At 40.6% G+C, this 144,179-nt stretch overlaps 2 protein-coding genes across 3 annotated transcripts; both read right to left on the reverse strand.

The window, feature by feature from the left end:
• Window positions 1-22,057: 22,057 nt before the first annotated feature.
• PRRX1 (paired related homeobox 1) lies at window positions 22,058-93,228 on the reverse strand. Its single transcript, XM_063300175.1, has 4 exons — window positions 92,551-93,228; window positions 36,683-36,858; window positions 31,519-31,700; window positions 22,058-23,240 (listed from the first exon to the last, which is right to left on the reverse strand). Exons 1-4 carry the CDS (start codon window positions 92,792-92,794, stop codon window positions 23,099-23,101), a joined length of 744 nt encoding a protein of 247 aa, XP_063156245.1. The 5' UTR covers window positions 92,795-93,228; the 3' UTR covers window positions 22,058-23,098.
• A 24,222-nt stretch (window positions 93,229-117,450) lies between these two features.
• Window positions 117,451-124,387, reverse strand: GORAB (golgin, RAB6 interacting). Of its 2 annotated transcripts, XM_063298554.1 has the most exons (5): window positions 124,298-124,387; window positions 122,087-122,393; window positions 120,822-120,923; window positions 119,683-119,823; window positions 117,451-118,864 (listed from the first exon to the last, which is right to left on the reverse strand). In XM_063298554.1, the coding sequence occupies exons 1-5, from the start codon at window positions 124,359-124,361 to the stop codon at window positions 118,507-118,509; spliced, it is 972 nt and encodes a 323-aa protein (XP_063154624.1). In that variant the 5' UTR covers window positions 124,362-124,387; the 3' UTR covers window positions 117,451-118,506. The 2 variants fall into 2 exon arrangements, with proteins under 2 accessions (XP_063154624.1, XP_063154623.1); XM_063298553.1 differs by lacking the exon at window positions 124,298-124,387 and having other exon boundaries at window positions 122,087-122,683.
• Window positions 124,388-144,179: the final 19,792 nt, after the last annotated feature.

Raw genomic sequence — 144,179 nt, forward strand, 5'->3', positions numbered from 1 at the left:
CATTCAGTTCTTATAGATCCCCTTGCATCCTATTAGTCCATTAAACTGACAGCTTGCAATTTTGTAAATTGGTGATAGGCTACACTGATGGTATTGATGAGAGGAGTTTCATCTCTTGGTCCAAGGTCTGAATAATCTAGATGTAGTGAATAAAGAGGATGGCTTTGAAGGACAGAGGGAAGATCCTCTACCAAGGCAATAATCAGATAAATGAAACTTGAGGCCAGGCCAAGAAAGTACTTTGTGAAAATGCCTCAGACACCCACCCATGCACCCCAATTCTCTTGAAGATGAAAGAGGGAAGAAAGGAGGTATATTCAGACTTGCAAGATTATATTTCTATAGCTGTTCTAATAAAAGTAGCTTTAGGTATGCATGGTGTCTGTTTTTAAGTCTGGTCTACATTATAGGGATGACACTAGATGTTGGACTGCTGGCATAAGATGGGTTGCATCTCACAAGGAATAATAAAATATGTTTGGCCAAAACATAATGAGCTTGATTTGGAGAGTTCTAAATTGAATTCTTGGGTGGCAGAAATGAAAACCCTGTTATAAGAACCTCAGATAAAAATGCGTGTACTTGAAGTAAAGGTCTCAGATAAAGAGTGTAGAAAGGGGAGCTGCTGAAACAGGGACTCTTAAGCCACTCTTTGAAAAATAGAAAGAATATTGGCTCATTTCATGGTCTTCATTGTCTATACACTAATGGTCAGGGTATGCAAAATAAACAAGATGAGCTCTTAGTACATACAGTACAGTAAAGGTAAATGTGATTGAAAGGTATAATGGAGATCTAGAGCATAGAGAGGCCTCTACTCTGCTGTATTTTTGTTAATGACTTAAATGAACATGTGGAACAAATGCAGATCAACTTAGCAGACAATAGAAAATACATTGGGGAAAATTAGATTTTTTTCCTCTGTGTCTAACAACCTGGAACCCCTCTTTCCATTTCTCTACATCTCTTCAATTTGACCAAAGTGAACAACAGATTGACTCATATCTTGATACCATGTGGGTGGGGTCCAGGCTGATGGCTGTGGTATTGTCTTTCTTAGTTCCCTGGGTTTCCTTTTGGCCTGTGACCTCCAATGAACTGGATAAGGTACTCTCTAGGATGTCCTCTGCCCTCCTGGTGGGGGGAGTAGTTTCCTGGATCAGTTCATTAATACTTGAAAAGGGAAAGCTACTAGAGGCTACTAGTGGCCTTGAAGGTAAGTTAGGTGATATCAGTGAAGTTTTGTCCTGGTGCCTGGAGTCTGTGAGGGTCTGGGTGAGAAAAAAAAAGGCTTAAATTGAACCCTAGCAGGACAGAGTTACTGTTTGTCCATTGGGTTTCCCCATTTGCTCCAGTGGTACCTCAATTTGACTCAAGGTTCCTGCTAGAGCAACAGGTAGAAGCTGTGGCCAGGAAGACTTTGCCCAGTTTCAACTAGTGTGGCAGTTGTGGCCCTACCTGGGTGGGAGGGCTTGCTACAGTGATTCATGCCCTCGTCACCACTTGCTTAGACTACTGCAGTGCACTCTACATGGGCTGTCTTTAATGTTCATTTGGCTGACTTAGTTGATTCAGATTGCAGCAGCCTATGTACTGACTGGTGTTCACTTAGAGAAGCACATTCCACAGTGCTTCAGGCCATATACTGTTTACCAATAGGCTACCATCTGCAATTTGAAGTGCTGATGTTAACCTATCAAGCCCTATATGCCTTGGTACCTAGTTTGATCTACTCAGACAAAACTGCTAGCAGTGCTCCACTTTAGGGAGGGGATGGGGACTGGCCTTCTAGTGGACATCCAGTTGACTTCACCCTGATGCCTTCTAGAACCTGCAAAACATAACTGTTCTGGAGGACATTTGGGCCTTGATTCAAAAATCAAGGCTAGTGGTCACCAACCACTAGTTGATGGGCTTTGCTCCTGTTCATGCCTCTTAAGAGAATCAGCATAGCAACATGGCTGCATTACACTCAGTGAGGAAAACTAGCCCAGCAATTCTTCTCCTGATTTGATTTTAATTGTCTAGTTCATGGGTAAACTGATTATATCATTTGAAATACTGTGAAGTTCCCTTGAATCAGGTCTAAATGTGTCCCAGAACTTCTTTTCAGAAGCTAGGATGGAAGAACTTTGCTTGTAAACATTAGGCACTGTGATGATGATGCAAGCGGATAGGAACCTCTGCTTTGTCAAGGCACCTTTGCACTAGAAACAGCTCCATTCTTCTTGCTGCCCAATATTTTCTAGAGAACGTCTGAAGAAATCTTGCCCTCCTTCCTACAGAGAACAAGTAGTCTATCTCCATCTACCATGTGCCATTACCTGGTTGGTGTGAGGCTGCTTTGGCAGGTTGCAAACCAGCCAGTATAGAGAGCTAAAACTAGCTTGTACAATGAGCCAATAAAGGAACACAGGCTCACAGGTACCCATTCACTCTGTTTATTTGTGAAGTCCTCAGCAGACAACAAAAATGTAAAGTTCACTAAGATCCTGGTGGACTGCTGCACATGACTGGAATGCAGATACAACAAAGTCCACATAGCTGAGCATATCTGCCCATGCAGTGAAGAGGAAGTAGAAACCATTTTACATGTACTGCTACACTGTAAATTTTATAGGGATATCAGGTCAATTTACATTTTGCCCCCAGTAGAAAGACTCCCTGGGTATCCAGATAATTTTTACGTGAACTATCTACTTCAGGATTTAAAACCTTACATTACATGTACAGTTGCCAAATTCTGTGTTGCTGCAATGAAAATAAGACAAATTCAGACAAAGAAATAACTCGCTATTCTAAAACGTACTCTTAAATTTTGTCAGGGGAGATATATATTTACTTTTATTTTATAATTTCTTACCATATAATTTCTAATGTTTTAGGCTCACCCCATAAGGTAACAAATGCATTAATACAGTAATGGCAGAGTGAATGCTGTATTATTATGTGATATATTTTGTTAGTTTGTAGTTTATTATTGTTTTTCTTGATTGTACTTTGTTTTTTTCTTAAATTTTGCTGGTCATTGACTGCAACTAATAAATACGTAATGACTGGAATGCTTGATTCAGTAGTCTTGGTTTGGTCTCCTCACTTCCTCCCCTCACTTCACTCTTTTATAGAGCCAGTTTGGTCTAGTGGTTAAGGCACCGGGCTAGAAACCAGGAGACTGGGAGTTCTAGTCCCACCTCAGGCATGAAAGCCGGCTGGGTGACCTTGGGCCAGTCACTCTCTCTCAGCCCAACTCACCTCACAGGGTTGTTGTTGTGTGGAAAATAGAAGGAGGAAAGAGTGTCAGGTACGTTCCCCTCCATGAGTTATTTATAAAATTAATAAAGGTGGGATTTTAAAAATCTAAAAAAAATTATGCTCCTTTGCAGCTCAGTGAAACTCCTATAGGATTTTGCTGTAAGTATGCAATAAGGCACTATAGTTTCTGTAGCAGATGAGGCAAGTGGATGATAAAGAAGGGGCAGTGCAGCCCATCTGCTAAGCCTTTGAAAGAGCATTTTGCTCAGCTAAATTAAGAGTGGATGTGAGAGCCAAGAGTTGAAAATGAAGAATCCACGATGGACAGTGAACCAGTTCTGCTATTCTTTTTCTACAATTTGTTTAATATTCATTATTATCCATCCATGGCACAGTTGGGTCCATTTTTAATGTAATGCTTACATTAACACTGGAGTTGTTTCCTGGGGTCTCTAATTTAGATCCTCCATGCCCCCTAAGTACATAAATACTCAATTTTGAGAGAATCTCAAAAACATCCTTAGATTTGCAGAATGAGGTTCTGGGGGTGGGGGGGGGACTAGAGATCTGGAATAAATATAAGCTAGGAAGCAGCAGGAATCAGAATAGACATGGCAGAAATGAGATAGAAAAAGAAATGTCCAACACTGGGCTTCTCAAAAGACAACTGCTTCTTTGCTTTTTTGTGCCAAACTAATGCTACTTATGTCTCAAGACGGATCCTAAATGTAAAAAAGGATACATTTGTAAAGCCAGTTTGCTCCAGCAATATCACAGAAGGGAAAATGTTTTCTTTCTTTGATTCCAATCTACTTAAGGACAAATCTGCTTTTCATAAGATCAGTAACTGCAAGCAGAAAGGGCTTTTCCATTTGGAAGTAGACAGTGTGGGACCGTATATTTACAGTTAGTTGTGAGAATACACACACACATGCACATACACTCACACACAAATTAAAAAGGTATGTGGTGGCTTCATCAAATGCTGTTTTCAATTAGTGCCCCTAACATATCATTAAGGATAAATATTTTAAACAAGACCACTGCAAAAATAGATTTTGTTTGGAATTAGGTCTGAAATGAGCTTTGAGCAAAAGGACTGCAATTTCCATAAGCTGAGTTTGGTTTGATTGGCTGGGGAAAGAATGTGATTTGCCCTGGTACTGTAGTTCTCAGCAAATCTTTCTATATAAGGATTCTTTTTTGAGACTTCACTTTCCCAGTCTTTCTGTTCAGTGGAAATTAAATTAAGGACCTCTGATATCAACCCTGACTAATCCATTTGGTTTACCCTTAATCTAATAAAACTAGATGGCTGGGACACCCTTCCTCCTATCTTAAAGCAAGGGGAAATGGCTCCTCGGGCAGTAAATTTTGGTTGCCATTGGAGGGTGATAAAATGGGACATAGGAGATCTAATTTATAAAGTTTGTTTCTGTATCCCTACAATGGTCTCCAGAGTGATCTTCTTTCAAATGAAAGGCATACGATAGACCCTTTGCACAACTTCCTATTCAGTCCAGTGAGGCTTGGGTTACAGAGCAGATATGGAGGAAATAAAGTTGTCACTGCTGAGACAAAAGATCCTATTGGAGGGAATCTAATCTTTTTGATGGAGGAAAAAGAAGGAAAGTGGCGGTGGCCCAACGGTGCTGTTGTTTCTCTTCTTCTCTGGAGGCAGGTCAAGGGAGTGCAACAGATTTACCACTACCCTATCTTACCCCACAAATCCTTGGAAGCCTCAACAGTTGCCCAAGTGTGTAGATACTTGGGTCCAGGTTTGGATTAACTGCTTCTTCCTTTTTCAGGGATTTCTTTCAGATACTGGTTTCCAGGAGTTTCCTTATGTCCTGACTGTGGGCTTTGTGTGAGTAGAACATCAGAATATAGGTGAAATGTTACCTTTCCTTTTGCTGATGGGTTGGCTTCAGGGGTTCCAGAATTCTGATGTAATAACCACTACTTTCAAGTAGTCATTGCAGCACTGCTTTGTTGTAGCTCCAACAGTGCAGCTCACTGGCCCCTTGGTCCTCCTTACCTCTTTGGCAGATTAATGGTTTTATGTTCCACAGCTGAGTGGGATCAGCCATTTTCTTTGTATCTCAATGCTAGGAATAACCTGACACTGAGTACGGCATTCCATTTTCCATCTCTGTCTTGAGCCTGACTTTAAAATGCATAGACTTCAACTCCCAGAATTCCCTAAGTCCACACACCTTAAAGTTGCCAAGTTTGAAAACCACTGACCTAGACTGATATTTTTTATTATCTTCCTTCTTCATCATGCATTTTGTGTGTGAAATTTTGCATGATGAAGAGAGCTTGGAAGCTTGCAACTCCTCTTTAATCACTGTGATTTTAGTTCAGGTATTATCCACTATTTTTTCTTTTGTGAATCAATATGGTTATTTTCTATGCGAAGTTCCAAATTTTGGTTGCTGTTTTTTCTTTCTCATTCTTTCTCCACATAGTGGTGCTGCAGTCTTTAATTACAGTCCTACAGAAAGTGGAAGATGGAAGACCATCTTTAGTGAGCTGATGCTCTCCAGATTTTACAAATCTACAAAAATTGCTGGTCTGTTTGATCAATGTTCATGGTGACTGGGAATTCTAGGAACCATAGCATCAGATCTGGAGGATACTAGGTTGGGGAGGGATGAACTGAGAGCTTTTTCTGAAACTCTGTGAAAACTATAGAATTAGACCCCACTCTGCAATTTTATCTTTTTCAGAACAATCATATAAAAAGACTTCTGCTGGATTGTGCCCCAAATTTTCCTTTTCTTTTAAATTTGTGAACCTTGGATTAGCATTTGGACTGCTGCTTCTCATCAACATTTGATGAGGAGAGGTGAGAAAACTACTCATGCTACAGGGAGGATAGCCATGTTCTACTTTTGGACAGCAAAGGAAACAGGAGCATAAATGAGATTTGCTTGAATTAATAAAGCACCATTGTTAGAGAAAGGGGTAGCCTTGCTGTGGGTGCTGTCAGCTAGCTGTGTCTGAACGGCCACCACTGCTTTTCTACATAAAAAAGGCAATCATCTCACATAGTTTGTTGTTTTTGGAATGGCTTGGATGAGGATGGGAGGAGCGATGCTTATCGCAGGCATTAAAAAGGTGCTGATGGCACTTCTAGAACCAATTTCTACAAGGTTATCATGTGACATCATTTGTCGAATGGGAAGAGACATTTTTCTAACAATAACAATTAATTCCTGCTTGAGGACTGTAGAATTTGTACACAGAAATCATCTAGATTGTCATTCCAAAATCTGTAAGTTTAATTCAGGGGAAAAAAATGATTAACCAGATGTGGCCTAATTCTTTCTGAAAGGGCACTGCTTTGCTGGAGATAAAACAACAAAGATTTTGTCCTTAATATTCAGATAGGGCTGTTTGAGTCAAGTCATAGATATGCTGGTAGAAGAGAATCAGGGCTGCCCCTATTGGAAGGTATGACTGTGTTTTTATTGGCATGTCATAGGAGAGATGCTGGTTTGAGTTTTATTTTGTTGACCTGGATAATAACTACACATCTTGACTTGTGCCAAAGTAAAAGTGGGGGAGGCTCTGTTAATTGCTCCATCTCAGGCAACAAAACACTTTGGGCCTTCCCTGGAAACAAGGATCACAGATCCTAAAGGTTGGTATATACCTGGCAGACAAGACCATGTCCCTGTGGACATGGACAACCTTGATATGTATCTTGTGGCTCTGGATTGGTGCTTGATGGACAAAATGAGCAGAACCCAAAAGTCAAAGGTTTCGACTTTGAGTGCCTAAAGGTAGAAAAACTGGCTATAAGCCAAAATACTAAATACATAGTATGTGAATCAGATAGAAATAGCTTCAACAAGAGAACTATTATTCTATCATCTGTTAGGAGCCAAACTGGTCCAAGCATGGTCCTTCTAGGAAATTCTTGACTTTTCTTGATGACATCTGTCTTCCTTAGAGAATAGAGGAAGATCAGCTCTCCTTGACTTGGTACTAACAAACAGAGAAGACAAAGATAGGAGATAAAGTGGAAGTTGTGGGAACACTCGGAGAAGTGACTGTGTAATAATGGAATTTTTGATTTTAAGGGAAAGCAAAACTGCAAACAATTCCCACAAGGAAAAAAAATGGAGAACAGGGGAAGAAGCCAATGCAGCTTCACAAAAAGAAAATAAGGACAACTAAACAAGAGATGGAAAGAGGGCCAGGTCATCAAGGAGGAGTCCCAGAGATGGCCCAGAGAGATAGAAAAGTTAAAGCTCAAAAAATCTGAGGTTAGTGAAGGGTGCTAAGAACATCAGAAACAGATTGTTTACATAAGGCATACAGGAAGTGTGCCTTCTCTGTTGATGTTCTGTTACTGCTCCCAGCTTTTGGAACACCATCCCTCGCCCCTGATATTTGATTAGCCCCAACCCTGCCTGTCTTTCAGAACGAATTAAAGACCTGTTTGTTTGTTTGTTTTTCTCTTGGCATCGGGTTTGGGAGTGGTATGATCTCTGAATGAAGTATTTTACCTGCCACTTCTATGTTTATACTGTACATTGTTTTTTGGATTGTGTTTTTATATTTTGTTTTATCGTGCTTCTTAAAATTATTAGAGTTTTTGATGAGATATATTGGTCTGAGTTGTGTACTGAGTAGGGTAGCTATATAAATTGAGGATAGGATAGGATAGGATAGGATAGGATAGGATAGGATAGGATAGGATAGGATAGGATAGAATCCAAATAAATGGAAATGCGAAGAATCAGTATACCAAGTACTCAACAAAGACAGGAAAATGCTAGTAAGGAAGAGACTGAGAAAAACATGGCCAGCGAATGCCTTGTTACTTTGAATGAATTTAAATCTCTAGGATCACATGAATTGCATCATAGAGTACTGAAGGAACTTGCTGATGATCTGGATGAACTTTTATGTATTATCTTTTAGAAACCATGGAAAACTGGAAAAATGTCAGAGGACTTGAGGAGAGGCAGTGAGGAGGATCAGCCTAAGATCAAAGCCCAGGAAAATCCTAGAACAGATCTCAAATAGATTAATCTGTGAGCATGTTGCAAACAATTTTACCAATCAACTGTTGCAGTGTCTCTAAAGCCTTCAAGTCAAGGCTGAGAATATGTGGATCACATGTAGACCACCCAACCTTTTCTGTTGGCCCCTGGAGACCATCCAGCTTACGCCATCAAACTTGAGCAGCACTTTTTTTTTTCTTTTTAAATCCAAAGTAAGAAGTAAAATACCATATATACTCACGGATAAACTGAGAATTTTAGATGCCAAATACATGCCAGTATAAACTTTATTGTTTGCACTCTTATTTCCCACTGGATCAAACTTCCTGAGTTTTGTAATGCCCTGTCCCTCTTCCCAGCTTTAACTCCTCCCTTCTAACTATACCCAGGCAACGCTAAGATTTATAGCATTTAAAAAAGTATATCTTAAAAAGAAAGTAAAGTGCTCTCAAATTAGAAATTCTAGTTCAACTGGAAACTAAACTAAAAAAAGATCTTATTTTACCTTATTGGGCTCCCCATAGGAACGTCTCTCCATCTTCTATGAGCTGAATTGGGCTTACCCTCAGTTAAAGCTCTTATTGATAGCTTAGCTTTTGCAAATGTATCAAGCTTTTTCTCTAAAAGAGTCCATATTCCTGGTGAAGCAACATTTCCAACTAAGTGACTGGAAAAATCTGCCTTACATGAATTGTTGGAGATGTATTTACTCCCAATGCTAACCATTCCTTTGGAATCTAAGGAGCAGTGAGTTATCTTTTGGACACTGGGAGGGATAAGAACTTTATGGCAAGAACTAGGTTCTCACTTTGGTATAGCAGACTGAAACTGGATCATAAAAGGGCAAAGTATGTAGTCAGTGTAACAAGCATTTACAGCTTAAAGATTGCAAACTATGCCTTCAGAAATAATTGAGGGCCAATATCAGCAAAACAATGGTGTTTCTCAAGGGAGGATTTACTATATTATTGTTTTTAATGCCAATCATATTCATCAGTCTGGGAGAAGCATATCTCCCAGCTCTGTTCAAATAAAGAAAAAAAATGTTTTATCTGAATTTAATGAAGGTGTGTCATAGAGTATAGCCTTATTTGCATTAGCAACACTAAAGATTTATTATCTGGGCTAGTGTTGATGGAAGGTCTCCCATTTTGTCTTTGACTATTCTGTAATGCTAATGGATGTAAGGGTTTATAACTCCATATGTATAATACATTTTTGCATGCATATATTTGACATCAGTGGCTGGACTTCTGTCCACTGAAGCCACTACCAGTTCCTTAAGGAGTACAGGATGACAAATTGAACCACATGGACCAGTAGAAAGGGTCCTCTCAGCTCTTGCTAAGGTGTACAATGCCCTTAAACAGTTATGCCAACATCAATCTCTCTTCAGGACCAGTTCTTTATGTCTCCAGAAAGGTATGAGAATAACCAAGAGACCAGAAGACATTGGTAAAGACAAGGATATCGAGCGCTACCACACCTGGGCTCCAAAATTGTAGCAAAGGCATCCAGAAAACCGTCTTGAAGCAGTGATCAATATTTTGGTCAGCCCCATTTTGATAACCCTAACATCCACTCAATAAAATAATTGTGTTCTAGATCCATGTTTTAGATTCATATGACCTGCAAGGTCTTTTTTATGGCTCTTACAACACCTTCTGACCATGATTGCTGAAAATAACAGTTCAATTTCCCCTAATTCTGGGATAGGAAACTGATGAAAAATGCAATGCAAACCGTAAAGAACACAGTTAAAAAGTTAACTTCAAACTGTCAGCCTCATGAACGTGTGATATAGCCCTACTTACTTTGTGGCCCTGAGTAGTGACCTACAGTCCATCCACCCTGCTCTAAGTGAGAGGGAAGGGAATGTTGAGTGCAGCTCAGACACTGGATACAAGCTCCTTGGCCTGCTTCTTAGAATCCACCTGGAAGCTATTAGCATCTTCAAGAAATCCAAAACCTGGTGCAGGAGGAGACCTTTTGCCTTTTGTGTGTGAGCACAAGCTTTTTATGCTTTTTAATTCTATCAGTGCTTCAAGTTGCTTTCAGCAAACAATAGGTACCAGCATGCAGGAAAATAATCTTCCATAAATATCCTTAAACATGTTTTATACTGTTCCCTTTTTTTTCTACATTTAGCCTGCATTTTGTCATATAGTATTGTCATTCCCTAAGTGGGCCCTATGTATAAACAGCGCTTGCTAAATGGACTTTATTTTAGGCTACAATACTATGCACACGTATCTGGGATTCATTTCATATCAAAGGTAGTAAATATACATATGACTGTATTTATAATAATCCAGCAACCCAACAGTGTAATGCGTGAAACACCTCTGCTGCCAATCCCTTCTCCCAAGCATCCCTTAATCTTATTATTGTATTTCAAATTGAGAAAGGGAAGAGGAAGAAAAATAGTACCTCACCTAAGACCATCTTGTAACGATTTTCACAGACATGGCTATATTTATTTCTTCCCCCCCAACACCAAAAACAACAACAACCATAGAGTCTTGTGGTACTTTGAAAACTAACAAACATATTATGGTATAAATGTTTGTGGCAGAGGCAAGTTTCGAACTTGACCACTATACTCTAAAAACTATGAGTGACTGAAATTCATCAAAAAAGCCAGAAGTAGGGAAAACCTTGAAAAAGTCGGCTACAGCATGCACCCAGACAGTGCCCCTGGAGGCTATATGTTCTACAACCAGATGCAGTTCTCACAGTGTTTCTCCCAGACAGCCCTTTCTGGTAACCCTATCTCCGATGGGCCATAGAAACTTTTCTCAGATTGCTAAGGGACATAAATCTTTCGCAGGAATCACCCCTGACACTTTATGAACATGATTGTATTATTAAGGCATCAATCCCATGTCGTTGCAGGAAGAAGTCTGTGGTGCTATAGTTAAATGAATCAAGATGGACCCTTAACTACTACCAAACATAACTGGAGTCAAGTTGAATGATAAGCCAAGAGAGGGAGGTTCTAAACAGCCATTCGTTCTGTTTCCTCACATCATAAACTGATGTGCTGGGCAGTAAATCAGAGTTTTGGCAGTGGCTGCAAGCTTCATTGAGTCCAACTGTATGTGACATGATTCCTTAGATCAAAGATTTAAAGTTGTGGTCTATGGACATGGGTGGGGACGAGGCATTGATAATTTTCCTGAAATGCAGCTTTTTACCCTTCCCCTGACACATATAGCTGCAGTTCAGTGGTGCACACTTCATTCCCATGATAAGATGGATGGATGGATGGATTCCAGAGGACTTTTTTTTTTCCTCCTCTGTCAGAAGCACCTACCAAGGCGCTTCTGTATTGAAAGGATTTGCCAGTGATGTTACCATTGCCCGGGGGACGCCTGAGGGGGCTCCTTTCATGTCCCTGTTATTTTTCCACTGAAGTGGTACCTATTTATCTACTTGCATTTGCATGCTTTTGAACTGCTAGGTTAGCAGGAGCTGGGACAAGCTGACAGGAGCTCACCCCGTCAGGCGGCTCACACTCTCGGGTTTCGAACTGCTGAGCTGCCGACCTTAATAGTCCTCTGACCCAGCGCTTTAACCAATTTTTATAAACAAATTTCCCCCCAACTTTTCAAAATATTGTAATATTTTTACAATCTAGCAAAGCAAGCTATACTCTACAGAGGAAAACTTGGGAAATGGACAGCATGAGAAACAAAAAAATATCATCATTTACACATGAACTAGGTGTCTATTAAAAACCATTGCATGCATTACATAATAAACCAACTTTGTACATATCAGTCCTGGATGAATATCCTCGATATAGGTGGTTTCAAACATCTGTTTCTCAAACTGTATTACACATCTAAACAGACATTTTTTTAAAAAAAAATCTTACAATTAAAAGTAAACTCTCCTCTCCCCCATCTGTATCTGAAGAGGACTTTAAGAGTATTTCTGGGGAAAGCTGATTTGTTGTTAACATCAGTTCAATTCTGGTCTATGTTCTAACCTTGAATTCAGCATATTTAAATTATGATGGGAAACATTTTAGTTGCCCTATTGAGCCAACATAAACACAGATATTGTAGTTTATATGCAAATTCATATTTAAATGACTTTTTCACATTCTTAGGGACAGAACATCTCAGCTGAAGCAGAGTTGGAAAATCATGTTTCTCACCTTTGACTTGTAGGATAATAAGTGGAACAGTATAGAATATTAGCAAGCAGAGTGACAGCTCAGTCTGCTTTCAGTCTGTGTTTATTTAACTTAAATCCTCTTTCTTTCTCTTTCTACAGTAAGTGCATTTTTTAAAAAATCCCTTTGAAAAATTGCATTTAAACTAAGTGTATTCATTCTCATAATTTTTATAAACAAATTTCCCCCCAACTTTTAAAATGGACTTTGTTACAGTTTTTGGACGGAGGGCGGAATTTTATTTATTTATTTAGCCAAGGAATAATTAAATTTTGATCTGCACATTATCAGATTAGAGAAATTCACTAAAATAAATTTTGCTTGCACTCCTAAATAACTGCACTCAGATCTTTTATTTTCTTTTTCCTCTCCTTTCCTTTTTAAATCTTAGCAGGAATACTTGATAAAATTTCTACTGATTAACTAAAATACATTACAGTTCAGAACAGGTTTTCTGCTGATTGCTTTTACTGTACTGAAACTTATTTATTTATTTATTTATCAAATTTGTCACCGCCCATCTCCTCTGAGCGGAGGAACTCTGGGCAGTTTACAATATAAAACAAGAAATATATAATAAAATTTCAATATAAAACACATTATAAAACTTCTAGAAGAACCAAGAATTAGAACATATACAGGCAGCCCAGGGTAATCAGGTAACAATACAAAATCACAGTCATGCTTAACCACTGTATTGGGTGATACAGTAACCCAAAATATTGCAATATTAATGCTTCTAATTTCTAGGTTTCCAGCATTTAAGACTGTACAAAAACAAAACAAAACAAAACAAAAAACCCTGAGTGGTATTCAACTTAGTGGAACTTCTGGATAGGTGTACATATATGATTACTCTCTGATGGTGTGATGCTATATATTTAATGATCAGTAAGTGCCATTGAGTTGAGTGTGACTTTATTCCCATGTAAGTGTCTTTTGAATTGTAATTTGTTAACAGTTTATATTCTTAAATTCTAGAAAATGATATTATATTGCAAACTTTTTAGTTGGCTGGAACATTCAGAAAATAATTGCCATGATTCTCAGATTGTTAGTGGGCACCCATTTTAATACACATAACCTTTGGTTCTGGTTATATTTTGTTTTTCTATTCCATATTTATATGAAAGCTTGAATTCCAAATTTAAGTTTAGCTGTTTAAATGTGAGGGCTCTTTTTCGGATACTGCTTTTCTCTTTCAGAAGCTTTAGGACAGCCTTCTCTAACTTATTGCTGCCTCTGATGTTTTGGACTGCAGCTCTCATCACTCCCAACCAGCATTCACACCAGGAGGGGAAAGATTGTGTTAGGCATTCACAATAACTCAGTAGACCTCAAAGATTCCCCTCAATCCAGTGAAGCAAACAGGGCCCTTATTTTGATTATATTATATCATAGGGACTTCCTAAGCCATAAAGTCGACATTTATATCAACCTGTAGCCTTTTCACCTAAGAGTGATGCTCTGTGATCTGTTAAAGTTCACAAAGATCAGGCTATCCATGCCTCAGCCCTAAGCACAAGGGGCCAAACTGTATATAGTATTATCTACAGCCCGTGTGTGTCAAAGTCTCAGGGGAACAGCATTCTGGAGAGGCTGCATTTGCCCCAGCAACATGGAGGGGGCTGTTGAAGGTGCTGGGCTTCCTATCCTCTTCTTCCCAGCCCAGCTGCCTTTCACTTCCCAAGAATGTTTTGGTTCCTTGTGTTCTCCCTCTGCCAATCAGCTCCTGCCAATCGCTCCTTCCTGTGGGCTGAACCCTCCACATTCCAGGGGAGGGGCGTAATAAGGATCAAATGGACAACCTTCTTGTCTTGTGGAATGTTCTCCCCTGGTATTCCAAACAAAGCAGTGCTCCAGTTTATGCCAGCAATAGATTTGATGAAGGATGTAGAGGCTGCACCTCACCTATCCCCTCTTCCTTGTCAAACAATTGCCTTTCACACTCAGACTTTTCTCTTGGCAAAAAATAATCAAGCCTGTTGCAAATTCCTGTAGGAGAGTGTGAGCTGAAAACTTCTGCACTCACAGAAATATCTCACCCTTTGATGTATGTATCTGAAATGTCTGATGACAGAACAGATGAACAAAAACCATTTCTTCCAACAATAAACTCAAAAAACCTAGCCTAGAGATATAGCACATTCTTTAGACCCTGTTACAGACTTTGCCCATGTAATTTTAAATGTGGCAGCAGCACTTAGCCAACCTTGGAAGATCTCAGAATGCCAAACTGGGTCAGGCCTGGTTAATACATGGATGAAAGACTACCAGGAAATCTTCCAGTTTAACACAAGTCTGGAAAGTAAAACAACAACAACAACAACAACAGAAGTAGGCAATAGACATGGACATATAGTTATCAAGAGAATCATTATCTTTTTAACTTTAAAGATTAACAGCTAGGCATGCAACAAATATTCATTCTTTTCAGTTTGTTGTTGTTGTTAGTTGCCGTTGAGTCGTTTACAACTCATGGCAACCCTATGTATAACAGAACGAAATGCTGTTCGGTCTTGCGCCATGTGCCTGACTGTTCCAATGTCTGCATCCATTGTTGCTGTGATTGTATCAATCCATCGTATTGAAGATCTTCCGCTTTTCCGCTGTCCCTCGACTTTACCAAACATGATGTCCTTTTCACGCGATTGGTCTTTCCTGACAATGTGCTATCTGTAAATTAATTTTACAAATAAATACCCTAAACAAATTTGTAGATCATTTTTACAGATTTACATCATGGGGGAACTACTCAGTAAACAATGTAGGAGGAGAACCGTGATGGTCTATAGTGGCAAAAAAACCAGGAATCTGGTAGCACTTTTTCCGACTAACAAATTTTATTAAAAGCATAAACTTTCATGGCTGTAGCTCACTTCATCAGATGTATAGAGTGATGAACAAGACAGATTTGTGCTTGAGAACTGAGACTTAAGCCATGTATGTCTCCCATGTTTAAGAACTAGATCAGACATGAAATTGTTGCTTTTGGGAAACTAGACAGTCATATCCATTATTTATTATTATATATTAAAAACCAATATTTACTCTTTTATTTTTAAAAACAGACAGCAAGCCACTGCTTTCCAAGAGATTACTATCTAAACTCAAAAGTGGGGAGAATAACAAAGCAAATGAAATGAAATTACATTTGAAGATTTAAGGAGTTTAAACAATAATCTCAGATAAGTTTGAGAAGAGATTTGAGGAAAGAGAGGTAGCATCCTATAGTTGTGAATGAAAGGAGGTGTGAGAATTGAAGCCATTAGTGGCCTGCTAGAACCACCTAACTGAGCAGAGCTTAACACAGCTGAGAAGCTGCACACAGAAAAGGAATATTATCTAAAATAGCTTCAATGAACATGTCAGAGAAACACAGGTTATTGATCTTACACACTTAGCCCTCCCAAGCATAAAGAATCACAGGCTTAGGCACAATAGGTTTAAAGATAAGTAAAAAGAGTCTTACTGACTTCGTTGTTACATCCATCTTCGGTGGAAAATGAAGTTCCTTGTATCTTCTGTTCTTTCTAAACTGAATTCACTATAAACTCTTAGCCCTATAGCTGCCAAGAGCTGTGTGGAAGAAAAGGGCTAGGCACATGGCTTTAGGCCCAACGTGGAGACAGAGGAGAGCAGCATGCTTGCTGCCTCCTCAGTAGGTGGAAGGAGGAGGAAGAGAGAGAGAGGAAGTGGGAGTGGCGACAAACAGCTTCCTCAATAGCACAGAGAGTTTGCATCTAGAGCAACCATCCACATGCTGGATTTGCCAGGACTTCCAACAAGAATAAGGGGCAGGGAAGAAGACTTACAAGACAGGAGGAAACTTCCAGCTCAGGAGATCAGCATTGGAGAAAGCAAAGTCATGGATAGAGCTAGAACACAGGCAGAGAAATGTGATGGAATAATCCATTAAAATAGATGGGAAAGAGCAATCCATCCGTATTGGAAACACTTCCCCCAAAGAAGCCAAACGTATTTGCCTAGTAGTTCAACATGAGATACTACGAAGTGCAGGGTTCACATTAGCATCCTTGAAAATGATCTTTTTCAAACTTATTCTGATTCAAGTAAAGGCTCATAAACTTCTTCTGTGCATGACCAGTAGATGTTCCTTTGATACTGTGGCATAGAACTCTTTGCTCTGTTCCAGGAGCAAAGCCAATTCGCAGGGAATGGGAAAACTGTAGCCGAAGATGGCATCAGCATCTCCAGAACATGGGAAGACCACTTGTGCCACATGGCATTGCTTAATCTCCAGTGTTGTGTAAGCATGCTATCCTATTCCATTGCTCCCAAGTCAGCTCTAAGGTGGGGATAGATATATTGGCCAGAGGCTTGGACTTGATAAAAGTACATTCTCCCTGGAGCATCAGGTTGCTGCCAAATTTTGGCATCTGGAACAGTTTTAAGCCTTGTCTTTGTCCCCCACTCCCCGGCCAAATCTTTGTTCCCTGGATCCAGAGACCACAGAAGCCACTGATCAAATTCTCTCCTGCTCCTATTGCATGTCATGTTGACTCTGAATATCATAACTACCTCCCTATCCCAGCAACTCACCCATGAGAAAAAGGTTTCCCTGACAGATTTTTAAGCAATCTTGTCCCTCATCAGATTATCTAGAGTTACAGAGCCATATTTTTAGCAGCAATTAATGTAATTTCCATTAATTTTACATTGTTCTAAACTGGAATGATTATAAAAAGGTTTCTCAGATTACTTTCCTATGCCTCATATTATAGGTAAAGTCCATATTCAAGCAAGAGTTTTGGGCCGGGGGTGGGGGGGAGATGGGGACTAGTAAAAAAAACCTGTCCTTTTTTATACAAATGGCATGTAAAAAAGGGCCACAACTTCAATTACAGTCACAGCCATCATCTTGTCTTTTTGGACATCCCCTCTCAAGGACATGCCTCAGTACTGAAACCAGTTAATATAGATGTGAACTTTTTTTTAGTTCAAAATAAACAGGTTCTAGAAAGATAGAACACACTCTAAGGCACATTGATAATGATTTTGCTGGCAGTGTAGCCTCCTGCCACCATATCTGGCTTGAAGGAATGATGGAACAGCAGGAGTCAGCATGGATGGTGGGTGGATTTGGAGAAAGTTAGGAGAATGAGTTCATAAAATGAGGGACAGGAATAGTTTGGAAAGAGAGAATCCATTGAATTAAAAGGAGGGAGGGCTGAGAATTGCAAAAGGTGCAGGGACAGCTTGAAGCAAATGTTGAATATTTTACTCTCATTTAATTTCTTTTCTTTGGTCAGACAATTATTATCAGGAAATACATTTTCTTGTCAAGGTTTGCTGTTAGTCATCCATATATTAAATATTTGGGGATTATAACCTGAAAGAGTTTAATTGTACCTAAAAACTACGTTCCAATTATAAAATTGATAAAACTGAAATAGAAAGTGTAGAACATCTTATAATCTTTCTTACCAGGAAGATCAGCTTCAGTAGAGATGGCACTGACCAGGCTTTTATTCCTGTCTCAGAAAAATGATCCAGAATCTCTGTTGCCTTCTAGCATGTATTCCAAAGTGGCAGTAGATGGTTGACGTTTGATGTGATTGTAGAGAAAAAAATATAGATCTTCTAAGACAGTTAGGGACCAATCTGTATTTAATGCTGAATAGACTCTCCTAATTAGCAATACAAATACAATTAAAGTCCTGTGTTTTTTGTGGAGCTAGAAAACTTCTTAATTTTGTGGAGATATATTTGTTTAGATCTTCATTAAAAAAAGGTAACATCAGTTGCTAACTTATTTTATAAAGCCACCTTCCCTGAATGGAGGATGTGGAACAACTTTCTCACCCCTACACCTTTGCTTTATGTGCCATATTTTGCTACAGTCCTTATTTTTGAACAAGAGCAAATAACTGAAATTGAAGGGATGGAATAAAAAAAAAAGATTTAAATAGAGATTTATTCCATATTGATAATTTTTTTGGAATGGACCCTTTGATCACCATGCAGTATTTGATTGTATTATCTTGGTTCCAAGTGAAATAAGTTTAAATGTTGGTCTACTCTAGATATTTATCCAAGCAAAGGGAAATGAAAAATTACCTAATTCAAAGAAAATGAAAATTTTGTATAGCTTCAAGTCTAGTCTATAATGAAGTCTGTATAATCTGTAAGTCTAGTCTACATTCAAGTCTATAATCAAATCTATTATCCTTAGATCTCCAAAAAGGTAGCAGTAGCAGGTATATGTAATATATTTATACTGGTGGCTTGAAACTTCTGGGAAACAGATCTGGGAATGTTTATTGATAATGCTTACTAATGCACAATGGACTGCTATACGGTGTGGTTCCCTGATCAAATTGCTACAAACCTAGGTTAAGGAAAAGGTTTTGAAATTAGTAGCTCAATGTCAGTCCTCTCCCCTTAAACACAATAAAATAAATTCTAATCTTTCCAGTAAATGTTTAAGGGATTGTGGGAAAATAACAAGTTTTTTTAAGGATAAAGAATGTTCAATATTCTTACTGGCAGCAGCATGGATGGAGATGATGAACAATTGGAAATCAGCCAAGTACTCCAGTGTGCAGCTGTTGTGTGTTAATAAATAATTTGCTGAATAGGTTGTCCATGGAAGAAATCAATGGAAGCCTGTTTGTAGACATTTGATTTCTTTTTATTACATTTGAATATAAACAAAGTTCTTTGTACTGAACTCCTTCCCAACTTACAGTGTGGAAGGATAGATTCTGAAGATCATTATTGTTTGGAATGGATATACATGCTTGCAGACTGTAAATACTGAGAACTATTTAATTACATATTTTTTCTTTTCCCATGATGTTTTTATTCAAATGTAATATAAATAAAAATGGTAACTGACCATGTTAGTTAAAAAAGAGGGTAATGAATTGATAATATGTAAGGTTAGGTTACTCTTTTATTGTTGTCAAATAATTAGCATTCTGGATATTATGTTCTAGAAAATAAACAGATACTTAATTTTTTAATTATGAGCATCTAAGGGAAAGCATATACTTTTTGAATTATATGATCAAATATCTAAAAAGTAGGACCCAGGGATTTCCAAGGGAAGAGTTTTGTATGGGACCATTAATTCTGTCAGTACTCTTTTCCCCATTCTAAATTTAGATTAGCCTATTAATACCAAAAAGATGCCTCACCCCTCATTTTATTCTGAGAATTTTTCCATTGTATATTAAAAAATTAAAGATACAAATTTGTGACTGTTCGTATTTTTCTTGTTTTAATGTACAATATTTGAGTGTCTATTGGGGAGAGGTCAGCCTTTCAGTAGCAGGACAATTCTGTTCTCAGCCAGTTTCCATGTAGCTGGGCCTACACAGAGGGGTTCCAAGTTGGCCCTACAATCATCAGCCTGTATTATCTTAGCACCGCTCCAAATGAAAACAAGCCCACTTCTTATTTGGAACAAGTATTCCCTGATTAAGTAGAGTATGGTCCAAGAATGCTTCTGTGTCACAAAACTTTTGGTTATTCTTGATCCAAAGAATCAAGAATTGTGGTGTGCTCACTCAGCATTTTCCTCTATTTCCCAAGTTTCATGTTGCGATGCTAGGCCTGGATTTTTAGAACACTTCATGGGAGACTGATCTATAATGGCAACAGGAAAGCAAAAAGATTTTTCCTTTTCACTTATTTTGGAGATTGGCTGTACTCACACAGTGCAGCTGATCCTCACATTTCATCCAACAAGAAATACAGATCAGACAAAAATGACACATCTGCAAAGTTGTTGCCTCATCACTTGCCAACTACTGAGCAGTATTGGGCAAGATTGTGTTTGATACTTGGAGGGTGGAAGTGGAACCTGGCCAGTCAAGAGAAGAGCCTGCTAGGGGCTTGCTTTAGCTTTGTCTTTCCAAGCCTTCTGGCCAACTTGATGGGCCTCCAGAAACCTCATACATCTGAGTCCAGCTCAGTAAAATTTTGTCATGTCTGGATCCTTGTAAAGTTAAGGGCATGGTCAATAGTAATCTGGGCTGGGCCAGCTCTCAAGTTTGGTGCCTTCTAATCATGACCTCAAAACTATAAGCATTTGAGCTGATGCCAGTAACACAGGGCAGGAAATGTAGAGGACAAAGAACCATTAGACAGAGCAGCCAGTGGATAGTGGTACTAGTAATGACAGTGGTAACACCTTCCTTCGTTCAGTATCTTGTGCCTCTGCCCCTGCCAATGTCAGGTTGAAATAACATGGTATGTCCATTACATCATGCAACACTGTTTCTTTGTGTTAATCAAATGTAAACATGGGGTGCGTGATCCAGCTAGAGAGCTTTGTGGGTATAAAAAGGTAACCCTTTCCGCATCATTTTTGATCCCTTCCCAACAATCCACAACAGTAACATTCCACTGGCACCAGTAGAAATTTAATTATAGTTGTTACTATTTCAATTTGTTTGTGTCTCTCTGTGTGAGTTTTTAGTTGAGGAGGATTAAATTCCCCCTTCCACATACGGTACAGTATGCTGGGAATTCAAATCTACGTTACCTCCACACTTATTTTTGAATAAAAGAAGGAAATTTAGACTTTCATTCCATCTATTTTATGTAGCATGTTAAATTATTGGGCAGTGAGTACCTGACTCTGGTTTAGACTGAGCACAAGTGGCACCAGCAGAACAAGGATGCAGATCTGGACAGGGAAAAAAAAAAGATTGGTTGGGACTTACTGTCTTTCTCTCTCCAGTTCAGAGTGGTCAGAACATGTCTCTGCTGCTCACTCTATAAAAATTGAACTGTTCTTGTACTGGACAACTAAAACAGAGATTTGTGAAACTTCACAAATCCAAGTCATAGAATGGTAGGCTTATCCTTTGCATCTAAAACCTCTACTAGGATGGGTGACCAAATGACCCAAGAAGCATAGAACCTTTCTTGGGGTGCAAGGGGTAAAGGTCCCATTCAGACACTCCACCAGACTTTCCTCAGGGTTCAGACCCAGCTGGGAAAAGGCCTCCCTTCCCACCGATGCTGATTCACATTCTTCATTACTAATATGCAAGTGGGAAATGAATCTGTTCAAGGAGGATTCATTCGGGTTTCCCATTCGGGCATTAAGAGTATTTCATCTGCTGCTGCAGGAAAGGGACTCCCTACATATTGCCATGCAGTAAAATGTAATGATCAAAATATTCCAGATTCTTCTTTTCTGAACTCTTTCACCGTTCTGGAGCTTCTTACAGTAAGTACTCCAAGAGGCATCTAGATCAGCCAGCTCATGGAAAGGGAGAAAGTTGGAATTGCTAGAAAACTTGATCTGAATGCTTATTCTGTTTCTTTTTTTAACTAGGCAGAAAGGATATTGCAGACCAGTGCATTGTTTATAGCTCTGCTGGGTTGTCGTATTCCGTGATGCATCTGGGCAGATGTGCATAAACAGTGCCCTTTTGAGAAGCCATCTCTGCTTTCTGCCTGAGGGAATCATACTTTACTCCTGAGAGCTGTCTTTCACAGCACAACACAGCAGAAATTGATTATTTTAGAAATTCTACAGGACCCACTTGTAACCAGAATGCTTTCAGTTCATTTTATTTGTTTAATAAAAAAAAAAAAAAGAAAACTCACAAAGCTTGCATGTATATCTTCTATATATAAATATATACAGTATATATAAATCAAATGATTCAGGACAATACTGTTGAATGTGGCATGAAACAAAACAAGTAGCTAAGAAAGTATGTGGAGCTTAGTCCAATACAATAGGCTTAAACATGCCTATCTCTGTATTGGATTAAGGCTCTAATTTTTGCATTGAAAACTAACTTCCATTTATAGTACCTGCACATCTGGATTCTGCTCCTTGGATTTTTCTGAGATTTGTAAGTTTGTACAAGCTTTTCAATTTCACAGAGTAATATTTCAATCACATTCCTATACATTCTCACCAGGATGAAGTTCTATGTGACTTGAAAACTTGTACATTCCTACATTGGCAGAAATTGGTTCAAAATAACATATTCTCATATTCAGAGATTCTTTGGAAACCAGCATAACAATATCAAAGAGGTTGTGGCAGAATAAACAGTGAGACACACTTATCTATAATCAAAATTGGCTTCAAACAGCTAACAGAAGGAGAGCTTCTAGCCAATAGACACTAAAGTTTGGATGCTAAGGCATCAGGCATATGCTGGTGTTTGCAACATCAGGTGGGATCCCTTGTGCTTTGAATGGATCAGAGCATCAGTGACCATGAGGATCTTTGGCATAAGATTTCAGAGTATTTTAGAAGGCTTCAAATAAAAAAGATGAGTGGCAAACACAGAAGCAGAAAGTCCAAAGGGGGGAAAATAAGAGTTCAAGTGCAGGATCAATGAACTTTGGATTTGCAGTCATTCCTAGGATGAATTCAAGCCTTGTGTCCTTCACCGAAGAAGCTCCTGCTATGATGAGCTAAAAGAGATTTCTTGGCACTTTGGCAATATTTTGTGGGGGAATAGCAGAGTCACATTGGAAGCTGTTTCCCATTTATTTGGATCCTGCTTTTATTCCCAATGCAAAACTTTAGCTTGGGTTGGTGGGCTTTCTAGGTCTGTACAAATGGCAAAGCAGGACAGTTGCCCCAGGCAGGGGCTGCTCTTTCTAGATTTGAGCTGTTCTTGCAGGTTGTTGCCCTCTAATTCACGGTTGGCACCTGGTTCCTCTGTAAACTATATTCCTTTGCCTTCAGTCTCAGATTTGCAATGCTGTTAGCCATATTCATGCCCTGAGCTGGGCTGGCATTGGTACAGGTAGCAGAATAAGAAGCCATGGCAGTGCTGGGAGGCAGAGAAAGAAGAGGGGAGGGAGGAAAAAAAACAACACCAGGTCATCTTTTGATTCTACAATTCACATACATGCGGGTGACCTGCATGAGATACATCAAGTATCCAGAAAAACAACTGGATAGCCTGCTCAAATCTTTCACTGCAGTTTGATTTTCAGCAGCTGAACTTTTTCACGGCATCTGCAGATCAAGCTGCTAATAAAAGAAGAAGGACAGAAGCTTGGAGACAAACATTTACAGCCATATTATGCAATTATAATCTGCCAATCTTTATTTCCAAGGAGTGCTTCTGATCTTGGAGTGATGTGCCAGGGGCCACAGCATAAAAAGTGAGTGGGGCAAGAAGAAAACCAAACTAATTTAAATTGAATGTAATTTTTAAAAAAATAAGTTATCATTCCCTATGTACATAATAATTGTCTCCTGATACATTAAAATAATTACAGTTTAGCAACAACATTTGTAATGGAGCAAAATATCTTCTCATACATCAGACTTTCAAATTATTTTTACTATTTTGGTTTAGGAACAACTGGAACAGGAGCCATCCCAGATCCAAATCTAAATTGTGGAAGTGACTGATAATCTGGCTCAGCTATCCCCAATCTGGTGCCCTGTAGATAAACTGGGACTGTGCAGCCATGCCAGCTGGGAATTCTGGGAGTTATAATTCCAAGCTGTCTGTAGAGCACCAGGTTGGGGAGATTGTACTGAATCAGGAGATAGCGCTGTTACACTTAGGAAGAGCCTTTGTCCACATTGCACCCATACCCATACCCAACACCCAAGGATATTCATGACCATATAATCCTAAAACAAGTGAATTCAGCTGATCAAGGTTCTCTTGCCTAGCACGCAAACACAGATTTGGTCTGGAAGAACTGCTTCCACATCACAGAGCAGAGGATCATAGGACCTGCCATTCTTATTATCACAATGCATGTTCCAGTGTGGAATGAGGGGAACTATATGAAACTATATTTTGATTTACAGGGAATTAGTTTCTATAGGCATACTTCCTAAGGATCTCAGTGTTTACAAACCCACTAAAATGGGTTTATTTGTACTTCAGTGCATATACCAGAATTTTTCATAAAAAATGTTAAAAAGGAACATAAATGGATTAAGCAAAGAACAGACAAAATTGCACATGTTGAACCAGGGCACCAAATAAATGGCACTGCCAACTGATGGCACTGGGATTTTTCTAGTCACCTGAACATGGGTCTCTTTCATACCTGTAGCTTTCATGGTTTCATTCAGGCTTCAAAGTCTTATATACTTTTTTTGTCCACAGATTAAATTTATCACTGGAGGAAGAATCTGGGAATAAATTCTACAAAGCACAAATCCAAACTATTATAGGGCCCCTAGTCCTGTTACAATCAGCAATGCAGAACTCCTTCGGAACCCACCGTGTCAGAGGCCGAAGCCACACCCAGGCAAAAGTACTTGAAGAAGAGACTTGAGTAGAACTCATAGGGCCTTCTGATTCACAAAGGTCTCACTGACATGAGCAAAAGCAGCAGCCTTTGTTCAATGTTTTAAAAACCTCCAGAGCTAAATTAGAAGTAGTCAAAAGAATATTCAGGTTCTTTTTTTTTCTGGGACACCTCCACCAGTTTGATGCAAAGAACAAAGATGCTTCTGAGGTCTGCAGCTGAGGCCACTCATCACAATATGTAGGAAAATAATAGCCTCATCCTGCACCTGGATGTTTATGGCACTTTCTCTGCCCTCTATGAACTTGCAAAATGCAAAGAAGTCTCAAGTCTGAGAGTCCAAAGACTGTCCATCCTACATGGTCTTGCTTTAAAAAAAAAGACATTTGGAATGCAAAGTTCCTTTTGTATATCAGCAGAAGTAGAACCACCACTCTGTTCTGGTGCTTTTATTAATTGTTCTGTATGCAGTGGCCACATGCAGAGTCTGCATGCAAGCTGAAGGTGTTCAATGACTCTGCTAAACATGTACCTGCAGAGACCTGAAGATATTTGAAACTTTCATCTCTGACTGTTCCTTCTCATGGGCAAGACCCTTTAGTTCAATAGTTCTAACTACAGGATTCTGGGAAGGAATCAAGCAACATTTGGTAAGGCTGGATTCAGGCAATGTTTGTGAAAAGGCAGTTTGGATTTGGGTGGCAGAGTGGAAGTGAAAATGTTGCAATTCTTGGCAATGCTTCCACTGTCCTGTCACTTTTCATAGAGGAAAGAGATCATCCAAGAAGAAAACATCTATATCAGCTGGGTAAAAAAGAGGTTCTCCAGATAATGAGCAGAGCCCTCTGAGCTATAATACAGTTCTGCAGTTCACTTATCAAATTAAGCCATGGTGTGGGTTGGTTTGTTTTTTTAAACCTGTTTTTCAGCATGATGTATAAAGCCAGGCATCTGGCCTATGGCTTAACACTATGTGTGAACCAGGCACTAATAGCTGTGTTGAGACTTATCTTCATGTTTTCAGTGCAAGGACTGATGAACAGCCCTCTGCTCTCCTATTTGTGCTAGTGACTAAGGGCTGATTTTCATACTATCAGGTTGCTCCAATATGAATACAGACCACCAACCATTCATTCCTCAAGGTCAGATATGCACATTATCCTCTACCTGCTCCCCATAAGGAAGGCAACTGTCCATCAGAAAGGCAATTGTCACCTGTCATTTCCTGCTGCATATCAAAAGCAGTTTTCTGACTTGCAATGGCTCATAGCAAGTATTCACTATGCTATTCAGTTTAACATCATCTAGGGTGTCTGTACTGAGGGTGGTGGTAAAAAAAAGACAAGATGGTGCATGCAACTGTGTGAACAAAACTCTGTTCCTTTTAAAATGTGTGTGATTGCCCTGATTGATAAGCATTCCTTCCATTTCTTCATCCATGTCACTAATAACAATTTTGAAGAGTACAGGACCCAAGGATTGAACCTTGAGGCACTTGTTTGATGCCTTCCTCCTGTTTGATGCAAAACCACTGATGAGTTCTGTTTTCAGGCCAGTTGCATATCCATTTAATTACAGGATCATGCTACCCAGACCACACTTAAGGAGCTTACTAATCAAAACAGCATGGAGTACCTTGCTAAAATCAAGATATAATACATCTACAGCATTTTCTCAACCTATTAGCTTGTCAATTGAAAAATGATAGACTGTGCAGGGGCATAAGTACAACACCTCTTGTGTCTTGAAAAAGGATGTCTTTGTCAAGGCTCTCACAGCTGCTTCAAATGTGACAGCAGCTGCCTGATTCTTGCAAAGGATTAATTATCCAAAGATAGGTGCTTCATTTGCATTCCTTTGTCTTACAAAGTGTCTCTTTCAACTGCTTTGACAGCTGTATTACAGATCAGTTTCTTTGTGATCTATTCTAGAATCTTCCTAGTCTGTTGTTCCCTGGATTCTGCTTTCCCCTGTTTTTGAAGATAGGGACATCTGCTCCCTTCCAGTCATTTGGAACTTGACACACTATCTAGGATTTCTCAAAGAAATCCTGGCCCAAATCTTGGCAATGCTGAAATGCCATTCAAAATTGTCCTAGGGAAGAGTGCAACATGGATCACCTTAACATCCTTCCAGTTTTCTCGATTTAGTCATTCAATCATGTTCCCTTTCCCAAAAGAAACCATCCCAGAAAGTTACCTTTATAGTGTCTTCTGTTAATATCCATTACCCCCTCATGTAAACAACATTTTAGGAGGGATGAGGAGCTATTTTGCAAAGGGTGAGAGGAGGGAGAAATAAACAGCCAAATGAGTTCATTATGTTCCTTGTATTGCAAGGACCATTGACCACAACATTGGAGTGGTGGTGGCAAATCAAATGGCATTCATGAGTTAGGATCTCAACTACCACTTCTCAGTTAAGCTTCAGAGTGTGAAGACATCCTGAGACTGCAGTTCTGGAGCAGGGTACACTACTGAGATTCCGGCTTCTGGATTGCTCTTAGGAAACAGATTCTGTTCTTTTCTTGGCTTGTTTTAGAGACAAAATATTTTCATACCAACTATTCACCAGCAATTCCTTTAAAGTTATTTTATTTATTTATTTATTTATTTATTTTATAAATTTATTCACCACCCATCTCTCCCCTATGGGGGGACTCTGGGCAGCTTACAATAAAACAGGATTAAAATTCAAAACCATTACAATACAAAACACAGTAAAAATACAAATATAATAAAATCTACATGGCGAAAAGATCTTAATCAGTCCTTGAGTGTAATAGGCCCCTCAGAATCACTTTATGGCGCTAGCCATCCCCAGGTGTAATTATTCCCCCTCCCATTCCAAGCCTGCAGACAAAACCAGGACTTTAATCTTTTGCGAAAGTCCAGGAGTGAGGGGGCTTGTCTCACCTCTGGGGGAAGGATGTTCCAAAGGGTGGGAGCTACAGCAGAGAAGGCACGCTTCCGAGACCCTGCTAGATGGAATTCTTTTATAGATGGGATCCATAACATCCCGTCCCTGCATGACCGGATGGGGTGGGTCGATGTAATAGGGATGAGACAATCCCTCAGATATCCTGGTCCCATGCCATGTGGGGCTTTAAAAGTGATGACCAACACCTTGAATTGGACCCAGAAACAAACTGGGACCCAGCGCAGCTCATGCAACAAAGGTGTTATGTGCGCCCTTCTAGGGTGGCCAAAAATAGCCCGTGTGGCCGCATTCTGGACCGGCTGAAGCTTCTGGATATTCTTCAAGAGTAGCCCCATGTAGAGCGCATTACAGTAGTCTATATGGGAGATGATCAGGGCATGAGTGACCATTCGGAGGGCCTCTTGGTCCAGGAAATCGAGTTATCAAGGAAGGACTTCAGAACAAACAAACAAACAAAAAAGAGGGGGGAGTCAATGCATACATAGGCCAGGAACCTGTGATGGTAGCTCTATCAACATGACATTAACAACAATCTAAATGGAAAGGGACTAAATAGGTATTCAGTAGCTCTCTGATAAATATGTGAGTTATTCTTCTTTCTGTTAAGGATGTCCCTAAATATTGTTTGTTAGGAACAAAGAAAGCAATATCAACACATCAAAAACTGGTAGTTGGAGCCATAGTTTAGCAATCCATGTCAACTCTTGGTCACAAACCTCTCCTTTTATTACCCATCTCAGCCATTTTCTTCTCAAAAAGCAGACACAGGCAAAGGGTGTTTGGGCCCCCTCTTCACCCTGTAGTTAAGCTGCACCAGCTTCTCAAATGCACATCTGCTGCTCCCCTTCTAAGTGAAGTTACAGGCACTGAGTCAGAGAAGCAGAGGCATCAAGGCAGAGCTCTGCCAGACTTTGTGGCTTTTACACTTGGGAAAACATGTAGAAAAACACTTTTTTACACTTGGGAAAGCAGCTTTTTCTGCAGGTCAACTCACAGAGAAGTTAATGGGTGGCAGAGTCAAGCCAACACTGATATCTGTTCAGTCATTGTTCAGTTCTAAATATGACTCCCTTCATAAATCTTAATGGCTCACCAAAATGAGAGGGGCTTCCTAAGCAGTCCACTGTTGGAGATAGAATTTTGGCTTGCACGTGCTACAGACTGGCTCATTAGGACTTTTTTCGTGTCTTAAGCCAGAAGTGGAAGACTTTCCTATCCTTTTTGATTTTGGTCTCCCAAATTATAGAAGCTAAGCTCTTTGCCTTCATCAAGATTTGCTACAGAAATGGAAAGAAATAATTGTGCATCACAAGGATGGCCATGATTGCTTTAGATAGAAGGCTTCAGAGTCATGGTGCACAAAACAGATGCTTTGCTTTGTGCACCATGACTCTGAAGCATGAGCCAGTTTTGGTTGTTTGGAAATTGTTTCCAGCAGTCTTCAGCAGGCTACATCTTGCTTTCTGTACCCACTCTGTGTGTGTGATGCTGGTGTGTTGCAGGCTTGTCTATTTGTGAGCTCCCTGGAAATCTGTTTTGAGGGAGAGAGCTTAACTTTAATCAGGCATTGACCAGTGGTATCTGTGATGAACTGGTGCACCAAATTTGTTCCAGTGGTTCAATGCCCACTTCTTTGAAGAGAAGTGAACTAATCTCCCTTAGGTTTACCAAGTTCCTCAAATAAACCCATTCATTTCCAAGAGTCTGGTGCTGGAAATGTTCCCAGTGGTTTAAACCCCATTACTGTTTATTTGCCAGATCAATCAGTCTTCGGGTTCTGCCTTGCCTTTCTCAGGCTTACTGGCAATAAAAAAAAGATGACATACCAAGCAAAAATATGGTCCACATTTATTTTGTTTGTTTTATTCTGTTATACACAGTTTTGCCAAAAGCATTTCCCATGAGTTTTATACAACACTGCTTGCTTTTGTTTTTTCTTCTTTTTTTCAAGAAAAAAAAAAGACTTTCAAAGGATGATCCTTGAGGGTGGCAGGCAAAAGAGCTGCCAATGGTATAAGAGAAGAAAACAACAGTGATTAGGCCTGGGAACAGTTCTTCCTCTGGGCACAGGAGCCAATTATTGTGGAAACATGACCTTTTCTCATAATTTGTCAGTAATTAAAAGGGCAGCCTGCCAGGTATAAAAGAGCAGAGATGTGATGAATCAGTGTTGAGCCAAAATGGCAAAGATGCACCAAACCATTTTTCAGAGATTAATGAAAAAGTGAAGATTAAGTGTCTGTGGCTTTGAACAGACTCAGTTGGCTAGGATTGGGCAACGGTCAGCACAGAAAGCATTGCTGTAATGGGCCTGAGCAGTGCCAGCACAGCTCAGCCATGTTGGCTACATAGCTCTGTGGTATTGTTATGTCCAAGGTTTGATCCTTAATTGCCTGGAATGAATTGGGAAGAAACTGCACAGATGGAAAAAGGATGACACAGCAGCCTATTCAATAGAAATTCTGGAGAAATGGCCACTCTGAGCAGTTACCACAGAAAGGAAAGTCAAGCTGCACCCCCTACATCTGAGGCTGAGAGCAACATTTGGCTCAGGGTGTTTTTTACCTGACAGCCTTCTCCTCCCATCCCCAGGATGTAAATCAGGCAGGCCTTACAGGTAGAGAAAGTGAACGAAGCAACAAGGGTAAGCTTGTGTGTGTGAAGGGTTGAACTGCTTTTCAGTCCTTGCCACTCAGCACTTTACAGACTGACCAGCCAACCAACTTCCAAAAGAGAGGATATTTATGGAAGTTTCAGGAAGAATCAGTAAAATGTGAAAGCCCTGGTGTGGGATGGAAGCAGGCAGATTGGAGCAGGGCCACACATGGCTTCAAGAGTGTCCCTGTGTGTGGCTTTACTTTCTCTGAAGAGGTTGAAGAGGAATCAAAGGAAATGCATTTAGTTAATTTTAAATAGATCACATTTAATTGACGTCCTGGCCCTGCCTACTCCTTAGAGTGTAGCCCTGGCACCACCACTTGGCATCTAAGTAGGATGCTCAGCTCAAAAAATTCATTGCAGATTTCAGCTGCTGACTCTTTATTTTGCCCGAAATGGGTGTCTCTTTCTGTATTCACTTAATATGCTAAGCCAAGCCATACTGTACAGTGTGATGTGTGAACTCAGCCCCTCTGTATTCTAAATTATATTTTATGACTTTGAGGGTAGACTAGTCTTCTATGGTTTATAATTCTGTGCTTCATAATCAAACTATGATTAAAACAAACCAAGGACTGGCATGATACATGAAATCAGGCACTGAAACCAATTCAAGTACCATTTGGGGGGGAGGGGTCTTGCTAGAATGTTTTGCTTTATAAAGGGACCCCCCATTTTTCATGAATATATATTCCATTAGCTATTTAAACCAAGTAAACAAGAGTCACAGTGGAATGCAAGTGAGTCCAGTGTGCATCCCATTACTCAATCACTTTCCTTTACCTTCCTCCTTCTTTTTCCAGAAAAGGCTGCCAAACTCCATAGAATTTCTTTATCCTTTCTCAGCACTACCCCCTTTCTATTTTTCTACAGCTCCTCCCACGTATGCTTGGTGTCTTGGCTAGAAAGAATGTGTGTTCTCAAAGAAGCCTGTTCAGAGACTATCATCTACAAGTGTGTGCTGTTTGCTTTTAAGCTAGCTTGCCGGTCACAGCTTCTCCCAAAGACTCTTGGGAACGTTAGTTTGCTGAGGGTATTGAGAATTGCCTTCATTTAGCTCATAACTGAGACAGGCTTCTGTAGTCCTTAGCTAGGTTTCCCCTCATCTGGACACCATCTAGGACATGGTATGTATAATCTATTAAGCTTGTCACCCATTACCTGGAAGGCAAGACAGGTAGCTGCAGAGGACCAGAGGCAACAGAACGGCGGTACAAGTTATATAGTCACCTGTAAGGAGAGGCAGTTCCCCAGGAGAGATAGTCAGTGGCTCTTGGTGCTGGGCGAGGTACAATTGGTTGCTCCACTGCAGTCACATCACCTGAGTAGGACTTAAGGAGGGATGCATTTTTGTTGGCCAGCATTGCTCGCTCATTCCTGCGAAATTTTGCCCGCCTGTTCTGAAACCACACCTAGGAAGAAAAGCATACCAGAGCCAGGTGTCAGATACTGTGGTGTGAAAATCCTTGCTGCTACAGGTTGCCTTTGTTTATTTCAGACTTTAGTACCAACAAGGTGATGAGAAACTAAGTCAAAAACTAAGGCCCAAAATTAAATAACAGAAATTAAACAGAGCTAAATATGTAGAGCAGAAACTCTGCCTACAGTCAGATATTGTGCATCCATCACTCGGCTGAACTGCAGGTAATAGCTATTGCAATCTTCTACATCAAAATCAAAACAGATCTCTTATTGCTAAAGTCAGCAAAGCAAAGGTAGCTTCAGTCCACATAATGACTGTGTTGTTATTGGCCAGAAGGACATGTTTTGGTTCAGTGGGGATGTTAAAGTAGGATCTAGGGAACATAAGTTCAATACTCCACTCACAAAAAGCAGCAGGGCTGGCTAACCACATTTTCATGTAAGGGAATGAATACAGTCTACCACCAAAAAAAAAGAGAGAGCCCCGCTAAGACATCGGGTCAAGAGGGTAAGATGAAACAACCATACCACCATTTCAGTTTATCTAACCAGAGTTTATGATCTTTCAGAAACAAGTAAGTTATTATTCCACACACCCATAGGGCTAAATTTAATGGTTACATTTTTAATAAATATGCACTCAGTGGCCTGTTTATTTATAAAGCAGAGATGGGGAGAATACTTTCACTATCAAACTGAGTAAGTGCAGAAGGAAAGTGCCATTCAGGCAAATTTTCAGTGACTTTCTCCCACTTAGAAAAAGGTAAAGATGGTCTCAAATTGATCTAGTGAGCTTTTTGGGCTGCAAATGGAAATGTTTGTTATTCCCTTCTTCCAGAACTACTGCTACTACTACTGCTTATTATTATTATTATTATTATTATTATTATTATTATTATTATTATTTTCCCAGTCTAGAATGCAGTCCTGAGATTCCTGGGTTGTCTCCAGTCCAAGTATTAAATTCCCCCTTTGCTTTTAGGATCAGTTGAGGTGAGCGAGATGCTGCCTTCTGCTGTAGAGTGTTCACTTCTTGCATGGGAGACAACTGGATTCTGCCTGGAATTCCTTTTTTCAAAGAAACCTTTTGTGTTTATTAGGGAAGATAACTCCCAGTAACGTTTGGAAATTCTTCCACTCATTCAAGCAAGGAGCCAGACCCCCATCTTTGACCAGATGCTATTGGAAAGGGAGAGGGAAAGGGAGAGGGCTGACAGTGAACTACTGCTTCACATCCCTCTTGGCTTCCCTGTTTCCTTGTAAGAGGAGAACCCTTTGGATAAATAATCAAACCTAATGGAACGAGATTATTCACATTCATATTGGCTCCCTCGGTTTTGGAAATGTTTTCATACTTAGTTTTGCAGTGAATTGCTTTTGTACTCCCCTTCCTGCTGCATTTAAGAAGCAATTGTTTCTCCTGCTGAACTTAAAAAGTGAAATCTACTTGATAAAATGCAAGGAGGGAGCTGGTTTAGTCCATGCCAGCATTTCATGGCTGGCACTGTACTTGGCAAGCAGTTGTAACTGTAATGAGGAGAAAAACCTTGCCCTGCTTAGGAGATGCTTCCTAACTGCCTCATCTGTTGCACTGATACAGTGATCAACAAGCTGCTAGACTTGGATCAGGATAAACCCCATATCTGCAATTGTTCATATTCCATGTCCCTGCTCTTCAAAATAATGTTGACAGTTTTCAGAGGCTTCTAGCTATCACCTTAGTGAATGCAACAAGCTTATGTCTCTAAACTTAAAAATAGATTGGGCACACCTCTGAAAACCTCAGTAAAGTCCACTGCTTTGAAAGATTTTTTTTGGCAGCCCTACTTGGCTTAGAACATGCCTCTGCTATAAATTCAGTTGGAAACACAGGCATAAATTTTTGACACATTTCTCATTCTCACTAAATTTCTCCAGATTGTTAAAGCAGAGAAAGTTTTTGTGACTCCTTCTAGAATCTAATAGTTTCTCCCTATTGTGGTATTTTATAGCTTAAAGTCCACTGCAGAAAGATATTCTACAAAAATATGGGTACTGCTAGTTCCTTGGGACAAACACTCTGAGCACAATCCAGCCCAAACAAAACACATTTCAGCTCTTTAGGTTTAACAGGAATTATTTACACATGGCTTGTTGAAATTACAGGAAACCTACAATGACTATGTCCAGAACATTTATACATGGAATCCCACACTGAAATGTTTTAATTGATTCTGTTGAGCCAATATATATAAAATACTATTTTTTAAAAAAATCCGTTCCATCGTGTCTGATTCTCTGAGACTGCTTGGACAAGTCCCTGAAGTTTCCTCGGCAAGGTTTTTCAGAAGTGGTTTGCCATTGCCTCCTTCCTAGGGCTGAGAGGAAGTGACTGGCTCAAGGTCACCCAGCTGGCTTTGTGCCTAAGGCAGGACTAGCACAGTCTCTTGGGTCTAGCCTGATGCCTTGACCACTACACCAAACTGGTTCTCTAAAATACTATAGAATTCATCTATTTAATATCATAATAGGAAGCATCTGCCATGTATATGCTGGATTAGATTCACTGTTATCTGAAATTCAACCCACTACCTACTACTGTATTTCACTACTCAGACTGGAGAAATTACAAAGCATAACTTTCTGATATGGCAATGAAAAAGTTTGTCACCTATTTCCCTGTGCTAATTTTTCATCTGATTTAGCTTCAAAGCCACTGGTTAGATCTGATGTCTAATTTAATAACTAAAAGTATACGTATTGCAATTTTGTTTGATCAATTGTGTGCCTCTAATGGAACATGTTATGTTGAAGGAGCAAATAAAGTCTTGTTCAGCCACCAGTCTCATTCTTGGTTAACCCTGCCAAACCAAAATTTCCCGTTTCTTTCATGCACATGAATGAGATTAAAGAGACACTGGAGAAAATGCTGGCCATTATATTTGCTAACTAGAAATGAGAAGCTTCTTTTTAACTTCTGTAATTCATGATTTATTTAATTAATTGATTAATTTTTATCCACCTTTATTATTTTTATAAATAACTCAAGGTGGCGAACATACCTAATACTCCTTCCTCCTCCTCCTATTTCCCCCACAACAATTCCAGAATAGAGGTTACAATTATCTGTAACTTTCAGATTATTTTCTTTTCTAAAGTGCCTGTTTTATTTATATTTGTATGTATTTGTTATCTTTATTAATGTTGTCTAAACCAGTGTACGCTTGAGACTCACATAAGCTTTGGGGAAGTTGGAAAGGCTCCATCTCATGAACATCAGTATTACATTAAACCCGTGTTCCTCAACCTTGGCAACTTTAAGATGTGTGGGCTTCAACTCCCAGAATTCCCCAAACTAAACATCTTAAAATTGCCAAGGTTGAGAAACACTGCATTGTGCTGTACTGTCACACCATCTCCATAAGAGGTCTTCCTACTGTGGAAAAGAAAGGGTATACAGCAGTAGCTGCTGAATTCTGCAGAAAGGCAGAACACCTTTAGAATCACAACCTGAATGATTTTGTAGTAAAGGAGCATATTTGAACCTCTTCAGAGGAACAGGTCATGATATTCTCTCCCATAACCATTTCTAGTTTATGAAGAAAATGTTAGGACAATGCTTTTCAGTTACTTTGCTCATCTTCTATAATTTTATTTATTTATTTAATTAATTAAATTTATGTCACCGCCCATCTCCCCCAATGGAGGACTCTGGGCGGTTTACAATAAAATGGCACTAAAAACATATCCACCTAATTTACCATTAAAATATAAATAGAAAATGAATATAAAATCCAAGTGGAGATGGAACACAATCACTAAGGGGTGCTATGGCGCCAGCCCTCCCCAGGTGGAGCTGTCGCTCTCCCCCTCCCAAGCAAGGTGGCAGAACCAGGCCTGATAGACTTCTTACGTGAAACAAAAAAAACGATCTTATGATTTATCGTTTTGATGATTAGACTGAATAGATTACCGAAAGAAGAGACTTATGTTGTAACCACAGAGTAAGAGGTAAACTTATAATTGTACTTATAACTGCTGTAAAGAACATCAGAAGCTACTTTGTATCTTTTTTCTTTCTTTTCTATTTTTCTTTTACTTTTTCCCCCTTTCTTGCACTTTTAGCTTTTTCTTTGATTTCTTTCTCTTTCTTTTCTCTTTCTTACTTTGAGTTTGTATTAGTTTTTATTTTCTTTTTAAAATATTTAATAAAATTATATAAAAATTGAAATAAAATACAGGGGATGGGGAAATCAAAATACATTTTAAAGCAGCAGAAATAGAAAGATGACACTTTTTGAAACAAAACCTTTTTATAGGCGCTGGAAGAAAACAGAATCTGCAGACCCTTCACATCCTGGACATAAACTGTTTCAACTTCTACCATCAGGACGGCGCTACAGAGTATGTCAAGACATCTAGACATCGAAACAGTTTTTTCCCTCGTGCCATTGCTCTGTTGAACTCCTAATTAATGTAGCCTGATATAATGATTGATAGTGTATGGTAAGACATGGCTGCTAAGATCTGACCGGTAATGCTCTGTTAAATGTGAACGTATGTTAGACAACAGATGCAGTATTTTGTCCCTTAATTCTCCCTTTAAATATGAGTGTGTGTTAGTTAATAGCCGTAGTATTATTTCCTTCCATTTTTTTTTCTTTCTTGATTGTATGGTTTTAGTAAATAACACTATTACTTTACTATTGTTTATTTTTGATGTTATGTAAATATATTGAGAGCTCTTCCACTGAAGTCAAATTCCTTGTATGTCTAATCATACTTGGCCAATAAAACTATGCTATTCTATGCTATGCTATGCTATGCTATGCTATGCTATGCTATGCTATGCTATGCTATGCTATGCTATGCTATGCTATGCTATGCTATGCTATTCTACCTCTTTGTTTCTTCTTTTGAAAAAATAAGATAGAATGAAGGAAAGGGAATCGTAAGCCATCTGCTCTGTTCTTTGGGGTACTGGATTCATTACCTGGACCCTGGCCTCAGTGAGGTTGACCCTGCGCGCAAGGTCTTCCCGTACAAAAGCATCTGGGTAATGTGTCCGCTCAAAGACTCTCTCCAGGGCCTGAAGCTGGCTGCTGTTGAAGGTGGTCCTGTTTCGCCTCTGCTTTCGTTTCTTCTTCTCTTCAGAATTCAGCTGGTCACCTGGCAAAGGAGAGAGCAGAGAAATTGAAGTGGGGAGGTGATTCAGTAGTGGGGAGGTGATTCAGTAGATCGAAGAATCTCTGTTCATCAGATAAATGGCTTTTAGAGATTAAGACTTTTAAAAAAAAACTGCCTGGCAATTAACAGGTGAGGTCAAATATAATCCACAACAGCAGTTAAACAGAATAAGATGCAACTTTGCATGAATGTTCTATGGCTCTTCAAATGTGGGATAGTCTTTAACCATGATGACCTATGAATGGCCATATAGTGTTTCAAATTAACCCCTTTTATTGATTGAGTGAAAAAGCAACATTTTTCTTCTTCGTGAGTTTAGGGCTCAATCTGTCTTTATCAAAATAACTTGGACAACTGCAATAACAAACACATAAGGTACCAAGATGCAAAGGGAGTGCCATATACTACTAACATTATTTATTCATTATATCTATAGATGCATAGCCTAGAATCAGTCTGTTTTGTGTGATAAAGGAGCATTAAGGATGAATATACACATATACACAACTCTTTTCATAACTTCATAACATGCTCTGCAAATGGGATCAAGACCAATAGTATTTTAGTAGTTTTTAAGCTTCTTTGTAATGCTGAATTTTACAAACACTTGCCCTTTAAAATCTTTGTGACCCAGAAAAACTATGTCAACTAAAGAAATACTTATTTTTTATCATTTATTATTTCGCAGAAAATTTATCAACCTGGCTTTTGTGAATCACAGAAATTTTCCCACAGCGCTTTGTGCCATATAAAAATATTACAACTGATCCACATTTACTGCCATTCAGTGAAAGTTTTAAGTTATATATCATCCAATCCTACAAAATATGACAAAATGTTCTAGCTGTGTTATTGTTTCAAAACATTGTATGTGTACAAGGATGCACCAATGATTTACTATTTCCAGATTCCCAAGTGAACCAACTGAGATTTTTTTCACCAATGTGTCACAAATAATTGACTAAGAAAAGGTAGACTCAGTTGGCATACTGAAACTACCAACCAGCCAAACCTGCCCCCCCATTATCTGTTTATCAGAACCCCAAATGTTTGAAATATAAGATTTCCACATTTTATTAGCTTTAGTTTAACTGTATAAAAATGTAGACCAAGCTTAGACAACAAAGCAGCCTCAAAGCAATAGTTACAGTATGACTGAAGATAGAAGGTATATCTTAATGACCAGATGCCCCCTTTACATACTTCCAAGTATATGTATTTAATATATTTATATGTCAAAAAAGGGCATTCTCTAAGTGGCTTGCAGAAATGAGAGTTAATGGTGCTTTTTAAAAAGTATGTGTTGTCTGAGAATTGAACAATGCATAATGGTTTTAACTTCCCCAGATGTGTTTTTTTCCTAACACAGAATCCTGAGCTGAATCTATGGATGTTACTAGCTTGCCTGGGCTATTGAACCACGTAGCCTCAAACCAGTAGGGGTGGCCAGTATTGATATCAATACAAATGACACATAGAGTTTCTATAATGAGACAATAACAAAAAGTTAAGGGCAAGTATACACATTTTTTGTCAGCCTGCCCACGTAGAATTGAGATTATGCCTATATTATGCTTCAAATAATGTATACCGTGGTAACTTGTCAACTATGATGGACTGGATACAGTACCCCCACCCCAACCCCTCATGACATGAAAAGCAATGATTACTAGCTGTGTTACATTAAAACTCAGGAGCTGCAACACAAGATTTGGCTATTTCAAATCAATATGTAAACTTACAACTCAGTTACATGTGAAATACTTTTAACTAATTCTTTGCCTGGCACCCTGTTCAAGCATTTGAAACTTTGGATAGATGTAACAGATCTGGTAACCATACATGAAACCGGAAAGGTAGTCAGCAATATTATTCTGTTGTTGCACAAGGCTTTGTGGCACTTAGAGTCTAATACATATTATGGTATGTGGTTTTGTGAATTGCAGTCCACTTTGTCAAAGACTTAGTTGTGTACACCCTGACTGAAGGTTCCCCAAAGTCTATTCTATAGACCATTCCCAAGCTGACTTAACAGCCCTCTGGTAGCAATGAGGATTTAAGAAACAACAACTGATACTTCCTTTGGGTAAATACCACATTGGGGGGAATTTCCAGCTTCAGAGAAATTGGGAGGGAAGGACTGCTACCCCCAGCATGTCAGTTCTGATCCTACTTTTCAGCCAACTTGACCTTTGCATTATTTGCAACAGTTAAGCCTGCATATTAAACGCAAGGAAACATTTACCAATATATCTAATTCGACACTATTTCCCTTAAGTCTTGGGTTATCTTTTCCTAAGTGGATCTCACAAACTTTGCTAAAGGAGAAGATACTACAAGGATAAAATTCTTCTTCTTCTGTCTCTCTATATATGTATATTGGTATGTATGTATGTATGTATTGAGGTGGGGAGTGTGATGTTAAAAAGCACATTTTCCAGAACTGATCAGAGGGTATATTCATCAGAAGAAGAAAAGGCTGAGGATAAAGGTGAGTTCTGTATGGCCCCATATACCTTAATCACATAAAAAGGGCTAGATGTTTGCTAATGTACAACAAAAGAATTACAGTTTTCCAACTTTTATTTTACGCTATTAAAATTGCCAGAGTGAAAAAAGGGGTTGGGGGATAAAATGTGTCTTCTTTCTGTTCCTGTTAAAACTTCTCTAATACATCCCCTCTTTTGGAAGGATATACATACATACTGATCACCCTATTATCTTTTGAATAAATCAACATTTTGCAAAGGACAGAAAGGGTGTAAGAAATGATTAGTCAAAGAAAATAAAAGCATGAGGTGAGGAAAGAAATAGATAAATCTAATTTATAATTTGCCAACAGCACTCATTATACCTCTCCATTATACCTTTCTATCCTTGCAAATCATCCTTGCTTCCACCACCTCCATATATTGCTCCATATACATTGCTTTTTTTTGTTAATACATTCTGTCCTTTAAACTCCTTGCCTTTTTTCTTTTGGAGAGTCTCAGTAGCTCCACTGAACCACTACTTCTTCAATCTTCCCCTTCCTTTTGACCCATTCAAATTTCCTTCATACCTTCAATCTGTGATTTGATCCTTATTCATTCCCTGTACGGCAAAATGCTGCCAACATACCTTTTGTACTGCTCGCTCACTTTTGTATTCCATTTGCTTCTTTGAACAGTCATTCCACACAACAGACCATGTAGTATCCATTACTTTTCCACTAGCCTTTGCACATCTAAAAATTTCTCCATCCATTTTTCCATCCATAGTAAAAATTGTATCAAGGTACACAAATTCATCCACCTCATCTAGTTTTTTATGATTGATAATATGAGGACTTCTGGAGAAGAAATGATGGACTGAAGATGGCTTCATGAAAAGTGGAGCCAACAATTGTGGCTAAGAACAAGGAGCCAACAAGAAGATCGGCTCCTTTGACCCCCTTTGGAGGAAGAGAGTACATGAGATTGCCCACGCTGCACTTCATAGATTTGCTCCTCATGAGGAGACTGCAAGGCAACGGTCTTCAGAGGGTGGGAGAACTGGGTGATGAAGGAATTTGCCATCTTACTCCAGCTGCAGTCGGACCCTTCAAAGGACACTAAGTTTGCACTTCCTTTGCTAACCACCTTTGGAAAGTTCGGATTAACAGCTTTAAAGAAGTTAGACACCTTTAAAATGACAAGGTTGGGAAGTGCCTTCAATCCTTAATATAAGAAAATGAAACTGTATCTTTATAAGGTTTAAGAATTCAGAATAAACAGCAAAAAGCAAGACAAGGGTTAGAAAGTTTTATATAGAAAGTTTGTTAAGTTTTACACAGAAAGTTTTAAATGGATTAAGGACTCAGAAAAAGTTGGAATATTTGATTTTGAATATTAAGACTTTGAAATTAATTTTAAAGAATAAATGCATTTTCGTGGGAAAGAAAAATTATTTTTGATATTGGAGACACAACAAAATAAGCAACTTACAGTGGCATTTAGAGATATTGTTGAGGAATGGCAACAGGACTTTGAATCAACAATGTCAGCTCTGTTGTGTGTTTTTATGAACACCCTGTTCCCAGAAGGAACTTTTACACCAGAAGATACTGTTACTGAAAAAGATTTGGAAAACTTATCTGACATTATTATGGAGGCAACATAGGGAGCCAGTTTGGTCTAGTGGTTAAGGTTCTGGGTTAGAAACCAGGAGTCTGTGAGTTCTAGTCCTGCCTTAGGCATGAAAGCTGGCTGGGTGACCTTGGGCCAGTCACTCTCTCAGCCCAACTTGGTGCAATGTAGACTAGCCTCCTCATGGTGCACTTGTCAATGTGACTTGTCATGGCTAAATAGTCTACACATCTGGCTGCTGGATCTCACAAGGATTTCCCAGCAAGAAAAAGCAGCATGAACACCAAACTGCTATGCCATACAATTTAAAAAAAATGGAGGCAACATGAAGAAGAACTTATCTTTTGATATTAAAAAATCAGATGAGGCTCTAAAAATTAAGAAGGAAATAAAAATGTCAATTCAAGAGAGTAATTGGAATAATTTCTTCCTTTTGGACTTACAAAAGAGGCTTGTTAAAGTTTTGAAGAAATTTGAGACAAAAGATAATGATTATTCAAATGGATTAAAGAGCAAGATTGTTTTATATAAAAGGAAGGAACATACAGTTGGCTTATTTGATCAGGGTTATAATGGGATATGTTGTTATTTTGGGGGTTCTTTCTGGACTTGCTGACATCTAGACTGGAAAAGACATTGTGTATTGGATTTGTTTACAGTGAAGAGCTGAGATATGGAATGATGAGTTTTATATTTGTTAACGAATGTGATTATTTTAGGGCTCTGTTCGGAGTTTTTGCTGACACCTGGATTGGAAAAGACGTTGTTTATTGGACTTGCCTATAGTTAAGAGCTGAGTTGTGGGATGAAGAGATTTATAACGGTTAACTAAGAGGAGGTGAAACTGTTTATACTTGTCGTGATGAGGGTGGGAAATCACTTTCTTAGTTCTTCTCTTCTCTTCTCTTCTCTTCTCTTCCCTTCCTTTCCCTTCCCTTCCCTGTTTTGCTTTCTTGTACCTTTTATTCTCTTTCCATTCTTTTTCTTTTTAGTTTGTATTATCTTTTATTGTTGTACTTGAAACTTTTAATAAAAGTATTATTTAAAAAAAGATAATATGACACTCCATTTTCCTTGTCAAATACAACTACCTTGTTTTTGATATATTAATCTTCAGATTTTTGTTGCATTGAACAGTCTAATATTTACTGCAAATCATTCAGATTTTCATTCAGTATGACATCATCTGCATACAAAAGTACATGTACGTTCATGCCCTCATCTGATACATGTTTAATGTCACCAGTCATTCCTTAATTAGCCATAACCATAACCATAACCATATCTATAGCCATCAACACAGTAAAGAACCAAGAATATCTGTACCTACATTCTGCTAAGTGTTGAACCTTTTTCTACACAATCTGTTTATACTCACACATATTTTACTTCCATTGGATACCACTATTAGACCTTTTGGCAGTCAACTTTCAATACCATATTCTCACAAAACATTCTGTAATCTAAACCTATTAAAGTTATCATACGCCTTCTCTATATCAAATGGATAATAATTCTTTCTCCCATTCATCCATTTCCCAATGACTGCTGAAAAGCAAAAATCTGATATGCACAACTCTGCCCAACATAAGGCCATAGTACATTTTCAAATTCATACCCTTTTGGTAAGAATTCTTCTGTACATCTTCCCAGACATACTTAACAGGCACGCCAATTTCCCTGTATTCCCTGTTAGCACTCATTCTTGCTAACTACACCTTTGTTTAAGAGAACAATAAAAGGATTCTTCCAAATAGAGCTTTCATAAACCACACAGCTGAGAATAGTAGATCTTTTTTTTTAAGTAGATACTCACCAAATAGTGATTGTTCCTTTTGATTCAGGCCTCTAAATAACAGTCACTTTTCTGGCACTCTCTCAATTCACTCTCATCCATCCATCCATCCATCCATCCATTGATGTAACTTTTCCTTGGATGCGTTCATCCAGAATATTGCGCAGTTTTCTTCCTAACTAATCTCTGCTTTGTCCATTGTCACCATTCACTGGAATGTACTATGCAACTATCACCAACCTACGGATTCCTACTTTTATACACACTTACAACCATGTAGATTACACCAACCCATACTTTCTGATGAATGTTTTAGCCTTTTGATTTATAATTAAACCTTAAATTCATAATTAAGTCTTCACTTCCCTATCTGTGTTCATAAACTCCACAAGATCAAATGAGCTTCAGATCTAGAGTATTATATCCCTCTGCTTTCTTTTAGTTTCACATACATACCCCATATCTCTTTCATTTCATCTGTTAATTCATACTCTTTACCATTTGCTTTTTTTATGTTCCACGTTCAAACTTCCATATGCCATGGTTTTCACCAGGTGGGCTCTTAGATATTGACCAAAGCCATGAGGGGCAGCAGAGGCCAATTGAGACTTTCCCATAATGCTTTTTAATAATATAGAGAAAATTAAGATTAGGTTATCATGCAACTTTCACTGCTACTTTGCTATACTGATCAATTTTGACTAGTATGGTACAAGTGCAAGTAAAGCGGTTTTTTCTCAAGCATGCTTAGGCCACACTATTCTATACAAGCTAGGATTTTGGTTTAGGGGCTACTGTGTAAGCCAAGACATCGTTGCCCATATCCCACTACACTGGAGGAACATGCAAATTATTGATGCACACTGTATGAAGGAAGTAATTTTAACAGAGAGGAAAGTTTTATTTGAGAGGATAATCTGGCATGCTATGAAAATCAGCTGTTTGTTTCTTCTTCCTTTTGATACTGGCTGCACCCCTCAGTTCCTCTGGAGACTCAATCAACTAAAATAATCCTGCTTAACACAGAAATTTTGGTGTTCACATTATGAAGTTGTTTACAAACCCCACATCGTCCACCCACCCATGTATAGGCCAACATTTCCCCCCATCCCCCTGGCACACAATGCTTTGGAATTTCTTCTATTTATAAGCATATTTTGGTAATTTATAATTAAAGAAGAAATATGATTCTATCAGAAAGGATAAAATGCCTTGTGAAAAGAGAATTCACTGAAGATTGCCAAAGAGAAAATCTAGGTGTATCTTGCAGGCCAACAGTAACATCAATGGTATGGTGCTGCATCAACCCAGGTAACAATAAGCATTACCACAAAGTCATCCTCCCCAACCTGGGATCTTCCATTTCTGTTGGGCTAAAATAGCCCTAATTCCTAACCACAATGCTCAAAGACCAAGCTCACTGAGAATGCTGGGAATTAATCCAAAGTCCCAGTCTCTTCCATCCGTGAGCTAATTAAAGCATTAAGTGAAGAACAAACAAAAGCAATATGTGAATCTGACATTTATGTACATCATACAGATGCAAAGAGCCAAACTTAGCTGCAGTTCCATGCTTCCATATATCCAATTGCAAAATGCAGTAAAATAAAAATAGGTGAGTCATCTTTTCAAGGAATTGTTCTTTACTGAGGGGTTTTTTATTTTGGTTTTGTGCTTTCAGCTCAGTCCTGACTCCTGGCAACTGCATGGACAAGTTCCTGCAGTGTTCCTGGCAACATTTAACATTTTCAGAAATGGCTTGCCATTGACTTTTTTCTAGGGGAGAGAGAATGAGAGAGAGAGAGAGAGAGAGAGAGAGAGAGGGAGGGAGGGAGGGGCAGGCCAATAGTCCCCAGCTGGCTTTGTACCTAAGACAGGACTAGAATTAATGGTCTTCTGGTTTCTAGCCCAGTGCCTTTAACACTACATCAAACTGGCTCTCTATTTAAGATTAACAACATAATATTCCTTTTCAAATCAATCTGGAATACAGTGTGTTTCCATTTTATTTTTTAGCCTTAATGAAAATGCAGCCTGTGCATAAAGTGACTTTAATTTGCTCTCTCCTTTAATTCTTTTTAGGTTTTATTATTATATAGTTCTTCTGTTTCCTTTTTATTCTGTATATCCAAGTTGTTATTATTATAGGCAGCATTCAGATTAAATTACTCATGAGAAATACCTTTGCAATTAATGAGGCATCTCCCCTCTTTTGGGGGAGATGGGCGGTAACTAAATTTGAATAATAAATAAATAATATCTAATTTACATCCCATTGTTCATTCTGGACACATATAGATGGTCTGAATGCTATCTGTGAATTCTAGAAACAACTTTGATTGATTGACTGACTTCACAGCTTTCATCCAGGAGCTGAAGGGAACACATACAGTGCCTCCTCCTCCTCTACCTTTATTGCCACAATGGCTACCATGACGGGTGGGCTGGGCCCAAAGTCACCCACTCAGCTTTCAAGGAGGAGGATGGTATGAACCTGGGTCGTTCTAGTCCTAATTCAATACTTACCATTTTATAGCAAGTTGTATATAAATGTCTAACAATACATCACAGAATATTCTAATGGACTGTCCATTCTGATACATGTAATCTGCCATTTTATTATAATCTTACAATGAACCTTATTTTGGAGCTCTTTATGGAGAACATTACCTCAGGATCTGCATAGTGAACACATTCCATGGAGCAATGGCTTGGGAGCTGCATGAGAGCTGGGAAGCTCCCCTTCAGTTCAACGGGTCCTGTTAAGAAATCTTGAAAGAATAATTGTGCCTATTGTTTAGTTTGAGAAGTCACATAAAAGTATTTGAAGAAAAAGGAATGGCTTTTATTGTGCTAATATAAAAAGTTATGGGAACATCTTTTTTTTCTGGCTGATAATGTTAGAACAAACAAAATAAATGCCTGTTTATCTTTATCTTAGAGACAATCCAGCTGAGTGAATTTATAGAACAAATTATATGATATGATCAACCTCTGTTAAAAAATACTGTCTTCAAAAAACAAAATCAAGTTCTTTGATTCAAAGCATATACATATATATATGCACACATACACACACTCATTGTCAAAAGTGACCAGCTATTGTAGCAACCAGCAAGAAAAGCTTCTAGTACATTCTTCCATAATCTGATAATGTATTATTGCCCACAAAAACTCATAATACAATCACTAAAATTGCCATAACAACCTTTGTAATTTTTTAAAGGCCACAGAAACAATGGGAATCAGAGGCTCAGAGTTCTTTTAAAATTATGCCAGGTATTGAAACTGGGAGACCACGAGTTCTAGTCCCGCCTTAGGCACAAAGCCAGGTGGGTGACCTTGGGCCAGTCACTCTCACTCAGCCCTAGGAAGGAGGCAATGGCAAGCCACATTTGAAAAACCTTGTCAAGAAAACTGCAGGGACTAGTCCAGACAGTTGCCAGGAGTCAAAAACGAACTCAAAGCACCAAAAAAAAAAAAAAAAGCTAAGATGCAACATTAGTGTTGAAGGTAGAAGGTGGATCACTAAAAATATGGACATAGATTTTCCTGAGTAAAATGACTTTTTCTGCTAAACACAATAAGGGATGCATTTATTTTTCCCTGTGGAGCAGAAAGTGAGAAAGGAAATTATAGCTAAAAATAATAGTAGACTATCAAATCTAGTATTCAACCTATATGCTAAATGTATATTAAGGAAACCTGAAGTGAAGATGAGTGTGATTTTAAATTTGGAGGAAGAAACATCAATAGCCTGCACTATGCTGATGACACTATAGCTGAAAATGCAAAGGATCTGCAAACTCCAATAATAAATGTCAAGGAGTACAGTGAAAAAATGGGACTAAAAGTAAATTAGAATTGATAGTGAAGATACTGAAGTGGTAGACAGCTCCTGCCTTTTAGGAAGAACCATCAACAGTAAAGGATCAAGCAGTCAAGAAATACACTGTAGAATAGCACTTGGTGGAGTAGCCATGAAGGCCTTGGAAAAGATATTCAGATGCCATTATATGTGTACACCTACAAAGATCAGAACAGTGCAAGCCATGGTATTCCTTGTGACACTCTGTGGAAGCAAAAGTTGGATTTTGAAGAAGCAGGGTAGAAAAAGTATTAATGCTTTTGAAAACTCCTGAGAATACCATGGACAGCCAAGAAACAAACAAATGGATCATTGAACAAATAAGCCCAGAGTTCTCACTCAAAACACAAATGACCAGGCTCAGATTATCATAGTTTGGAAACATTACGTGAACATCTAGCTTTCTGGAGAAGGCGCTAATGATAGAAAATGTGGAAGGAAAGAGAAGAAGAGGATGACCAACAGCAACCTTGAGGGACTCAGTTACAGTGGCAATGAGTACCCAATTGGAAGGCATAAAGGACCAGGTTAGGGACAGATTGTCATGGAGAAAATCTATCTATGTCGTTGCTAAGAGTTGATGCTGATTTGATGACACCTAATCAATCAAACAAACCTAGCTTATGTTTGTAGGCTCACAGATTTGGGTTTTGCAGATTTTCCTTTTTTACAAAATCTAGATTTATTAATTTAGATTCTGATAATTAGTTGCTACAGAATTTGCTTTTGTTTATTAAACAAGGAAAAAAAGGGTTATCCTGTTGTCAAAAGCACAGCATCAGGTATCACAAAACTATTCCTTGCTATAGAGCTTGCTTCTCCAAGACCACTGTCCTGTATCTGAGCTGTGGGGCCTGCCCCCACATGGATGGTTTACTAGCTGTTTAACAGTAGGGAAAACAGCAATGACAGCAATATGATAATAGCAAGGAAATTGAGGAAACCTGAAAAATGGGTCATAGCAGATATCCATATGTATGACGTTGTACTTGATAAGATTCACAACTTAATAAAACTTAAATTTCTTCCACTAAGTGAATTTCCCCTTTAACTGTCCTTTTTGTGGTGACCTTTTCCAGCCCAGCCTTATCATTACTCTGCCTAATAAAGCTATTGTAAATAATTCTAATTATTAAACATGCATACATAATTTTACAATATGTTCAGCTCTACAGCAAGAAAATACAATATGCTGGGAACACAGCGACCTCATAACCCTGAAGGCAATCTCCATAGTAAAGTAAGACATAAAATGGTCCCTTAAGTATCATTATAGGGTGGAAGCAAAGCATAGGCACACACAATATTAAACCTTCAGCTGGGAAAAACAAAAAACACAACACCAACTCCGACAGCAAAATAAACTATTTCAGGTCAACCAAGATCTTAACTGTGCAAGCCACAATGAGTGAAACGATTAACAGCAGAATGAAATAATCCATTTGAGCTGCCAACTTTTTTTCTGGCAGAAGCTGCTGAGCTTTTGATAGCTCCATGACCAGTAGAAATTCAACAACTAAACTCTCTTGCTTATTAAGACATTGCAAGACATTGTACGAAAACTAAAACTAATACAAGCTTTTTGTCTCTGACTAATGTGCTAGGGATGGTGACCCTGTTCCAAAGAATCAGTAATGGAGCCATAAGAAGCCTTTTAAGATTATTTTTCACTTGGAGTTTGGAGTGATCTGGATCTGCAGCCTTTCTAAAACATGTTAATTTCATATTTAATGTGGAATTTGTATGTATGTATGTACCAATTCCACCCTTAGGGATTCTGTAAAGCAATTCTTGGGAGTATTTGCCAGAACATTGCTTTTGTATTTTTATACTTGGGTTGTGGGGGGGGGCATTATTTACAGCCATTTTGAGTGCTCAACTGAAAAGGTTGAGGTGGGATATAAACTGAATAAACAAATAAATGATACATGAGAAAACACTTCTCCAAATCTATGAAGGGGAGTGGGCTGCACTTTACAGTTGCCTGAAGATTCTGGATGGGAGGGCTGGGCCTGGGTGTAACCACATGATAGCAAAGGAAAACATTTTACCTTAGCTGTTGATATTCATCAAATTTATGGAGATGCTTTCCCCTGCATCTATCTATCTTCACATTGTGTGAGAACTGTTAAATCCAATGACAGAAGGAGTTTTAGAGAACATTTCTGGGAGGTTGGGCCTTCTCTGGACAAGAGTGGCCATGGCCATGCACAGAAAGGAGAACTTACTCATTCTACTTCCTTACTGAATAGTCTGCACACAAGTTAGCAGGAAACCACGGAGTCTATGAACAAACACTAACTGTACAGAGCATAACTGAAATTTATCTGTGGCTGACTACAAGAATTAAAAAACCCAAGCCGTTCCTGAATCCAGTAGTAATAATCCTGCTTGTTGAATTTCTAGTCTTGAAGCAACATAAACTTAACTCTTCTCAGCAAACACAACATTCTATACAATATATCTGACATATATTAAGGCATAGATTACTTAACCTTGTGATTTATCACAACCAGCTGGGTTTATACATCATGCAAAACAATAAACCATACTTTACAAATCACAATAGTTGGATTCATACAACATGCTAAATCAAACCATTTTATAACTGAGGTATATTGAATTAATCCATTCATGTTTTCATAAGAACAGGTCACTGTCTTCCACACATACCACATTGCCATAACCCAGGAATAAATCAGGCAGATTTGAGGATATTCCTTGTGAAATATTGTATTAAACAGAAGTAGTCCCTCCTCATGAAAAAAGTGTTAGTAAGGCACAAGGAAAGCCAAATACAGATGGTCATGTAATTTAAAATATGCAGAAAATGTAAATGTGAAAGCTTTTATTTCCTGATTCCAGACTGTCCAGGATGGGAGCGACTCATGTGCATGGGAAGAGGCCACTGTTAAAAGTTGCTTTTCTGTCACAATGACTGCTCCTTGGTTATGTCTATCACATACCTTTTCCTTGTGGGGAAACACTGCAGTGTTGACATTTTGGATAGTCCTACTCAAAAGTGATATCAAGTATTTTTGGGATTGTAACCTAGAAGACTTCTTAATCTCTTCCCAGACTCTAGGTAGTTTACTCCCAGTAAACTACCTAGACTGTAGGTAAACTACTGGGAATTTACCTAGTAAACTCCCAGTAGGATCCACAAGTCATGTTGTTGTTCTCACCTCATAACAAAAACACTGCCCCTTTAGATTATTGTAAATATTTCATGCATAATCATTTGCAGGAACCTGCAGAACAATCACAAAAGAAAATTCAGTAGTGTTAGCATTGCACATAAAACAGAGAAAGTCACAGAGTCTGTAATCCAATTGCTATTACCCAGGAGTGAGCCCCCTTCAATACAGAGAACTTGACTTTCAGCTCCCCAAACCATAAGGACTAAGTACAATGATGTTCAAGGAAAGCATTTTAAAATGTAAACAACCTACCAAAAGCAGTGAAAAGTTACTAGCACATACACTATGTTGCCCCAGCCAAAGTAATCCACAGGCTGCATATTAAATAGATTTTCAGAACAACCCGATCTTAAAAGAATCAACAGTTTCAGATAGGGACAAATGTATCTGGTGTTCTGTTAAAAATAAATAGCATTTATAGGGAAGAGAAAGCAACTAGTTGGCTGGGCAAAGCACTGGAAGAGATGCTTCACAAGGCACGTCCTCAACAAACAGTTAGCGGCCAGGGGAAAGAGGGCCAGGGAACGAGGCCACAGCCTTCCTGCTATAACAGAATCTAAATGATTTTTCTCTAGACAAATAATTATTTATTCTTCTTTCCCTCACCCTACAAATACATGACTATGCTTGACCAGGTGTCAGATGGCTACACATGACAAAACTTTACCAGTGTTGCACCATATTTCTGTTTTCTGCCAAACCTTTTATAAAGAAGCAGCAGAAGACTCCACCCAAACTCCATCTTTGGACTACTGAGGAATTCCTAACAGCCAAGGAAACCTTTCCTTCCAAGAAGCCTGGCATGGCAACCTTCCACTTCACTGCCAGTCTTGCAGCCTTGAGAATGGTAGAGGTCTGAGTTGCTGGTTCTGAAAGAGCCGAGGGCTGCCTCGGCCTCTGGCTCCAGGTGAGAGGCTCTTCCTCCTCCTCTCCGGAGGACTTCCCTGGGAGGTCCTCAAAACTAAGTTCCAGTCCCATTGATTTCAGTGTGAAATAGAAACATGCTGCAAACAAGGTAAACTGTAATTTTACGGGCAGGTGCCAGAAAAAGTCCTACAGAACTTCATGGGAATTACTTATTTACAACTGAGGTAAGGCCTCCCAGCTGGAAACTGACTCTGGGAAGCATACAGATTGAAAACACAAACCTGAAAACCAAACCAAAAGTAACATAAAAGTAAACATAAAGAGGGGAACATACCCTACCTGAAACAGGAAGCACACACCAGACGGGCATACCTCAACTAATCCCAGCACTTACAGAAAAAGTCATTTTCAGAGATTGTTTAACAGCCTGCAGAGTTGCAGCAGTCTCAGCCTCTAGGGGGATGCTGTTCCAAAGGCCAGTCACTGCAACAGAGAAGGCATACTTCCTAGCTCCCATCAGATGATGTTGTTTAATGGACAGGACATGAAGCACAACCACTCTGTTGGATGTTAGGGGGTGGGCAGAAGAGATGGGACGAAGGCTCTCCCTCAGATAGCCAGCTCCTATGCCTTGAAGGGCTTTACAGGTATAAAAAGCACCTTGAATTGCATCTGGGAGCACCTGGTAACCAATGAAGCACACTCACACCATGCATTCTGGATCAGTTATAGCTTCTGAGTGGTCTTCAAGGTCAGCTCCATATATGAGGTAACCAAAACATAAATGATTATGAGAAAGATCCCCGGTCCAGAAAAGGGCAAAATTGGCACGCAAGATGAGTATGTGCAAAAGAAGCTTCCTGGCTACAGCTTCTACCTGATCTTCAAGAGGAAGCTGTAAGTCCAGGAGGACCCTCAAATTGTGCACCAGTTCTATATGGGGAAGTCAACCACATTCAGAACCAAAGATGGAGACTCTCTGGCACTAGAACAACCACGCATCCATAACAGTTTGATTTTGTCAGGGTTGAGTTTAAGACTGTTCTTCCCTGTTGAAACCCAGACAGCTTCCAGACACTGGGACAGGACCTCAAAGGCATCACTTGATCAACCAGGGGTCAAGATATACAGCTGGGTATTATCAGCATACCCAACCCCATTTCAATGGATAACCTGACCCAGAGCATTAAGTCCTAAGGTACCCCATAAACCAGGGGCCTCAGGTGGGATCTCTCTCCACCTGCCAGCCAGCCATGGAGTAAAGAGGAGACCCAATACCATGCCTCCCACTTCCAATAAACAATCCAGAAAGATACCATGAGCAATGGTACTGAAAGTTATTGAGAAATCAAGAAGAACGAGGATGGTTGCACGCCCCTCCCCATCCAATCCTGGCTCCACCAAAAGATATAAACAATGCGATCAATGCTACCTCCATATATACTCTAGCCTGAAACCTGGTAATTAGCTTCTTCCAGAGGGCTCTGGAAGTTGTTTCCAATAACTTTCTCAATAACCTTACCCGAAAAGGAAAATTTACAGTGTGGATGAAAGTTATCTAGAACTCTTGATTCCAGTGATGGCTTCTTGAGTAGGGGGCATACCATCACCTCCTACAAGACAGAGGGAACTACCCTCTCTCTCAAGGATGCATTTACCACTGCATAGATCTACACACCAACTCCTGGGAGGCTTTAACCAACTAGAAGGGACAAGGATCCAATAAAAAGGAGACCAGACTAACAGTCACAAGAATCCTGTCCACTTCCTCAGGAGTCACAGGATTAAACACTTTCCAGGTAACAGGACAAGACCATGCTTTGGCCAACTTGATAAGATCTGCCCAGTTAGAGTCTATCTCAGAGCAGATCTGAGCGATCCAAGGTCCTTGTCACATACCTTTTTAGGTGGAGACTAAAACCTCAGTTGAATTGCTCACCAGATCCAGAGGAAAGACCAAAGCTTCCTCTGAAACCCATCTGTGTCTATTAGTCCCCTGGAGAGACCAATTGAGTAGGTCCTCCCTATGGTGGGTGGGCAGTATCCATACAATAAGCCAAAAAGTGATCAGGCCATAACAACATCTGACCACCTTCAGATCACGTCAGAATGTCCTAAGACAAAATCAGATCAAGCACGTGACTTCCTATGTGAGTTGGGCTGTGAGTGATGTGGGTCAGACTCAGGGCCACAACTAGGGTCTGTATCACCCGGGGCAAACATGGATTCCACGCCCATTTTGGCACCCCCCTCCAGTGCTCATTTTGGTGCACCCCAGCGCGGCACCCGGGGCACATGCCCCAGTTGCCCCCCCCCCCTAGTTGCAGCCCTGGTCAGACTTATGGTTTCATCCATGTTCCTCATGGTCAGATTCCTTGATCTGGTCTACCTAGTGGGGCTGACAGTCCACTGCCAACTGCACAATGGAGTCAAGCAGTTCAGGCTGGGAAGCTGCTGTGCAGCAAGGAGGCTGGTACAGCAGCAACAAACCCAACTGCTCCCCATAGTCCAACTTTAATCATAGGGTCTCACATGCAGTGCACAGAGCCTCTGAAAACCATTAGGTCTTCCCAGATGACAACTGCCACCTGGCTCCCTGCTCTGAGAATATAGCTAGTGCCAAACCTGAAACCCAGGTAGGCATATCTCAGAGAGCAAAACACCCACCCCCCTCCAAGCCCACCCAAATCTTACAATGATAAGTGCATGGATGAGGGAAGCCTTGTTGCATACTGCCCTGTTATTGCTGAATAGATATGCCTAAAATTGGAAGAATGCTTAATTCTGGCTGGACCATGTCATAATTAACTGGCTAAGATGCACATTTAATATGTATGGAGAATTTATATGATGGGGTTAGAAATTATGGATGTACTGGTTAATCTTTATTTTATTGTGTCACTATTTGGTTTCTACTATGTCACTGCATTAGGAACAGCCACAAATATTCTGGATGCCCTGTGCCTCCAGTGAATGGTACTTTATTAGGGCTGCCAGATTTGGGCTGCAAAATGAGGTGGCAGCAAAGAGTCACAGAAAACGTGTGATTTGTCTTCATCTAGTGGTTGTCTAGATTTCTGTATCCAGATCTAATAGGCATAATTTGACCTCATATTTCATTCATTATCTTAAAAGGGCACATGGACTGAGATGCTGGTATTATTCATGATTAAATGATCAACTAATTGCATTAAAGCTGACCTATTAAAAAAAAAAAGCTGATGACAGCTCCAGTTTGTATGTAGGTATATTTTACATGGTACATAGGTACACTATACATGGTCTACTCTTTATGGCAGGTACTAACCATAAGGTTTTTGTCCTGGAAAACCTCATTAAATAGGTTAAATCCTAACTGAAATTCAAGTGACTGTATGAACACATCTGTGTGACTCTTGCCAACATTGTGGTAGTAATTTGTCATTTTTTCTTTCCTTCTTCTGAGATGCTTTTCAACTTTCCAGTCTGGTTTATAGTCCTGGTATTACCTGATATTCTCTACTCCAGATCCTAAGCAAGTTTAATGTTGCTTTCCTCCCCCTCCTCCTCCTCCCTAGTTTGGTTATTTACTGCCACTTGGTGTGACACCTATATTTATCCATGCCCAATTCAGACTATGCCCATTGGTTAAATTTGCCAATTTGGTCCTAGATCTCAGTTGAAAAGAGTCCTTATTACGTAGCTCTAGGATGATCTTTGTATCTGAACATTCATTTTTCTATGTTATAGAAGAAGCATTATCAGAAAAGCGCCTGTTAAATATACTTGCCAGCTGGATTTATAAGTTAGCAAACATTCCCTTTTTAATAAAGATTCCATCTGTCTATCTTTCCAAACCTCAGTTCATAAGCAAGAATGCCTGGACACAGATCACGTTCTTTGCCTGCCCTCACTATTTGAGTGTTCAGGGAAGGGCAGTGATGCCATAATTCACTGGCATGGATTGGGTGTTGCAGGCTAATGAAAGAAGCAAACACAAGCCATAGCCCAAAGGTCAAGCCACCAAAGGCAAAACTCTGATTACTCTGAAGAATAGAAATGAATCTTATTTACTGAGATGAAACTGGTTCCCAAGATAATAGCTCGATCTTCTAGGAACTCTAAGCAGATTTTTATTTAAAAGGCAAGCTCTGAACCACTAATATGCTTTATGGGTCCCCCTGGCAAAATCTGTCTTGACTTGGACTCAAAAAATGAAGCATGAGATCCAACAACAACACAACCTGAGACTGCTTATTACGTTCCAGGCTCCATTGGTCTTTCAGTGCAGACAAGCGACTCAACGCATTTCTTGAATTAAGAATAAAGACCCTTTAATCTTATTTAATGTGGTGGACCTCTTTGGATTCTCTGAAATTAGCAGTTTTGAGGGCATATTGAAAAAAACTTTTTCCTCCGTTATTTATTTGAAACTAGGTGAAACTATATGGAACTTTCTTTGAAACTTGGCAAAGATAGTTGTGATGGCTCCCTGTTTTGCGGTCACCAGGTAAGGAGGGAAGGAGATTTGGTGATGTTTTGGCTAGTCCCAAAATGATTTCCTAAACAATGCAAAGGGAAGTTATTAGCCTAGTGACACAAGTTGCAGACTTCAGCAACCTTAAGATCTTACTTTAAGTTTGTTTTGGGAAAACAACAATCACAGGCTCACTCTGCTTTGTTAATTGCAAGTTGCAGGAGCAGAATGGTACCACATCTTTGTGAATATTTCAGTGTCACATAAGGGAAAGAAGAGATGAGTTCAAAGACTTGTGAACTTTCATATTAGTCAAATAGTTTGGGAAGGAAAAATTCCAAGATGAAGATATGGGAGAAAATACAAGTAGTCCTTGTTTAGTGATCACAATTGGGACCAGCAACTCGGTTGTTAAGTGAAGTGGTTGCTAAGTGAAACCACGACTGTGCTTATGATCTTACTTCAGCTTTCCTTTGCTTTACAGACTTGCAAAGGTCATAAATATGAGGATTTGTCACAAAGTTAATTTTTCATCACCATCGTAACTGTGAACGGTTGCTAAACAAGGCAGTCGCTAAACGAGGACTACCTGTAATACAGAAGTCATAACCATGAACCCCAGAGTTAAAGCCAAGCCAAAACTGAACAGAAAGGGCCTCCATGGATGCCGCCACAAGCCAGGAATTACCAATGGAGACATACTGTACATCCAGCAGCTAATCTTTGCCAGAATCAGATGTTCATATATGCCACCTCACCCTGCAAACACACCTGCTCTTTGTGGTGGCACTGGAGGTGGCTGAGCAGTTGACACAGAAAAGTATCCATATGCATCACAGTAAATGTTTATTTATTTTATTATATTTATATCCTGACACACTCGACACAACCCTTGGTGACTTTTCATGATGGATATCTGCTATTGCTGATAATCTCTTAAAACAAAGCACATGATATCATATTATTATGCTGCAGTTATTCTCTTAAAATCAGTGGGATTCCTTGGAAGTAAGCAAGTAGAAGCTTTCCAAAACACTTGCTCTGTGTAGTCCCTCAGGAATGGCAATTTTAACCCATCATGTTCACTGAATGGATTTCACATTTAGCTCCTGCGCTATTGCATCTCAGAACTCTTAACCTTTTAGTCTGATGAATAGTCAGAATGTATTGTTCCTGGTTGCTTGCCAAAATTGAATGACTATCTTGAGATTCTAAATCTCAAGGATGAGTAATATAACCCTGTGTATATTTCCCAAAAGTTGACTGCTGTTTTAGAACAAAATTCCCAACCCAAAGACAGATGAGATCATTGTTTTTTTTAAATAATTTAATTTGTTTTATTAGGTATATTAATATACTACATTAAATAGGGCTCTCTGTAGAGCAACTCATATTAGTAGTGTTGAGAATATTTTCTGCTTGGTTTATGCACTTCTACATGTCATAATAATCACTTTTATCATAGATATAATCCGGCTAAAGACAAGCATGTGTTTGAATTGCAGTAATTTAATGATGGACAATAAATTCGTTTGAAATCAGTGATATAAGTGTTTGTCTTTGACTAATGATGCCCAGTATTTTTGGATATGATTGTATATTGATACTTTTCCATACCACAACAGAAGACTGAGATTTTAGAAACTAGCATTGATCTGTATCATGACAAATACTTGGTGGGCAAATTAATATAAACGATAGCCTTCTAATGTGTCCATGGGATATCTTTCCATCACACTGCATACATAACAAAGAACAGCAATTAACTGCTCTGGGTTCTTCCAGAAGGAAGATGAGGAGGATGATTTTTTCCATCCTTAGCTTTGTCACAGTAGCTATGTGATTGAAAATTCATCATATACAGGAAAGGTACTGACACAGCTTATTGTATGCAGATAGTGTATAAGGAGGTCAGAAGAAGACTGGATTAATTACTTACCCTTTGTTCAGAAGTAAACAGTTCCCATAATCCCTTGCCACAGGCTATCCACGAAGCTGAGGCTGATGGGAAAATATGTCCAAAAAGTCTGAATGGTGTAGTACCAGGTTCTTAACCTTCCTTCCTTCTATTCAAGGCAGTGGGAAAGGGGTGTTTCCAGACAGAAGACTCCTAAAACTACCAGTCTAAAGGCAATTCTGTACGGCAATTCTGGGTGGGTTTCCTCCTGCTATTTAATAGATTTGTGCATGCCATAGCACGGGAAAAATGCTAAGAAGAAGAAGTGCATGTGTGTGCATGTGTGTGTAAAGAAAAGGAGGAAATGGTGAGAAAAGTATGGGAGGTTTACAAATGGGAAGTATCATCATCTGATTCCTAAAATTTCATGAACGGAATAGGATAATTGCCCAATAAGAGGCTCATCAGGAAGGTCACTAGAGGGGATTTTCAAAGAAAGATGTAGCTTTAAAAGAAAATGTTTCTAAATTTGTGGGACATTGTAGAGAGGGGGCATAAAAGTTTATAGTCATGTGGATCTTGCATCATACTTACAAAATTCAAGAACATTTAAAAAAAATTTCCAGACATGGAGCACTTCTGGATGTGATGTTCCCCCGTCTCTTGGGTGGCAAACATTCTTATTAATCACACACTTTGGAAATGGATGGAATGTAATTGGCTGCCAGGTTACATTCACAGGATTTGATGGGTTACTACACTTCACAGGGCTCCACTTTTATTTTGCAGCACACAACTGGCAACTTGATAAATAGGAAGCAGACTATGTGTGTCTTGTTTATCTACAGCAAAGACACTGATCTCAAGAATATGTGTAGAATATTCATAATTTCCACCCACAACCACATCGATGCAGATAAACGTGTCATGGTTCTAGAAAAGTGGAATCTCCCTTAGTTAAATACAGTATAACTTTAAGTACAATTTACTAAACTGGTAGAATAATGGTAGATGGTTATTTACCCCATACATTCTGGCCACAGAGCTCCCATGGCACTCGGCAAGTCACTGCTAATACATGCTGGACCTTGTCTTTAATCTAGTTATTAATTTCTTATTTGCCCCTTGGTTCAAGCAATTTCTTTTACAAGTTTCATTAGAGCTACCAGATTTGGGATGCTATGAGTAACCACAAGAGGGCACCAAAAAGCTAGTTTTCTGTATCTCTTTGCTGCCATCTAGGTTTTGAATATTCTTTAATATAATACTTCTGAATGCATACCTTTAGAGCCACCTGAATTTTGTAACATATACACCTCCTAAAGACTTCCAGGTCTTGTGAGCATTAGACAAAGAGTCTTAGGAACTAAAGAGTGGTGCCTGCAGATCAAGGAGTACAACCCCATAGGCTAAAAGCAGGAAATGAGTGGAATAGAAGTTATAGTTGATTCAGGGAAAATACGTGTGGTGTCTCTGGACAAAGGCTGAAGAACCGGAGTGTAGAGAAAGACAGGAAAAACAAAAAAAGGCAGTTTCCCCAACTTTTCAGTCAAGCAGACTCTTGGTTTTGGCCTCTTACCTTAAGATTTTCCTCTTTTCCCTGGAAACTAAAACTCTGAACCTTCTAATTAGATCCACTGACCTGGCAGCCTTAGCCCTCTTTCTCCACCACATGCAGTTACCCCAGTCTCTTTTGCTTTCCTGCCTCTGGTATGAATATCACCTCTGCTTTGGACAAGAAGCGTGCCCTACTAATGCCTTCCTTTTCATTTTCCCATCTGCTCCAAATCACAGGCAGTGGATGACAGTGACAGGAAGAATACAGCTGGACTGCAAGATATTTGGAGCGTTCCCCACCTGGGCAGTGAAAAACTAATTAAAGTCTAACTTCTGATCTCCACTCTGACTCTGATGAAAGAGAAGAAGCATGGTGTCCTTGGGTCCCAAGTACCTGAGAAGACTCATAAAGTATTTCCTACCCACTTAAGAAGCATTTTAGAATAAATCCTGACTCTGGCTGAGACCAAATACCAAAACCACAGATGTTTCTTATTTAAAAAGGGGGAAAAAATGCTAGCCTTCTATCTACTTTTACAGAAGTATTAAGAATGATCAAGAAGTCTGAGGAAAGAGTAGATCGTTAACTGTTAAAATACCAAGTGCAAGATTATCTCTATGACATATTAATGGCACTGAGAGTGATAGAAAATATTATGGCAATGAGGCAAAACATCCACATGGCACTAAAATGTTAAAAGTAAATTAATTTGCCAGTCTTCTGCTCAATATTGCTTAATGGTGAAGGGTATCTGCTATACAAAAGGAAAAGCTCTGTTTAAACATTTCACACCAAGTCCTGCTAAGTCAAGGCACGAAGGGGATATTCCTGGGAGGGATGAGCAAAGAATACCAGGTGTGTATGTCAAAAGTCTATACTTCCAACAGGGTCACCCAAGGCATGAAGGTCATCCCACCTGGCAATAAAGCAAGCAGGTACAGTACTTACATTGGGCAGCAGCAATATAGGTAAATGCTGGAGGTGGGAGATCACTTTAGTGATGACAGAAAAGGCATCATTTCATACTGCCTAAGAGAAGGCAAGGGTAACCCCCTCCTATATTTTACTAAGAAAATCACATAGATAGAGAATGTAAAGTTATTGATGATATGGTGCTAGATGGCCCTCAATATGCTACTGAGGAAGAATTGAAGATGACATGAGTAAATTAAACCCTTTGGGATGTCTAGTTGCTAATGTTGCCACACAGAAAAAAAATCCAAAGCGGTAAAGACAGAATTACAGTGGGAACATGGAATTTAGAAGACATGAACATGGGAAAGCTCAGTACAGTGAAAGATTAAATAAATTGACTACACATTGACATCTTAGGCATCGGCATATTGAGATGGACTGGAAGTGGATACTTCCATTCAGAAGATCATATACTACTACTCAGAACATGAAAAAGAAAGAAGAAATGGGAGTTGCTTGCATTATTAGGAAGGATATAGCAAAGACAGTACTTGGTTACCATGCAGTCAATGACCAAATAATTTCAATTAACGTTAAAATGATGGTTATCCAAGTTTATGCTTAGAATCTGATGGCTTTTATGGTCAACTTAGGGTTGATTTCATATTGAAAATCAACAAAATATGCAAGCAAGGTGCAAGCAAGATGTGCTGCTTGTGACTGGATACTGGAATGCCAACACTAGAAAGAGTAAGGAGGAAAATGTAGTTGGACTATATGCCCTAGGAAACAGAAATGAAGCAGGAGAACAATTTATTGATTTCTGCCCATCCAGTGATCTTCATTGCTGAGGCATTCTTCAAACAACCAAAATAACACACATATTTATTGACATCATCAAATGGGGCACACAGACACCAAATTTACAATATTATTGGTACAAGGAAGTGGAATTGCTCAGTTATAACAGCAAAGAGGTGGTCAGAGGCTTACTGTGGAACAGATCAGAAACTCCTCATGTGCAAGTACTAAGCCAAGCTAAAATGGAAGAACAACGCCAACCTGTTTACACTATATGATCCTCTTTGTCTGTCTGTCTGTCTAGCTATCTCCCCACTATTTCAAGGAGAACATCAGGAATCACTTTGAAGTCCTGAACTTAATTGATAGGAAACCAGAGGAACTGTGGAATAAAATCAAAGAAATTGTTAAGGATTAATGTGAGACTGCCAAAAACCAAAGAACAGAAGAAACCAAACTAGAGGTCAAAACAAACAGTGGAAATTGCCAAAAAGAAAAAATAAGCCAATGCCAAGAAAGACAAAGGTCTTAAGAAGGAACTTAACAACTTCAGACAGCTATTAGATGACACAAGAAGCAGCATTACAACAGCATTCGTAAAGACATTGAAGATGGAAACAGACATGGAAAAATAAGGAAAATCTTCCAAAAGATTTCTGAACTCAGAAGGAAGTTCCAACCTCAAACTGATATGCTAAAGAGTGCCAATGGACTGCTAATAACTAAGTCAAAGAAAATCAAACAAAGATGGAAGGAGTATACTGAAATTTTGTACAGTAGAGATGTCAACATCCAAGATACCTTAAAATATAATTCCCCCATTACAGGAACCTTTAATTTCAGAAGATGAAATTAGATCAGCATACTGGTCATTACCAAGGTGGAAGGCTACAGGAATTGATGGAATATCTACAGAAATATGGCAAGCAACAGAATAAGAAACCTTGTGTATGTCAGATTACACTGTCTGAACTGGAATCTGTGGTGCTGCTTAATAATAATTTATTACTGTTATAATTATTACTGTTATCTGAGATCTCATGATTGAGAGCTACCTTCCCCTGTTTATTCATTTCACTTTATCTTTAAGGAATGAGGAAGAGGGAAGACAAACCAGCCTAGACCAGAATCACTTATCACACAATTCTGCAATGACATCTGAGCTACCTGATTCGTACTGCAGTATCCCAATTGGTGAATGCCCTTCTACTGGTTGGTGAAGTGCTGTTGCAGAGAATCACAACAGGCACAACAGAAGAATGATAGAGATTGTTGATACAGTCAGACAATTTTATGAGGACACTACTTTGTGATGACCAAAGGTGGAGTGGCCCACATTTTAACTCAATAGTAGTGAAATGGTCTACAAGGCATTTGGTTTGTTTCATTAATCCTCACCACACTCAGCTCTGAAACCCAAAAAGTCATTTTATGCAGTTTTTCAAGACCAGGTAACTTTATTTATTGAACAGAGCCTATTTGTGCACTATGACAGTGAGATTCATTGTAATGCAACACAAACTGGAAAAGCAAAAGCCGTTTCCTTCCTTCTTTTCTCCCCCCACCCCCCATCTGCTACTTTTTCACTCTTCTCTTTGGCCATATTGTGAGCAAGGACCTGATTGTTTCCATTCAGGATTGTGAATAAGAAATCAAACTGTATATCTTTTGTTTGCTTTCAACTTTTTTTTACAGTTTTGACAAAAAGAGGGTTAGCTCTGGCATGCCTAACCAAAATAATTCAGTTCCAATTCATAAAACTGTTTAATTAAAATACTGCAATAAAAAAGAATTAAGGCAATAACAATGAAAACAAAGTATTCCTTATCTTATACCGTTATTGTACATACTTCTACTTTCCATATATTAATGCAGTAAATAAAATACCAAGTAGGGATTCATGAGCATACTCTTTTTATTCTGAGGCATGTTTCTTTTCTGAATTACTTTACTAAAATAATTAAAATTAAAATACAGAACCAATCAATGAAAAATAAAATTGAATACCAGTGATGTGATATAAAACACACAAAAAAACAGATATATACTTTATACAGTTCTTTTTTTGTGATGCCTGTAAAAGAGAGCCAGACTTGAAGAGATGCTCAGAGATTGAACTGGGGTTCAGGAAATGTCTGGCTCACATATTGCCCTTATCAAGAGCTCAGCAGGACAGTCTGTTTCAGCTTCAAGACTCTTACAAACATTGCATGTAAAATCATGCTGTTGAGTCAGTTGCAAAAAAGCTAGATGCTTATTAAATTGGAATACACTTTTTAATTACAGTGCAATTGACACACATTAAACATAAAGAACAAAAGAATTTGTGATAAATAAGGGGAAAGTGTGTCTGGGGCACTTTTTTTTTTTGCAAAACATCTAAAACATCTGGAGCTTTTTAGCCTAGAAAACAGAAAACAAAGAATAGACATTTTTAAAGTATGTCCTGGCATGCAGAAAGTAGAAAGAATAAAGAATTTCAGTCACTGAAATTCTGGAAGTAGACTGGCAATAAGCAAGAGAAAGTATTTCTTCTGACAACATATATTACTTTCCACAAGATATGATGGTTTCTACTAGCTGTTAGTGTTAAAGGAAATAGGAATGAAAGTAGGAATATTAATAGTTATTGACCACAGAGAACCTCCAAATTCAGAGGCTGTTGGGAAGAAACAGAGGAGGTAGTATATTATGTGTAATCTGCTCTATACCTGCTTTCAAAGCAGGTGGTGGATTAGATAGTTCCTTGATCTACAGTAAGTCCTACTTAGGCTGTTAAAAACAGCCTTCACCAGCCTGGCACACCAGATGTGTTCCCAGCCATCTCAGCCAAAATTCTAGCGTTGTGATCTCCACACATCACCAACCAATGGGGAAAACTGCCTTAAGAGACTGTGAATGATTGGATTCTTTGATTTTGGGATGTGTTTCCATGATGAGCAACTCCTGGCAAAGGATGGGTTGCACCTCATGAGACCTAGAAAGAATGTGCTTGGAGGGCACCTTCAGGAGCTCATCCAGAAGCCTTTAAATTGAACCTTGTAAGGATGGAGAAGACAGTCCATGAAATAGTTTGACACCAAATACAGGATAGATAGATTGATCAAATCTATTTATATAGCTGCTCTATGTAGTTTATGACTCAGGTTGGCATACATCCAATAGAGGAGATCAATAAAAATCACATAATAAAATGAAGTATGGAAAATATAAACCAAAACAGCGACATGCAAACTCATAAATGCTGGGGGTGGGGGGGGGGGAATCATCCAGCTGGTCATATCACTCCCAGACCCAACTGATTATTGATTGATTATGTGCCATCAAATCATTTTTTACTCCTAGTGACCACATAGACATCTCCATGATGACCCAGACTCAATATCTAAAGAAAAATCAGATCTTTAATGCCTTCGCAAAGGCATACAGGGTTGAGACTAACTGAATCTCAGGGGGGATGCTGTTCCAAAGGGTGGGAGAAGTATCAAAGAAGGCTCAGTTCCTGTGGCCCGCCAGATGACATCATTGAAGTGACATGACCTGAAGCATGCCCACTCTGCCAGAGCTTAGTGGGCAGTTAGGTGTAATTAGAGATTAATGGTCCCACAAGTAACCTGGTCTTGCACCATTAAAGACTTTACAGTTAAGAACCAGCACCTTGAATTGTACCTAGAAGTGCAGTTCACAGAGTAGAAGTGTTACATGGGCATATGAGGTATACTCATAACTACCCACACTGTTGCATTCTAGAGCAGTTGAAGATTCCAAGTCATCACCGAGGGCAGTCCATGCAGAATGCATTGCAGTAATCCAAATGGGAGGTGACTAAGGCATGAGTGAGCTTTAGTAGAGACTAAGGAGTAGACAAAACTAATGCAGAAGATGGAACTCTGCAAAGACCCTCTCAGCCACAGCTGCCATCTGCTCTTCAAACAGGAGCCATGAGTCCGGGAGGACTCCCTAATTGTACACCAGCTCTGTTTGCAATAGTGCAATCCCATCTAAAATAGAGATAGAAAATCCCTGGACCTACTTGGTCTTATGAGGGTTAAGTCTGACTCTAGTCTTCCCCATCCAGCCCCCTTCAGCCTGTAGACACCAAGACAGCATCACTTGGAGGCTCATGGCTGAGATGTACAATTGAGTACCATCAGCACACTGATGATATCTAACCCCATGCTGACACATAACCCCACCAAGCAGTCTCATGTAGATGTTAAACAGGAACTGGGAAAAAAACAAACCCTGAGGAACCGCACAGATGAACGGGGTTGGGCCAAATCTCTCCTATCTATCTCCCCCATCAGTACTGACTGCAACTGGCCCTGGAGGAAGGAGGAAAACCACCACAACACCCTACCTTTCACTCCCAACCCCCTGAGTAGGTCCAGAAGGATACCATGATCAATTATATCAAAGGCTGCTAGAGATCAAGGACCAGGCTGGATGCACCACCTCCACCTTTTTTAAAAAAAAATTTATTCTGCCTTAATTACTTTTTATAATAACTCAAGGCAGTGAACATACTTAATACTCCTGCCTCCTCCTATTTCCCCCACAACAACAACCCTGTGAGGTGAGTTGGGCTGAGAGAGAGGGACTGGCCCAAGGTCACCCATCCAAATTTCATGCCTAAGGTGGGACTAGAACTCACAGACTCCTGGTTTCTAGCCCATTCCCTTATGATGACAATCATTATCTTAGTCCTGCCAGAAGTCATCAACAAGCAGGACCAATGCTGTCTACATACTGTGCCCAGGTCTGAAACCTGACTGAAAGGGATCCAAATAATTAACTTCATCCAGGGCCTTTTGGAGCTGGAGTGTGACTACCCTCTCAGCAACCTTCTCTAAAAAAGGAAGGTTGGAGATGGGTAGAAATTAGAAAGGAGGGCAGACCACTGCTTCTTTAAACATAGGTGGGACCACTCTCTCAACGAAGAATTCACCACTGCATAGACCCAGCCACCTCCCACATCTTAGGAGGCCTTAACCAACCAGGAGGGGCATGGATCCACTCACAGTTTCAAGGACCTTGTCCACTTTTTCAGGGCCAGCAAGGTCAAACTCTTCCCAGATAACCAATTAGACCATGCCTCAGCCAAATCCATAGGACCTGCACAAACAGAGTCCAAGTTTACACAAGTGATTTTTATCTGACAGATGCCATGAAAAATCTTCACAGTGGCTCTGCAGGTGATCTTATCTGGGATGGACCAGATAAATAGGTCCTGCTTCCCAGCAGTAGAGAGTACACAGGGAGAACTCCAAAGCAATCGAAGAGTGAATGGTCTATCATAAGTGACAAACAGAATCATCCCCCAACTCCAGATCATGTCATTCCTGCCCTGAGAAAAACCAGACCCAACATGTGATCCCACTGTGTATCATGTCCTTGATAACTTGGAATAGGTGCATGGTGTCTATGATAGTCATGAACTCCCAAGCTACTCCAGACTTAGGATTGAAGTCCCTCAGGACCATAAACCTAGGAAACTCCACCAACTCAGCAACTGAATCAAGCAGCTCAGGCAGAGATGATGCCCTGCAGCAGAGAGATCAGTACAGAATCAGCAACCTCATCTGTTCCCTTGAGCTCAAGTTCACAAACAGGGTCTCACATCTGGTTATCTGCAGGATGGCAACTCTCACAGCCACAAGGGTCTCCTGAATAACAATAGCCTCTTCCCCTGAGATCACAGCTGATGCCACACTTAAAATTTGGATGTTGTATGTGTGTACACATGTCTGAAAGAGGAAGTTTCAGTAACACAATCCTGATTGGCCCTCTTTTCCAATATAAGATCTTGAATGAGGAGAGCCTTATTACAAACCAGCCTGGCATTAAGCAGCAGCAGCCTGAGACCAGGAGCACCAAGAATCCAATGGCAAAGTGCTGGGGTTAAGACCAGGGGGCTAGAAGGTGGAATTAGTACAAGGTTACTGAGAGTACATTCCCCAAGAGTGGCCCACCCCCTGATATGCAGGATATGGAGGCACCCAAAAATGGACACAAAAATACAAGACATTTATTATTTTTATGTCACTCATTATATCAAGACCTTACTTGCCGAAGTCTTTGAGTGGCTTACTGTAACTAACAATCTAAGCTTAAGGCAATACAAAAGAATAATCATACTATATACCATCAACCTGATGCATTACCCAATTTCAATCAGTTTAGAAAATTGCTGGGGAGTATCTCATTAACAGAAATCCTCAGGTCACTGGGAAATCAGAAGGGTTGGGAACTTCTCAAAATAAGATACTGGAAGTATAATCACATACCACACAAATGAGAAAAAAAATTGGGATAGCTTAGGAAGCTATTATGGATGATAAGGAGCTTCTGACTGCACTAAGGACTTGTATAAGAAATGGGAAACAAGTATAATCACCAAGAGGCATATCAGCTAGTAGCCACAATCTACATGAAGAAAGTCAGGTTGGCTAAAACATACATGAAGAGGCTTGCAAGTGAAGCTAAAAGCAACAAAAGAGTTTTTGTGGCTATCTCCAGGAGGAGGAGGAGGAGGAGGAGGAGGAAGGGATGGCCCTGCTGTTTAGAGAAGATGGTGGATGATATCAGCTGATGGGGAGAGAGCAATTCCTCAACTCCGGTTTTGTTTTCTCCTTAAAGCAGAACTGTTTTCAAATGAACCTAAGCAGAACAACTGACACAAGGAGAAACTAGCAAGACGAGGCACGTAAAGAGGATGGTACGCCTGGCTATCATGAATGAGTTTAAGTCTCTAGGACCAGATCAGCCTAGAGAAGAGAGAGCTGCAGGGAGCCATGAGAGTTATCTTCAGGTATGTGAAGGGCTGTCATGTAGAAGGTGGGGCAGACTTGGGTTGTGTTACTTCAGGAGGAAGGAAGGAAGGAAGGAACGTGCAAGGAAGCCAATTTTTATTGGTTATCAGGAAAAAAAATCTTAATGGTGAAAGATGTTCAACACTGGGACAAACTGCTTCACGTGGTGGAACAGCTAGCATCTCCTTTGCCGGAAATATTCCATCAGAAGCTGGATGGTCATCTGTTAGGGATTGCTGTAGTGGTGGAATCCTGCACTGGGCAGTGGGTTGGACTAGAGGATCACCAAGACCCCTTCCGTGTCTTACATTTTATGATTCTATATTTTGCTTAGCTGCTGAGAAGAAGCTATCAGTTTCAGTATTCTGTGACATATATCAGGATAGAAAAATAAATGTTCCACATATCTGAAGATGAGTTTCAGACAGCCCCTTTAATAGGTTTGTAAAACACAGCTCATTAAATGTTTGCTGGGGGAATGAAAACAGGAAAGGTTTTTCCACAGAGAAGAGAACGTCCAAGAAAAGCCCTTTTTCACTGAACTTGGCAGGCAGCTTGGAGACATCTATCTTCCTTGCCGAATGTGTTCTGTCACTCAGCCGGGAAATAACAATATGCTGACAACCACACCACAGACATATTCTGTATTGTATTTGGCCTGCGGGATTATTCCTGAGCACCAAGTCCTTGCAACTGGCATTGGTTAAATAAGGAATTACCGCCTTTCCAAAGCTCTGTGTATTATTGGCAGCAAATTTGCCTGTAGCTTCAGAAATGATACTATGTACCTCCACACACTCAGTGCATAATGCATTTGGCAGCGAACTGGAGATCTAGGACGGAAAATGGAACATCTCATGGTTCATCTCTTCTCTGGAGAGATTTTAATTGGCTATGTGTTATACAACCAGTTCCCTTTTGATTGCTCGGACCAGAGGAATTCTAAAGATTCTCAGTGCTGTGAGTTATTTGAATTAGTACATTAGTTTCACATACTGTTATTTGTCATTCCCACATGAACTGACAGCTGTGTAGCCTAAGCCATAAATGATTTTAAGTACTAACAACTAAGCATCTGTAAAGTACTTAGATGTTCAAAAAGCTTCACATTTATATTCTCAGGGATCCACAACAACCCTTCTAAGCCTGTCAACATTATTTTATCCAGACTGCAGCAGCTGAGGTGGAGAAATACTGGAAGGTGCTGGATGAATTTGCAAATGAGGTGAGCTTTAGCCACTAGGAAGCCCTGGCTAAAAACACTAGTACCTGTTTCAGGGAGATCAACTAAGGGTAGAAACTAGGGCTACCATATCTGGGCTGCAAAAATCTTGATGATTCCTAGATGACAGCAAAGACATCTCTTTGCTTTCATCAAATGGTCAGTCACATTTCTGTAGTCCAGACATGTTAGTCTTAAACAGAAACCAATAAACCAGTCTTCTCCAAATGGCTGTCTTCCAAATAAGATGGACTACACTATCATAATTCTTCAGCCAGTCTGACCATTGGCTGAGGGGTGACTGGAGTTGCAATCCAACACATCTGGAAAGCACACTGTGGGAAAGAAGCAACACTCCAGTGACTGAGACAGGCCTCAGAAAATTTGGAAAATGCAGCCCTCTTAATGCCACAGAAGCAGTCTCAGTCGATATTGAAGGAGCAAGATTTCAGTCTGAAAGTCCTTCACTGTTTTCTGGCTTGAGAAGTTGTTAAAGGCTGCAGAAGTTTGCAACAGCAGAATGTATGCATGCATGCATGCATTAATCTTGAAGCATTCATGATTAATTTGTTCCATTATACATAAACTCTTTAGAAGAAATCAAACACGATGAAAACCCATATACTGTCAGATGACAATCAAATGTCTGATTCACCGATTGTGGCTTATGCTACAGTAAACACTGCTGAACAGAGTGAGGTTGATTTCAGAGTATGCAATCATAGAATTGCGCTGCTAGGGAGCAGTAGTGAAAAAGGTAATAAGAAAAGTCTTATTGAAGGCAGTGGAATTCAGTTCATTGTGAGCATGCAAAAACTGGGCTATCTTACTAATATAGATAACCTAATTGCAGTATATAGGAATATTTTTTAAAAAAATATGTCAGCTAACAAATGGTGGAGAGTAGTATTTCTGTGCTCTTTTCTTACCGGCCCACCTTAAGGGCTAATCTGTATGGTCAGGTTGCTCAACCAGGAGTATGGGCCACCAGCCATTTCTTGAGGGCAGGAATGCACAGTGCCATTCTCTGACTGCAGCCCACCAGGAGGCCAGCCTTTGCCATCTTTTCCTGTTCCACATCAAACGTGTGTTTTCTGCCTTGTGCCAACACAGGTGGTGTTGTCTGGTTCACCTGCTGTGTTTCATTTCATTATAGGCAAGAGTCTCCTGCCAGACCAGTTACTGTACTGTGGCAGGAATGCTGCTTCATAGGTAGCTTGTCCTCCATGGTTGGGTTTCCTGCCCCATCTCCTGGGAAGCCTTATTTTGTCTTTGTTTCACTGATGGACTGGTGAAATCCTGGACTGGCCTGCCTGCCTGCCTGCCTGCCTTCTATATTTTCACTCATTGAACCATAGACCTTTCTTTTTCTTTTTTAAAACCAGGTGAAATTAATATGAGTTCTGCTAGATTCCCCTTGTTGGAGGTCTAAATCCAATGGCACCCTCTCCTCAGTAGCTCATGACCTACTGGTGATGAGAGATATGACAGAGAGATCAGGATTGACTCTGTGGGTCCCCTCTTTGTCTATCATGTTGTCTGCCCTTTGTTCAAGGGTCTGCTAATCTGAGGTCACTTCCCTCTGCCTGTCTTTGCCAAGCATACACACACAAACCACATACCCTTGGAGTCTCCTCTTGTCTATTCCTGCAGTGACTTTCCTGTAAAGCAATCTCCTTTCTGTTATAGTTATTAAACCTGCTTCACTAATCATTGCTCAGGTCAGAGTTCTATTCTCAAGAATTCTCAAACACACAAACCCCAACACCCCTTCCAATCCAAGTGACAGAAAGAATGAAAAAATTGTGGCCTTGTCTTTTCCTGACTTTTTTACCAGTGGATACCCCAGATGAGGACAAGTCAAGTACAAAAGGAGAGTCAATGGAGCACATGCAAAGGTTTACCAATGACCCACCTGTTCTCAATAACCCACTCAAGGAAAGGAAAGCTACTGGTGTCTGCTTTTCCTTCACAAGTGGATGGGGTAAAGAAAAAGGGGAATCCACCAGTTGGGGGCCAACAGAAACATGGCCTGAGCACTCCTGTTTTTCAGATGGATTTTATATCAGATGGATTTTATATATATATATAAGGCCACTTACTCAGATTCAGAAGGCCTTTGGAGATATGGAGACAAGATCAGGTGGTAGTGGTTGCTGGTAATTCAGTCAATCATCTTTTTATTTGAACTTTTAAAGTACTGTAAATATAAAAAATGTACATGAGGTCTAGACCAATCCAAGTCGAGTTGGGTTGCTTTGGACTAATTTTATGGTTTGGTGTGCTAAAACTACTGCCCTGCTAAGTGGCTCAAATTAAATAGGATACTCAGGAAGTTTTGCGTGCGATTCGATTTCCTGAGCATTGAAGAAAAGTGAACACTGCGTTTGGGGGAAAAAAGCTTAAATAAGTCATTAAGTGTTGGCATCAAACTTTTGAAGCAAACAAGAGAGAGGAATGCAGTCAAATAATGGTCAGTCTGTAGTCAAGATTTTAGGGACCATCTCCACATCAAAATATTTTATGCAATGATGGTTTTGTTCCTATCTCCCTTTATCTCCATGAACAGACTGCTAGACCTACAAGGCACTGGAATGGGGAAGAAGGGAGCTCAGGGATTGTATTTTATTTATTTGTTTGTTTGTTTGTTTTTCAAATTTCTATCACCACCCATCTTGCATGAAAAGGGGACTCTGGGCGGCTGTATGGGTTTGAAATGATGGGCTAGGCACCTAGTTTTCTTGCTTTTCCTGGTTTTGGTTTTATTATTGTTATGAGTCACCCAGAGTTGTGTTTTACAAGATGGATGGCCATATACATCTTTTAAATAAATAAATAAAAGTGTGATCTAATTCCATCCCAAACCAACCAAATTGCAGGTGCTGTACTTTCCATTAAAACACACACACACACAAACAATTTAAGGAATTCTATCTTCAAAATCTGAGCATTTATTTCCCTGAAGTCTGGCAAACTTCATCCCTGGAGAAGCATCCCCCACACATGAAAATGATGATTTTAAAAAGCCTTAGTTGTTTGTGTTGTTCCCACAGTAATCAATGTCCAGACAAATTTTGCTTTGGATTGGAATCTGACTATATTGTGCAGCTTCTCATATGGTTCAAGGCAAATAGGGCTCTTTTCTGAAATCTGTGTATAGGCCAAAACCAAATGCACACTTTAAAAAAACTTCAACACCTGCAGATAGCTCTACAGTATCACATCACTTTTGACTCTAAAAAGAAAACCTCCCTTGAATTCTCCGACTTAAAATAAAAGCCAAATAATGCCTGCTGTTGGAGTGGCAGGCTATAACTCTTAATGCAAGGAAAGCAAATCCAGATAAAGCAAATCCGTTTTAATTTCTTGAGATAAAAAAATGAACATTTCATTTTCTGAACTTCTGATCCCTGCTTGGATGAATGTTGAATAACGGGAAAAGCTCCAGACGCTGAGATAAGGGTTGAGAGTTGGACATCGTGGAAGTCTCCAATTTTTATATATGTTCTCTCCCTGTCGCACACAGACACACAAACATTTTGAGACAATAATCCAGATAGGTTGAAACTGCTTGTACACACTCTTGCCTTATAAAGCATGATGGACTTTGCTTACTTATGGCTCAAAGATACAGAAACTCTCAGAATACAATACCAGAGCAGGTACTTCTAGAGTCTGGGTTGTCAGACGTGATGTTTTACACTAAATTCATAGACACATAGTTGTGAGATTCAAGGAATGAGATAAGAGTAAAATAAAATGCGAACAAGTGAGATTACTTTTAAACACTGTGAGTCCAAGTGCTCATCGTTTGTTTCACTGCAGTTGTTGCTAAGAATGCTGAAACCTGGAAACAGATTTCCTGCTCTCTGAGGAATTCCCTAGAATTCTACTTTACATCTTTATTTCTTAACAAGACAAAAGACTTGCAAAAAGATAGGAAGAAACAATTTGCTCAAGGGAAACAGACTGGAACATCTTTGAGAAGAACAGGCCACTGGAAACTCCTGATGAGAATGACTGCTACCTATGGCCCTGGCTACTTTCACCTCCGTACCACTACTTCTTTAAATTATCCTAGCAAGAGTTCTTTCTGTATTGGTACAAGTAGTTCTCAGTTAACAATGGTAACTGGGATTGGAATTACCATTGCTAAGTGATACAGACATACAGCACAACATCATGTGGCTGCATCACTTAGCAACAGCAATCCCGATACTCCCCTTTGCCGTCGTTAAGCATGGATCACAGGTCGTTAAACAAGTCCCAGGTGGCTTGCAAGCAGGCCAGAAGGCAGGTAAGGCATGGCACAAGGTGTAGCGGAGCTGGGGGTGGCTGCTGCCAAGTGGGGAGGGGTGTGAGCAACTTACCAGAGCAACTTGTGACCTTCCCTGCCAGCTTCCCCATTGACTTTGCTTGTGGAAAACTGGCAGGGAAGGTTGCAAATGGCAATCATGTAACCACGGGACACTGCAACCATCACTGAATGAGTGGTTGTTAAATGAGGACTACCTATAATAGGAGGACAGGCAGGAGAAGACCAGTGCTGCCTGTTTCAGTAAGGGGAAACAGTCTGTAATTGGTTAGGGAGTTGTTGGAAAGGGCTTTTTCTATATTTTCTATATTTCTTGGGCCAGCATTGAAAGGTTCATAGGAACACAGACAATGTCTTTGGTATGTACAATTTCAAAGATCTGTCAAAAACTCCAACTTATACAAATACTCTAGTTGGTTTGCTAAGTTCTGCCACTTCTGTTTTCCTGCAAAGATCCAGCTTTGTTCCATTAGGCCTACTTAGCAACAACTTAGTATCTGAGCTCTAGTTTTGTTCTCTTTTCAGAACATGTCAGTCTAGAGATAAAGTTTTCCCAGCCCACCCTCCTTTCATTTGAAGTCCCTGACACTGCTTTTACTCACTTTTTGCCCCATTGTTCATCTTGAACAGTCAGCCAAGTCTGCGAAATTTCAATTTAATTGGTAGGTAAGTTTCAGAAGAGAGCCAGTTTGGTATATTGGTTAAGGCATCAGGTTAGAAACCAGGAGACTGAGTTCTAGTCCCTCCTTAGGCACAAAGCCAGCTGGGTGACCTTGGGAGAGCCACTTTCTCTCAGCCCTAGGAAGCAGGCAATGCAAACCACTTCCGAAATCTTGCCAAGAAAACTGCAGGGACTTGTCCAGGCAGTCACCAGGAGTCAAGACTGACTCAAAGGCACAATAACATATGTTTCAGAAAGGGAAAGACTGAAAACAAGGTGTCATACTGAACCTTTGTGGAAAGTTTATATCATTCTAATAATGATGCAGGTTCTTAGTGTATTAAGCAACTTCCTATTGGAAAGAGAAAAATCCTGTCTATACCTTTTTTAAAAGGTATTTCATGATGTTCCTAGAAGACTGAACAATATAAAATAGAAACGGTCCTTTGTTTTTTTCCTTTTACTGTATTTGACTGACTACTAATATGTTAATTTTTAACTATATGGTGTGTCAATGAAGCTGAAGAAAAAAATATTCAAAACACTGAAGGCAGTTCAAAAGTACTATCACAGCTGTTAATATATATTACCCCTTTTCTCCCACTGCAATCACACACAAAAAATTGTCTCCTGCTTTTCTTTTTTCTTTTTTCTTTTTTCTTTTTTGTTGTTGTTGTTGTTACTTCAAGGGAAATTTGACTCATCCCCTTGGAAGGAAGATACAGTCTAATTCAACAGATGTGTGGTTTGCTGTCATGATAGCTATTGGCCAGCACCCATTTCATCCCTTCAGGAAATAAAACCTTTTCCCCACGATTGTCAAATGAATGAACCAGCTATATTCAATTTTTTTTTCTAAATAATAAGATGAAGAATATTTCTGTTGTAGGCCATTATCTCTTACTTTCCAGGGTGCATGATACAGCTTACTTATCAGAAGATTAATATCACAAAGGCAGACATACTATGATGCTGTATTTTTCCCCCATACTGCTAACTTAATATCCTACTGTAAGAATCAGTTTTAACAGAATAGCATATATTTCCAGGTAAAACTAGAATTTAAAACTAAGATTTAATACTATAATTTGATATTCCAATCAAATATTGTATTTAAATAAGATTTAAAGATTAATGTATATTAATCCTTCCTAAAAACAATTTGCTTTAATATTAGGTCAGTATAATACAAAGAAGCATGTTAACGACTTAATAAACATGAATCCATGTGTCTATCAAACAGATTGAGTTAAAGTCTGCCTTTTTATATAAAAAAGAATACACTAGGAATAATAAAAGTGGTTTTGTACCTTAGCATATTTTGTGAACCAAACCAATTGCAATTTATCCAATAAACCATTGTTAAGCAAACAATGCTTCTGGGGAAATGTCAACATCATGTTGCTTGTCCCTGTAATTAACTAGAGAAATGCTATTCTGTACAGTACTAGTTGTAGCTTTTCTTATGGAAAGTTTTGGGAATGTAATCTTCCAGTAAGTGATATTGCCTCCTTTTTATTTATTTTATTTTATTTTTTATCCCGCCTTTATTATTTTTACAAATAACTCAAGGCGGGGAACATACAGTAGCTAATACTCCTTCCTCCTCCTGTTTTCCCCACAACCACAACCCTGTGAAGTGAGTTGGGCTGAGAGAGAGGGACTGGCTCAAGGTCACCCAGCCGGCTTTGCGGGACTAGAACTCACCGTCTCCTGGTTTCTAGCCTACAGCCTTAACCACTAGACCAGACTGGCTCTCTTATATGTGTACATAGAAATCTTAATTTCACAATTGCTCCAGTAAGTCTGTATGAGTTCAGTAGTACAGCAGTTATCTAACAATATAACCAGATTTTTTTATATTCTTGCATCATAGAAATAGTCTATATAACTGCAAACAATTCTGTTTTAATTGTTATTACAACCAATCAAAATATGTAGATGTTGGAAAACAGGAAAATTAGAAAGTTAGCAGTTTAAATCTGCACTTATCCCTTAAATTATCAATCGTTGGGATGAATCACTCCATTTCAAGTTAGTCACTGTAACAGGCAGTGGCAACTGTTCCACTGTATTCAGTCCTGGTTTTATCCAAGAGGAAAAGAAAGATTTTTGCTATACTATCTGAATTGGAAGCCTCACCTCCATAATAGGCAAGCAGGATTCTGGTATTGTGTATTTGATCAGTTCTACCTACTGGGTTGTTCTAAAGCTCAGGCAGGGAAAAATAGGCAAGCTCTGCTAAGCCACTAACAAGTGACATCTTCCACAGTCTCACTTCTGGGTAAGGAAGTCTCAAGCAAGGTTCTGGGAAATAGAAGCCGCTTCATCTAGATTGGCAGAAGAAATATTTTCAACCTGGCACAAATTTGAAGGCTAGTTTGCTGAAATATCAAAAGGTGTATCAGCTATGACTGCCGCCACTTGCACTTTACCATGACACAATCATTCCCTGACAATACCAATCTTGCTCTTCTCAGTTATGTGACACTGTCTTCTGGCCTTTCTCTACTTCTGAGTCAAAGGGGTCTTCATCATCCTCAAGTCAGCAGAAAATGACACCAGTATAAAATCTGCTGTTTCTGCTGCTGATCCCTATTTTGCCTCTGTTGTGCAAAAAGGTGTTGTCCTGATTTTGGCACATGTACTCAGGATATAAGCAACACACTTACTAACTCAGACGTTCCTGCCCAACTTTTCTGCTCAGACTTTAGCACATGCCCAGCTGCCAGCCCAAACATACAACAATCGCAGCACTGCAACAGCAATTAGAGTGGGATAGAGTGGGTCTGATGAAATTCTGCTACTCCCTCCAGGCTTCTCTAGGGGGCTTTGTGTGCCCCTCCTCCCACACCCCACTCTGCAATTGCACAAGTTGAGTAACAACAAAAAACAAAAAGAAAAGCACTAGCTGCAGTTCTTGGGGCAAGAGAGGAAGGCATGGTTGGGGGATCAAAGATGAAAATCAATGTTTCCAGAGAAGATGGTTAAGTGCAAGGAAGGGGCATGCCCTTCAGCTCATGAAGTGCTTGAGTGTAACAGCTTTAAATCATCATTAGATCTACTGGTTTTAAAGTAAATTTCCCCTCCTAAGTAGATTCTATCCTACCATCACTCCTTGAAGTTTGAAGTCAGGTGGCTACTAAATTGAATAAATTAAATTAAATATTAAAATCTGAATACTTTGTCATCCATTATCTTGGCAGCAAGGTCAGCTCATCTGGCCCTTGATATAGGCAAGGGGAGGGGGTCTTCCCCCTGGCTTGACTGCAGTTCTCTTTCAGCAGGTCACCGGCCAGCACAGAAAACATCCCCCAGCCAGGGCCCAGCAGCAGGAATGGGGGAGGCGAGACTTCAGGGTTCTGTTGGGCTTCACTGGGTTGGTCTGTCTGCACCCTCATTCTGGCATCTCCCACATTTAAATAATGTGAACTTTAAAAACATCCAGGAAGACCCCAGGGCAGAAATAAGCCCAGATCCTGCCATGACTGTCCAACGGGCAACATCCTTCATCAGGGACTTGGAAGAAATACAAGAGAAGCAATGGGAATAGCCAGGTTTATGCTAGCATTCTTTTAAGTTAGCTTGATGCTGAGTGAACAGGGCTAGAAGGGAAAGGCCTTATCAGACTGAGCTGTAAATTGGGAAGATTGAATGGTGTGTAACAAGAGAAACAAAGACATTAGATTTCCTGCTCCCAGTGCATTTTCTTGTTACACGCCATCCAAACCTGCCTATTGGGGGATCTGATTGCTGCTACTCCATTCCTGCCTTAAGCCCCCCACCCCTATGTTGCCTTCCACTCTCTCCTTGATATTCTACGGTGATCCATCATGACATCATGCAGCCCTGGAGTCTCCCAGGCGCCTTACTTCATGCCACATTGCAGCTTCTGCTGAGTCCAAAAGGGAAAGAAAAATATCCCATGCTGGGAAAACAGTCCTGAGGTTTTGCTGGAGAGAGTGCTTGGAGGCAAACGTTTGTACAATGTGCTTGCTAAGGGGGAATCAGATCACAGGCCTCAGTGCAAACATGGAAAACCACAGAGATCAGGGAGCTGCTCTGTCACCACTCCCTGAGATATGGCCTCTCACTCCAGCAGATCTCTAGAATAACCTCACCTTTTCTGCCCGGTGCTAAGTAAACAGTCTGGGTGCCAGGGCTGGAGGCCAAAAGGGCATGACTTACCATTCCCACACAGGAAAGAGCAAGCCTTCCTCCAAGAATTTGCCGAAGGGTTAGCTGTGAATGGGGCAAAAAGCTAAGGGCAGCTCAGTTGAACTGGGCACGAAAGCTTCATACTGTTCAGAACCAAAACTGACAGAAGTCCCATCAACCAAGGAAGTGGCTTCAGTAACTGCAGTTCTGCCTCTGAAGTTTGCATACCATCACGCAACAGGACTTGTAAGCAAATGACACAATGGCGAGGAGCTATTGTGACAACGGTGTGCTTTCACGCTAAGGCAGGTGTGATCCTAGAGGTACAATATTAATACCTCAAGATCTCCCCCCACAGTACTGCCTTTGAATAGCTATAGCTCCCCGCCCCACCCATACGGCTGCCTTTTGAGCAACTTCAGATGCTGCTGAACACTGCAGCAGAAATGTTATCTGCTGGAGCAGGTAACCCTTAGTCATTCCAGTTCTTGGAATTCTAGTTACAATACTTAGAGGGTCCTCCTTAATGTGAAACTTAAACAGACTTAGGAGGTCATCTGTTCCCATGTGACTCTGCTGTTCTTTTGTAATCAACTGGTTCTTCTATCTGAGATCTGTCTCCTATTCCCATAGTGCTAGAAAGGACCTTCTCCCTCAAGGAAGATCAACCAGTTCTCCCCCATCTGGTCATTTTGCTTCCCCTTCAGAAGTGTAGTTTTATTCCATGAAGAATTTAAACTAAGAAGTCAAATTAGTTTTGACAGAGATTTACAAACTGTTTTCCTATTTCCCATGTGCCTTTTAAATTGTTTATTGTTGGAAAGCCATTTTAATTTTTTAAAAATAATTTTATATCTTTATAAATATTTCTGAACAAGTATTCTTAGAGTTGCTGGTTGACCATTTTCTTGTTAGGCTGATTGCTGGCAAAAAGACCAGGGTGACAGACTGACCTTTCAGCAATCCGAATTCATAACAGGCCGGGTTCTCTCTCCATCTCTTGGGAGGTGCTATTATCACAGTTTGGAGAATACAACACCTCTTCCAGTGAGCAGAAGATAAGAGTGACTTTCTAAAAGAAAAGAAAACAAAACAGAAAGGGCTTCTCTGGGACTTCCCACTAGTGGAAGGAAGGAAGGAAGGAAGGAAGGAAGGAAGGAAGGAAGGAAGGAAGGAAGGAAGGAAGATCCCTTGATGTTCATGGTGCTTTTCATGTAAGCAAGACAAAGGACAGAATCAAATATGCCATGAAGAATTTACAACGCCCACGTGTTTATGTGGGAAAGACAAATACAAGCAAAAACAGTTTTGCTCATGTTCAGCTTAGTTTCTGCTGGAGGTAGAGTTTTACCCAGAAAACCCATGGAAAATGTTGCCTCTGAAGATGGAAAGTACTTTAGCAAGTGGCATGCCAGGACAGCAGACTCTTGAAAGATTGCTACCAACTCTAAGCCCTTTTCAAATCTTAAATAACTGAAGAAAAATAAATGCTGCTTTAGCATACTTTAAACATCTGTCTCTAACCTGCATTGCAATTCAGGGAAAGGAAAAGGCCTGATTTGTTGATGGAGTAATGGTTACACAGTTTAGCTTTTAAAATAGACTCTCCCATGGGCTTCCATCGTGGTTTCATACTTCATTAAATTACACCATCTAGAATGAACACTTAGTGCAAATGAAAAACTGTTGATATTCATGAAAGACAATCTGTCAGGTCATGCCAATTCAATGTTTTATCTTACAAACCTGATGTGTTGACATTTATTCATTATGCAATTTTATATTAAATAATAGTGATATAGCATTCATTGTGCTTCATGCAACATAAATAGCAAAATAAAAATAGGAGGACATAAACACACCGCAGACTGGAAAATGCTTAAAAGACTGCCAAGGTGTTTTTGTTTTGTTTTGTTTTATTTATTTTCCATATGAGGAAACAAAAATAAGTGAATGGAAAATACCTCTTATAAAACAGGAATATATTGACATTATAAGTGAGACACCTCTCAACAATTAAGAGTGCAAAGAAGGCTTGCAGTTATGTTTTTATAAAACAGGATCTTCTATCTCACCACAGACTGTGATTAAAGATGACTTCTTTCAGATTATATACACTAATGGCATTAAAATATATTCAAGAATATTTCCACTGCTGAAGAGATGAATCTTTAGGCATATTTCATGGGACTGAAGCAAAATAGAAAATCAGAAAGAAGTGCTGCTTTTGCTATCCTGACATTATTGACTTGCTAGAATTTATATTCCTGTTTGCCAAGAACGTCCCTCAACTCTTTTGTCTCCTGGCATGTTTATTTAACTTTTCATTATAGAAAGCAAGGCATCACTGTAGAATAAATTTCAGGGTTCAACTTCTGCATCTAATTTACATTTTGCCTACTCACAGGCTAACAAGACTTAGAGCATCATAGTCCACATTACCTCACAAACCCCCATTTATTAGATGTGATTCACCATAAGTTGCATTTCAGGAAGATGTGAGGTAGGATTTGCTTGAGGAGGACAAGGAGACTTCTCTCCCTGGACTGTTCTTTATTAGTAATATTAGCAATATTTTGACAGGCTGCAGCTGAGGGAGAATCCAAGAAGTTCAGGGCATCATCTTAGCTTGGAACAGCTGTATTTGACTCCTCTGTCCCAAACATATCTCCCCAATAGCTATTTCACCTGGCCTTTCTGTAAATGAAATGTCCTGGTGCCTGCATTTAATTTCATTCTCCTCCCTTTTCCTTTAGGTTTGATTTTAGACTAAAAGCCTAACATCAGGCTCTGTGTCCTTCTTTTTTTAATCATTACATAATACCTAGAAAGCAGCTGGTGCTATTAATAATAGTAATAATAATTTATGGTCCAAAATCAAATATACCGATAAGTGCAATATAATCGGGGAATATAAAGTACAAAAATTAAAAATAGTAAAATGAAAGAAAATGGGATTACTGTAGACAGTGAAAAATTGACCACCCTTCAGGCAGAGAATAGTTTGCTGATATGACCAATTACTGTCAGGTTCAAGCCCAGCACTTAGAAATTTCTAGGTATAAATTTCTGATATTGAAGCACACTGAGAATAAAGTTTTCCTTCCGGTTTGATCCAGCAGCTCTGGCAATGTCACGTGAGCCAAGGGAAGGTAAAGCTGAATTAGATAAAGGACCAGGCAAAAAGTCTTTACTGAGTGGGTTGATCAATGGGACTGCTATGCTGTTCCCTCCTGTTGGTTGTGATAGTCTACAGTTCAAAAGTGAAATGTTCTGAGCTTAAAATGCCCAGCATATCAATCCCCACATGAAAGAAAAGTAATGAAATGCAATGAATAGGCCCTGAATGCCCAGGGAAGAAACGGAACAAGTTAGTCATCTAAGAGCAAGGTGTAAACTAACTTGGTATTTTGAAAGAAAATCTGGCCAGTAAAAATTTGTCCTCTGCCCATAGTTCTAATTTACCTTTCAAACATTTCTTCTGAAAGCTATTAAACCATGAAATACTAATATTGTATTATATTCTAGTCCTGGAAATTGAACTTAGATTTTAAAGGCTACCTTTTGCAAAAATTCTAGGAGAAGATCAAGCAGTCTTTTCCTTGTCATTGGAATGTCGCTGATATGTTCACCTGCTTTAAATTCTTAAAAATTTCAGCTGATGCTTCTGGATGGATTTTGACAAAATGCTTGCTGTTTTGAATGAGTTTCTTTCAAACTATCAGCATGTTCGTAGAAACATTGTGAGGTTTTATTTATAATATCCTGAAAGTATTTTCTGATTTAGTTCACGAAAGAGATGCATTCCTTCACATGCTTTAAGGTCCACCTCCCCAGCCACAGCAAGGAACAACTTCTTTATGTTAGGCCTCTTATCAAGTTCATCAGCCTAGTCTAATAATTTCAGAAAAGTTGTCTCCTGTTGCTAAGCCCTCTGTCTAACTTTACTAGCTGGGCTTTGTCAAAGTGTTTATATGTGATTTCTACACATCTACATCCCTGACAACCTTCTTATCCACCTCTCTTCTGCTTTGTTATCTGACATGTCAAATTTTTAAAAATTCTTGTTTCTGTATCTCCGATACTCAAACTTTTTGATTCTGAAAAAAAAATCATACTATGTAAGAGTTCAGTGATGGTGATCATAATCCTTTAGTTCATAAACTAACAAAGAGGAATGGGGAGTTTAGGGATACTTTCTTATGATTGCATGCATGGAGACCAATCTATTTCAGAACACTGAAACAGGCTGCATGTGATGAGTCAGGATGTCCCTGATTCAAGTCTTTACCCTTAAGACATAAGAAAAACTCTTCTGTCTCTCTCTTGGTTCACAATACACTATATGAATAATATTCTAATCTGACACATTGGAAAATGCCTATGATTGTACATAAAAGAAACGTTGAATATTCCAGAAGCACTATCTAAATGCTACAACAGAAAAATAAAGACATCTAGATAGAAGAATTGTTTTAGAGTGTTCATAAACTGACTGCTGATACTGGGGGGAAATGGAGATGTGATATATTACCATATCTACCAATTTCAGAGCTCTTAGCTCAGTAAGAAAATCACAGGGAATGAAAATTTTGGCATGGCCAGCGGAGAGAGTGGATATTAAGTTCCTTCACAGCAATGCACAATTGGAGGACCTGCCAAATATTTAGGAACATCATTCAGACTAATGAAGGACTCTGGAGTCTTGCTGATTTCAGTGGCAGTTAACACTCTTTCAAATGTTTCAGTTCATCTGGATTTTGCGCTGTGCAAATTTCAGTAGAATTTCAACCTATTTTCATTGTAAAGATGTATCTATCCATAATGACAGTCAGGCACATATTATCATTATGGGTTCATCTTGGTGATGGAAGTAGAATTCTGCTGTAAAACAGATTTTCTGTATACAGCAACAATAATATTACAGAATCAAGGCTTATAACAGGCACTAGCATACATAAATAATCATCCCAGGTCAAGAGCATTCAATCAGACCATCCCTTGGAATTTCTGCTGCTCAAGAAACAGAGAAATTAGTTGTGCAAGCACTTTTTTGCATTCTATTAGACACTTATGACTCTGGAAATGAAGCTGTCAGCTGAATAGATAATTCAATCACTCCATTCCCAGGTCCATAATAGTGAGCTGGGATCCCATCTAATCTTTTTCTTTTGTGAGGAGGGCTGGTTTGGCCATGGGAAGGAGATGAGTGGGTGCTTGTCTTCATAACCAATTGCAGACCCATAGGAATGGGTCACTAGGACACTCATATCACTGTTCTAATCATATTTCATTGGAGATAACAATACTGTCAGCTGCCAAATTAACATTGCAGGCAAATAAAATTGCATCCTAGTTCATATATATATGAACTGTGTCTGATTCTTGGAGATTGCCTAGACAAGTCCCTGCAGTTTTCTTGGCAAGGTTTTTCAGAAGTGGTTTGCCACTGCCTCCTTCCTCAGGCTGAAAGAAAGTGACTGGCCCAGAGTTCATATATAGTAAAATTCAAATGCAATATTAAATACTGTTAAATATCAAATGCAATTTGTCATCTACCCAATATTAAAGAAACAATCAAACAAGAGCTAAACCTTCTGAAAACTCATAGAACTAAACTGAAGCATCAAGCACATTCATAATAATCTCCTACTGAAGTTAATGGAATTTTAATTTTTTACTATGGGTGGATCCCCCCAAAGTATACTAAATAAAAAGCCAGAGGACAGCAAGTAAAAGGTTCAAAGAATGTTCAGCAACCAAGTTCAAACAAGAAAGTGCAGTTAAAAAGGCAAACTAATGTTAACTTGACTATGTTGAATTCTGACTTTCCTTTTGGAAAGGCAATGAAAGAAAACAAAATATTCAGCATCATCAAGGTTCACCCCAGCATTTTATACTATGTAAAAGGATTGTACATTTTGTGGCAGAGGCATCATGCCAGTGTAGTTAAAAAGTTAGAAATCAGAAAAGGAAGCAAAGGGGATTACTGTGGGTGATTTGCAGCTGACGGATAAAAGCCTCTTTCAAGATGCACTACATATGACAATAGCAATTCTTCAGGGAAATAGGATGCAGGCAACATTGATTAATTTTCCTGGGAAGGAAACTTTTTTACTTGCAAGCACAACCATATTGTTTGATCTTTCTTGTGAGTGGCTTTCAATCATAAAACTCTACAGACATAAGATTACAGTTTCACACTTACTACCAGGATTCAAGTGAAGATGTTCATGCTACCACTTATTACCATAAGTAAAAAGATAGGAAATAATTTTTCAGATATCTGACATTTGGAACTGTTCTCTGGGGAGTCAGAAACCTGAATTCCACCTAAGCTGGAGGACAAAGAATAGTCAAACCCAAACCAAACCAAACCTGAGACTTAAGCGGCTTGCAGTGGGGCTAAGATTCATTGGCATATTCTGTCCTAAGCCATGAATCGATTTAGACCAGCTCCTCCAATCTCCTATTTAGGCTGAAGCACAGGACATCCTATAATCCCCAACTAGGTGACCCAAGAAAATGCTGGTTGAGGATTATGGGCACTGAAATCTCACACCCAGAGAACACAGTGTTGGAGAAAACTTATCTCAATGGTGTTAGGAGCTGCAGGGAGAAAGAGGGAAATGGCTGAATTTGAGGTAATCCTAAAATCTGTGCTGTGATTCCTGGCTTTGAGTGTTTTCCATAGATTGAAAGACAGCAGACATACTATACACAGAAAAATCAATCTATAATAAGAAACCATCTCTACATAGCTTGCTAGACGACTTGCTCAGCAGCTTGATTAATAAAAATTGAAATCCAACCAAACATGCCTCAAGGCTGCGGCCTGACTCCTATGCACCTGCCCTGCTTTTTCTTCGCTTTGCAAAAGCTGCTGGTGGTGGTCCTGGGGCTACAACTGAACCCCGGACTCCGCCGCCCAATCCTGTCCCTGCTTCATCATTGTCCCACCGAATGCGGGGTCTCCACATTCCAGCCTTATTTGGAATTGTTCTGCTGCAGCCTCTTCCAACTTTTGCCAGCTTGACTGAGAATTAGGGGAGTTGCCCGGACATATTCGAAGGGCCTGGCTGCAGACAGCTGCTCTACCCAGATCCTGGAGCCTGCCTGGTTTTGCTGCGCTGTCCCAGCCAGAGGCCATTAGAAGCAAGTAAGGCTCCAGCGAAAACGACTGAGTCCCCGCCTAACGTGGATTTCGCCTGTCCTCTAAATAGGAGACCCTTGATCGGACTCTCTTCTATAAAGCAGCGGCCTTCTATGGAGGTTAATGAGATACATTCAAAGGAGCGCTTAGTATTTCCTTCCCGCTCGAACAGAACAATCTGACGCCTCTCTACTCAGAAGTAACTTCCCCCGGACTTCTGCTGCGGCGGCACAGAACCGGGGAATGCAGCCTTTTGACTTTGCAGCGCTCAGAGGACGCAGCCAGTCCACTTTCACGTCCCCTTCACGTGAAGACTCTCGTCTCTGAAACCGTGGCAACCCGAAATATCAGGATTTGAGATTCGAGGCTAGTCAGAAACGCTTTTCCCTGAGATTCCCTCCGAGATAAACTGGAGGGGGGGGCTTGTGGGGGAATGCGTTATTTGCCAGCTAAACTCTCTTGCGTGCTTTGGGGTTAATCAGCCCCAGAACTGACTAAGGAGAGGGAAGGCTTCTGCTAGGTCCTTCCAAACAGGGAACCTGGCTCACAGGAGATCTCAGCCTTCGTTCTGTGCTGGGCAGATCTCAAGAGAGCTTCTTGGCTGCTGTAAGGTGACATCCCTGGGCTCTGAATTCCGAGTCTCAGCAATGATAGGAATCGACCTTTCCCAGCAGGGTCGCGGTAGCTCTCGCAAATCAAATCGTGTTGCTGGGGCTGTTTCCCTTAACTACAGGGACTTCAGCTTCATCTCCGAGACCTCGGATATACCTGAGGAAGCTTGTTGGGCAGCGGGCGGTACAAGATAAGTCCATAGACCGATCCCTTGCTAGGCTTAAGACGCGTCTTACTTGCAGAAGTAACAAGAAAACTAAGTAGCAGTAGCGGTAAAGAATATAACAATAATGTTAATTCCAGTTTCCCCCTTGTATTTCCAATATTCTTCATGCCCCTCTAGGCTAGGATCGCGCAGTGGAAACTCATTTGCACCTACTCTCGCCTTCGCCCCACACGCTAAAGTACTGTACCCTTCGGTGAAAGCAACGGTCTGCATTTTCACAATATATTAAGCTGTAAACGTCACTGGGGATATGTAATACATGCATTGACTAGCTTGTGGTTCAGCGTAGGGTGGAACGTAGCCGCTCTCGTTTCGGGGTGTTAAAGACCCCAATCCACACGACCGACTGCTGGGAAGCTTCTGCAGTGTTGAGGTCTCTCCTCACTTGAGGCTGCACCGAGAGGTTCGAGCCCGGCCGCCCTTCCTCAAGGAGTCGGGCGATTTTCACAGCGCCTGGGCTTCCAAGACACAACCTCATCCACAACCACTCGGCAATCCACCCTATGAGGCGAATTCATGGCGAGCAGTTAGCTTATGGTTCGCTGCATGGGGCACCGCAACCAGCTAGGTTGAACAAAGCAAACGCGAATTAATGGTGGAGAGGCGTATCGTGGGAACCCTACATTTCAAGGAGTTTCCTTTTCAGCCTCGCCTAGCTGCTTCACTTCGAGCTGGGCGGGTTCCCTCGGTTTAGGAACGATGGAAGGAAGGCGGCAAGGCCGGGGCGACCGAGGGCCTCAGCAGCTGATCGTTTCGGCGCATTCCGGGGCAAAACTCGAGCCTCCCGGCTTTCTAAACGGCCGTGCACAAGACGAGGCACCGGACCGCTCTTCCCCTTCAAACACGGCGCGAGGAGTTCCGCGGAGCCTCTTAGGAGAGGCTTGGCTTCATCCAGATCCGTAATGGCGAAGGACCTCCGACTACACCCAGGCAAGTGGGGGAGAGAGAAGCCGACGTTTCCTGAAGAGCAGAAGATGCACCTCCCCGCCGCTGCTTTAAGACCCAGAAACAGGCGGGGGGGGGGTGGCAGCGGGCTCCTGCCTTCCTGATCTCGAGCTGCGGGGCGGCTCTTTCAGGATGTAAGGGACGGGGAGACGAGAAGACCAGGATAGCCCTGCCTTGGTCAGCGCATCTGGGTTATCTGGTGTAAAACTGGCTGGGGATCGGCAGCGATCTGAAGCGAGTCCTTGACCGCCGAGACCTCAAAAGAAACGCCGCGCAGCAGCTTCCTTTCGGGCCACATGAGACCGCCAGTGGCTTCATTTGACCAACGGCAAAAGCGCGGCTCGATCTTTAAGGAGGCTGGGAAACTACCTTTGCAGGCCTTCAAACCCGTTTCCTTTGCAAATCAAGGGCAAGAGAGGGAAAATCGTTGTTGAGTTCAAAGTGAGGTGGATTGCTGCTAATCTTTTTTTAAAAGAGTGTGCTCTCTTTCTATGCACGTACATATGATGCAGATTACAGAGCAGAGATGAACAAGTATTTGTTATTCGGGACTGGTGTGGTCGCGTCTGCCTCGCGTTCGGTACCTTTATTCCTGTTCTGCGGAATGCACTGTGGCGGCATTTGTAATTTGAATGAATAGTTTGGAATTCTTCAAAGCGATTGAGCAATTAATTGCTCTAAGCCCCACCACCGATCATCTCAAAAAATCGATTCTGCTGGTGAGAGAATTTGTATATAAATCGATTCATTTGGACAGAGTTCAGCTCAGCTGCTTAGTGGAATCTACTTCCAAAGCCTATGTGGAAAAAGCACCACTGAAATCAATGCACAGTACCCATTTTCCCCTAGATCAGACTGGTTCCAGCCAAAGTAACACACTTCTTAAATCAAGCCACCTTTAAAAGGAGAACTGAACAGACACATAACATGTGCTGCAAATGAGGTTGGGGAGGGTATTCATTCTTATTCCTCTTTACTTGGTCGAAAGCCCATTAAACTGAAACTGCCTTAAATCGCAATCAGTGGAAGTGCTTAGTTTAGGCTGGATTTTATTCAAGGTCATTGCTTCTTCGCCGGTTAATCAGTGAATAGATAAATCAGATCTAAACAGCTAACTCAAAAACAGTTCACACTGAAAAGGGAAGGAGCTCTTAGATCAGTGGAAACATCCCTGCTTGGATGAAGTGAAAAAAAGGTGAAAGGTCCCCTGTGCAAGCACCGAATCATGTCTGACCCAAAGGATCCCTGCTTGGATACCAGTTGCTAATAACCAAACAGGGAGGGGGCATTTCAGAAGGAAATGGGGGGCCATCAGGTAAGGTGATGTGCAAGACATTCTACCCTCAGTTCCGGATAATGTCTTTTTCTGACCGAATCACTATCAGCTGGATCAATTTCAGTGGGAAACCAGGACTACTTCCGTAATAGCAAATGTTACGCCGGTCTCTATTCGGACCACAGCGCGTGTTTTCGCGCAAGCTATTGATTTGCCCAGACCTTTGCTGAGGGTGGATATTGAAGAGCTTCATAACTGACACGCAGGAAAGTGGTTCTGAAGCAAGGTGATCAACAGCGCGGGACTTTCGGCGAGGGTTATTGCAAACCGCAACGTCCTCCGACCCTCACTGGTATGCTAGCTCCTCCTGAAAAACTGCGCGAAGCAAATTCATGTTGATCTTGACAACTCTGTTTTGTTTTTATTTGAATAATTGCCACGGGTTCTAAAGGTGCTTTTTAAAAAAATCTTGTCGTTGTGCAATGATGCTAGGATGGGAAAGCTTTGCAGCAAGACTCAATTCTTCAAGAGGCAATCGGAAAAGCAAGTCAGTTTCTCTCTGGATCCGAAATCTACAACTACATTGTTTTGTTTGGCGGAATCGAGAATGCCAGGGCAGGCAAACGTTGGAGATAGACAGGATTTTCCATCAGGCCATATCAGAAGATATGTCGGTTCAGACAGACGATCAGATAATCGTCATAAATATTTTTGAAAAACCCAGGTGGAAATGCCAAAAGCTTTCTCGTCAGCTGGAAATGGGCATAATATATTTGGGGGTGACAACTGGGTCAAACGTTGCTTATGCTTTGCCCGCCACTCCAGTGGGTGTAAATTCAAAGACACCGAGTCCTCCTTCGGTGGGACCGTTTCTTCTAAAAAAGAGTTTGGGTCCTTTTACCCGGAGAGTTTTTTTGTTTGTTTTCAATTCTCAAATTTCGTCGGATTAGCTTCAGACCTGCTACTGACAAGCTGATCTTTCACGCTACTAGTAGGTGAGAAAGCCATGCAGTTTAGAGAGTCTAGGCTGGTACTCCTTCCTTAAGTTCCTGCAGAAAGATGCTTTGCTGCTGGCTCGGAGTGCGTTTGGCCGAGTTACTCGCCAGAGTGGCGGGCGGGGCAGTTCGGATTCCGTCTTTGCGCCGGAAAGCGGCCGCGGCACTAATGTGTGTACCTCTTCCCGTCTGTTGCCTCGAGTCCGCTGCGCCACGGAGTGAAGAGCCCTCCCGGCTGTGCGATTCATTAAGCGCTGAATAATTTATCCTCCTGTGATCCAGATGAATAGGGACCTGGAGAGCGAGCTGCGACTTCAAGCTAGCCTTGTAAAAATCTCTCCGCCCGCCCCTGCATTCCCTCTGCAACGTGGGAAAGGTGAGGGAAGCTGAGGTGATGGGACTGAAAAGAAGAGGGCTAGAATTCAAAAACCAGATGAGGTCAATTTCATTATTCTAGGTTTTCTGGTTTAGTACTCCGAGACTCTCAGTAACTTTGGGGAACTATTTTTTTTAAATAAATGATGGAATATCAACAAATACATCCATTTATTCAACCACCCCCACCCGCCAAATCTCTGCCACTTCTGATGTGCTTCGACACAACTCCGCCCTTGTCTCTTTTCCTGAGCTTCTTCCAACAGAGAGAGGCCTCTCCCGGACCCTAAGCCCTTTTCTTGAAGACAGCCCGCTAATCTAACCTAGCCTGGGCAAAAGAGAACGGCCGGGGGTGAGAAGCTTCGCTTCTCTTGGTCAGAGGGAAGGAGGCACCGCGCCCCCCCCTCCGGCAGGAAGGACGAGGGGCTTCCCAGAACACAGCAACTCACCGACAAGCACACCGTTTTTCATCTGCAGGTGGTATAACCTGGTTCATAGCCCCGTCGGTGACCCTTCCTTGGGTGCCTCTTTCCTCCCTGGATCTCCTCCACCGCGACCTCTCTCTCAGGGGACAAAGAAGAGGCGTCGCCTTGGTGAAAAGAAGCTTCCCTCAGGCGCAGGTTCTCAAGGAACGTTGCGTCAAGATGAGCAACTCCGCCTTTTATGGAGACGCAGGGTTTGGGTTAGTTGATTAATTGGCGAACGATGCTGGTTATTTTCTGGTGGACATGTTCAGGAGATGGCAAAAAGTTAACAAGATATTTGAATTGAGTTTCCCTACCCCGAAACCCTAACAGGCGACAATCCTGCAGCAGATCCATTTCACACGTTTCTTGGTGACGGTGCAAATAGGGAAACCTTTTTTGCTTCGAAGCCCACCCAACGGTCTTCCACACAGCCGTAAAACCATTATGCCCCTCTCTACTGGTCTCCTCCTAATCCCACCGGGACGTCCTTTGGGATGATACCCTGGGAAGAGTTTTACACCGACCAGAGCCCGGCTATAATCCTCTTCATGAGCGTGGTTTTCTCCTGCTCTGTCCAGCAACGAATACGACGTAACGGGAATGTGCCGCCTCTTCTACCTTGCCTGAATCGATGCTGCTCGTCCTTCACCTAAATGAATGTAAAACTAAGGAGGAGCTGGCAGTTTCGCCTTTCACATTCTTGGTCAAAACTCCCTCGATCGAAAATAGATCCTAAGCCTATGCTTTGACGCTGGAAATAACGTTTCGAGGGTATTTAGAAGTGCAGACCGATCAGATTTAATGACACCAAAATAACGTTCCCTGTCTTCACCTATAAGTAAACCCGCGGGACATTTTCTGCAGCGAGTTTAGATGGCGTCGAAACGCTTCCGAGATCGCCTCTGCAGCCGGACTGACCTGTACTGCAAAATCTCGTCCCCCATCCCCAATCGGTTATTTAAAAAGTATTTCCACTTAACCCATCTTTTTTGGAAATAAGACCACTGAGAGCACTGGACTTCACTTCCAGGGCTGCAACTGTAACTCTGAAGAGTTACTTCTGGCGAAGACTCTGTTATCGCAAACAGATAGATTGCCACTCATTTCTGTCTCTCAGCATATTTATTTCCAAGAAAATCCACTTTTTTTTTAATGGGGCTTTTTCTTCCTTAAATCCCCTGAAACCCGCCTGGTTTAAAGTGGCCGGGCTCTGATCGGCCTGGTGACTAGGGCAACAGTCCAGGAGAGTCGAAGGTGAGCCGACTGCGTCGGGAGGACAGGGGCGCCAGACTGTTTCCTTTTTCGACGGGAACTCTCCGAGAACAGGCCGGCGGGCAGCCTTCGGAGCCACCTTAGGGCTCGTCTCGCTGCCCTGAAAATTCTCTCTTGGCTCCCCTCAGTCCGAAAAGCATTTCCAAGGTTGGGCAAACCTGCGGGACGCGCATACAGTCCTGCTGAAGCCAAGCTAAATCGTTGGAAGCGGAACCCCATTTCCTCGCTAGTGATTTATGACGTTTCCTAATCACGGTTGCCGCGATAATGAAGCCCGAGGTTCTTAGTGCAGCAGCACAGCGATAGTTGAGTAAGAAGCTAAAACCTAAAAATCCTAAGTGAAGAATGGCAAAAGAATTTGTAAGGGTTCGGTGAGAAGCATGTAGGGGACAGAGCGGAAGCGAGGCAAATTAGGGGGAGCAAGGAACGGCCTACAAGACAAGCCACGCAAAGCTCTGCTTGAGCTGATACCTAGAAAAAGCCTCCAGCTCCGGCTGGTTTTGTGCTATGCAGCGGAATGGGGTGGGGGGCCGGGAGAACCAGGATTCCCCTCGCTCACCGGGAGTGTGTCCAAGAAGACGGACCCAACTTCAGTTTTCCGAGGACTGAGCGGCCGCCTGACCGCCTTGGGCCCACCATACCCCAGCCGTGGGTCGCCGAGGCAACAAAGCCTTTGGCGGCGCTCACGCTGCACACTCAAGGCCAGACTTGAGGGCCCTCTTCTGGGGCCGCTCACCTTTTGCCCTCCTTCCCTTCCAAGCTCGGCCACCGATCCCGGTCGGGAGAGTAAGGCCGTTGTCTTTCCGCAGAGGCTTTTCTAAAGGGCGCTTCTACTCCGCTCCGCTTTGGCAAACGAGCGCGCGCGGCGCACTTTCTCAGAAACGCCAAATCCCGCGAACCGAGATCCGAGGCCTCGCCCGAGAAAGGGGCCGCGCGCCTGGAAGCTTTACGGCCTGATCACCAGTACTGCTCATGCTTACTCGGAAGTCAGTCTCTGGTGTCCACGAGGTTTCCTGTTCCCAAATGAGGGCCCCTAAGACTTCAACAGTGGGGCACGACCGGGCGGGTCCGCTGGCAGCTTTCTCCCCTGACACCTCTAAGCCGAAGGCGATCTGTATTTCCCCCCGCCCGTTTTTCTTGGATTTTCCGACGTCTCTCACAGGACTAGAGGCGCCTTTACAACCTGAGAGAAGAGCCCCTCCCAACACGTGTTGGCCTCTCGTTCTCTTTTCACACCTCGCCGTAAAATGTGGAAAAAGTGGGGATGTGAATTTGCACTGCCGGTTAGGCGTAGTCAGAAAGGAGTAATGAATATTAAACCGCTCTGGCTTCGTGAACGAAAGGAAGCTGTGCTCACGGGAATGAGTTCTAATATTAACTTCGGGGTATTTGTTCCTGCTAGCTGACAGGGAGTGGGATGCCCAAGCCCTGGAATGGGTCCAGATTTTCCCCTTTAACCGCACCATCTTAAAAATAGGACAGCATCGTTTCCGCACGTGTGTATCGGCTTTATCCTCCGTTTCTTCCTTTGCCTATGTCGCCTGGAAAACGCCGTGTCACGTGTGTGTGTGTGTGTACGCGCGCGTGTCTAAGGAGTCGGGTTCCCGGATCAGATGCTTAGCTGTCAGGCGACTGTTTTGTTGCGGCCATCCGAAAGGGGAGGGCGAAAGAGCAGTCCGGCGAACCGCGCGGCCGGCGGGAAGCCCCGGCTCCGCCACTTACCGTCCTGCTGCTGAGTGTCACTGCCGCTGGTCAGCCCCGGCGACTCCAGGAGACTCCGGCCGCCTTCTCCGACGCTCTCGTCGGTCTGAGCCGCCACCAAGTCGCCGGCTTCCTCCAGATCCAACAGGTGGCTGACCGAGAAGTTCTTTTTCGCCTGCAGGCTGTCGAGGTTGCCGGGGTTCTCCAGGCGCGTGGCTAGGACGGCCGGCTGCCTCTCCAGGACGTGCCCGTAGCTGGAAGTCATGGCTTTGCCTCCCCCGGCCAAGCAGGAGGAGGGGAGCCAAGGGAGAGGAGGGCGGAGGAAGTCCCGGACGAAGGGCGCCCGGCCGTGCCCGCCAGCCACTGCCGCTTTCCCGGGCCGCGAGGCTGCTCCAGGTAGATCCAGCCGCGTCCTCCGCCGCCTCAGTCCCAGCAAAGCTTGACTGAAGCGTGAGCCCCTCCACCCGCCTGCGACTCCCTGGCTGGGCGCGTTCCTCGGACAGCCGGGCGAGCAACGGAGGCGGGAGGGGCGGACGTCTTGCCGAGGCTTTCCGCCGACTTAGCGGCGCAGCGGAGCCTCTCGCCCGCGAGATGAGGGCAGGCGGGCTGCTGGGGGAAGTGCGCGAGCCCCGGGCCGCGCACTGCTGGGGCTCCCGACCAAGCGGCCCTCTGGCACTTGTAGCGGCGCAGCCTGGCAGGCGGGCGGGCGGGGGAGCTCGCAGGGCCCTCGGGAGGGTAGAGCCAGACTTAACAGGAGCCTCTAATTACGTGGCAAAGGCTTTGTGCTGTTTCTGACGTTTCACAGACCTCCTTCCTCCCCCCGCCCCCGCCGCCGCCGCCGCCGCCCCCTTCCAGGCCGGTCTCGGCGAACCCTCCCTCGCATTTAGGGATCCACTTTCCCACCCGCTAGCCGGAACGCGCGCGCGTGGCGATTTCCCCGCGAAGAGCCAAGTATTCCTCCCCCCGCCACCCCCGAAGAGCCGAAAGCTAGGAAGCCCAGGCGGACGCGGGAGATGGCTCCCAACCTCGGCTGCTTATTTGCTTTGCTAATTAACGGCTGAGGAGGATTAGCTGAAGGTACTGCCGGAGAATCTCATTTGCATGGCGGGGCGTGCGAGGGGCTCTTAGGAAACCATCCCGGGCGTGGCTAATCAACTTAGCTTCTGCTAGACTTTTAGTATATTTTTCCCCACTTGCCCGGAATGTTGCTTCGGGCCGCTAAATTAAACGAACGGAAAATAGAGCAGCGTGTATGAGTGTTCTGTTTTCGACCTAGCCGACTAGATAAATACAATACAAGATCACCCTACCTAGTCCATTTTGTACTTGATTACTCAGTGCTTCCCAAGATGAATGGGCTCAGTCAAAAGCTCTTGTCTTTAGCCTTTGCCTCAACTGCAATTTAGAATGACTTAGACTTGCCTGGACAACATCAGACTGGCCTCTGGGTTACACATCTTGGCCTGATCCCTCCCCAGCCCTTGCCTTAAAAGGCCTTGTCTTCAGCAGATGGCAGCACCTTGTTGATCTCCACTAATCTTGAGAATGGTACTGTGGGTAAGAATGTCCTGGTTGGGGCTTGGATGGGAGACCACTAGGAAATCTCAGGGTTGTAGAAATAAAGAAAAATGTCCCAGAAGACACAACAGCAAATTGCCAAGAAAACTACATGGAATCGACAGAAATTACACTGGGCTGAAGGAGTCTTTACCCTTTGTGTTGTCACTTCATTTGCCAGATTTTTTTAAAAAAGTTTCCCTCTTTTAATCCAAGATACAGTTTCAAGGTGAGTAAAAACTATAATGCACCCATTACTCTGGAGGTAAGATCAGATGGCCAGTTGTGGTTCTGACCAACAGAAGTGAGTTATGCTGGGAGGTGTGGGCCTGCTTCCTCCCCTCTGGTCACTGGCCAGCTTCCACCACAACTCTTTCCCTCACAGCCTTTGTCCTTTCCGCTAGCACTTGGTTTCCGGAGTTGCTTTCATATCAGTTGCCTCCCCTTCCACCCCTACCAGCCTCATTATTTTTAATGCCAACTTTTCTTCTGGCTTCTCACTAGGTAGGGAAGGAAAAAGCAGAGGTCTACTATCTGATTTACAGAAGAAGAAGGTGCTATTTGCACAACTCTGCATTTGCACAGCTAGGAAGCTGGGGAGATCCAACAGCCTTGCTTTTCCTCTCTGCAACATCCTGAGAGTAAGGAGGGATATTTAAATGGTGTTGTGTTGATTATTTTCATGTTTCCCTATTGTCAATTTCAATTCTTTCTCCCTATAAAGAGATCTGGTTGCCCAGTGACTAGTCAGTGTTTCTCTCCCTCTCCCTCTCCCTCTCCCTCTCACCCAGGGCCACAATTATGGTAGGGTCTGTCTCCTCTCTCAGTCTATTTCTGCCCTGGTGTCTTCCTGTGTGGCGTCTTGATTCTTTGCCCAAATTAGAGTCTGCTTGGCACTGCATAGTTACCTTAGGACTTTTCATAGATAGATATGATTTGGAGTCATCTTTTCATGTGTTTCTTAATTTCCTATCATATTTGACTTGTGAGATGGCCAAGTAGGAGGAGGGGCAGATAAATCAGCCTAGAGAAGTTCAGAAATTGCAGAATGGCACAAAGATATCTGTGCCACCCTATTTTTGCAGCAGTACCTTAACTGATGAATCTCCTCCTGCTGGCTGGTGATGTGCTGAAGAGAGACCAGAGCAAAGCCAGAACATAAAACCAATCAGTTTGCCTAAAACAATGGTGGCTCTGCAAATCTGAACCATGAGTGGCAGGGAGTCCCAACAGAGGCAGGATAGGGATTTGCCCTCTTAGGGACATTTGCCCTGTTTTGTGTTGACACAAAGGAGAGGGTGTCAATAACACCAATGTATCCAGACTTAACTCTTAACTCCTAGCACTTTCAGTAGGAGAAAGTGAAGGAAAAGTTTACTTTACCCATTAAAATCAGTGGTGGTAAAAACAGCTGACCCTTTGTTGGATCATGCCAATAAACTGAATTTAAGATATTTCCCTGCACAGGACATTCATTCTTTCTCTTTGTCCAATATGGGACATGGGAAGCCCACAACAGAACAGGAACACCGTTGCAGCCTCCCCTTTGCCTTCTTCAGCAACCATCACTGAGAAGCATGTTACCTTCAGCAGTGGAGGAGTCACATGCCCATCATGAGTAGCCAGAGGGAGCTTTATTTTCAACCTTTCCTTTCAGCCATTTTAAACATTTAAGTGAGTGGGTATTGCTACAGCTTCTGAGGGCGCCTTCCTGCACTCCCTTTCAGGGCCAGGCTTTTCATGCTGTTCAGAGATGTAGCACTTTTGTGAAAGAAATCCCCAAGCTGTTCATTGACAGATTTGGGAGACAATCCATACACTTGGGCAAGACCAAGGAGAGACATGAACAAGGAGAGTCTCAGAAAAACCAGATCAGCAGCAGCCACCACCCCACAAAACACCTCTATCCAAATTGATAGAGGGGGAACAGGGATTGATTCACAGGTGAAGACAGGACCTTCATATTTCTCCAGGAGCAATTGGCTACACTTAAGAAAAACTGCTGGGGAAAAGAGAGCTTTTTCATTATTGTTGCAACACCCCTAATTGGAAGTCAAGTGGCTGCTTGAGGTATTGGGAAAGACCCAGCAAGGTGAAGTTCTTCATGGTTGTCCTTTTATTGCCACTAAAAAAAGAGGCACATTTTAAGGATTTTCTGACCCAAGTGCCCAATAACCCATCTGGCTTGGAATACTAGGATGCACTTTGATTACTGGAGGGATCGTGCAGGAGCTGGTGCTGCTCTACTTCAGGTAGCCAGCACTCAGAGATGCCTCTTGCTTTGCCTGAACTCAGAATCAGCTCCCATATTCAAGCTCAAAAGGGCCATTCTAGCAGAAAGGCTTTCCGTTTAAAAAACGGGGCTGTGAGAATCATGTACAACCATGTTGATAATACTGAAACGTGATTAGGAGTATTTTGAAGTAAGACAGAATCCAATCCCTTCATTTTTGGTCAGGGAATAAGCTAACAGCTAACATAAGAGAATGCAAATTTTTAGTTTACGTGCATGCCTACATCTATGTTTTCACCCAAAGGTAAGATACAGCCCTCAGCCCATTAGCTATTGAATCATAAGGCTTTGCGTGCCTGCCCCTGTATTAAACTAATGGCTGATTGGCCTCAGGTTGCTCTCTTGCAAAGTCAATGTTTACCTAGCAAGGAACTCAGCCTTACATAGCAGGCCTACTGGCAACAAAAGGGCTGCAACCATTCCTGATTCTCTGCTGGATGGCTTTGTATGGCATGTGTCTCCACAAACACATTGGTCTCAGGCACAGGGTCTTCACACAGAGGTGATGCAACACCACAGACAGAGCTCTCATCTGATTTCCCATCTCCTCAAACTCAGTGCTTTTTAATGAAGACCTTTCCTTAAATGTGGAGCCCCAAAACAATGTGGACCTCTCCAAAATGTCATAGTTTTGGAGATTAAAAAAGAAACCCAGGGAAGAAGGAAGTAAAACATGGACCTTCCTTCACCAGGTCTCAGTGCTCTCTGGATGGGGAGAATAACAGGACAGAGGGGGAGTGAGTGTGCTGTAAAGGTCAACCAATGGCGGGGAAAGAGAAGGGCCCCTGTGGTTCAGTGATAGGAGCCAGCCTGGGCTCAGAGCTGCCACAGGCAGGCCAAGATTTCCAACCCCCACCCCTGATTTGGGAAAAGAACATCTGATGCCATCAAAGGCCTGTGCAGATTGAAACCAGATGTGCTTCCCCTGGTTCTTGCCATGCATTTAATTAAGGAGCTCTGGATGGGGAGGAGGCTGTTTTATCCTGTCTTCTCTCTCATTCAGGCTGTGTAGGATGCTGCCAGGCTGTTTACCAAGTTAGGGACAAAATTCCTTCAATGCTTCTTTCAACACTCAGAGACACAGATACAGGCATCCATTCTGAAAGCAGAATCTTCTTAACCACCAGAAAACTCTTCCAGATAACCTTGGACAGGGAGCCCATCCCCTCCTCTTCTATGCATATCCACATACAATGAATGTAAAAGAAATAGTAAAAATAATTCCAGGCATATGCAGAGCATCTGCCCTCCCTGAGCATTTGCAGTTGGCCCCTATGCACCCGCAAATAAAACCAAACAAAGTCTTCCCAGGACAAAAGGAAGGACTTTCTGTCCTGCAGTGTTAGGTGGACTGGAGATAAATCCCTCTACTGAGACTCAGTCTAACCCAGCATCCTGTCTGCAGCGATGGCTAGCCAAATAGCCACCTTTCTTATGGACCACTAATTGCTGCTGGGATTTTTGCAAAGAATGCTGATCTGTGTGGAACTTAGACTGACTCAACCAAGATCTTTTTTCTTTTGTTTTGAAGCAGGAGCACTTAAATACAATGAGGATAGCATCCTGGCAGGAACCAAGTGTGTGCCTTTAGACAGTAATGTAACCCAGTAATACTAGCCTTGCTGTTTTGACATTTCCAGGATCATACTGTGTCCATGCCTATGGAAAACAAAAACAGAAATGACACCTATAAGAGCACCCCCCCCCCTTTATATAACTCTGGAGTCCCAGGGATGAGAATCCGCTGCATTTTCTTCTCAATGAATCCTACTTTTTCCTCTACTGTTTTTGTTCACTGCAGGCAATGCCCAGTATATGGGAATGGAAACCCAAATTATTAAACTAAATCTTGGGATGATATTTTAACAGATTCACTGTCAGCTTTAAACATTAAATAATGTTAACAATTTCAAATAGTAAATCACTTCTGGATGGTTCCTATTCAATCGGTGTGCAATCTGGGGGTCGTTCTGGACTCACGACTCCTGCTAGAAGAGCAAGTGGCAGTTGTGGCTAGGAGGGCCCTGGCACAACTTTGAGTTCTGTGCCAGTTGTGCCCATTCCTGGATCAGGAGGCTCTATGCTCAATCGCTCATGCCCTGGTCACCTCCAATATGGATTACTGTAATGCAGTCCACATGGGGCTGCCCTTGAAGAGTATTCGTAAGCTTCAGTTGGTGCCGAATGCAGCAGCACAAGCAGTTACATGTGCACCTAGATCTGCGCATGTAACACCCTTGCTGGGGGAGCTGCACTGGCTGCCAGTTTGCTTCTGGGTCCAATTCAAGGTGCTGGTGATGACCCATAAAGCCCTACATGGTATGGGGCCAGGTTATTTGAGGGACCACCTCTCTTCAGTGACATCCACCCATCCGTCATATCCATCATATCCCTGGCATCCTTTGGCCAAAGCAGCCACATGGGCTATTTTAGCCATGACACCAGTGAAATCATCTTTTTAGAAAGCAATAAAAAGGCCTGTGTCTCATGAGAAGGCAGATATAGGGATAAGGAGATACCAGGAGAGCCTTGCTGCAATAGAACAGCACCCAGGGCCTTTGAAGAAGAAATTAAATGCTAGACAAAGGTAACTCTATAGGGCAACACCAGAAGCAGGTATTTCTGCCCACCTTGGTTTCAAGTTAATTTTTGCTAGATAAAGACAGACCTTGTCATTTCTGCTGCAATAATTTGTGCTGATAGCAGTGTAAAAATAGTTTCAACCTGACTTTTTTCTACACTATTCTTTTATGCAGCAGGTATACTCTTATGGGATGACACCATTTCAGAAAGCAGCTTGGCACTGCATGATTGAAATTTTGCCCCCTCCACCATCTAAACTCTAGGATATCTCGAATGCAGCTAGAAGTCTCTGACATCCTAGATTTTCTGAGTGAGAAGTTGCATTTATTTCATGCATTTGTTCATAAGTCCTAAATCTCTTATAAATCCTTTTTGTTAGGTGAGTTCTTCTCCCTGCTGCTTATAATTTTATCCAGCCCACATCTTTCCTTTCAGTGTTGCCTTTTCTACTTCTTGTCCAACCCCCAGTTACCCTGCTACAGTTGGTAGAACCAGGCCAGTATGCTGAGGCTGCACCTTCAGTGTCTTTAAAGAGGAATCCACACCCCTCTCTAACTCTTTTCTCCATTCCCTCCTCACATCATGGTTTTCTCAGAGCCAGATGAAATGTCACATGAAGGCATACAAAGTTACTCAATTTCCATGAGAAAAACTGTTTTTAGAAGAGCAATTAGGAGTGGGAAAACAGCATTTAACTCTTCTCCTGTCTGCTGTTATTCTACTCCAAATTGCTTCCCAAGTGGCTTTTCCTGTCAAGAGTTTTGCTAGGAAAATAATTATTTATTTGGAATTCTGGTTTCAGAAAAATCCTGCTTTGCTCTGAGCCAAAAGTTATATCTGATTCTTCAATTCCAACTCTACAGCTGAGTTCCCCTCCCCAACTTTAAGACTTGCCAGACTCCTGATAAGGAGGGATTTTATATATCAAGGAACAAAGGTTTCTGAAAATGTTTGTCTTGGCTAACTTGTAGGATGCAATGCATTCTCTCAGCCCAGTTACTGAAGGCTGACACACACTAAGGCTGGCTTCACACTTCATGAGGTACCATTTTGTTAAATGTACTTTGTTTGTAAGCCATTTGTTTTTGGCTTAACATAAGAAAGTCCACCTAGTAAGATTTAAAAGTATGTAAGAACTAAGCCATTATGGGTTGTTCAACAACCATGATTTTAAAAAATTGATGAGTAACTTATCTAAGAAGTATCATAGACCTGTTGTTTGGGCTATTTGAAGGAAGGAAATAAAATCCAGGTAATTAGTATGTGATATTACTTCCCTCACATTGATGAAAGCTACTCCTTAGTATTCTTTGAAATAAAATTGCAGAAGGTATTATATGGATGTCCAATAGACTCCCTTCCCTTCCCTTTCCCATAAGGCATGCAGTCTAAATTTGGGGGGAAAAAATCAGGAGTACAACATGGTGAAAGATCTTGAAAGGAAGGGCCACAGGTTAAAGAGCCAGAGGCAGCTTTAACAAATCTGTATGGTCCCCATTCTCCCACTTTGACGACAGCAGGCCCCTTGAAAACAACTTACTGTTTAATAACAGTAAATTGCATTCAAAGAGTTTTCCGCTCTTTGAATTGCTGTGGCTTCTCATACAGATTTTTGGGAATTCAAACACAATGAAGGTTCTGTGAATTCCCCATTGGGGAGCCTATCACACCTCAGCAAACTATAACGTCCAGGATCTCCTAATAGAGAATGCCTGTTTAAACCAGTTTAGTGTGTTTTCAGTACTGCCAGGCTACTCCCCTGACTGGGGTTGGGGCTGATGGAAAATCCTTGAGAATGCTCAGGAGGATCTGAAGATGTTCCAAGGGTGACTAGAAAAGGGAGCTGACTTTTGGCAAAGCTTCTAGGTATCTCTCCGAAGTGGCCTTCTTTTCAGCAATCATTTGAAGAAGGCTTGAAGAGTGGCAAACCTTTGCTTTAGCTCTACTCTGCCTTCATAAGATTAGCATGAAGCCAAATCATAGTAGTTTCTTACACAATTACTGATTTACTCAGATCACTCCAGAAAAGCCAGACTAGGGCCAGGAAAAGGAAGACGAAGCAAGAAGAAGTACCAAAGAGGAAAACAGCAACAGCCAGGAAAAGCAATAATTATTCATCAGTAAGAAAGGCTATGGTTGAGAAGTTACATGTCTGTCTGTCTGTCTATCATCTATCACCTATCTGTCAATCATCTGTGGCCAGGAACCATAGCATTACAGAGTAATTGAGTTGGAGTGTTCTACTAAAGCCACTGGGCCCTTCCCTTACTTGGCACACACATCTAAAATAAAGCACCCCTGAGAGACGGCTGCCTGTCCTCTGGATGAATATATCCAATAAGGAGGACCAGAGCAGGTTAAAGCATTGGGACAGAACTGGGGATACCTAGGCTGCAGTCCACTCTCAGCCACAGAAGCTCCCTGGGTCATTAGGCCATCGCTGAGTTTCAGACAACCCACCTCACAGTATTATTGTTGTTGAAAAAATATGAAGGAGTGACTGCACTGTATGCCACCCTGAGCTCTTGAACAAAAGGCAGAATGTAAATCACAAAACATAAAATAAACAAAACAAAACAAAACAAACCTACTACCCCTATGCTCCCCTGTTGGGCTTAAGAAAAAAATTTACCACTGAAGAGTTGGGGTTTGGGTTAAATGTTTTCCATAACTAATATCTCAATTGCTCACAATTGCTTCATTCTTGCAAAACTGAATTAAGAGCTATGGTCTTACTTAAATTACTTGCCTGCATTATATTTTTTAACCTAGCCTGGTGTGGGCTTCTTCCATTTTTCCCCTTTCCAAAGGATTTTTTGGGGCTCAGGAAGCCTATGATAAGTTTCCACAGTCCATTCAACTTTTTTAAAAATCCCAAACATCTTGATATCATCTAGAAATGCCACAAGCAGTTGAAAATTAGGCTTTAGAACTCCAAATACCTCAGGCAACTTTAGGGTGAGCAGACCATCAGAGTCCAATCAAGTCTACGAGAGGGCAGCAACTTGAAACCAAAGTTTATTCTACTTCTCCAAAACATTAAGAATGCATGTTTGAGTTCATGTCTCATGCAGTCACGTCAGTTTAGCGTTCAGCACTCACTGCATCTTGTTACAAGACTGATTGAGAACATGAGTGTAGTTAATGCAAATATTTCTTTCAGAAAGAGTATTCAGTGCATGTAGAGCAGTTCCGAAAAAAGATTTGAACTCTGGACTCAAACTAAGAGCCTCTCATTCTTTACCACTGTAAGGTTTTCTCACTCACCTCCTGATCAGAATCTATACAAGGAGATCAAAGAATGTTGGGTTGGGCAGTGGACATAGTCAAGCTTTGGAGACTATGTTGCACACATTTTTAAAGCAAAATGGCTGCAATGGAGTAGCTTCTCCTCCCCAGAGCAGCTTCCACATTAGGCATGGCTAGACCCAAACACTGATTTACAGAAGACAAATTGTGCTGATTAGCCCTGAGAGCATTCCAGGGTCATACATTATGGTTGATTTTAACCATAATTTGTTGAATAGCTCATAATAGATGGGTTTGTGCCTACTGAACATAAGCCATGGTTTACAAACCCTAGTGGCTGGGTTCCCATCACATGCTAAGCAAAAACAAACCACCTTGTAGATCAGAGTGACGCAGCCTGAGCTGAGTCAGAGAGTAAGGCTGAAGAAGTTCCAAGTGGTGCTTCAGTGGAGCTGCTCTTTCATGGGCTCCTCTGTGCCTGGGAACTGAGCAGACTCAGAACTCTGCGCAGAGAAAGCACCCGAGTTTGGATAAGCTAGTCATTTAAACAACTTTTATGACCAGCCTGTGTAACGAAAGCCCTCCGGGGTCATCTTGAAACTTTAATCAGTGCCAGGGGTCATTGGATAGCACTTCTAGACAGGAGACAGGGGCAGTCAAGAGGGAGAATATGTAAACAAATAAGGGCACATTAGTCCCCCTCTTCTTTTCAAGGAACTTTTAAATCCCATTCTTTAAAATGGAAGGGGAAGTCAGAGTTACGAGTTAGAAATACTAAAATAGGCATTACTGCCTACAGGAAATAACAGATATCCTGCAAAATTTGCAAAAAAAGAAAAGCATAGGAAAAGGAAAATCAAATCCATTGCCCCTTCCCCTTCCCAAGGTCTCCCTCCCTCCTTTGCAGCCTGAAACTAAAGTTTGCCCTTCTGGCTGCACTCAGGATGGATATCAGATATCACTAAACCTGAAGGAAGGAACCTCTCTCCCCCTTCATCCACTCCCCTTTACACCCCCCCAATTAAAAATGCACCCAATAATCAGAGCACAGGCAGACAAATTGGCACCACTGAACTCCCCCCTCAACCTTCAAATTCTCTTTTTGAAAAAGGAAACTTCAGCATTTAGTCACAATTCACAAATATTTGGGGATTATGTTGCATGAGGAAAAAACAACGAAGGGTAGTTCTTAAAAGCTTAGACTTTACCTCACAGAAACTAAATTTATATGTTTCCATAAATCTCCCTAGTAAGTACCCATTAAAGTACCATTTAATTTAATTAAAATCTCATTGACTTCTAAACTTGTCTTTAATCTTTAAAAAGACACTATGTCATTTGCATCCTCTTTATTCATTTGAAAATGTTTCATTGCATGTTGTCATGTCTTTAAAAATATAATAAATGAGAGTGTTTGGAATTATTGTTAAAGAATTTTCCGCTTAGGCTTTGGTTTTGCAAAACCTTGAATTCATAAACAAAGTTACATAAATGCATGGACAAAAATGTCAGCAGGGAAGAAAAATGTCTAATCCAGAATCTAGCTGGACTAAACAAATTTCCATGTTTTAAGGCACTTTCCCCTTGACTGCTGTTTGATTTGATTTGTTTTTATGGAAACACAGATCTGAAAATTTTTAGTAAATAATGATTGTAGTAAGTACGGAAATATCTTAAATTTTGGCAGTAAGTGTGGTCCATGATTTCCTGGAGCATATGAGGAAACTCATCCAGGATTAGACTGCACAGCTAATAAGAAAATATCACCACTCGAACTGGCAGAGTAATTCAACATTGTAATTGTTGGTGGGAAAAAAAAAGAATTCCATGAATATGGAAGACTCTGAGGAAGTCTCCTGTATTGTTGCATCCTTCTGTTTTTATTTGGGAAGCGGGGAGGGCTGGTTCTCTTGGGGTCATGGGCTGCAGCATTCATCCTTCTGCTCATGGCAAGATCATTTTAGAACTCTCGTGCAGCTCCCTTGAGGTGGCCATTTGTGCTAATTCAATGATGTCGCAAATATATTTCTTCTGTTTCCTCCCTCTGGCCTGAACAAAGAAGAAACATTCTGAGCATGTACTGTATGGTCCTGCATCTTAAACTCACTTAAATTATAACAGTATAATAACCATACGAGTGCAGTGGACCTTGACACTGCTAGCTAGATGGATGCTACATCCATTTACTTAGGAAAACAGGCCACCATTTGGTACATACCATCACATACACTTTTTAATAACTTTTATAACTATTTATAATACATACATGATCTACATCCTTGCTCCAACAACAACAAGAAAGTAAGGATGTAGCCTCTGCTCTGGTCTAACACTGGTCCTATCTGCTTGCTGCTTTCTAAGTGACCATTTCAGCAACCTCAACCCAGGTCAAGTCTAAGATTCAGCTAGAGCCACTCACTGGATTCCTGATCTTCTCCACATATCTTTTCCTGGTTACTTAAAGCAGCCGCGCTCCAATCCATCAATTAATTATGTGCCCATGAGCAATAAAAAAGTGACAGCAAAAAAAAAAAAAAAAAGATAGTGCAAACCTGCAGGAGTTTTCAGCAAATCAATTATTCCTTGATAAGCTATAGTAGGCTATGCTGCGGAAGCTCTTTCATGTCCCACTGAATTTTTAGGAATCAGAATCATTTCCTTGCTGAAAACAATTGCAGTATTTTAAACCAAAACTAAAACAAGGAGCATCTGTAGCACTAGCCAGCCACCCATCTTGACCCCCAAGTACAGGATGAATTTGAAGGAATGCTGTGATGAGAGTCATCCCTAATGGATGCTGGCACAACCTTGGTGGGCTCTGTATGTACACAGGTCAGTCTGCTACTACTGTCATCATCTGCTAACCATTGGGTTTCATTGCCCTCCCCTTTAATTGTGGGGCCCTGCTTTGCAGTTCTTCCCCACTATCTAAAGTCACCCCATGGTAAGTCAACAATTTCTGGAGATGCTCTTAAAATATGTGGTTGAAAGGAAACTTTATTTACTTACTTACTTACTTACTTACTTACCTACCTACCTACCTACCTACCTACCTACCTACCTACTTACTTACTTATTCATTCATTCATTCATTCATTCATTCATTCATTCATTTGAGTTATATAGCGGCCCATCTCAAATCAGTGACCTAAGTTATTATGTAATAACTTAAAAGAGAATGCTTATAAAATGATGTACCGTTGGTACATGACTCCAGAAAAATGATCCAGAATGTTTAAAGGTACCTCAAATCTATGCTGGAAATGTGGACAACATGAAGGGTCATTTTATCATGTCTGGTGGACATGTAAAAAAGCCAGAAAATTTTGGGTTCAAATACACATAGTGATACAAAGAATGTTAATAATCAACATTCGCTGAAACCAGAACTTTTCTTGCTGGGACTAATGGATCGACAATTAGAAAACAGTGATGGAAGATCGTTTTTGTATATGGTCAGTGCTGCAAAACTATTATATGCACAGACATGGAAAGACTCTGAAATACCCACAGTGGAGGAATAGCTGGTGGAGATGTTGGAATTAGCAGAGATGGCAAAATTGACTTGTCTGATTAGGGAAAGAACAAGAACTACATTTATGAGTGACTGGAAACCCCTTGTAGACTTTTTGCTGAAAAGAGAGAAAAATGAACTTGTGATTTATGGGTTTGATGTTTAGAAAGGGTAGACTATGGAAAGAAGGAAATTATGATGTAATTTTAGAGAGAGAAGGTAAAATATGAATGCATTTATAACCGCCTTTAAGAAAATTAGAAGCTGTTTCTTTATAATCCTTTTCTTTTTTCTTTCTCTTCTGTTTCTTTTCTCTTTTCTTATCTATTCACTATTTTTCTTTATTTTCTTTATTTCTTTTCTAAAATTTGTACTGTTTTTATCTTGTTAAGAAGTTCTTTAAATCTATCTATCTATCTATCTATCTATCTATCTATCTATCTATCTATCTATCTATCTATCTATCGATGCTGTTTTGGCTGGACTCCCATTTATTGTGGATGTTTTATAAAGAAGATGACAATATGGCAGCTACACCTCCCTGCTGCTGTCAGATACCAACCCTGCTACAACATACAATGTTGCCAGGTTCTGTGCAGCATTGCTTAAAATTTGTCAGATAATGACCTGTGCCATAAACTGGACCTAATGAGCACATAGTTCGCCATGCTAGAGTGCTCTGTAATTTGATAGATGTAGTCTTCCACATACTAACTTTATGCTCCCCTACACCCATCTAATGTTCCTACCTCTCCTTTTAGATTCTTTTAGACTCTTTGTTTTTTTATATATACTTTCTGTTTTAATACGTGTATTTTTAATATTTTCTAGCTTTTCATATTTTTAGACTCTGATGTATCTTCTATGCTTTTTAATTGAGTGTACCCCCCTCTTATGCTAGTAACGAAGATTAGATTAGATTGCCTATTCTTGAGTGAATCATTGTAAGGATGGAGTCCTTGGTGCTCTCTGAGCTTGGTTGTTTGCTTGCAGACATTTCATTGCCTGATGTTACCTAGGTAACACCATCAGTGAGACTGAGTGTGGGGTTTGCTCCCTGTTTATATACAGTGATTTTCTCCTTGGTAGTTCCCTGACTGTAAGGATGCCCCACAGCATACCCAAACCCTCTCCTTGGTAAGGCAGCATAATTAGGTTCATGAAAAAAACTAGAATTAACTGATCATGCTTGAATTATTAATCATACTCTTTGCATCATTACACAAGTGATGTGGAAGTTGCTATCACTAGAGGACAGGATCAGATTCCATGTTGTTAAGAATAAAACATGTAATCCAATTTACCACCACTTCTGAAACAATTATGAGACTTGCAATTATAGCATCCTGAATCATGGTATCTTCCTTCTTAAGTGTTCATGGAATAAAAGCTGCTTTCTCAGATGCTACAGTGTATTTGTCATCTTTAACCAGAAGACACTTTGTTGCACAAACACATTCAGCTAACCTTCTGAAATGTGTTTCTACTTCTGTCTCTGACATTTTGTCATATCGTATTGTCTTTCTTCATGAGATAAACTACATGGTACTTGTAAAGCAGCAGACTGTAACACAATGGTATATGAGAAAAGGAAATTCAGGATTAAAGTTTAGTAGGTCCAAGAGATTGTTTCTTCCCAAATGAGAAAATCTTGCTGGCAAACATGTTGGGAGCAACTTAGATAAGCCCCACTTATTTATGAATCTTTCCAATGAGTTTTAGAAACTTTGGCTGCCTTTTGCTTGCTGGAAATATCACCGCCCAAAGCATTGCTCCCAGGTATCCATTCAACATGAAAAGAGCCTTAAGGAAATGCTAAGTTATAAGACAGGGGAAAGGGGAAGGGGAAGGGGAGGAGGAAAGGGAAGGGAAGGGAAGGGAAGGAAAGGGAAGGAGTTTTTGTTCAAATTAGAGAACAGGGCCCATCTTTAATTATGCCACAACATCTTTACAAGAGGACACAAGACATGCATTCCAGAGGTAGATACCTGCAGGATGGAGATCATGCCCCAGAGAGTAACAATCAGTTTGCTGATATGATTAAAGCTAAAGTGGACTTTGAGAACATCCAGATGCATCCAGCTAGCATTCCCATCCAGCTTCAGCAGCAGTTCAAAGAAAAGGTGACAGTTGTCTGATTTGTAGGTAATCAAGAGGGTGTCAGTTATCTATCCAGGCTGATACAAATCTATAGAGGCAGCCTTTCCTTTCAAGCTAGAGCAAAATAGATTCTGTGCAACTGGGGAAGGACAGGGGTGGAACACTTGACTGCATCATTCCATCATTCCATTTTCATCTGGAGTTTGCAGTTTTAAAGTATGAAATTGACACCGGTACACTGGGGTACCAGGATATATTTTCTTTCAAAATACATTTGTTCTACTTCCTATCTTGCACTGAATGCAAATAAATTGCATGATTAAAATTCAAACTGAGTGCTATGTATGAAGATGCACAAAGAAATTTGGGTCTTTTCTGTCTTCTCTTACCCATCACTTCCTTATTCTCCACTGTTACCTTCCTTTGCCCTCAGACAGTCATTCAGAGCTCTTCCTTTTTTATTCTTCAAATTTCATTTCTGTCAATAAATCTCCTTCCCTTCCCTACCTCTCCATTTCTGTGGCTCTCATTCAATTTTGTCCTATATTTTAATGACATAAATTAAAAAATGTACCCAAAAGAGTGCAAAGTGCACAGCCCCTGCAGCAATTATAAATTTAATTTTGTGAAGAAGAAAACAGCTGGAAGTCCCTCTAACTGTACCTGGAGAACATTTAGCTTCTCCATTTTTTTTGTCTTTGAAAAAATTCTTTTGGCATTCATCTAATGGTTCAGAGAGTATATTTCATGCAGTGTAATGTAGAATATCACATACTATTTAAAACTTGTGTAATTAATATCTTAACAAATTTCCACAACAGCTATACTGTTTAGGATTTTCCTACCCTTTCTGCTTAAGTTGGAAATGTTTCTTGGCAGGTTATCTTTAAATAAGTCAGAGTCTCTAAGAAATGTTGAAAAGGAGACTACAGAGATTTTTGTTCTGGTTGGTATTTATAGGTTTCATGGCTGTTTTGACAGAAAGGATTTTTCTGCCACCCCCACCCCCTTCTGTAAGGCATGTTAACTAAGAAGTGTAATACTATGTTTAGTTTCATACCCAAACATATAAAGGGGTAAATTCTGCCGAGCACAGAATGTACAGCCCAGGTATTTGTAGTAGTGGATCAAAACCCTGAAATGTTTTCCTTCCCATGAGAAAATGTCTCCAACAACAGAAAACGAATGGGGTATCAGTCTCAGTAGATTTTGCAGGCCAAAACTAAGAGTCAGTCACAACTGAGCCACCAATCAGTCATGTGGTGACAGAGGAAAAATGAAACCTAAAGCAGCCATAGCAACTGAGGACATAGTAGTGGGATATCAAAAGAAGCAAGAGATAGCAAGAGTAGCAGAGTAATTTGGGGACAGATGAAGTCCCACCAGTGCTAGCTGGGCCAGAGTCCTAAGAAAACAGCCCAGAGAAACCCTTTGTAATACAGCTGTAAGCAGTGAAAACATCCATGTTTACTTGCCCTAACTTGCATGACCAGACATCTGAATGAATTCTATCTTCATTCTGTTTCTGATTATAGATTATGAAGAAACAATTTGGCTTTGGGAAGAGTTTAGTGGAAAATGCCATAAACAGAGAGAGAAATGTGATCTGTATTTTAAATCAGGGTTGGCACAATTTCAACAACAGCTAACTTTCTCGGCTTCATGTACAGGACTTGTAATAACAACTGTGTAAATGTACATAAACATTAACTGATCTTTCTTCCACTTGTGTTTTGTTATTTTTATTTGTTTTAAATTGTTCTTATTGTGTCATCCTTACTCCTATATTACTTATACGATATGCAGGGTTAGAGATACCTGAGGAGGAGGCAGCTATTTAAGCCCTGGTTCCCCTTTTTGAGCACTCTAAGTGAGCAGTAACTTGGACCTGGTCTTTAAATTTCCTGCCCCCAACTCAGTTAACAAAAATGGTGGAAACTCACTGGCAAGAAAAATTAAATTTAATGTCTATAAAAGAAAGTTTTCTTTGAATTCTAGGCTAGGTCCCAAATAAGATATTAAGATGAGCTGCAGTCCCAAATTTCCAAATATAAATACATACACAAAGACATATATTAAGTACCCTGCCAGATCCAGCACAAATACCAGGATCCCCTAACTGCTAAAGCAACTGCAAAGAAACCACTTTCCAGTAGCTTCCTCCTCTGATATTGCTGTAAGACATAATGTTACATCTGCACAGGATATTTCCCACGTAATTGTTGCTTAATTCAGATAGGCAGCAGATGTGAGGAGGAGCACCTGACACCAAGCTTTTTAATATTGCAAGAGAGCAATGGGATGAAACCATGGAAATGCACCTCCTGTGCCACTGCTATCATGTTTAGAGCATCTCCTTAGGTTCTTCATAGATGCATTCCTCTTGCGAGTCTTTAGAGTCTTTAACACTCTCTTTATTCCTCCTGCTAAAGAAGAACCAGTGATACCTTCCACTCAGAACCCTCTTCAAGAATGCTGCCACTGTCCTCAGCCCTTTAAGCCTCAGCTTCAATGGGACAGTGACCTATCTGGAAAACTGGTGAAGCTATACCTTATGGATAAGTTGAAAATAGGGGCTGAGATATGCTTAGCTTATAAAAATGGGAAGAGTGGGCAAGATCTGTTGCTTCCAGGTCTATTGGGGATCGCCTTCCTTAGATCTGGCAAAAATCAGACTACACAGTGCCCAGCCATTGCAGATTAGTGAAGGAATGTGATAGAATGTCATCCAGAAAAGTCTTATTTGCTAAGTATTATGATTCTGGAGAAACAGAAAATCTAAATGTTATTTCAGAAGATCAAAATATGAGAAATAAGAGGGCAAAGATGATTTCCTGTGAAGAACTGAAGGCATTTTTAATACAGCTGCAACTTTTAAAAACTTTTAAAAATGTTTCTTCCCTCATCACATAACTCCCACTAGACCTGATCCAAGAGCCGGTGATTTTCCCCAAGTCCATGTATCTCCTAACGTGAACTTCATCGCTGGCAGGGTCCAATCAACAGCACTGCCAAGGATGAAGGTCTCCAGGCTAAATGCTCTGGGGATACTTAGACTCTTGGGCCCTTAGTGATGTATCTTCCAATCTTCTTCTCTCCTCCCTCTCCCTCTTTCCCTTCCCTCTCCTCGCCCCCTCTCCTCCCCTCCCCTCTGCCCCCAGCCTTTACCAGGAAAGTAGCACTGCCACCTTTTCTTCTTCTTGTAACTTTTAAAAGAATTTGGGGGTGCTGCAGAGCAAAGCTGAAATTACATTTGGCATCCTTCTACTATATTTATTTCTGCATTGAGGGAAATTAGAGAGAAAGGGGAGAGAAGCTGTTTTACTACCAAGGGAAAAAAAGGGAGATTCTGGTATAAAAGTACAGAGTTAGAGCTTTCCAGGTAATTAGTTCTGAGAATGAGGCAAATCGTTTCAGTGAAGAGAATGAAGTTTCTCATGCAAAGATACAGCTTTCTTCACCTACCTTAGAGAATACATCAAGGTGAGAAGCGGGGTGGGGTGGGGATGATGGATCCATTGCTGCTTCCTAGTTTGTCTGTGTGCACAGACTCCCATCCCTTCAATCTCCAATGCCCTCTATCAAACAAAAATATCGGAAGGTCTGGTGGGCAGTTGTACATGCATTCTCTTGAAACTGAACTGGAAACCCTGATGAATCAAACGTAAGTTCAGCCCTCTTTCCAATATCCCTGCTCATCACAGGTTTGAGATTGACCAGGTACTCCAAGAAATGGCATGCATAAATAGAGGATGGAGGGCACAAGAGCCCATTTCCAAATATTCTTGCAAACGGGAAGTGGCATCTTCCAAGACCCTCTACTAAGTTAAACTGCTGCCCATGATCCTTGAATTGGCACAAAACAAAACCATCATAACATTTGCTCTCCTGCCGTTATTCTGTCAGTTCCATGTCACTGTTATCCTAATTTGTGGACATTCCAGTCATAACTGGCAAAGCAATTGGTTTCCCCTCCAGTTTGCTGCCTTCCAGCACATCGTTTGTCAGTCACCAGGGCACTGCAGCCAGAAAGGGATGGCTCTCATTTTAGGACTCTCTGGCATCTCTAGGCACATTTGCCCATTTGGGCATTTCTGAGTTTTGAATAATGTGAAATAAAGAAACATATTTCTTTTGGTTATGAGACATACAGTATATCCCACCTTTTATATACAGGTTCACCAAATGGCATCTCTAGTGCTCCCTCCTAATTCTCCCCACAGCAACAACTCTGTGAGGTAGGTTGGACTGAGAGAGAATGAAGTGGATTGTAATCCATGAAAGCTTTTGTGATAATACAGCGGAGGTGGGTCACCTTTAAGCAGGGCTGGCTCTAGGCTAAAGCTGAGTAGGCACCAGCCCAGTGGCTCCAAATTTTAGGGGGTGACAAAATCGAAAAGATTTCTGAAAAACAGAATAAAAAAGCAAAAAGCAATAACAGTGTACACTGTGAGACAGTGCGCCTGCTTGAGGCTTAAATATAATTTTGCAGAATTGTTGCCATATGACCATAAAGGGTGCTGGTGTAATTAAAATTACTTACTGTGTAAATAGGGTGAAAATGTCTGAGAAAAGAGGAACAATTGTCTGGAGCTGAAAACTGTAAGTGTAAAGCCCAAAAAATCAAAGAAAAAAAGAAACAAGATGGTGACTTTTTGAAATTCCTAACAAAATTGGAATATGAGCCAAAACATAGGGGGAGCCAGGACACGACTTTGCCTAGGGCACCAAAATGTCTAGAGCCAGCCCTGTCTTGAAGGCGCTACTAGACTCTTCATTGGCCTTACCCGGTGGGCTGCTTTGCCTTCAAAATAAAGACTTTTTTTTTGCAATGGAAAGGATTCTTTTCTAAAGCACTCTGTTCCAAATTAGTTAGGGCTTCCAGATCCGGGCTGCAAAACTGAGATAATCACTAGATGGCAACATACAGAGTTAGATTTTTCTGCATCACATATGTGAGGTGGGCAGCTATATAAAATGAATGAATGAATGAATGAATGAATAAAATATCTTTTCTGCCATCTAGGTATTATCTGAATCTTTATAGCCCCCATCTGGCAGCCATAAATTAACACCTGGTATAATTAGAGTCACATCAGATTTAATGAGGGTGGCTTGACAAAGACATTATTGCTAATTTATTTTAGTGCTTATACTTATTCCCTTTTCTTCTATGGAAGCCATAATCCAAGTAAATCCTGACTCTATCCACTCTTATTGTGCTTAGTTATGGTTGTGGACTCTGAGGCACTTCCAGGAGATAAATGGCTGAATGACAGCTGAACCTGCCCCTCGGTAAGGCATTGGAATAGACTGGCCTACTTGAATGCAGAGGCTAGTGCAGGCGTATCTACAAGGTATGGTCAAAAAGTCAAGATGGTGGCCACAACGGTGTGATTGAAGTTCCTCCAGTTTTTTAATGGACACATAAAAAACAGGCAGAGGTTTAAGTGCATAGTTGTGGCCACCATCTTGGCTCTTTTTTTTAATCATCCTCTGCAGACACCTTTGGGACAGTATGTCAGATATGGATCAAGAAGATGTAAGATCCTAACAGAGTGCCCAGTTTAGGTCCAGCTTTTCATTTATGAGGGCTGAGCAGCAGAGCTTAGTAGAACTACTGTATGGCAGAAATAAGAGCAAGGACAATAGTTAAGTTACAACATTTCTTAGTTGTAAAGACTTGGCTAATATGCATTTATTGATATTCTGTATTATACACAGTTATATTTACTATTTTATTTCCATCTTTTTTTATCCATTGTTCCCTGATTTTTTTATCCTAACCTTTTAAAGCGGGGTTCCCCAAAGTGGTCAATATTGACTCCCAAGGATCAATGGGACTATCCAAGGGGTCGATATTATTGCTGCTGCTATTATTATTGATGCTGTTGTTGTTATTCATAGTAATAAGTTACAGTAGTATTTATTGTTTTCATATAATAAATGTTTGGGGGTGAATGAACAATCTAAAACTTCATGACAGGGTTAATGAGCTGAAGAGTTTGGGGACTTCTCTTTTAAGGTCAAAGTAGGGAAAAGCAGAGTATCTGCAAAATAAATACATGCTTTGACTACAGGACCTAGTGTATGCGAAGCACATGCTAGGGTGTCATTTTTTATTGGCTCTGCATCTTTTAAAGCAGCTGACCTGAAGGACCTAAGCAAATGACAGTTTCCCTTGTCTTGCAATGAGTGATAGTGAATTGTTCTTGTGCTTAATATTTGTATGCAACCATGTCTTGGTACTGGGATTCTATTCCAGAGGCACTTTTGATAACCTGGTTGTCACTTTCTTCCTCTTTTGCCTTATTATAACTCAGACAGCATAGGAAAACTACAGGAGTTTTACCAGGTACTTTAGATATCAATTAAAATAGAGAATAGCTGTACTAGTTGGTCCTTAGAATGTTTCTAATCTCTTTCTTTCTTCCATGGATTGGCTGTTCTCTAGATCAGATGACGTTAGTTATAAATTGATGCTTAGGTAGAAGAGAAGAACATGAACAAGCAGGAACATATTCATTTAATAGAACTTTGGAAAAGATCTGGGGATTTTACAAAACCAAGAATACATGATCCATCCCACAAACATTAAACACATCATTATCCTAGATTTATGTTTAGTTAACTGAAAAAATGACTGTAACTACAAAAAATGGCCCCTAATTCATACAACATATTGTGCTATAACAAACATTTGAAGAAGAAAAAAATTATACCTAGTAACCAAGAGTGTCAAATCATGGTTTGTTCAGGTGCTCTTTGTATTTACTCTGGCCTCTAGCAATAGTCTCTCCTAAACTTCTTATATAAAGAAGATTGATGAAGAATGAATCAGAACAGACTTTAAATGAAAACCAATATCCAGTGAGATGGGAATTAAGAAGAGCTCCTTGATGCTCGATGTATACCCAGTAGGGAAAATGCCATGAAATATTTGCTTATTTGTAAAACACCTATCTCACTTGTCATAGTTAAAATTCTCCCAAAACTTATGTAGGCTGCACTATGACAGGCAAAAACATATTGCTCAATTATATGATTTCACAGCCAGCATTTGGTAGAGAGAAGTACTAAAATGCAAGCCATTCGTCACTGAGACATGATTGGTATACCTGCACCCCCATTCATAGCAAACCTGGTGGTTCCATGCTGACTGCAAGCAAGGAAAGAGAACTACATGTAAAGCAGAGGTTTCTGCATAGTTGGGAAGAATCCAGCTATGTAGCAAAATATTCACATGCTTCCACTTTTTTAAAAAAGCAGTTGCATGATATGGTGTGCTTTCTCTTTGCCTCCTAATGTTAATGGGAGTCTTTTGATCCTGGTGGGGAGGAAAGAAAGTATAACCAGCTGTCAACCCATAGTCATTGAAACCTTTGCAATTAGAAGAGTGGCAAAGGCAAAAGATGATGCTTTTGCAACCCAGGGCTTCAGCTGAGCTGTGGGTACAGTCAGAGAAGGCAATCAATTGAGTAGGCCAGTTTGCTGGCTGGGGAATTCTGGGAGTTGAAGTCCACACATCTTAAAGTTGCTGAGGTTGAGAAACACTGGAGTAGAAGTTGAGCTGTTCTCATACGATATGGATCTGATGTCACACTTAGACCGCACCAAGATTTTCTTAATAAGGTTTACTGTAGTATAAGGAAGCCAAATGAGAGGGGCTTTGACTTATATGTAATACAGAAAGAAATCCGTATCTGCTCAGTCCACAGCTCCTGTTGGTTGCCTCAGATGACAAGACCGAAATGGTAAAATGGCAAGGAATGATAAGATAAAGAGAAGTTGTAACTTAGCTGGTGCAGAGAATTGCTGATCCTTGGCAATCACTTCTTAAAAATGGAAGACCTCAAGGCAGCTGGTCCATACCAAGCACACCCCTGGGATCAGATTGCTCCCAAGCTTGTCTGATTGCCAGGGGATTTGGGATTAACTGGCTGTGAAAGGAGAGGTTACAGCCATTAACACAAAGAGGGCAAATAATGCTTGGTATCGGAGAATAGAGGGAAAGGGCCGGAGTAAATGGAGTAACACAAGACAATTGGGGTTATCCCTGTATATTTTGGATATGCTGCATATCATCCTTGCCTATTAGGCACATTCTAATCGTGTCCCGATTGGACAACTGGAATGCGCACTACATGAGGCTGCCCTAGAAGAGCATTTGGAAGCTTCAGCTGGTCCAGAATGCCCTTGCACACACAGTATTAAGTGCACCACAGTATGTCCATGTAACACCACTGCTACATAAGCTGTACTGGTTCCCAGTAGGCGTCAGGTGCAATTCAAAATGCTGGTTGTCATCCTTAAAGCCTTACATAGCACGAGGCCACTTTACTTGTGGGACTGCCTACCCCCGATGGTTTCCACCTGGCCCAGTATATCTGGCAAAGTGGGCATGCTCCAGGTCCCCTGGGTGAAGTAGTGTCACCTGGTGCATCCTAGGAAGCGTGCCTTCTCTGTCATGGCCACTGCCTTATGGAACAGCCTCCCCAGGAGATTTGGAAAGCCTGACCCTGTGGCCCTCTGGAAGGCCTTAAAGATCTTGCATTTCCCCAAGGCCGGGATGTTAATGGAGCCCAGTGTGTTTGAGGGGAGCATGTGTTGATAAGGTATTTTTATGGGGATTCTCTTCATTGATTTGTGGTATGTTTTTTGTTCTCCACCCATAGTTCCATTGGAAGTTGAGCAGCTATGTGAGCATGCCATCTCTTCCTTAGTTTCAGTTATCATTTCTGTGCTTCATTTCTGTCAACACTGGATTCACTTAGTGCAAGTAGTACTTAGTATCACTTCATGAAATAACTGAATGAAGAGGCAAGGGTGTATTACTTGATCTAGCAGAATTTTGACAACCTAAATTTTATTTTATTTAAAACACTCAAGAGTGCAAAGCAACTGCTGTTGAAACGTGTAAAGTTCCCTTTTCTTTTCTTGCTTTGCTGAAATGGCCAAGAAGCATTATTCAAAATCTGAGCTATGTGAAGAGGGCAGTTAATTTATATTATTCCCTGGGTCCTGCTGTTTTGTACCTTAATTATCAGTGTGACACAGGCATTTATGGCAAAAACACTCACACTATTTAATAATATTTATGACAGATCCTTCAGTCTTAGTAGGACATCAGAGTCACTCCTCCTTGGCACCGCCACTTGAGCCATACTAAGAACATGCAGCTATTTTTCACAGTTCAGTACAGTAAAAATAAAAGAAACAAGTTTGTGCTGAAAGTGATGCGCTTTCAAATTATCTCTCTTGTCCTCAATAGCATTATCTGCCTTCGCACCAAAGAGATGAAAAGAGCTTGCCTTGCTTAATTTCTCTGATGACAATATAGTACATAAATAACACACTTGTTATTTATGGGTGTTTGATAGCTTGATCTATCAAATACCCATCTAATACCAAGTTAGTCAGTAGACAGGAAGATGTTGTGACTTTTCTGCTTTGGAAGTGAACAGGTAACAACTGCAATGGTTCTTAACATGAATTCATTGGTTTTATGGCTAGGCTATGGCCAGACATAGAGAAGCTACAGGTAATAGGGAAAAAAAAGCTGCACTGTATTTGGCTTTACAATTCATAACCACAACGTTTTCATTTTTAAAAACAAGAACATTAATTCTCCATGAAATCATTTTGTTTTAGTGCATATGATAAAGTCTTTGATGTAACTCTGAAGTCCAATAATTGCAGAACACAGCAATACAAGAAAAACTAACTTAAGGGCAGGAACATTTTTATTGTAATTTGGCAGCTGTTGACTGATTATGCAAGTAAGGATAAAGGACTAACACTTGAATAACACATGAACGGTAGAGAAACATGCATGGATGAGTAAAATAAAAAGGTGAAATAAATAAATCACTAGAAAATCTTGAGACTCTAAATATGAATTTAACAGTGTTAAATGTGCATTTGGCATTGTTTGGTTGCCATTGATTGCAACATTTGTTTGTTTATACTTTAATTAATAATAATATATTTTTATTGCTCAGTAATTAGGTTTAGTCCAGAAACACACTTAATTTAAAGGAGAAATCATTAATGGCCCAACAATTTTTTTTTTCAGAATCACTAACAAGGGTAGAAAATGTTTATCAGCTGGAGAATCAGATTTTCTCCTGGCCCTCTTTGTGGGGGGCAAAGGACAAAAATGGGGCACCCTCTGATACACTCCTTGATTCACTCATCCATTTTGTTTTATATTCATTTGTGAACACTAAAAAATGAGTGTTGTTAAACACTTAGAGGAGAATGTCTAAGCCAATAATGTAGGATCTAGTGAGATCTTCTATCGTGTAAGATATACACAATTCCTCACTCCTAACTGGCTTGGTGTTTTGCACTTTAAATATAATGTAGATAACATTATCCTTTCCCTCCATAATAGTTCACATGCAAGTTTTTCAGTGAAAAGGAAGAAGGAAAGGTGGACAAGGAAAATAAATCATTTGTGTATGTGTGTGTGTGTGTGTATACACGTATACACACACACACACAATATATAAATAATATAGACTGGAGAACTGCACAAATTCAGAGGCTTCCTGTCATTATATGCCAGTGCTTCTGTGACAACAATTAAAGATGAAGTTATCAGACGTATTCCAGATGAACCATAATTTCTTCAGAAAAAGAGTTTACTATGTGACTTTGGTCATTTGTATGGGAACTTCTAGGCTGCTCCATTAATGTTTCTGAGGCTTTCAGTCTCGTGTTCTTTACTGAAAGTCTGGGGAGCTGCATTCTGCACACCCACTGGAGCAAGCTTTTGTGTCTCAGCCACTTGCCTTCCAGCTTCTGCTTCCTGCTGTTGCAACATTTTCTCTACCTCTACCTCCAGTTCTAGGTTCTCTTCATCAGCTTCTACTTCCAGCTGCTTCATTAACTCCTCTAATTTCTTGGCTTTGCGGAGTTCATTTTGCTGAATAATTGTGCTTAAGTGCTCTGTGAGTTGTTCTTTGACTTCCGTTTTCTTCTGGAGATCCAGCTTTGCAGCCACATACTCTGATTCTGCTTTATCATAACGTTTCCTGAAGAAACAAAGAACATTTAATTATGTTTAATTGTACAGCGTTTTAGCAAGAGATATTCTGACATTGGTGTAAAAAAGTCTTACACCAAGTTAATAGCAAACCCAACACAGGAAAGGCCGATGGTAGCAGGGAATGGGATAGTGGGTTTGCCAGTGAGCTTCAGTATACGAGTAGCACTTCTTCAACCCTGATATCCTTTCTCTGGTAAACAGCCACCCTGGGTTAGAATGGGTATTGAGATGTAGAAAGTGCTCGCAGGGGCAAAACCTTGCATTGGCATCGCTGCAATTGGCATCTTCCATTTCTTGCTTGCTCTATCTCTTACTGGAAACATTTTTTTTAATTGGCAAGGTTAACATATTGATAATTAAGACAAAATCCCACAGATGATTGAAATTAGTAGCATCTGAGTGAGAAGAACAGTTATCACAGCGGAGTAATTTAAATATTTCATCATCTACTGAGTAACTAAAAAAAGTCCCAATTTCAGCCATAATGCAAAAAAAATTAGACCTGTGATCACCACAGCTGCTTTCTTCAATTTTGTTTAGCTTTTCACTGGAGCAGTGATGCATTACATCATTTTTCAAATTGCTTGTGCCCACAAGCTGTATTAGCAAAATATAACAACAGAGCAGACCTAATGAGCATTCAATAGGAAATAAATTTGAAGATAATGAAAGCAGATGCTGATGAAATAATTTTTTTGCAAAAAGTACTGTACTGTATTTTAAGGTAGCAAATCAAACAATACCGCTGTTAGGAAGAAGAAAAAAAAACAATGTTGACATTATTCCGCAGCGCTTAGTCCTTACCGAGCACATGAATATTCCAAGCTTGCCTGGTCAATCCTATTTCTCAGGATCCCAATATCAGCAGACACCATGTCATCTAGAGCTTGGAGCTGCTTTTGGATCCGCTTTAATTTAACTGTTTCAGCCTGAGTTCTTTTAGATCTGGGGAAGAAACAGGTAAATTCATTTGACCTGTACTTACAAACAACCATGCATTTCAATAGAAGATACAGTTGCCTGCTAAAACAACTCAAAATTATTGTGGGTTCTTTTAAAGTGTAAATTACAAATGCAGAGGAGCCTCTATTTTCCAGAGAGGTGAGACAGATTCCCAAGAAACTCTGAATTTTTTTTTCTAATGAAAGCTCGAGTTATAGGAAAACATTTAAAACATGCTTAAAACAGACATCAGTTTAATCTGCTTCTAACAAAACCAGTTTAAAATATAAGAACAGCTATAGTCAACTTCTACAGAAATAGTTGTTTTGGAAACTCAAAATTGGAAAATGAAATGGCTCTGTCATGCTGGAGCCCAGGGTTCCAGCCCTCACTGAACAGGACTATAAATTCCCTTTCTTTAGAATTAGCAGTAGCAGCTTATATTTACACTGTATCATTCTCCTGAAAGAATGTCTGTTATTCTCAAGAGAATCAAAGACATATATTTAAGGCCATATTTTCATTTGCAAGAAGAAAAACAGCCAGCAGTTTTCAACCTGGGTTTTCTAAGGTGTAACTTTGGGGAAGCAAGCCTGCTATCTTTCAGATGTTTTGAATTAGAACTCATGCCATCATTTGCCATTGCCTATGCTGGTTAGGCCTCATGGTAAAAGCCCCAAGATACACGAAGGAAAACAGTTCGATTCTCCCTTATGGAACTAATGGGATTATGATGTATCTCCAAGTGTATTTCTTTATTTGATTTACATCCTACTTTTCTATTTGAATGCATATTCAAGCACCTAACTTTTTTTTTAAAAAGTATAAAAATAGTTACACTGTAAAGTAAAATTAAGGCTAATTAATTTAATTAATCAAAAACTTGGCAGAAGGCTTTTTAATTTTTAATTTCAAAATAGAATGGAGCAGACTTGATTAACTAAAATGTAATAATGCAGACAAAATGTGCATTGTGTTTCTCCAGCTTTAAGTCTCCACACCTTTCAGCAATTGCTTTAGCAAGGAAAGCCTTCTTGCGTTTATTTTTTTCTTCCATCAGTTTCTGCTCTTGTTGAAGGATTTCCCACCGAGACTTTTCCTGCCTGAACAATAACAAAATAAAAGAATCAGCAAAGAATTCTATTCCTTTTTTTCTCTCTTAAATTAGCCTTTGTAACAAATAACTGACTCACAATGTATCTTCCATTTTTTTCAAAACATTTCAAAAATCCCAAGAAACTCTTCCAATGCCAGGCCTGGATTCAGAACTCAGGTCTCTTGGACATACTTCAGAGTTCAGTTATACTCCCTAAGGATCCCTGAATTCCTCAGATAGGATACATGATCAAATAGCATCTTAAGTATGGATGTGAGAAAGGAGAAACGTGGCCTATGCATCACAAGATTCAAAGGGCAGAAAATCTATAGCTTACACATATTAGGACCCTCAGAGTGATCTTAGATAGAAATAATTTGCAGCTTCATTCTTCTGAATATGATTTCCTTCTGACTAGACCTCTGTAGGTATGCCCAATTTGCAAATGAGGAGGAGCCTTTGAGGGCCAAACTGAAACCTCAGGAAGGGTCACATATAGCAGCCACAGAACTATTATCCCGGCTTGACAAATTCTCTATGGAGGCAGTTGGGCTGACATTACAGAAAACATAAAATAATCCTTTGTATCTATGATTTTCAAACTTTTCAAGAACTGTTCAGCTTTCTTGAGGAGCAGCTGGGTTTTTCAATGAGAAGCTGCAAATGAAACAACCTTTGTAATCAGCAGCTACAGGTGGAGTGTGCTTTCAGTCCAGCTTCCTTCAGAGTAGCAGAAATTCCACACAGGTCTCTAATATGTATTGAGTGTGCCTGCTCTACCCCTCCCCCTCCAACTCTTTGCAGTATTTGGTAAATGAGTCAGTATGGAAATAATTGCCTGAAACTCCAAGTTTTCTACTATAAAAATTATACATGTATACATATGTATATTTCTAGAAATTGAAAATTATGGACACAGAACCCTGTTTTATTGTCTGCACCCAAGGAAAGGCCTACAAGTATTTGTGCATCCCACATCAAGATTGGGGAATTGATCAGGTTTTGCATTGTACACAAAATATACCAAAACAAAAAAAGAGAGAAAGTTCTTGTTAACTTCATACCCTAAAAACTATTGAAAAATGGATGCATGTCAGTTTACTACACAAATCTCCAATTAACTTATCAAGGTTGGTAAAATTTTTGCAGCCTTATCACAGACTTACTAACAATTCCATTTTCTTTTTCACGAGTTGATGACTTGTTGCTGCAGTTGGGTCAATATTACAAGATTGTTTAAGTCCAACTTCCACCTGTTGATTTCTGGTTTCCTGTTGCTCAGTTGATGCCAGAGGCTTGCACAGTGATTTTGGAGTGGGCTCGGTAAGCCTCTTCTCCAGAGGTGACAAAGCTGCTCCATCTGGCAATTCCAGTGCTTCTTCTATCTTCTGAGAAGGCTTCTTCTGCTGCAGATGCTGGCGGCTTTTGTTTACTGAAGGTGTTTGATTCTGTTGTTTGGACGGGGGTCCAGATGGATCTAAATAGCACAAATAGGTAGATGTTGGTTTTACACCTCTGAAAAAATCACTTCTGCCAAAGAAGTGAATAAAAGAAAAACATGTGAGGTCATTTGTCCTGAGTTCAGCCCCCATAAAAACTATTTAAACTACTTTAAATTGGCATGACATTAACTGATATTTAAAAGAGAAAAACAAACTATTGGCACAAACTATTAAGAAATGAACTTCTGCAGCTCCCACTGACATTACAAGTAGTACACAGATCTAATTTGCAATATATGGTCATTTTTCTTTTAGCTCAGCAGTTCCTAGTTGCCACTTTCATATATTTATGAGAATGGGGTATTTCTATACAAATGGAGAACTTTTGCATTTTTATATAAAAGAATTGAGACTTGCGTAACTAGCACTAACTTTGGAATCGAGTGTTTTTGGAACAGCATCACGGGAACAGTTTTTATTTTTAAATTAATCTCAATAAAGAACATGAATCAAGGATTCGTCCTTTGCATCTCCACTCCCCACCCCTACCCAGATAGAAGCACCAGTATGTCTTCCATGATCCATGCAAGCTCAGGTCAATGTGAGGTGGAGTAAAAAACCATGTGGAGGCTAACAAGTTCTCCATCCTTATCAGCAAGTACTGTATGGGAAAGAAGATTCATTACTTCATTTTTTCCCTCTAGGAAAATTGTTGCTTCAGCTGACACTAACAGTGGCAAATGCTGGAAAAGTCTGCAAGGTCCCAGAGAAGGAATTGCCAACAGTTAGATATGACTGAATGGATAATTTGATTCAGTGGGAGATTACAGGATTTAGGCTTTGGGTAGGGGTGCAGAGTGGTAGGTGGCAATATTGCAGCCGAAACTCTCCCCATGACCGGAGTTCAATCCCAACGGCTCAGGCCGACTCAGCCTTCCATCCTTCTGAGGTCAGTAAAATGAGCACCCAGCTTGCTGGGGAAGGTGACGACTGGGGAAGGCAATGGCAAACCACCCCGATATAGTCTGCCAAGAAAACGTCGCAGAAGCAAAAGTGGCGTCCCCCCAAAGGGTCAGACATGACTCGGTGCTTGCACAGGGGACCTTTCACCTTTCAAACAGTTGCTAAGGAGTTCAGTTCTACTCTTCCAAGGGACTTTCTTTGAAGCTCAGCCTCATCTATGAATTTCCCCCTCCCAAGAATTTTGGGGATCTGGTAGGGAAAAATTAATGTTCTAAAAGATACTTGTTTTCTTGTGTAAAGCTTTATATACTAGGCAAGAGAACAGTCCTCCCTATTTTGTGGCATTTATTTATTAGATTTATATCCCTCCTTTATTCTGAATAGCTCAAAGTAGCATAAATAGTGCTCTCTCTTCGAATTTTCCCCACAACAATCCTATGAAGTGGACTGGGCTGAGAGAGAGCAAATGGCCCAAAGGAGCCACCACCTGTGCCTCAAGGAGGACTAGAACTTATGATCTCTTGGTTTCTAGTCCAGCATCTTAACCAAACTGGCTCTCAGTTTGGCCTGAACCTTTCAACGATCCATTTTTAAATTCATTTAAAAAAAGGGTGGGTGGGAAGGAGAATGGCATTTTCTTAATTCGCAAATGTGCACATAACGATAGCTGCCCTGCGGCAGGTAGATCCAGAGACCTCCTAGCTCATCCTTGCTCTCACTGCATGCGTCCCGATGCATTTTCTTAGAGAAAGCCCCTCTGAAATTAAGGGGGCTTATTCCAATTCCGGCAGAGAATTGGAGCCTATGTGCCTCGCGCATCCCCCGCCCCGGGAAGATGACGTCAGAGGAAGAAAACCGATCGGCTGCTTTGGAATCCTGGAATCCCAGCCGGTCCGGTCTCCGCCAATCCCAGCAGCCCACCCCGCTCCTCGTCTCCATTGCCGCTGCTGCTAACATCTTTCCTCGCTGGGGTTACCTTTGCGATGCCCCTGAAGCCGCCGAAGCTCCTGCTCCGAGAATCCGGTCCAACCCCCTGCCATCGTGCCTCCTCCCAGCCCGCTCCGCCTTCCGCTGCCACGTCTCCAAAACCCGCCCCGCGGCTTAGGAAAACCCGGCCTTCCTCGAGGCCTCGCGCGGTTTGCGAAGCGTGTACGCGTGCAGCCATGGAAACGGAAGACACCCGTGCTGGGCTGCCTCGCTTCGCTTGGGTGGGGCAACATACCTTCGCTGCCCCTCTCCGAGGCAGCGATTTCGGTCCGACTGCTGAGTCACCAAGCGCGAGCGTGGAGTCAGCAATGGGTAGCTCGTGTTTGCCGCGCGCCGCGGTATCTGATTGCGCGACGTTGAATATGCCAGTTTGTGGCTCTGAAGCAAGAGCGTCAGCTTGCAAGCACCAACGTAAAGAGGACTCCGGGTCGTGATTTTCTCGATTCGCAAACACACTGAATTGACCACACCGGCTGCTTTCATTCAGTGCCATTGCTGTGAATGCGACTAGTAGTTGGTGGCTCAGTGTGTCATGCGAACGTAATCCTTGTTGTTCTAGAAGATGAAACCTTCCAGAGAGTGGCTGCTTATACTGTATAGGAGAACGATTTTAAGCACAGAAATCATTTGAGAAGCTGAGGGACTGACGTGTGGGAAAAATTACCTAGAAACCTGTTGTACAGAGCAGCAGCCACTAATGTGCACTAAATAAAGGTAGTGGCTATAACAGGTGCGCTTTCTGGCCTGCAGCTAGAAACATTCTTGTAAATAAAGATACCATTAGAGGCTGTACTTGCCAGCTTCCATCTTCATTATTATGCTTTAAAATAGGATGGGTTTAGTTAGCATCAAGGATAGAACATCCAAGGGCAACACATCTCAGGTTTAGTGTAATTTCTGAACTCAATTATTATAAAATAGGTGCAGATACCACATTTGCTTTGAATATCAGGTAGAATTCTGCCATAAGTGGAGGTCACTAGTAGTCTACCTAAACCTACCTACCTTCCTTGCTTGCTTGCTTGCTTCCTGCCTTCCTTCCTGCCTTCCTTCCTGCCTGCCTTCCTTCCTTCCTTCCTTCCTTCCTTCCTTCCAGAAGTTGTTTAAGTTATTAAACTGGTTATGTCCATACGCAGAGTAGGTTGTTGGAAGAATTTTCCTCTGTTTTCTACTTTGTTTTGCACACATGGGGCAAAATTTACCACTATTACAGATGCTAATTTATTTCCAACTTTAGCATTCCTTTCTCATATAATTAGTAGGATGTCTTTTTTAGTGTTGTGTTGACAAGGTGCTGCAAGTCACAATTGAAATCATTTTATCATTTTTGGATTTTGATAACCTTTTGGTAATTATTGCTACTGCATTTCTTCTATGATTTTCTTGTTTGCAAGAGAAGATCTGATTCTCTTGATGTTTATGGTGTGAAAGTCTTTGCAGCTTCGAACTTCCGTTTGCCTCTGGGCATACAATTAGCTGGACTTCCTTTGTTTTAATCCAGCCACATCATATGCATTGGTGCTACTTCTACTTGCCTTCTGCTCTTCCCCAGTAGTTTGTTAATTATCCTCTAATCTGGGATGGTGGTGGTGGTGGTGGTTTATCTTTCAGGATCACGTTGACATTGTCCTGGTTGTAAATGGATTTGGATTTCTTGACAGACTCCTGGAGTAGGCTGACACTTCTAGTGGACTGTTTAGTCTGATCTCTTGCCTGTGACCTGTCACAGATGATTCTTTTGGGAGTGTACACTCTCAGTGGTATAGTTCATAATGTCATTGGGATGTGGAAGCCCCTTCATCACTACAAGACAACAATACATGAAGGGGACATCAAAGTAGAGATAATTTATTTCTAAAGTTGCAGTTCTTTGAACATTTATTGGAAGCAACCACTTTCAAGTAGACACACATGATGAGGTTGCAAGATAGCTAGTTAAATATATTGCAGATCCACGCAATTAGGACTTCTAGATTGCAGTGCAAAACTATAAATACAGTAGTTGAACGTTTAGCCTGATTCTAAAGTATATGCAATTACTCAGAAGTTAGCCTGACTGAGATGGCTTCAATCCCATGAACCATCAAATTTCCCTCCCCCTCTCATTAACATGTACAAAATCAGTCTCTTTGTTATAATAATCCAACATGCTACAGCATAACTAATACTGCTTATGCTGCAAAGTGGATCTTAATCATATGCCATCATACCCTTCCCAGTTCCACAGTTGTCAGATCTGTAAAGGATTAGCGGAGGCTCTAAAGTTCTGCCATTTCAGAGACCTTTGAGGAGTATTCATAACTGAATGACCATGTATAATCCCTGAGATTTATCTCTGAAACATTTTTAACAGCTTCTGCATGACTAACACATCCCATATGTACATTCACAGTACTTATCCTCAACCAGAGAAAGAAGGCTCTGGCAGTCACACTCAATATCCTAATTACATGGTGAATATATGTTTACTTGGAAATAAGGCCAATTGATTGCTTAGAATTGTAGGTTTTCAGCCCATGCAATGTGTGTCTACTTAGAAAAACAGCCTGTTTATGCTCAGTGGGGTTTTACTGTCAGATGAGCACAGTCTCAAAATGATTTGACTGTTCCTGTTTCTAATTATTTATCTGACTGCAAATTATATTGATAAGTGATCGAGCGATACTGATCCTTTCCTAAAATAACAATGTAAAGAAGTCACACTTAAAGTGCTAGGTTTGTTGCTCAATTTTCTGTTAATCTTCTGGGATAGTTTATGATCTCTAGGAAGCTAGTAGAGTTTAGTATGCGTGCCATGAGAGGCTTCAACTGCAGATTTGTTCAGTTACACTTGGTAAAGAAAATATGTTGCATTTCACATATTATTGCATTCCAACTAGTTTCTTAATGGTGAGGGGCAAAGAGAGTTGTTCAGCAACAACTATAGAGCCTCTGGTTCCTTCCTCTACCCCTTTCTGTTATTGTTCAGCCATTTCTGACTGTTGTGACCTGCTGGACAACAGTTTACCAGCACTGTCTGTCGGTAACTGTTTCTCTGAGTTCATGTGAGCTCATGCTGGTGTCATCAGTGATAGTATCTTGGCACCTTGCCTTCTGTTGGCCTCTTTTTTGATGGCCTTTGATTTTTCCTTGGATCAGGATTTTCTCCAATGACTCTTGCTTCTCATTATGTGTCCAAACATTTAAGCTATAGTTTTATTCCTGACTCTCTTCAAGCCTATTTTAGACCATGCTTTACAAATCTGCAACAGGAGAGATTAGAACAGGCTTCAAGGCTTTCCTTAACCTTTGAATAGAATGCCAGGCACACTACTTCAGAAAGTGATGGATGTGGTTTGGACAAACTAAATTTCATTTCATTTACATTAGCATTTAAGTAAAACTAACTGTGAGAGCCAGTTTGGTATAGTGGTTAAGGCATCAGGCTAGAAACTGGGAGACTGTGAGTTCTAGTCCTGCCTTGGGCACAAAGCCAGCTGGGTGACCTTGGGCCAGTCACTCTCTCTCAGCCCTAGGAAGGAGACAATGGCAAACCACTTCTGAAAAAAACTTTGCCAAGAAAACTGCAGGGACTTGTCCAGGCAGTCTCCAAGAATCAGACACAATTGAATGGATTAAAAAAATTAACTGTAGTTACAATGATTGTTTACCACTTATGTATTTCATGATTTCCCTCTTTGGTCACAATAAATATTAGTATTTTGTAAGAAGTTTTGAAGGGCTCAGAGATGTGGCTTTCCAGGCCATGGATGGCCCTTGTGCACCTTTAGTTTAAAGGATTTAAAGTTGTAAACTTGAAGAGGTCTTGGCATGAGCTTGGCTTCACTCATCAATATCATGGCCATGAACAGAGTTTATTACAGGTTTCTTTGGGCTACTTCAGTTTTTAAATTTATTTATTTGTTTGATTGTTTTTTAATCTGATGCAATCTTGTGCTTAATAGAAAATATTTCTGTTCTCACCAAACAATTTCAACTCAGTATTCAAGGACAATCTTAGTGACTACAGGATGAGCTGGCCCAACCCAGGTGGCAGACTGGAACACAAAACAGTCTCAAAATGTCAATTATTTAGTTTTTCTCAACATAATTAGTGTCAGACTATTATTATTACCACATGGCCAGAGGATGGTATTCTTATCCTGAGACAGAAATTCCAAAGGACACTGCTTTTTCATGTTAAAAACACAAAGCTATGGTTCCAGTCCTTCAGGAAGTTCTCCCAAGAAACCCTCATATAAATTAATGCTGTAAAAATTTGTTTTTACTTCATCCTGTGTGGTGACCTTTGTCCTAATAACATGATATGAGATGAATTGTGGTAGTATAATTAGAAGTTCAGTGCAATAGCTGAGCAAATACTGATCACAGAGCAACTACACTGTGGAATTCTCTCTGGATGTTCATTTTCTCACCCCTTTTGTTGTTTACTCAGGCACTAATCTTGCCAGCATGAGATCTTTCAAAATTCATGCATTTTCATCTGATTATGATTTGATAGAGCCGCAGCATAAACCCCAAATGATAGAACTCTGGAAGGGGGTTTGGAAGCTGCGCTCCTTTGAAATTTTGCTGGAAAAATTTCTCTGGTATAATTGATCCACAGGTATCAATCATATTCCCAGTTATTGTAAACATTTAAATCAGACCATGTGTGAAATGTTACCTTCTTCCATTCACTGTGTTTATAAATGGAAAAATTTAAGGACTCTTTCAAGATCACAGACATGAGTTTATTTCATACTCAGTGATAATGTGACCTTTCAGATTGACATGGATGAAAAATATAACTATGCTTACAGACATGCTGATGGAAACTCTTAAATCTCGGAAATGGATATGCATGACAGGTTATGTTTCTGTCTTAGTATAAACATTTTTCTTGAATTCAGATCCAGGCTTTAAATTTTTAATGAAATATTGAATAAAATAATTTCTGAAGCCAAAACAGTGCAGACATCTTTTGCGGGTGGTGAACATCAGTCACCATAAAGCTACACTAACAACTGAGAGCTGTTTTGGGGGGTGGGGTGGGGATTTGCTGCTGAATAAACTCTGTTCTATCCAGCTTTCATTCTTCAGATAACAGAAGGACATGCCTTTAATCATCCCCCATACCTCCTATACTTCCGGTGACCTGTCCTCCCAAGTGCCTTGAATATTTATCTGATCAATTTCCTTTTCTGTTGCAAAACCTCCTCACTTGTTCATTATTGTCACAGGCCTCATCAAGGCAAAACTGTGCATAGCCCTTTCAGCCAGGAATAGGAAGGGTGGGTCTCCTTGAAATTCAGTCTTTCAGAAAAGGTAGTACATCAGTATGAAAGAGTCCAACCATATGATGAATTATGTGGTGACCATACTTGGAATATGTATGTCCTGAAAAAATTGATGGACAAGAAGGCTACCAATCCTGGCCATAACACTGATAACTGTCCAGTGTTGTCTCATCATAAAGAGAGTCTGTTCCTTTGAAAGCTACTTGGCTCACCCATCTTAGAGAAGCAATACTGTGTCACTCTTGGAATGTGCCCTGGGGGAAATAGTGCTTCCTCCAAGGTAGAAAGGTTGGTGGGATCCCTGTGCTGCAGGTACCTTGTGTTCAGAATATGATCCATGGCTGCTGAGTAATAACTGGAGGCTCTGCTTAGGGTAGTGCTAGTGCGGCTTAAAGCCAGAATTAATTTCCCAGGCTCCAAAGGTCCCACTGCTTCCTTTCTCTCAGCTGCTGCCCAAGTCTTGAGCTTATTTCCTTTCTGAATCTGGCTGTAGGGTTCAGTCCAGATAGAGAACCTGCATGGCAACTTCCCAGTCAGGTACACCATAATCTGGACCCATCACAACTGCTTGGGGAATGTGCAGAGAAAAGCTCCCAGTTTCTTTTTAAAGAATGATTGATTGATTGATTGATTGATTGATTATGTGCCATCAAGTTGTTGATTCTTAGCAACCACACAGATGGATTTTCTCCATGATGATCTGTCCCTAACTTGGTCTTTCAATGGTGCACTCATCACCACTGTAACTGAATCTATTTAAAGAGGAAAGATATTGCCAAATCTTACAGAAAATTGCACCATCTTCTCACCTTCTTGTGGGAAGCATTTCAGCTTAGGGGGAAAGATCTTTAGTGATACAGATAGCTCATTTTCTAAGTTGAAATGCCATCACTTGGGGGCAGGAAGAGGTGCATTAGAAAACTGAGTTGATTTTGTGGGGATAATGGTGATGGGGTTAATTAGATGAAAGGGAAAATGTAATTTTAGAAGAGGACCTGTGTGGGAATTAGAAAATTAATTGAGGGTGATTCCCTGATTTGTTTTCAGCTTGCTTTTGCATTACTAGTGCTTTATCAATTTTTCATAATTCTAGTATGTGGTAAAAGTAACCCTTGTAGGTATGTGTATAAATAGACTTATGAAGAATACAATTGTGTCATACCTATTCACAGCTATTCCAAATTAATTAGAGGGGGAGATGAGTGGATGAGGGATTGCACATTAATTAAAATTAATAATTTTGAGGCAATTTAACCTGTAAAAGTTTAAACAATTCCTCATAATTATTTCTAAATTTGCCTGTATTTATATAAATTATAATACATAGTATTTCTACACATTGAGGCACAGCTAAGTCTTTGTGGTGATCCTGTAGTATAACATATATACATAAATATTAATTTGTTCAATTGTGTCTGATTCTCAGAGACTGCCTGGACAAGTCCCTGCAGTTTCCTTGGCAAGGTTTTTCAGAAGTGGTTTGCCATGGCCTCCTTCCTAGGGCTGAGAGACAGTGACTGGCCCAAGGTCACCCAGCTGGCTTTAGGCCTAAGGCGGCACTAGAACTCTCAGTCTCCCGGTTTCTAGCCTGATGCCTTAACCACTACTCCAAACTGGCTCTCAGTGTAACATATAGGGATCCCCTTATCTCTACACTTGTTTCATGCCACAGTTGTGGTCAGGAGAGGTCCTGAACTGAGGATACAAGGAAAGGGGAAGACACCTGGCAGGATTAGCTCCTCCTCTCTTCCTCGACATCAACACTTGGAACAAAAAAAGGGAAAAGCACGTGTTGCATTCTGTGCTGTGGTGCCTTTGAAAGGCATGGAAATGAGCTTGGAGGAAATGGTGCCAGAGGCAATAAAAGGTAACCTGGGCCATGTGAGAGACATTAGGCCAATATGGTAGACTCTTTAGATTGTTCTGCCAGGCCATTCACCAGCAAGGGTTATTCTCTTAAGTTGACTGCCAACCAGTGTTACCCTATAATGTCAGAATGTGCATGCTCCATGAAATAACTGTAGCCCTGCCTGTTGGGATGGAGAAATACACAGGCATTATTCTCTATCTATTTCTCTACCCTTCTAAAGCTGGCAGGACAGGATGTGGAAGAAACTAAGCGAGCCACGAGCCCATGTCAACATCATCCTTTGCAGTCTTAGAGGGGGAAAAAATGGAGTTTCCTCTATAGAGTGAGTTTGGTTTCACTCTGGAAAGCAAAAACATCCAGCTTTGGCTCAGTTGCTGGAAAGCTATTAGCAGGAAAGCTAGTAACAGTGGTTCAAGGTTAGAGAAGTCCAGACAAGACCCTCAGGGCACCACAGCATCAAGGCGCCTCCTAGACCTTAACTGTTAATTTGCTGGACACTCTCACAGCCCAGCCCTGCAGCCTCTTTCAGATTGCAGCTGAGTGGAACTCATTAGCATTTTAAAATGCTTGCAGAAATCAGAGGAGGGAAATGGTATTTGTGGAGGCCCATTACTCAGTGTACTTTCATGTGTGCCAAAGTTTGCTGGCATGGGTTTGAGTTTGATAGGGAACATCTGGGCAACTGCTGCAACATGGAGATTCGGCTCACGGCAGTGAACAAAAGGAGCTTGTGCGGAGAGTGTGCAGTTGGGAAAATGCATCTGAAAAGGAAAAGAAGTGGGTGCCCGATGCCAGGCCTCTGTTTTTCTTCTCCAAAGAAGACCACAAAACTTAGGGCTCTTAACTATATACAGAAATGTCCTTGATTTCTTCGGTTTGATTGTTGCTTGTTTTCTCATTTTAGTTTAATGCTGCAGCTTTGCAAAATGATTCAGAAAGACTGTGCAAAGGCGGGTGGGGGTGGGATTGGAAAGAAAACTTTAAAGAGGTAACCACTCAACCATTTTTTCAGAGTCAAGAATGACAAGACTTATGATTGAAACAAAAAGCCCACAAGCACATCCTCTGGCAATTTAGCGCCACACAATTTTTAAAAAAACAACCCTTGAATGATGAATAAAACTATTTGATTATTATTTCCATCATTTATAAATGATCTTTAAAATAATGCAGAAGGGGGGTAGATGGCAATTTTACTTCTAATCTTTACAAGGTGACTGAGAGGGTCTTCAATTTTTTTTTTTTAACCTCGTAAGCAGCCCCGGGTTTTTTGAAAAGGAAAGACTTATTCCCAGCACTTTCCAGGATTGTCCATCCGACCTTGCAGTGTCACTGGTGGAAATTTATTTATTTATTTATCTATCTAATTTATCCCTGCCCATCTCCTCCCATCGGAGGCCTCTGGGCGGTTTACAACAAATGATTAAAACCATCAGAATAATAAAATACAATAAAATACTATAAATAGAAATAAAAATCAAGAATAAAAAATCCAAGTGGTGAAGCATCTAAAACAGTCCAAGTGTGGGAGGAGTGGTCTATAACAACCATCCCCATGTAACTCTATTCCCCTTTCCACCCCAAGCGAGGCGGCAGAACCAGGACTTCAGACTCCGCCGAAAGGCCAGGAGCGATGGGGCCAATCTCACCTCCGGGGGCAGCATGTTCCACAGGGCGGGAGCTACTGCGGAGAAGGCCCGCTTCCTGGACCCTGCCAGATGAAATTCTTTTACCGACGGGGTCCGTAGCATGCCCTCTCTGCATGATTGGGTGGGACGGATTGATGTAATGGGGAAGAGGCGGTCCTTCAGGTAACCTGGTCCCATGCCATGTAGGGCTTTAAAGGTAATAACCAACACCTTGAATTGGACCCGGAAGCAAACTGGTACCCAATGCAGCTCGCGCAGCAGTGGTGTTACATGTGCCCTTCTGGGGGCACCAAAAACAGCTCACGCAGCTGCATTCTGGACCAGCTGAAGCTTCCGGATACTTTTCAAGGGTAGACCCATGTAGAGTGCATTGCAATAGTCTATCTGAGAGATAACAAGGGCATGAGTGACTGTTTGAAGGGCCTCCTGGTCCAGGAAGGGCCGTAACTGGTACACAGCACGTAGCTTCACAAAGGCTCTCCTGGCCACGGCTGCCCTCTGCTCTTTGAGCAGGAGCCGTGAGTCCAGGAGGACCCCCAAGTTACGCACTGGGTCTGTCTGGGGCAGTGCAACCCCATCCAGAACAAGAGATGTTAATGTCCTGGAAATCATAAAAGGGAGAACATACAGATGACCTGATAACAAAGCTACACTGTTTGCTCATTAGGATGGATATTTTCTTTATAGCCTTTTTCTGACAAAGAATAAAGAATGTAGTAATTTTGTGGCAATTGTGTCCAAAGCAGTCACATTTACTGGGACCAATTTAATTCTGAAACTGCATTTTTTATATATTTGAAATGATACAATAGCTCATATTGAGGTTTACCTACCATACCTTGCAAACACACACACACACACACGCACACACAGAGAACCTTTTGCTATTTTTGTTTGACATCTGAATTCTGGTCTGAATAAAAGTCCTACAAAATTTGGTAATTATTTTTATAAAATTATGGCTGCCCTTACTAATGACAAACAGAAACAGGATCATCCATGGCTTGCTCCATTCTTCTAACAATAGAAATGAAAGGGTGGGCAATCAATGGCTAGGTAGTACACCTTCCTTTCCAGCAAAGCACCCCATAATTCTCATTTCTATTTTCTATAATAATTCACAAATTATTTGGGAGCTTCTCAATTACAAGATTTCAGGAGGTTCCTAAATCTGCTCCTTCAAAATACGTATATATGGATCATTGATATTGAAGCATAGAATGTGATGGAAGCAGCACTATCTTGGGTTCTTTTTGTAGAATAACATGAAATCAGTATTTTAAATGAGTGTAATCTAACTAACAGTTAAACAAGCAATCTTTGAGTGCAACCAAGATCCAGTAAAATTAACGGGAGACATTCTGTTCTCCATTTGGAAAATAACTCAAGTTCTAACTCCAGCCCAGAAAAGAACATTAACCTACAACAGGACTGCATCAGAATCAGTAGTACATATTCTCAATTTTATATCCAGCCCTTTAAAGTTTGTACTCAAATGCAATTGCTTGAATTCTATACTTAGGAGTTATTTTTCATTTTATTTTCACTTTAGCCTAGTCTGAATAAAGTCAATCTAATTCACATCTGCCTTTTTTGAGCAATAATTTCTCTGGAAAACTTACATAGGCAGACTACATTATATAATAACAGGAAACAAATCCCAGGAGCATGTTGATGTTCCCTTCATTTTCTTTAATACTCAGCTCTGAAGTGATTTAAAATTACAGTAACAGAAGTTCAAATAAAATGTATAGGACAGATACCAGCAACCACCAAGGAAGCAATAAAAAGTAAGCAGGCTTCCTTCAGAAACAAGATGTTTACCAGAATTTTTAAAGACAAGGATCAGACACTTCTGCAAAACTAACAGAAATTGACAATAATGAAAATGGGGAAAAGATCCTGGAAGATCCTGCTAAAGCACTTAAAATGATTTTCTTTCCATGTATTTATTTAATCAAACAAAACAATGAGGAAAAAAGAAAACAATAAGAAAAGAAAAAAAAGAGCAAAACTACTACTATTAACTGCAGCAGCAAATATGTATATGTATATACAACAGCAGCAAATATATATATGCATATGCATGTCCCATACAAACATACAAAGGGCTTTTCATACATGTAGCACTAAGACCATTTTTTTAAAATTCAGAAGCAGAAAACTAGCTACTAGATTACTGTGTTTACATATATTACATACATTTACATACATTACATATGTTCAACAACATAGAACTAAAAAGTGTAAAGGATAAATTATAGAAAGCACCGATAATGGAGGTTACCATTCACTGATTTTTATTAGAACTGCACCAGAGCTGACTTTTTAAGGAAGAGCGAGCAATTGAAGAGCTGTCAGAGGCGACAAGATGGTTCCAGCATTTTATGACAAATTGAAAACTAACAAATGAATCTGACAAGTTTTGATGTGAAAGTTGCTCCTTTTCTAATGAAAACATGCAAAATTTGGTCCCTTATATTTCTTCCCCTACCAGGCCATTGGAATGAAGCCTATTATACAAGTGACATGGAAAGCAACAGCAGTACTACTCTTGAGAAAGGGATCAAGGAAAGTAGAGGCTAGGGGAGTTAGTTCAATATCTGTTCCAGGCAAATTAGTGGAAAGCATTAGAGAACATAGAATTATTAAGCTTGCAGAACAATAAGACTTGCTAAGGAAGAAACAGCATAGTTTTTGGAAAGATTAGTTCTTTGAGAAAGTTAACAAGCATGTGGATAGGGGCAATTCACTAGGCATGATATAGTGGAACATTTCAAGGGCATTTTATAGCATCTCTTATCAAAGACTCTTGAATAAAATTAGCAGAAATGAAAAATTTAAAAAAAAAAAAGACAGTGGCCTCTTTTCACAGCAGAAGGAAAGTAGAAGGGAAGTACTGGGCCTGATGTGATTTAACTTGTTTATAATAGAAAGTTCAGGTTAAACAATGATACGGCAAGAATTGTGGATTATGGCAAATTTTCAAGAATAGTGAAAACCAAACTGGACTGTAAAGTGTTCCCAAAGAATATCTCTAAACTGGACAATTAGGCACCTAAATGCAAATAAATGCAAAATCATGCACATTAGCACAACTTCATTCCAACTTTTCTCTTGCATGCCAGTCCCACTCAGGCGTTCCCCTGAACACATGGAGAGCATAAGGTGAGAAAGAACAGGTTTGCCCTCCTCTGTTCAACCTTCATGTATCCAAATGGATGACCTGGATGGTTTCACTCGAACAGAAGTACAGTTCTCGGAATAACAAAGCAGGGTTCTACATTGGATGGATGGATGGATGGATGGTTTGCCAAAATCATCATCACCATCCTCTTCCTCCTCCTCCTTTTTCAAAAGCATCTAAGGTGTTTCTTGTGTAAACAACTTCCATAGATTAATGATTAATTGTAAGAAGAAGGATAGCCACCCCAAAGCACACAGAAGTGTTTTTTTTTTAAATGTTACAACAAATATGTTAGTAAGTTAGTTGTCTCTGGAAAGGAATGAGATAAATTAACAGGAACAGCAATGTAACTAACTCTGACCTTGAATGTATTCCTAATCCGGGGATTCTCAGCTTTTTAGTGCTGTGGTCCTCTAAAAGGATAGATATATTTGTGTGTCCCCCAGATAAAATTAATTATTTCATTGGGGTTATGAGTGGGTAAGAAATAAATATGCTACTTATTTTTTTAAAATTACATTTTATTCTATATATGATAAAAACTTGCATCTTTGCGATATTAGAAAAATTATAGAATCGTGCAACTTTATAAAAGAAAACTTTTTCATTGGAAATAAACAGTAAAACACATTTAAAACCATATTTTTAATGGGAAGTATGTGCATCATTCATAAAATCTGGCTTTTATTTTTGGGGCATCCATTTCCATGTCTCATTCCACATTTATTTTTAATCAATATTTGTTTTTTTTATAGAAGCAGCTGTAGAAAACCTTGACTTTGCTGTCAGCTCATCCAAGCAGAACAGAAATGCATTCTGACAGAGAATGAATATGGGGTACACAGCCATAGAAACTTTACTTGGACAAACAGGCTATCACTTGTCTAGACAGAACAGGAGCAAGATTGTTATAGTAAGGCATTAGCCTTGCACACACAAAGCTGGAGTCTTGTCAGGACTCACTCAAGCTGGCTTGTCCAGAGCAGGTGTGTTTTATGACAGCAATCCAGTTTTGCACGCATGAGGCCTGCCCATATAAAGTCAGAGCCCTGTCAGATCACATTCTGGGCTTTCCTCTCTTCTTTATTTGAATAACCTGACGATCAGCTTGTCCTGGCAGAACAAGAGCGAGTTCTGACTTTGATTCGGCTTTGCACATGCAAGCACAACCCTTTTTCAAGCCCTTCTCAAAGTTGCTTGATCATGAGCAACAGTTTGAGAGACCCGGCCCAAATGGAAGGGAAGGGAATGGCTGACTTACAACTGAGTCATTTGGGAACGATGCAACTTCAAGCACATGAATGATGAATTGCAACACTGTAAGCTGTTGACTTTGAATCAGATCCAAAAGGTTCCATCAGGTAGCACTGGCTACAGATGGTGATTCAGGGCCTGAATGTAACTACTGTCTTAGCATTTCATGTAGTCTAAGTCCATTGGCCCCCAAATTAAAATGCGTTGCAAACCATCACTGTTGCTGCAGAGCCAGGATGCAAAATGTGTGGCTCAAGGGATCCATGCATTTCACCAGTGCCCCTTTTAGCATCTCCCAGAACTTCTTGTGAAAGGGTGAGCCAACTTTTTTGTATTAGGCGATTTGTGTGAAGGCTTTAAGGGCCAAATGGACACCTTAAGAGGCTTCAGAGGTTTAAGACACCCATGTTGCTACTTAAATAATTCCTGACTGGCCCCACTCGCCCCTTGATACATCACAGAAAACGGGGTATGGTCCTTAAGTGTTGAAAGTTGCATGCCCGTGCTGTAAAGCAGTGCTTTGCAATAACCCCCAAAGCTCAGACTCAACAAAGTCCATCCTGAAGTTCATATGGGACAGTAGAGAACTACCCTTCTGAAGGAAACTACAAACCCCTCTCTTGCAGTGGATTCTGGACCATTCCCCTGAAAGTTGGAGACGTTCAATATGGCCAAACAGTACAGAATAATACGTTGACAGGAAGGATGTCAAGAGATGTAAAAATGAACATGTGAGATGGTTAATACCTCCTGCAACCTCCCCAGATTCTCCTCCCCCTTTACTAAATACTCCTGATACATGGAGGGGATGAAATGAGAAGGTACTGTTTTCATGGACATTTCACAGTCCACTGCTGCACCAGAAGTTTTGGGAATGCTCCAAGGTGCCAGGAATGTGAAGTCTGGACTAGATAGTGAAATTCACTTCAAAGTTTTGGCAAAATGAAATGGAAGGATTGAAGTACAGTAAATTTGCTTAGGCTTACTCTTATTTGGGGTTATTACTTTCCGTTATCCTTCTCCTGCCCTCCTTTCACTTCAAGTGCTTTTCTCATGTCTGTCTATCTCCACCCAAAAGAGATGCAGCTCTCTTTTTAATTGTTCCCTGCCTTTTCATATCTTAGGTTCATCACTGGCCCCAAATCATATTGCCACCCACTCCACTGCTGGAATACCAGCATCTCCCCTGCTAAGCCACTTTTTCCACCTTACTTTGGCTTCATCACTTCCTTTTTAAAATCTCTTTTGTTTCTTGCTTCTTTACCTAGTTCAGTCCCTTCCATAATCTTTATTTGACCTAATGGCTGTGTTCCAGAAATCCCATTTGCACAAATACATTGGAGTGAGTGAACTTTCTGTATCTCTTTCAGAATAGTAGTTCCCTTCTTGCCCCCCGTCCCACTCCTGGACACTGTGAACAAGGCTGAAAGCCCATCATTCCAACAAGAGAATGCTGCTGTGCACCCACAGATGTGCATGGGCATATGGGGAAGAGATTTTTTCTGTATTTCTTCCTCTGAATCAGGGACCTTCTCTCTCCCCCATAATCTCTCTTATAGCCAGATGTAATCTGTGTTTACCTCTGTATTCCGCAATATAAAATATCATTATATGTGTGCTTTCGCTTAAGCCAGCCAACTGAAAAACTTGAATCTGAGGATACCAGATTAATCTATATAATTAGAGACAATACAGAGACTACATTGTCAAAGGAATGTGAAGACTGTTTGCAGAGCAGTTAAGAGATCATGAAGTAGAAAGTAAATGATAAAAAGAGCCAGTTTGGTGTAGGGGTTAAGGCACCAGGCTAGAAACTGGGAGACCATGCATTCTAGTCCCGCCTGAGGCACAAAGCTAGTTGGGTGACCTTGAGCCAGTCCCTCTCTCTCAGCCCTAGGATGCAGGCAATGGTAGACCACTTCTGAAAAACCTTGCCAAGGAAACTGCAGGGACTTGTCCAGGCAGTTGCCAGGAGTCAAAAACTGACTCGTAGGTGCACACACACAATTGATAATTTAGTCCTGGAAAAAAAAAAAAGAGTGTAGAAACTCAGACCTTGATTCTATATGGTATAAGAGGGGGCACAGGAAAACTCTAGCAGGCTTTCAAGGTTCTGTTACTACAATATACCCTATAACAGTAAAGTAAGATTCCTGTCATCCTTACAATGTCTGTTTCCTGACTTTGCCTACCTTGAAGGACTGACGCTCTGAGTTGGAAGGGACCTCAAGATAATGCAGGCAAAGCTCCTATAAACGCAAGCAATACTTTGCAACATCCTCTCTGAAAGATGAACAGTCAGCATCTTCTCAAACCTTCTGACAGTAGTTTTTAACTAGACTTTTAAGGCAGCCTGTTCGAGCTTTATTTCATTGGGTAAATGGGGTTGAAAATTCAGGTTTTTGCTAAATTTTAATTGAACTTTTTCTCTACAGGGGGCAAAAGCCTCCAGAGAAATGAGAGAGAATGCTGTGAGAATATAAGAGATGGGCTTTACAGGAAATCCTATTCATTGTAATGGGACTTGCTGAAGGAAAAAGTTGTGGTCAAACTCACCTCTACATTAGCCACAAAGCTCGAGATTCAATAATCCTTTTTTGCTTGGTCGTCTAGTAAAATTCTGATTCAGCCTGTGTGACTGGACAGATATGTAATTGTGCAAGCTTTGGAATATCGCGAACGTTAACTCACTCATTTCTAACCTAGTACCACTGAGATCTGAACTGGACTCAGTTTGGAGAACATCTCATGTCTGCTGTGGGGTGTGTATGACCTCAGGCCAGTCATGCTCAAAATGAGAAGAACAAAAGGTTTACCTAAATGCAGTGCAGACCATTATCATAATGTGCAAGACCAGTGATAAATAGACCTAGCCCTAGGGGTAGGGTCTCTAAAGACTACAGCTGGGTCATGTTTCAGAGCAGCAAAGACAGGAAACCTTTCTTCTATATTCTGAGCGTTTGTGGTATCATTATACCGAAGGATTTCTTTTGTCCCTTTACTTTCTCATAACTCAAAAGGGACTAAGGGGAGCAAACTTTTTTTCCTTAATAAACACTGAGTAGAGGCCATGCCTGAACACTGAAGTTTTCAAAAGTTACGTCCTTGTAAAAATGACCATTATAGTCAAAACTGTTTTATAACATTCATTATAACAGCTTGTTATAACACACAGCAGTCAGGAGCTTGTTGTTATTGAGCAGAGCTGTTAATTAACTATAAGGAAACTGCAGTTAGTTCTTTTTAAGAGCATTTCACAATACCCATTTCACAAGGAGTTTTCCAGAAGTTCTAGAAAAGGATAAACAGCAGGCAGAAGAAGAATAACTTCCTGGCATAGTTCACTGGCATTATTCAATTCACTTCTTGAAAATGAATGGAGGACCTTAATGTGATTATCATGCAAGCAAGCAGCAGTAATATTTTATTTGGATCTAATCCAGCAGCACTGGATTTGAAGGTCATACTTCAGAGATGGAAGAATATAGAATCTGCGTATATTATTCAGGAAAAGAGAGTTAACAGGTTGCTTTGTTCTCTAACAATACTGTCCAAATAGCTCTGCATTTATTAGTAATCACAGTATACATTTTTCTTCTGTTAAATATATGATTGTCCTTTTGTTTCATATAACAGCATGTGCCCTAAAGTTAAAAAGCTGCTGGAGGTTTTATGAGTGCAATTCCACATGCATATATAGAAATCTGTTCTTCTGGTGCCAGCACTGGCTGTTGAAAAATCTTGGCTATCCCAGTGGAAACCAAAACAAATTCGTAGCCATCGTGGCTGAAGAAACAAGCTGTGTTTGAATCTCCTTCCCAACTTCACCAGATTTTTGTTTTCCAGCAAAAGAAAGGGGTTTCACAAGATGCTTACAAGCACAGCAGCTCTTCTCATAAGTTGGCTGGGCAGTCTTATTCTATACATACATACATACATACATACATACATACATATACATATACATATACACAGTATATATAGAATTTAACTGGTTATAATGTCATATATATTATGTTTTCTTTCTTTCTCTTGTTGCACTTTTTCCACTTTTTTGTAAAATACTTTTTATGTTTTTTCCCCCTCTATGACAAAGTATGAATCTCCAACTGTATTATCATTGTGTTTTGTTTTGTTTGGTTATTAATTAAAAAGCAATAAGTAAGTAAGTTGGCTGGGCAGTCATTCCACTTCTGTTTTCATCTTTTAAAAAATCAAAGTAAAACCAAGCAGATTGTGAGTTTAAAATGTGTTCTGAATGGCCCAAAGAGGACAGAATGACATAGTATGATGATGTGACATCATTACTAGAGGTACGATCAGGTATAAAAGGTGGCTGCCCCGATTCATCACACAGACTCTAAATCTCATTTAGCATCAGACAGTCCAGGGTTCCTCAACCTTGGCAACTCTAAGCTGTGCGGACTTCAACTCCCAGAATTCTCCAGCCAGCAATGCTGAAGTCCGCACAGCTTAAAGTTGCCAAGGTTGAGGAACCCTGGACTAGGGAACAGTGATCTGGAGGAGAGGGAATGCAGTTGAGTGCTATGATTCTGGCAAATTCATATTTCAGATCAGTGAATTATCCATTGCTCATTAATTATGTAAGGCTGCAAAATTCACAGAATTATGTTCACTTCTTTATTCTTCAATTTGGTGTATAACTTCTTGAGTTACATACTTTCATACTTAAAAAATTAATATGCCTCAACCGTGATGCAGTCTTCCCATTCGTCTCCTGCACCTATATAGATTTGTTTCCTGAGTGTCAGTTCCTCAACAGTTGCCTGTTAAGGAACTTTCTCTCTCTCTGAAGAGATTAGTTTGTTTTCTTAGCACAATTACTGCCACGTGGCTTGCCTTTCTGCAGAGATCCAATCTGGAATGAGAGATAAAAGACCGATAAGATCGAGCTGTGCTAAGAAATAAAGAGCAGACTTCCTTGGCCACAGTGTAATCACAACTGGGTGGCTGAGAGAAAGCAGAGGAGGGTGTTCTATAAAGTAATTCATTCTTCGAGCAAGCATATTCATTACTTGGATCTGTCTTTGAAAATATGTGCAGTAATTAATTAGAATGTATGTTCTTAAAAGGCAGGCTCTGGAAGGACAGCCTCAAACAGGAAATACTGTGGTAAGCAGCCCTCTGATTTTCACCAGAAGTAAGGGGTACAAATTAGAGAAAAGAGTTAGGCTGTTCCCTTTTGGGGTTGTCATGTTTGCTCTGGGCATCAAATTTTCTTTTACTGACTGAAAAGGAAGGGCCGAGAGAAGGAGTCATAATTATCTGAGAACCAGAGAAGAAACAATACTGTATCCAAATGTTATTTTCTGAACATGAACTTCTTCTTAGACTTCTTTTAGTTTCTAAACATGTAGTAGTAACTATCCCATTTCCCAAGTTTCTTCAGAACAATGAGGGTTACATTTTTAAAATTAAATCTAAAATTCTCTGAACTTGGGGACAATCATCAGGACTGCCTTAGAATCAAGGTTCTAAATTTTACCAAAAGGGCACAAGATGTCTGTCACTCTGAGCTGTGGTCTTAAGTTTCCTTCCAAAATAAAGAGATTGGTGTGGAGTTGAAATAAGATACATTTGGCAAAAATTGGATTGACTGGTGTTAGTACTACAGAGATATGATCTACAGAATGATAAGCTCTTTCACCAATTTGTATGGGTCAGCAGCCTTTCCAGGTGCCATGATGCAAACTTGTACAATGATACAAATAAGAAGAAGGAGGAGGAGGAGGAACAAAAATAGCTGAAGTATCATAAAATTGCTGAAATCTTCTCAGACTTGGTCATCCCAAAATCAGATGAGGGTTTGCAGATCTTGCTCAATATTTCACAGGGTTTTCAAGAATATATATATGATTGTCTTATGTATGTGATGATGTGATATGCATGTGATCATCATATATGATCATCATATATATATGAATAATTATCTGTAATGTGGAAGATATAGTGTCCAGGGGTATCCCATTGCTAACTTACAGGATACGGAACTAGAGGCTCAGGTAGAGAAATTATGCAATGCAGAAAATGCCAGAAAGACTTTGAGAGATCCAACATCTATTGGAGACAAGAGCTCAGCCAACTTACTTTTAAATGATTCCATCTTTTAATTGACAGCCATTAGCTGGTATAGCAAAAGAGTGATTAAAATACCAATATCTATCATTGAGTTTCATGGCCCTGATATCTGTTTCTCTAGCCAAATATTTTTAATTCCTTTGTGAAAAAACATCATTGGTTGTTGTTATGTTACATTATGTTACGTTACATTATGTTATTATTTTCTTTATGTCACATTTATATTCTGCCTTTCCTCCAGGAGCTCAAGATGACATATTTACCACTCCCTGCTCCCATTTTTTGCCACAACAATCTGTGGGGTAGGTTGGTCTGAGAGTAAGTAGCTGATCCAAAAGTGACCCAATGAACTTCTGTGGCTGAGCATAGACCTGAACTTAGGTCTGCCCAGTTCTGGTCCAAAAACATAGCCACTATATCACACTGGCTTTCAAATAACAGTTGATATATTTTCTACTACCCTCAGCAGGTGGCAGCACCTACTCAACCTTGATTGATCTCAAAAGTGAAGCAGGGTCACTGCTGGTTAGTAC

The sequence above is a fragment of the Candoia aspera genome, chromosome 3 (genome assembly GCF_035149785.1).
Source record: "Candoia aspera isolate rCanAsp1 chromosome 3, rCanAsp1.hap2, whole genome shotgun sequence".
Taxonomy (NCBI): Eukaryota; Metazoa; Chordata; class Lepidosauria; order Squamata; family Boidae; genus Candoia; species Candoia aspera.

Coding starts and splice junctions, on each gene's coding strand:
- GORAB (XM_063298553.1), bottom strand. CDS start 122,508: ATGGGGGCTGAACTCAGGACAAATGACCTCACATGTTTTTCTTTTATT. Junction 119,824..120,821: donor GCTAAAGCAATTGCTGAAAG/GTGTGGAGACTT, acceptor TTTCTTCCCCAG/ATCTAAAAGAACTCAGGCTG. Junction 118,865..119,682: donor TTGGAATATTCATGTGCTCG/GTAAGGACTAAG, acceptor TTGTTTCTTCAG/GAAACGTTATGATAAAGCAG.
- PRRX1 (XM_063300175.1), bottom strand. CDS start 92,794: ATGACTTCCAGCTACGGGCACGTCCTGGAGAGGCAGCCGGCCGTCCTA. Junction 36,859..92,550: donor TGACACTCAGCAGCAGGACG/GTAAGTGGCGGA, acceptor CTCCTTTGCCAG/GTGACCAGCTGAATTCTGAA. Junction 31,701..36,682: donor TCACTGAGGCCAGGGTCCAG/GTAATGAATCCA, acceptor TTTTCTTCCTAG/GTGTGGTTTCAGAACAGGCG.